The following is a 142754-nucleotide window of genomic DNA, read 5'->3' as shown; positions in this document are numbered from 1 at the left end:
GCTGCTTCCAGCGGGACTGTGTGCCCCAGTGCTGAGGCCAGGGCAACAAATGCAATCCCCCTGCAAGGCTGTCCCTTGGTGTCACCCCCATCTGCTGATCCTGCAGGTCCCTGTGCTCAGGGAGAGCGAGGGCTGTGGCTGTGTGAGGTCTCGCTTCGGACCTTAAATTTCTTATTAATATTACCTTGAATAAGTTATATTGACAATTTTCGCTCTCTTCCAGCACGAGAAAGGTTTTCTTATTAATTTGGAGCTATCGATTCCTACAGCAGGAAATGCTTCAGTCATCCCCTCCTCAGCTGGTAAGTGCCCTGCCCTTGTCCCAACACCTTCTAAGGAAAAGCTCTCTGTCTTTCAGCTGTAGCTCTTCCCAGCTAGGCAGCCTTTGCAAGAACCAAAGCAAGGGGACAAATGGTACATCTCATTTTTCAGGAGGAGGTTTCTCCCCTCGAGGTGTTTGTTATCAAGGTTTTCTTCCTAGAAATATCCTGCAGCTCAAATGGAAGCAGTGGGATTAAGAGAAGTATCCTTCTAGAAATGTGACTGATGATAAATGGTGCCTTTCATCCTTTAAAATCCATGAGATTGTACGCAACAGCAACATCTGCCCTGAACCACGCTACCTCCAGACATGCCTTTGGTACCCAGCAAGTCACTGCAGCCACGTATGCCCAAAACCATCCTTGTGTTTCCCTGCTGACATCCCCACTCTGCCTACCAAACCCCTTCAAAAGGAGGCTCACGCACATCTGCTTGGCATGCTGACTTTTATTTCGGAAGAAGCCCGCGGAGGTGCTGGCGCACGGATAGCGGGACAGACCTAAAGCCGATGGGGAGGAGGGATATGGCAGAGGAGTGTCTGTTCCTGGTGCTCTCCCTGCTGCGGCTCAGCGGCCCAGGAGACAAGGGCAGCAGTTGTGTGTCGTTTCAATCTTCATGATGTTATCTGGTCCCAGCGAGTAGGTCACCTCATCCTCGCTCACCCCCAGCGGCAGGCTGATTTGCTTCGTTATGTTCCTGTAGTTATACTCCTTCCCTCTCGCGGTGGTGCGCTCCTCCTCGTGCTCCGCTAACACCTTCACCTTCCCGTCTTTTACCATTACAATAACGTCGTTGGGGTCAAAACCCTCCACGTCTATCAAAGCCAAAAGCTCGTGATCATGGGAACACTTACACAACCTGCGAAGTCTTTTTCGCACACTAGAATGAAAACAAGAGAACAGCCTTTCAGTCCAACTCACAGTGGAATGGGTGGACCACCTGAAGGACAAGAGGAGTAAATAGGAAACTATTTGATCCATCTTCATGCTGATGCACAGTACTTGGGAGGGTGTCTGCACCATCAGAAGGAGCTCCCACCTGCACGCCACAGCAGCTGGGATTATTTCAGTGTCCCCTCTTGGGATGGGGCAATTGTGCAGCTGAAAAGTTCTTTCACCTAAATACAGAGAAGCCGGTGCTCCTCTTTCACGTGTGCATACACCCACAAAGCCACGTGTGTCCGTTTTACCTCTTGTCCTACATTTTAAATGGTTAGTTACAATAGATCACATTTCTCAGTCAGGAGTTCTGTTTAAAGCAATCAGTGTAAAGGAGACACATTTGGCAAAAAATCCCCAAATGCTCCTGCAGGGCTGGGCTGGAGGGTCACTGAGCCATTAAAATGATTTCTAGTACTGTCAAACAGTGACTCTGCTCAACCAAAAAGCTGGCTCTTAGTCAAACCATTTGTAAAGTAGACAATGGAAGGGTCACTTCAGTTATAATAGCTAAACTGGGCACAAGGTGCCAAATTAAAAAGATAACGGATGTGGTGGAAGAGGAAATAGGGCAAACAATAAGGGAATGGACATGACAACTAAAGTGAGAAATCCCTAAGGAGTGGTTCGTTAGCAAGGTACACCCATTTCAGCAATCCTACTTAAAACCTGCAATGATTCAACCTGGTGTGGTGATTTTGGGATGTGTTTTCTGTGAGAACTGGCTCTTCCACCTGCCCCTTTGGTCTTTTATGTTGCTGGCCAGAGGAGAATAAATATGCTGAGAAGAGCTGGTCCTTCACAGCACTTTTTCTGGGAAGGGGATGGCTGAATTCCCCAGCGTGACTGGCTGAAATCCTGCTGTGGTGAGGTCTCAGATGGCAGTGGTATGGACTCGTGTTCAAAACAGCAAATTGTCCTGAGCGCAGCAGAGCCGGGGAGCCCGGCACTCAGGGACAGCATGTCCTGGCACCCCACGGCCCATCCTGAGACCTCCCAGCTTCCAGCCACACTGAACTTCTATTCCTTCACTGTGACTTTGGTGTGCAATGATTCTGCAAGGGGATGCTGTGCTTGCCCAGATCTAGCGCCCAATGCAATGACGAAAATCTGAACACAGACACTAGTCTGGTAACACCTGGGGTCTGAAATCTGCCACTCAACAGCCCTGTGTGAGCTGCAGCTACCGAGTAAGTTTAAAGTAACCTCACGGCAACTTTCGGTTTTATTGAAGTTAGTGTAGAATTAACCCGGGGTCAGGCTTTTTCCTTTTTCCTCTAACTTTATTGCACCCAGAAGATAACACACATGGCAGATGGTGGGATGACACTTGCTGCTCTACAGGTAACAAAAATGTCACATTTTTAATTGCCAAGATGAAGGTGTCATCATCTCCAGGTGCAACACAAGAGAACTCAAACAGAACTTGAGTTTGGGGAGAAAATACCAATTCCACAAACACAGCAAGAGACTCCCACAGCTGCTGCTGATGAAGAGACTTCTTAGCCCCTCTAACCTCTCAATATTTCAATGTGCCTTAACAGAAATGATAAGGTTTTATCATTCACCAACTCCCTACCTGTAGGGCTACCTTTGGGGTTTAGCCCTACTAGAGTTCGTCTTGAACTCCATTAACAAAATAAAATGATCACACCAGTGGTCAAAATGGAGATGTAGAAATCCTGACACTTACTTCTCCTATTATATGAGGTAAGAAAATATGGGCAAAAGTCTGTGGTGCATCAGTGCAGCACTCCGTTGCATACAGGCCCATTTTGGCTACTGATTAAGATATTTATGTGTTTAACAGACTTACACTGAATTTACATCGAAGATGGACTTTTTTCCACAGCTGAACAGCTTTGGATCTAGTTGTGTATTTTACTTCACATGCAGTCCGTGAGATGGTTAATGTCACATCCCCATGGTCCAAACCCTTTCCAGCATGGGCACTGCCTGCATGGCTCCTCTCGGGCTGCTTGGATGCACAAGCAGTGCCTCCCATTCCCCTTTCAAGTAATTTATCTGAAAATGGCTATTTCTCTCCTATCCTGCTTATCTGTTTCCACCTTTGCTCCTGACGCTGATGCCAAACCTCCCTCCATCCTGTGTCGATGCCCATGGAAAGCAGGTAAGTACCAGTTACCTGGCCGGTTCTCGCTCCACATCCACCCTGGTGGTGAGTGTCCAGCACTCCCAGGGGCACGCGTCGCGCCGGTGCAGGCAGCAGTGTCGGCCGGTCAGCCTGCGCAGGCAGGGCGCGGGCAGCTCCTCGCAGAGCTGCTGCACCTCCGACTGCATCCGCTTCAGCTGCCTCCGCATGTCCCTCTCTGCCTGCCTCAAATCGCACTTGGCGTCTTCCAGAAGGCAACAGTGCATGGACATCGTCATGCTGCAAAGTGCCTCAGGGCACGAGCACGGCCGTGGCAGCCTGCGCTCGTGGGGGGAAAAATTGCCTCGAGAGTTTTGTCCAGAGGAGAGCGTGCGAGTGAAGGCACAGGTGCTCTTGCAGCCTTCCAGCAGGCTCCTTATGACATCATGGGCCCGGTGACACGTCACAGCTCCACAGTCGCCGTGAGAAGCGCAGCCTTGGTCCATGCACAACCGCCCCCCCCACTGCAGCCTCCCACCCGGGGACTGCGGGAGCCCGTGGCAGGGGGACACAATGGGTGGCTCGGGGCATGGTGGGGGGGTGTGTGCAACGGCCGGGCAGCAGAGCCACGGGCCATTAGGAGCATGGCTTGGGTGCAATTTCACGCACAACGTTGCTTCAGCACGGCTGCCTGCTACCCCCATCTCCGGCCCTGGCACAAGGGTGCAGCAGGAACGTGAGCCACCCCTCTCCTTCCCAGGCACAAATCCCCACGGACCAAGGCTTAGGTCTCCACTCAAGCTATTAAGTGTGGTCTCCTCTTGAAACTCACTGGGATTCTCATTCCCAGGTCCTGACCACAGCTGCTCTGGGAGAAGGGAGACGCGTACCCAGCAGCGGGCTGCTGCCGACCTGCTGCAGAACGGCAGCCCCTGCAGCTTCCCTCCCTCGCTGTTTTGCTGCTGTTACCACAACCTTAATGAAAATGCGTAAATTAAGGAGAGCTGCAATTACTCTTTATGGTTTTTTTTTTCCTCCTTTTCAAGTGCTTTTGCACAAAGCATTGGGTGTGTGATGTCTACATACATTTTTTGCAGACACCCAGCATGGACAGTCACGGCATTAGGCAAAGGCTACGAGAAGCCTTGGCCTGAACGTGTGTCAGGCTGGTCTGCTGGGTGCTGGCACCCCCAGAGCACCCCTGGTCCCCAGGGAGTGCCAGGGAAAGGAGAGGTGCCCACCACACCTCCTGCACAGCTTCTCCCCGGTGGAGCACCCTGTCCTGCCAGCTCTCTTCTCCTGGGGTCTTCTCCAGTGGCTGCAAGTTTCAGACGTGACTTCAAACCTGCTGCTCAGTTAGCTCTCTGCTTTTTTTTTTTTTTTTGAATGGGAAAGACATGGCAAATGACTAAAAATGTGCAGAAATGGAAGTTTCTTTTTACAAGCCTTAGCTGACAGCTGCAGTTCAGGTACTTCTGGGAATGCTTTGAGAACACGCACCTTCCAAAATATTTTTGTCCCTGCTCCCACGCCATACTAAGCAAACGAGGTTCTAAAAAAAGCAGATCCAGCTACTTGCTTCCCTCCCTTACAGATGTTATTCCACAGCTTTCACCTGCTTGTGCATCAGAATGAGGTGCTGCCTTGGCAAGAGTGGGCAACATGAGGATTTTGGTTGGTGGGACAGGGCAAAAACATGCTGCATCCTGCAATTATTTTGCAGAGAAGGAGACAGAGCACAAACACCACAGGCACCCATGGCACTGCTGCAAGCACATCTGAGCTGACAGCTTTACCTTCGCAGGTCCCGTGTGTGCCAGGCACTGCCTGCTCACTCGGTGACGGCTGAGCTCAGTGCTGCAGGCATTAGCTCCTGCCTTGAGGACTTCTGAAGCCATCATTGTCCTGTCTGGCTGTTGCATCAGTTTTTCTTGAAAATGACCCACATGGGTTTCGATGTCAGTAATATTCACGGCATGGATGGCTTTGCCTGGCTCCTTGAAAGGCACTTGTGGTGTACTTTAATCACAAGCAGCATTGACACCAAAACCTCCTGGGTCTAACAAAGACTACAGGAGTGGGGAGTGCTTTGTATTTTGGGGAAACCTGGTCTTTAAGGGCTTGCAGTGGATTGAATATCAGCAGGAATGCATAGTCTCTGTGTATTTAAGAAAGCAGGAGAAGACCTCTTGAGAGCCTGGGAACTGTTCTACCCTGCTGGCACCTTCTTGTGGAGGAAATGCCTTCCACGATTCTCAGTTGTATCCAGAAGCCCAAGTAGCCCCAGAGGAGAAGATATGCCCTCCAGGCTCCAGGGAGGTACAGCCGAGCTGGCCCCGCGGCTGCTCCCGGGCTGCCTGGGTGGAGCTGGACCTGCCAGTGGCCGAGCGGGGAGTGGGAAAGGGGGATCCCAAGAACGACAAAGGGGGGCAGGTCACATCTCAGGTTGCACGAAAATACATGAGGCTTCCTGTTGGACATCACTCACATTCAAACATTGGTGTGCCATATGTGAGAATAAATTCAAAAATTCAAATGTAACTTTATATACCTAATTACATCTACATATACCAGCAATTAAAAACCTTTGTTACAAAGTCAAATGCTGATTACAGACTTACAAGACAAAACTTTCTAACAACCCCCAGTTCCCAGCAATGATACCATCGGCTTCTGTCCCATCACCTCAGATAAGAGCTGCAGCCCATAATCCCTCAGACCGGCCTGTGACACAAAGGCTGATCCCAGCCTCAGCAGCACCAACACCCACCTCTCAGGCATCTGCACACTGGTGAGCTGGCAAAATATGAGTTGGGCTTTTCAATAAATCAAGAGCCATCTTATTTTATATCGAATGCTAGTTTCATCCAGAAAAAAAAAAAAGCTTTATTCATTATTACTCATAAAAGGCATAACTTTTTCAGTCTGAAGACAAATCTTTTATTTAAAAGCTGAATTCAAAGGCTGCCAATTTGTGAAGGGTCCCTCCTGTATGAAGTCTGCGTACCTTTCTGACAGCAGTATTTTGTCTTTAAAACTGACACTCTAGTCTCTCTGGCTCCATATGAAAGAGTTTCTCAGGTCTTTCTCACATGGTAAGAGCACAAATTCTTTATTTCACAGAGGAAGTTTTGCTTGCCAAGTACCATCTCAAGCAAGAAGATCTGGAGCAGACCACTCGAACTGAGCATCGTGCTAAATCTTCCTGACAGAGTCCTGGGGGTATGGACCATAGGAGCCTTTATGAATGAAAGATACCCCACATGAGGACACACGTCAAAATAAAATTTCTGCAGGAAAAGCAACAGCTCAAAAATGATCTGAAGTTAAACCTCCCAGGTGCATGACATCCAGGGGTTTGGGGATCCACCCAGGAGAGTGGGGGGGCTGTGCGGGCAGGGTGCCCGCGGGGTGTTGCCTCTTTTGGGATGTGTTTTTCTGCCAGGGGATGCGAGCTGCTCCCCGCAGACATGCTCACTCAGGGAGGTGTTCCCAGACCTGGAGAGCATCAGCATGGCCCGTGACTCTGAGCACGAGCAGAGCGACCTGCGTGCAAAATAAACTCGGAGGGGATCACCACACATCCTGCGTAGGATAAGTAGGTGTCTGCAGACACCAATTGGCCAAGCAGAGATCTACGGAGCTGCTGCCCTCCTCCTCTGCCCCCTTTTCCATCCCGTCACCTCAGACCGCAGCACAGCGTGCAGCACGGCTCCTGGCGAGCAGCGGCCCTGCTTCGGCAGCGGCATGTGCTTTTCCTTGTCTTACTGTGTCCTGAAACCTCCCGGGAAACCCTGCACTAGGATGAAATGCTGTGTCAGTGAGCGCTTCTGTGGAATCAATCAACCCAGGGGTAGCAATGCTGGTTTACAAAGATTTCCCGAAACACCTGTGCAGAGAGCTGCTCATCCCCAAGGGCACTGTCACACCGACCACATATCTTCATTCATGTTTTCAATCAGTATTGAAAATCACAAAAACCTATCTGCAGGCAGGACATTTTTTTATGCTCTGAAAACTAGGCTGCAGGTTTTAAACCACAAAGAAATATACTGCTCTGAAAGCAATTTGTAGCCTCGCTTCCCTCTGCTGCAGCAGCTAAGCAAGAATTGCGTGCTGGCAGCGTGTTTTTTTCATGCCTCTATTGCTGTTTCTTGTTTTAAACCCCCACACTAAACCTTTGGTCTTCTCCATGCAAATAAGTAACTTTGCATTTATGAGGGCCAGATGGATGGCTAGACTAGACAACTTAATAGTTACTTCTCATCTGATGTTTTATGATCTATATGATGATCATCCTTACGGTGACTTCCTAGGGGTTGAGCAGAAGGGTGCAGCTGCTTTGGCGGTGACAAGTGACTCTCTTGACCGTATGTACTTGAAAACAGTTTTGGAAGGTAGCTGCTGCCTCTTTCCAGCATTCAGCACTGTTTGCAGATTACAGCAGCTAAGCATTATAAATTTAGTTTCAGCATTCTCAGTTATACGTAATCATTTCCAGTAGTGTCCCTACAGGATTTGCTGCCTGTGGATGTCATTTTTAGGAAAGGTTCCTTAACAAGATCTCAAAAGCATCCAGAGGAGAAAGACCAATCTGTCTCTCTTGGCAAACAAAGGCAGTGAATGGGTTGCCTGGGATCTCCTTCCTGGCTTCACTCCCTTTGGGTCCTGGTGATACAGAGAAACCCACGGTCTTAATGGTTCATGGGAGTCAGATCCCACCTCAGCCTGCTACATAAATGTCAGCAAATGTCAATAAAAATCACTGAATTACTGATGTCACCTAATCCTAGTACAGTGAGAGAAATGGGGGACAGGTAGCAGCCTTCAGCATTCAGGAAATGAGCACCCAGCCCAGGTGGGTAAACCATAAAGATAAGTTTTGTCACCAAACACTCTTTCGGGTGGGAATGTGTGAGTCTCACTATTGATACCACAACAGCGGCAGACTGGATGGTGCAAGGTTTTTCCTTATGAATACCAAGTTAACGATCTGGGATCCTGTGATGAAAGGAGATGCTAGCGAGTCCTTCTGAGCCCGGGCTTGACATATCTCAGTAGGCTAGAGAGAAGTACATAGATGATCCATAATCTGATTTCAGTTTTTGGGTAAACACTGCAATCCATCCAGAATGTGGGTCCTGCCCCTTTTGACCTTTTCTCTGCGTTTTCTCCCAGCCTTCTCTCACGGTCTCGCTTCTCCCTGAAAAGATGATGCTGTAGTTGGCATCTTTTGCAACGTCACCATGAGCAAGTGACTGGTGAGGCAGATAAGGACAACATCTTAAACAAGCCAGTGCTCAGTCGAACGCCCCCAGCCCCAAATGTCCTGCTGAGCCCACATGCCAGGTTTGTCACCGAGTGGGCTTCAGCTCACAGGGCCCATGTGCCTCAGGGGTGACAGGGGGCTATGGGCTACTCTACTCACCACGGCATTTGTTGTGCTAAATAACCCAAACAAAAAGAGGCCACATGGTGCCCTGTGAGAGATGGTGGCTGCAGACTCCATCAGGGGGATTTTCCCCCCTTTCCACTGAGCAGGGCTAGAGGTAGGTGAAGGATGAAGGTCCCACTCCCCACCTTCTTCCAGCCTACCTGCGGCTGGGGTGAGTGCAGCCCCTCAGCTCTGTGCTTTGACCGCCTATGACCAGACAAGGACAGACAAGCTCTCTTTCTCCACCACAACTGTGAGGCTGACCCCCTGAAGGCGGGTACTACATCTTAAGGCATCCCCATAAACAGGTGAAGATACTTTCTGAGGCCGCTGAGTCTCCATCAGAGACCTGCATCAGCTCTTGCAGAGCAGCAAGGGGGATTCAAGGCATCTCCAAGTGAAGAGAATAAAGAGTATTGCAGGTGGAGTTGCTGTGAAAGCATCACTTCAGCAAAGCTGGCATGAGAGATCACCAGCATTTGCCTTCCGCTCCCTTACCAGGGGCAGATCAGGGTGGGAGAGCACCTCTTCCAGGGCAGCACCATGCTGGACCACCTCCAGCTGCTCCATGGATGGAGCTGGTGAGCTCTGGAGGTGGCACAGGGACCAGCCATGTAAATGGGAAGTGGGCCACACCAGGGTGAAACAGCTTCTTCAAACCTCCCGCAACTTTTTCAGCAATTTCTGAAAATACGCAACTCTCTAATAAAGGGTTGGGCTCCTGACTCATGAGGAGACGTTTAATTTACTGAAGCGGCTCACTCCTGAGGCAGGCTAATCTGCTGTGCGTTAAACAAGCATTTCCTGACGGGCTGCTTCCCACCGCCAGAGCCACATCCACTCCTCAGCTTCCTCCTGAGCTCCCCAGCAGCAACGTGCCGTCCTGGGCTTCACCAGCCCCCGATGGGAGCGGGCTGGATCGTTGAGCCAGGACGTGAGAATCACGCTGGGAAAAGTCACCCACCATGAGTAATGCTGCTGGTGCTCCTGGGATGTATCAGGAAGAGCTTTGTGGTGCAGGAAGGTGAGCTGCTCTGTAATTATTTCCTGTGAGCTGCTGCAGAGCTTGCCTGCCCTTCTGGGCACGGATGGTTAATTACGAACAGACACCGGAGGAGTAACCAACAGGTGACTCGGCCAACATCACCACTGCGGAGCTGGTGACTTCTCAGGCATGGGGAAGTGGCACCCACATTCGTGTGAGTCTGCCCAGCTGGCCCTGCTTGAAAGGGGCACCAAACACGGCTGAGAAGGTGTGTGGGTGGATGGGAATTGCTTTGAGCACAGGTCAGCTCCGCCTGGAAGGTGTGCTGCCTGCCATTTCAAGAGCCGGCTCAGCTTCATTTCCCTAGGGGAAGGAGGGACTTCTGCATATGGTTTGTTATTCCAGCTGCTGCTGGGGTAGTCCCAGCGTGACCCCCAGCAAAGAAGGTCTCCTAGTGGTTCTGCTTCACTGCAGGTCAAGTGGTGCTGTACATGTGATGTGTGAGTTGCTGGCGACATGCTGATATGTGGATGCTGCATGTTACTGGGACATGAAGAATTATCATGGTAAAGCTTCAGCTTAATCAGGTCCCTGTCCAGTGAAGTCAAGGTGAATTTTGACTTCTGCTAGGATGAGTCAACGAAATATATTTGGGGCTGTCAAGGAAGTGAGTCCACTATCAAGCCTAATTTGCAAATGCTATTTTGAAATTGTCTTTCATCAGTGGAATAATACGTCCTCCTGCTTTGACTCTGCTGCATCCCCAGGGTGCCCGTGCAGTCAGATCTAATCTGCTGTGAGGGGGAGGTGGATGAAGGAGTGCATATACCACAGCATCCATCTCTGATCTGGCCCCTGTCAACCTCACAGATGGTCTTGAACTCACTCCCATGGTGACCTTAAAAGCAACAACATCCCAACACAGCTAGGCCAAACATAGTACAGGCTCTTTGGCCTCTTGTTTCTGAGCCCTTTAGAGACCCTGGCTATCAAGATGTTCCCAACACCTGTGAAGCTGAGAACCTTTCTCTTAAAATGCGAAATCAGGGTGGAGGGATGGGAACTGGAAGATGTCCTTCAGACTACTGCTTACAGCCAGCTGTGACTGCCTCTCCCTGTCCTCAGCGTGGAGATGGAGACCCACCACTCGTCAGGGGCGTCCACAGAGATGGGCCTTAAGATACTCCAAATGACTTGAAACTTGCCAAGAAAACCTGCCAACCTCCAAACCCCTAAGGGCTGGAGGCGCTGCTGCCTTCATTGCCCTTCCAAATATAACATCTGAATTAGCCTGTTCTTTGGGAGCATCTCCTTGGTCTCTGCTGAGCAAGAACAGATCAAGTACAGCAAGTACCGACCAGTTCAGAGTGTGGTAAATATATTTTCAGACCTAGCAGTTTTTGACAGTGTCTGACCTATTGATTTATAATTATCAGCTATTATCTCTTAACACCCCAACCACGTTATGAAGTGTGTTGTAAGGATATCACTTTAAAACCAGTCTGGACTAACTGTGGTACAGAAAGGCAGATGTTGTTTAACTGAGAGTGCAATTGCATACAGGACACTGCAGCCACACACTGAAATCAGGTAACTATGTGCTCAGATGGATAATAATAATAATCATTTTCCCCTCTCCTAATTTCCATATGGAATGGAAGTAATTAGCCATGTAACTGTGCACCTACGTGTCCAGCCAAATCTTGCTGAAAAGTCTGGAGCAGACCCAGGGTGTCAGGCTCCAGCTCAGCCTCCTGATCTTTGGGGTGGCACTGACTTCCCACACAAACCTGTCGAATTAACTCCTGGGAATGGTATTTCTGGATTCCCAACACGCTGTTTATGTAAATGAGACAATCCTCTGATATCATCTTCGTTTTATCATATTTAACACTTCATGGGAAAAAATATTCACGTTACATCAATAACTGGTTTTCACATCTTTCCCCAAGGAGTTCTTTCTCCACTTGAAACTCATAATGGAACAATTGAGTTCCTTCAACTCAAATCTAAACAAGTTGTTGAATATTTTACACTGATTCCCTTCTCACTCTGCTGCTCAGACACACTGACACACTTAGCCAACTTTAAAAGGGTTTCCTCTTCCTTGTTTTCCGAGTGCTGTCCTAAGGTGTCTTCTTTCCAAACAATGCTTCCTGCACCACCCCAGGCTCTCTTCCACTTCTGCTCTCCCACCAGCACTTAGCGGTGAGGACCTGAGAGTGGGGCCACGCTTTCTTACACCTAAATGAATAAATGTCCTTCCTCCTAGCAAGGTCTGGTCTGAACAAGCCAGGTGAAAGAAAATGAGTGTTACTCTTCCCTTTTAGAGCAAACCGGTTAATTAATTGCTGACCTGCTCATGGTGTTATTCACTCTAGCTCTGCATGTTTCAATATAATTAAAGCAGTGACAGGTTTTTCCCCAGCACATTTCAGGGCACAACAGTAAAGATGCTTTATTATCCCACATGTACACAGGATCCCGACAGAAACGCCCTGCAGCATCACGCCTTGGAGAGCAGAAGCCCAATGGTATGCATGTCATGGCGTGTCAGCTGCACCCATTCACTAAGCTTGCCCTTCCAAGAGCCTCTTCTAACCCCAAAATGTCCCAACACCTCCCCACAATCCTGGCTTTCTGCCTGCTCGTTGCTCCTCTCGTGTGCTGGCCCTGCCATGGTCCCAGTGCCGATGGGGCAGTGCAGACCGCCTGGGGATGCTCCAGCAGCAGCTGCTTGCCAGTGGCACCTCGTGTGGATTCAGAGGGGGTGCTGCTATGGAAGAGCTCCTCTGTCCCTCCATCAAGTCAATCCACCCTTTCCAAAGGTAGTATCTGAAAGCTGCTGCAGTGCTTAAAGAGAACAACTTGCCGATAAATTGAAATTTCTTCTCTCTGCCACAACTGGAGTCATTTCCAGGCACCTGCATCACCTTTCCACAGCACAAACAGGACTGCAGTAGTCTTCAGGCCCTAAAGCAGCTCCAAAAATCCCCTTGCTTCAGCTTTTGCTTTCAGCCAACATTAGTGTATTCCTGCTGCTCCCATTTAGATCAAATAGCTCAGCGAATGGTGAGTCTGGCACCCAGAAGAGATGTAAATGGTGGAGCAGCTGAAGACGGTCGCTATCTGTGCTCCCCAGCTCCCAGGTGAACGAACGAGAGGTGGGGATTACCCAGCAGCACAAAACTCACCGGGGGGACACACTCCAGTGGCCAAGTGCCACTGCTGCCTGAGCAGTTTAGCATGTAGTGTATTTGCTGGGTCTTGTTCTTCCATGCTAGGTATCTTGTCTACCTAAAGAACAAAATGGTATTCAGTATAAAAAAATAATGCATTTTATGCTGCTATTTAATAGCTTCTGTTCAGGACAGTCCTCTACAAATGAAACTCAGCTTTGCTGCAGGAGTAGAAATAAATGTGCTGGTGCAATGGCAGAGGGAACTCTTTTAATGAGAACTCTCTTATTCTTACAACACCCGTGTTCACTTCAACGGAAAATAGCTTGTAGGTGCCAAGGCCAGCTGTTGTTTTCTTCTGTGCAGGATGAAGGCGAGGCCTACCCACTTGCCAGAGATGCGACAAGGTTACTTGGGGGTGAAGTCCTCCGTATTTCCCTCAGTGTGTCTAAGGAAGTATTTCCCCAAAAGATGGTCTTGGCAATTGGTGTTGCTGCCCTGGAAGATGACCCTGAGCATCTGGTAGGATGCAAATGAGAATTCCCTTTGTGGCAGGAGTGCTAGACCGGCTGCAGCATCCCTGAGCACCGGAGGAGACTTGCCTGTCAGCAGGGATCACGGGGCTTCCTGAGGCTTACACAGGGATGCCTAGAACTGCGTGAGTCCCAGAAGCCAGGTTTTCTTGGGAAAGTTGATTATTTCAAATCTCCTTTCATTCCAAACCAGCACATAATAGAAATATCAAAACTGAGCTAATTGAAGTCCTTTGTTTACATGCTAATGTTCTGATATTTTATGGGATTCATATCAAGTTGAAAAAGATCTAAAGTTCTTGATAATTCTGTCGTATCTCAGTGAAATCAGCGATTATGCAAAACATTTCCACTGTCATCTGTTTTGCTAGGAAGAAAAAAATCTCTCAGAAATGAGTTACCAAGTAAATCTTTACCACTCACAAATAGTGGCTGGACACTCCAGCCCATGAAAGATGTCTTTCTCTGGTGGTCAGTTCTCACCACCGGCCTTCGTTCATTTGTGTGACAGCTTCTCTCTGCATGCATGGAAAAAACTATGGGCTCTGGTGATAACAAGAAAACCCCAACCCTAATTTTGCCTTCTCTCAAGCTTTTCTTCCTTGTTTGAATAAGGATGAGCAGTTCTTGTTTGCAACGAGGATCCCCCCAGCAAGGTGCAGCAATGGCAGTGGCCCAGAAGGACAAGCTGTGCAGCTGTACAGGTCCTACCTCATGACAGTGAGCATAGGCCATGTCACAGAGGCACCCCAAAGCCAGTTTTAGCTGGACAACAAGTTCCAAAATAGACTTTATTCTGGCCAGAAAAGTATAACCAATAAACCGACTAGAAACAGGGTTTATACAATTATTTAGCACTCCGACAACATAAATTACAGATTCAGATACCAGTTGAGAAGACTATTGGGGTATGACTACACATGAATAATGAGGGTCCACAACGTGCACGCATTGACTCACAAGAAACAAAACCAGAGGCCTCTCACTCAAGGGTAGCCAGAAGAAATGATCACTTGCCTGGGTTAGGCAAGGGCTCACTCAAGGATATATACAGCAGAGAAAAATAACCACTCACCAGACGAGGAGGTGAGGTGCACCCCCAGGAAGTTTCCTTAGGCAGCGTCCCAGTCTAAGGGGAGGGCTCTGTTCACAGACCCATGGCTCTGAGAAGACCACTCAAAAGGGGTCTTTGGCAGGGACCCCATTTTATAGCCTGGTCAGATCTGGCTGTGGGCATTATGACATGGTCCAGAAGCTTCTCAGCCTCTCTGGGCACCTCGTTTGTTGAGGATCCTGTCAACTGAGTGAGGGTCCCACCCCTCCTGCCCCCCAGCCGGGTGGAGGTGAAGTCACCCTGTCCCCAGTGGAGAGGAGTGACTGTCAGCACCATCCTAGGTGTGTACGTGGGGACGGGCACGGTGGGGCACAAAAGGTGCTAAAGAGTCATCAACGGCCCCGTTGAAGGCTCCAGATCTCACCAAGGGATGTGCAACTGCCACTGGCCACCTTCAGCAGTGGTGAAGCAGGAGCTGTGTCAGCCTTACTTTCTCCAGTGAGTCTATCCCAGGGCCTCACAGATTTTATCTACACTATCCTCCAAGCAGATGTAAATAACCTGGTGGTTAAAACTGAAGAGCTTCTGGTAGCTTGTTTCTGCAGTGCTAGCAACAGTGGCAAGCATAAGGAAAGGCTGGTTTAGGGCTAGTCACAGGGATCTGAACCTTTACCTGGAAATACCTCTAGGCACCAGGTACATCCTGACGTGCCACTCTATGAGACGCTTTCACCACTTAAGTCCTGTGAAATGTGAAGTTCCTCAATTTATGGATTTTTCTTTCATTCTTTTTTTTTTTTTTTCCATGTCTGGCTTCCAATTCGAGGGATGCTTGGGCACAAAAAGTGAATCAACCCCACAAGAAGCCAGTTCTGAAGCTATAAGTGAACTTCTCCAGGGTACACGAAGCTGCAATGGCTCTTACCAAAGGGGGCTGGAGCTCCAGAGCAGCTATGGCAGCACAGGCGAACGTGTCACTGACCTGCAGCCGCATGCGGAGGAGGAAGAGCACAAGACATCTCTGTGAAGTATTATTACCCAGGATTTGTTTGAACTGATTTTCATCCTCTGTGGGTAGTTATCAAATTAAATGGTTTAAGAATGCAAACTGGAAAAATTCTTCTTCAAGAAGAAAAAAAGTGAGACCTGGAGATTGGTGTCCTCTCCAAAGAAACCTGTGAAGTATCTCTTATGATATGGGAGCAGTAATTTAGTTCTTACAAAACAGACTGGAAAAATGCACAAATCAGACTGCAAGTGATTCCAGTCAGCAGTGTTTTCAAAACCTCCAGTCCACAGCATGAGCCTTTTCTAACCACATCCAGAGGGTTGTATTTGTAAAAGGGATCAAACACCAGACAAAACCATTTCTCTCATCATCTTCATTTTAGATGAATTCTGAATCCCTCCATATGCCACTGCATAAAATTTCAATTCTTCCCCTCCTCCCTTGGCAGCGCTGCTAAGGTGTGACACAGGGTCTGACAGTAACTTCTCGTATGACTGAGGAGTTTAAAATTAAGCCTGTGCTTTGATGAACTGCAATGATCACACCCTGTTTTAGAAGCACTGATCTCTGAGATGGCCCACGTGTGCCAGGTGGAGTGGGAGATGCTCTGCACCTCCCGGGTTCAGGTCTGTGAGAGCTGCTGCTTTGGAAGAGGCCATTACCTGTACATATGGATGTTGTGGTGATCAGCATGGGTTAGGTTCACTCTGGTGCCCTGCCTCTAACCGTCCTGCCTGTGCCGGATGCTCTGGACCCTCTCTCATTTCCATCTGGAGATATGGTCCTTCCATAGCACGTCCTGATGGGGTGTCCAGTGGACACGGGTGGGTTGCATGAGGCTGTGTGTGTCTGCCACGTGCAGCAGCTGCTGTTGCTGGCTTGGTGTTCCTACCATCACCTTTTCCTTTGTGTCACACCTGCCTTTGAACTTGCCTTTCCTGTTTCTCCTCACTACTCAGCAGCTCTGCATCCAAGCAGGCCCTGCCCGGGTCCTGCTCTGCACCAGCGCCAGGCGGTGAACGCAAGGATCCAACAGATGCGTGGTGACACATTAACACCTGCAGCTGAGGAGATGATTCATGGGAGAAGCACATCCCTGCCTGAGGGCAACTGTGTCTACCAAAGGGGCACCGTGAGTGGCTGCGAGTGGTGACGGCTTCAGCACCAAGCAGGACCTGAGGGTCACCCAGCAGCCCGTCCAGAGCAGGGACAGGCAGACGGCTCCCTGGCTGCAGTCAGCAGGCACCTTGATGGGGTTCACTCCTCTTCAAACCTCCACAGCAAACACATCTACTCCCCTCTAGAAGTACTCTGCAGCCTGTGGAGGAGGGAGGTGCTCTTAGGGCAGGGTTAATCCCACCAGCACCTCTACAGCTGACTCCCTCGGGTCCCAGTTTCTCCCCACTGGCTGTAAAGAAAGTGCAGGGAACTAGCTCAGGTGTGGGCATCCACGCTGTAAGAGCAGGTGAAATGGGTGCTGCTTTCCAAGTCCCAAAGTGCGCGAACTGAGAGACTCTGGATGTAACTATACTCCAGCCAACACCACTGGAAATGCTTTCTGTGCATGTATGCAGTCCTTTTCGAAATGCAGAAAACCTGCTCTGAACCAGGAAAGCTCCAGATGTTGCTATATATGTTCCTGTTTCAGAAACTGTATTGGAAGAAAACACTTGTTTAAATTAACAACGGAGTTTCTACCATTACAGAATGCCCTGGAACCCTTCTTCCCCCAGCATCACACAGGGACACAGCTAATGAACACTACTAGACCATCGAGTGCAGAGCTAGTCTAAACCTGTCAGGAATATCCAGGGCTGATTCCATACATTAATTATATGTTGTGTAAAAAATGATTTCCTAAGAGCTTTTTTTAAAGTTAAACTAAAGATCTGGATCTTTTTTTTTTTATGTCAAGGGACTAGATAAACCAGAATGGAAAATCCTGTAACAGCCACACTTCGTGTATCAGCTCCGCAGATCAGCATCACATCTTCTCCGGAGTGCCTCCCTTGCTGTGTCACGAATCCTTGTTTTAAAATGAATCTTTCTTCAAAGGAGCATTCTCAGGCTCAACACATATTCCTGGTTTCTCTTAATTTATGGCATATTTTTTAAGGACTGGAGATCCCAGGGTCCATCTTCTGAGTGCTAATAGCTTTTAGCCATGATGGGTCATCTTGACAGGTGGGCAGGGAGGAGTGGGGAATGTGCTGGGCAGGTTTTTACAACACAGCAAGGAAGGGTGGTGGCAGGCAGGAATTTGCCAGTGCTGCACCATCATGGGATCCCCATGCTGAGGGAATTTCATCGAGACTCTTAAACCATAGACAGCTTGCTTTGCTCATCATGCTCATGGCAGCTGTCACTCCATCACTGTGCCACACATCACCCATTTTTGGGAAAAGCTACTGAGGAAACAATCCTAGCAAAACCTGATGTATTCACCTGTCTTATGCCAGTCATAAATTGGACTAACAGATTACTTCATGACAAATGAAAAAAACGTGTCCTTGATGATACCCCGAATTTCAGCTACCAGTTTCCTTCTAGAAACAGCCGTGTTCAGCTATGTAGTAGTCATAGGAAAGAAATCAAGTATTAAGAGGATTAAGATATCACAATTACGGCTACTCAGCACAGAAATGGGGGCTTTAACATGTGCATGTCGAAACTGTGGACCCAATGCTTTAACATTTTCAGTTGATTCACCTCAGCTTTCTGGAGCACCCCCTTGCAGAGAAACCGCCTGAGGCAGCAGCATACCTGCATGAAATCTGCGCTGGCAAAACCTACCCTGAGACTTAGTGTAAAAGAGTTGAGACTGGGCGGCCCTGCCTCCAGAGGGTTAGTCTAGCTTAAAGTTACCTGTTGAAATCTAAGCGTGGGTCAGGTTAGAGCCCAAGGAAGCAAGGATCTTTCCTAAGAACCTAACTAAGATGACTGCAGGCATGTGCTAGCAAAGCCGCTTGCTCAGACCTTGCCTGAGCACAGAAGTCAGGGCTTCAGTGCTAGTGTGGACAGGACCTGAGCATTGAGTCTTCAGGGATGGTCCTGGGAACAGCTTGCAGTCCCCTCAAGCTGCACTGATTTCAAATGGGCTCTGAGGCATTTCCTGATGCCTCACTTCTGGAAACGAATGTGGACTATACAATTTTGCAGGGCAGTTTTTGGGAAACGCCCAGGCTGGCAGGTGGTGATGACTCTTGTACAGGTGCCTGTGCTGCAAAACTTGCCCAGCACACTGAGAGGTTTCCTAGCAACTTCCTTCCACCGTCTTTGTGCTCAGATTTGTTTTGTGATGTGGGCCATCTTAAAACAGTATTTCTGCCTATTTAAACTAGTTTAGTTTTTTTAAGCTGGCAAGGCAAGTGCATTACAGCAGCAGTGTCTGATTTATATCCTTTTCAGTTATTCTCTCCAAAACTAACAAAAACCTGAAACAATGTATGTGGGTTTCTCGCCTTTTTTTTTTTCACTAACCAAATCACCAGTCTTTTGCTCAAATTGCCAAGCAATAAGAAAACTCCAAATCCATCTTAAAAAAAAAAAATTACACAGGAGAAATGTTTTCACTGATCTCCAACTCTGTTACATTCCTGCTGAGCTTCTCTGGCATATCTGAAACCAACAGATGTTGATCATGTGCTTTGGACAACTCACTCCAAACACATGAGAAACACCACATTTTTGAGCCAAAAATGCTCTTAAAAACAAGCAAAACCAAAGTAGCTAAACCATGCTAACCTTCATAAGCACGCATATGTATCCAGTTTAAAACTGGCCATAGGTTTTAGGTCTGTAAATTCACTGATAGCATCCAGCTTTGAATATGTTGAAGTGTTTATTCAGTGTTTTGTACTGGCTCAGACAGTCAACTTGAAATGACACCCTTAACTAGAAAGGAAGCGATGGAGCAATTTGGTGAGCAGAGCAAGCTTGAAAGATTTTGGGTGTAAGGGGATGCAGGAGAGAAACCCAGATTATCCCCATCTCCTAGAGCAGCGCTGAGACATTATTTGTTACTGAAGTAATTCACTACACAAATACATATTTCTTCAAAGATAGCAGAGGGGAAAAAATGACTCCCCTCTCCTCATTTAGCAACCAGAAAGTGAATGCCAAGTGCCTCGGTGTTTTCCTTGGCACAGAGCCATGAGCAACTGAAGTGCAGGAGGAAATGTGGAATTAAGTCCCCCCGTGTTGCTCCTGCCTACAGTAGGATCTGTCCGTGCCTGATGCTGAACAAACCCCATATTCACAGGCTTTGGCATCGCACGTAGGCATGGCCGAGACACAAAGCCAGCCTTTCCTAAACCACCCTGTGTGAACTCTCTCCCTTTCTCCCCAGGCCTGGCTGCCACTGTGACTATCTTAACCCAGCATCAGGCACCTCCATCAGAGATCTGCTGTGCTTACACCCTTGTGTGTGTTGGGGATTTGCCAGCTCCTGCCATTTGCTGTACTTGACTGCTAAAAACCACTGGATTTCTTGCTCAGCACCACTGTTTGCCCCAATGCAAACACTGTGAGCTTCTGGCATTGGTTGCAGAAATCAGGGCAAACTTCCAGAGCAGATCAGACCTTGGATTTCTATCAAAATCCATCTGTTCCTGGCTGAGAGTTATTCCCACCACCTTTATAGCTGGGTGAGATAATGAGCTATTGAACCCACAAATTAGCACAACATGGAGCTCTTTTAACAGCCTTCCTCTCCAGAAAGGGAAGGCTGCTACCACATCTTGTGTACATCAGGCAGCCCATAGTGAGGAGGACTTCTAGCTGACAGCGTCAACTGTTTTTAAAGTGTTACTGCACTGCTGACATTTGAAAAGCAATTTAATAGTTCTCCCATGACAGTGACTTCAAATACTCTGGAAACAACTTGTATGAAGCAGTGTACGGCAGCCACGATGCTCTTCTTTACCGAGACACCCAGGCGGGATTTGGGTAGAGCTTGTGCCAGGCAGGACTGTGAGATGAACATCGCAGCAAACACACCCCGGCCATCAGCCTAAACCCACCTGGTAATCTGGTAATCGGGGTGTGCAGGAAGGTTTGCCTCACACCTCAGGCCCTGCCACAGGAGCGCTGGAATTAAAGAGTACAAGGGCTGAAAGGAATTCAGGCAGAGCTGCTGTGGCTGTGCTTCCTCCGCAGGGAGCCACAGCACCAAGGGTTAACGCTCTGCTGCCTGCCTCCACAAATCTGCATAATGCCTTGCATTTGGCAGCTCATTTGCATAATTTTAAATGACTCTTTTGTCTCAGAAATAAAATCTAAGACATAGCTTCAAAAATAAGAGGTAGATATTAATGTTTCATACACTAAGAAGGTTTGGTTAAGTCTATTTTTCTGAACTCGTCAGTTGAGATTGCAAAAATAATTTTAACAGAGCAATGTTGTTTCTTTATGGCAGAGCCTTGGGTGTTCTTTCCTGGTGCCATTTTGCCCACCTTAAAGGAAGTCTAAAGTGCTCATGCATCCCACACGGAGGGGCTGCAGCTTCCCTTCACATGCTCAGATCATCCGGAGAGCTGAGTAGCTCCAGCCTTTGCGAGGGGGGTCCAGCCTGCGCCCCTCACATAAAACTGGAGAAATAATGCCAGCAGCTGGAGACGGAACCCCTGACATCAGCACAGCCTCGCTGGGGACGCGTGTACCTCCAGGCAGTACATGTTCACCCAAAAGTGTCCACATGCCATTGTGAGCTCAGCGTCTCACCTCCCACTGCAGCAAGGGATTTGGCTCACCAGAGGATGGATGCCCATGTCAGCTGAACCACATGCCCAGCTCCACTGACGGCCATAGCTATAATGAGTCTCCACTGACTAGAGTGGGATATAAACACCTACATTCAGGGATTTCTTGTCTGGGTCTGATTCCCAGTCCAAGTTCAGCTGACAGCCTGTGAGTTGGTCTTTGCAGGCTGAGCCTCGTACCTCTCAGCTCTTCTCTCCTTCATCCTGGGAGACACATGCAAAGCACAGTGTCTTCTGCTTGCAGTGATGTGTTTCAGAAGGGGCTGTTAGCCCGAACTGGCACTTCAGCATGTTTTAAATCATAGTTTATCAGAGCAGTAGAATAAATTCTAGGAAATAAGAAGCCAAATGGATAACATATGCATTTAATAGGAAACTCACCTGTCTCTGCAACTGAAGCCTATCTGAGCTGCTGCCCTAGAGCCTTATGTACTGCAAATGTCTGCACATTCCTGTAATTTCTGCATCAAAAATTTACAGCATTCCTAAATGGCACATCCCAAAACAATGCACTTGTGCTCTTGACTTTGCAGTTGCAAAAGCTGGGTGAGACCAGAAGACGTTTCCCTCTCAACACCAGCTCCCCCTGGCAGCGTGCCCAGCGGGCACCATACCCAGAGTAGCAGCCAAGGGGCAGGAGGGCTCACCGCCACCTCCTCCCCTGCCTGCTGGAAGTCCCACATCAGGGAAAGCTTTGGGCAAGTCTAGCTGGGTCTAGGTAGCTTGTACAAGCTGTACAGGGAAAAGGACAAGTGTAGCTACGTAATCTTGAGTGAACAGATCTGCTAAATGCTAGCAAGTTTCTAACCGGCATGTTTAAGTTCAGTTTTTCTTTTGCCCGGTGCTCATAACCCAAATTGAGGTGAACTTTGAAGTTTCCTGCAAGTGATAATACACTAACTGCCCTCCTTCAGACTCTAGTGGCACTACAGTTTTCCATCAAATGTTTTGAAGATTACTTAGGGCAATCTTTTTCATCGTCACCTTTTGCAATAGCTAAACCTTTTACCTGACACTTTTGTTAAAAATTTGACTGAGGCAGCTATGCAGCGTTAAACATTTCAGCCCAAATAATTAAAGCCTGATAAATTTACAAACACCCCAGTTCACCTTGATTTATAGCAGTAGGCAACATTCATTGAAAGTGAAAATACCTTGTCTTCAGTTAGTAGCGAGTAATTCCATATTTGTAAATCTGCCTGCAGTTTCATGTTAACTACCTACCTTTCTATATAAACACTCATATGAACACATACACAGGCATATATTATACAACAGACGAGCATTGTAATTGCTGTTAGAATAACATGTTCATTCATCAGTTAACTATGTCCCTTTCCTCTTAGACTGCAATGGAGTGCCTCCAGGCAATGGAACAAAAGAAACCTTCCAGACTATTTATTCATATTTTCTTTCCTCCATTATTTTCGCTGAAGCTAAATGTTAACTACTGAAGCAGTTCCCAACTGCATCTCCTATTGACCACTGTCTCCAAGGCTTTTTTTTTCTCCATTTCAGCACTGAAGCTCCATCACCATAAAAATCCTAAAACTTTATTTCATGGGACTCTCATCTGTTAGAGCTGCCTCTTTTCACATGAAGTCAACATCTATTTTTTTTGACATTTAATCACTTCTGTGACGAGTTGTGATGACCCATTGCAATTACGTTCTCAGCTTGGGAATATGCTACAGGGACATGGAGGAGCAGTTAAAAAACAGACGTCCTGTTCTATGTAAATGTCCTTAGTGATTTATGGGAGGAAAAAACAAAGAAGAAAAAAGCTCACAATAGTCTTACCAGAATGGTGAGGTCTTTCCAGAAAGCAAAGCCCATCATTTAAAGGGAATGGGGTGGTCCAAGAGATGAGAATGTTTTCACTCCTGGGGTGCTGTGTTTGAAACTGCCTGTAGATCTGTGATGGGAGCCTCTGGCTGCGGAAACGTGGAAGATCTGCTTCAGAAGGGACAGTAAATTTGCAGCCTCCATGTACACTGGAGACCACAGGCCAAATTTCTCCTGAACAGCCACTGTTTATCGCTTCTCAAATGACACAGCCTCTGGTTTGCTTAAAATGCCAGCTGTCAATGGAGGTTGCTTGGGAGCTGTTTCACGAGCAGCTCAGTTTTCTCTCTGTTGCCTGCGTTATCATTCAAAGCAACAGTTTGGACTCAAAACTCATCTCCCCCTCACCACCCTCCAGTTCACATTGTAAAGCAGCCTGAGAATACACAACCTGGAGTCCTTTGGGGTAAAACCAAATGGAAACCTGCGCTCCCAAAGCGCAGCACAATCTCTGGAGAAGCTGTGGATGTTCAGTCCATGAGGCACACCAAGAGCTGGCCAACACAAATCCCTTCAAAATGCAGCACTGCGGGTGCTCGGGCTCTCAGCACCCGCTGCTTTACGCTACAGTTGACTCCTCTTTAATTTTAATAATTTTTCAAGTGGAATTAAAACCAAATGCAAGAACTATCTACTACTTCTTTCTGTATTATAAACAGCTGTCCATGACAGGTGCTATTTGATGGCAGAGGAACAGCAGCTAAAAAGTAGGCTACTACACAGAAAGGTAAATGCTGGCCCCACTGGAGTCCACAGAATAATTCACTTGCTTTTGCCCTGAAAAGTCTCCCCTCCTTTCCCTGCCAGAAACAAGCTTACTCTGCAATGATTTCGGAAGGTAGTACATGAATCAAGGCCATACAGAGCTGTTGCTGTGAATGCAGTTCACCCTCACGATTTATAAAGGCGATTTTTTTTCAAAACTGCCACTTTTAAAGGTAAATACAGTTAAGGCAAGAGTAACTAACCCAATAAAATGGAACTAAGAGGGAAATAAACCTTTTTTTTACTCCCAGTTAATCAACCAGACTCCCCTGGCAGCCTGCAGACAGATAAGCAGGAGAAACCAATTCCACGGGGAACCCAGACAACCTGCTGGGGCTACATGCCCACCTTGTAGGTTGCTGAAGTTCAAGCAAATTCTGTATTTCCTTACCAGAAGCTTACAGGAAGCTACTCTGATGTGAATGAGCACAACTATGCTTTTCAGCTGCCTGCACAGGAACACCTGCCCAGGTGACACAGCCGACACAAAGCCTCAGAGATACACCCACCACCTACACTGTGCACGTGAGTTCTGCCCACACCGCGTTCCAGGGACGGTTGCACTAGGTGGCTGTCCACAGCCTGTGTTCCCAGGACGTTCAGCTCCTGCACAGTCCCCAGGATGCCTGGTGAGCTCCTCTTGTCATGCTCAGCTGCATTTATCAGCAGCCAGGTCTGGTCTACACATACAAAAGCCAACATGTAAACTTTGTGGTTGGGCCTGATCAAGAAGAGATGCCCTGGATTCCTAGTCAGAAGAAGGTGTTCAGAAGGGTATCTGTGGGAGCTGGAAGATAAGGATGCGAGTAAGGGGCTGCAACAGGGGTGAGGAGCAATGTCAAGTGAGGTATCCGCCCAAACTAAATCTCAATCAGCCAGATACAAGTGAATCTACAAACTCCACTGAGTTGAGAGGCAGAGACCTCACCTCAATCCCAGACATACTGTGCTGACTCCCCTAAACAGAAGAAAGTTACCCTGACTGTATTCTAAAGGAGAAACGGATGCAGAATCCTAATTTCTAGCCCAGGAGTCCTTCATTGCAGAGCTGGGGAGACGAAATGCCAAGCAGATCAAACAAGAAAGGAGAAGGGAGATCAGGTACCTGCAGTATTGTCTGATTTTAAACGGGTATGTTTCAGTCCGTGTGTGGTAGCAAGTGTTGTATCAGCAGGCCGTGTGTCTAAGTGTCTAGCTCACTATATAAACTTCTGAACATCTGAGTCCCGTTTGGCAAAATTTTCACACAAGGTTCTCATCTTAGAGGCCTCTTTTGGCTTAATTGACCCAAGCATCAGAGAGGAGGCAGGAGAACCAATTAGTACTGCAGCTAAGGGAGAGACTGCAGCACAGCTCAACCTTTTTTAGTCGTTGGAGAATCCACAGAAAAAAATGGTATGTGGACTGTTAAGACACCAAAGAACCCACTGTAAGAAAAAAATCCATGGGAAATATGTTTTTATCAGCTCTGAACCTTACAAAGCTAGCTGCTCTTTTGTGGCCTTAAACAATACTTCTTAAAGACCAGCATCATTTCGTGCACAAGACAAATGATTTTTCTATTACAGTGACCTCTTCACTTGGCAGCCAGGCACAAGTAAGACAATAAGAGACTGTAAACACTTAATATCTGGCATCAAGATGAAGTTTCAGCTCTCATAAATAAGCAATGTATAAAAAAATCAGACTATGACAACCTGGGATATGAGTATGACAAAATGTAGCCCAGGACAGCAGAAATCAAACAGGTCGCAGTGCAGTCCTGCTCCACTGGAATTGTCTGATTTTTGCTGTTCAGTTGCAAACTATGCAGGTACTTGTGTTGCAAAACACACAGATGTGGTTTAAAAGCCTGACATTCCCAGCCCAAAACAAGCTCCTCTTACGCCATACCTACGCAGACATCGAGAGCAAGAGGCAGCAAGGCCGTGCTCTGCTTCAGTTTGTGGCACAAGCTGCTGGAAGCAAAATTTCTTCCTTTGCAATGCACTTGGGTGCTCACTATAGGAACTTTTGCTCAGCCTTGGGAACAATCTAGAAGCTGCAGTTTTCTGCATAGCATTCTTCTTGACATTTCCAAGAATGCTGGCCTCATTTCTTCCACAGCAAAATACAATCTTACGCTGCCAGCCTGATGTCATCTCTCTTGACATCCGGAGTTAACAGCCTGGAAAGTGCTTACTTGGCCTCTCCTTAGCTGCCTGAGGCCTTTGCTTCTGCTCAGGGCCTCTGCCCCGACACCCACACACCCCACCAGCCGCAGGCACTGCTGCCCCTGGTGCACCCGCAGTCCCTTGCAGACCCTCTATCCAAACCCTCCCATCTCCAGCAGGTCCCTTCCCTGGAGGACCAACAGACCTCTCTGCAAACCACCAGGCCTGCAGCTGCCACGTGAGTTTAGCGAGAATGAGTCTGTCCCAGTGCACATTACTCAGAAGCTGTTTCTAATGGGAAAGTTCCTGATCTACTAGAACTGGACATCTGTGGAGCAGGAAGCTGGACGAGGTGACCCCCAGAGGTTCCTTCCACCTCATGTGCTTCTACCAGTCTGAAAACTTCATGAAATACTCTCATCAAAATTCAATTTCAGACACAATAGTAATGATCCTACGGGAGGTATTTTTTAATGGTATTTCCAAGCTGGCAAAAACTCTCACACAGACAAATATACCAACAAGGAACTTGTTCTGCTGGTTGGGTGTTGGTGTATTTATAGCTGCACCTTCATAAGGAAGCTGCTGCTTTATCAGTAGGCCCAAAAATAGCACCATCTATACACCGAAGAGTTATGCAACACAGGGAGCTAAATTTCTTAGGCCAAGACAGAAGTCCTGTCTTAAAGATACATTTTTTAAAGAAATAAAATCTCGTTTGGTTCTTTTTTTCATGGCTTTGTAAACATTAATTTTTAAATACTCTTTCAATACTGGACGTTGTCATCCAACAGGCTTAACACAATCCAAAGGACTTAGGAAAAGTATTTCATTTTAGAGTTCTTAAAAAACAGAAGTTGTAAGAATGAGCAGTTCTACTATCAAAAAGCAATTCTATTTGGATTCATTTCAGATAAATAAAGGATCACCAAACTCTGTTACCTGTGTGATTATCTCCTAAGAAATGCATCAGTGAACAGGACAGGCATTCAACATGTTACTGGTACTCCAAAAGCCAACCAGCAAGATGCAGCCTTGCATTCTTGTTAGAGAAGTACAGGTGCTCCTGACAGTGCATTGGAAGTTCCACCATGTTACAAACTCCTGTCAGAATAACGACATCATCAATTAACACATGGTTTTGTGTGCTCTCATCTACACTTAGGCTTAGTTGCCATTTTAGACAGCAGTATAAACTCCTGGAATGAACGAAAGCTGACATTTGCACTACTCAAGTTTATTCTGGCTCCAAGAATGAGTTCCAGTGGAATCAATTTTTTTTTCCATTTTTGTTTATGTTGAGTGGTTGCACTGGCACAGCCATAGGCAATGGCTACAACTGGGGTTCAGTCATAATGTAAATAAAGCTACAGAAAAGGATTACTTGGAACTGCCAGCAGCTGACTGCTGAGCCATAACAGACATGTGCCCCCTTTGGGCTTTTCCAGCTCTTTTCCTGTCTTTTATCTAAGAGGTTTCCAAAACCTATTAACTTTTAAAGCTTGTGTGTCAAGGGTGGAAGGATGAGGGTAATGGAAATCTCTTCCTTATGCCTAGGCCCAGAGAGAACTCCAATGAACAAGTCATGTTATTTGGAAATGTAAATGCTTTGGAGAACTAAATATTGATCCTGAGAGCAAACATGAACACTTGGAGCTTCCCAAACCCTACCAAAAATTCTTCAAAGCATTCCCAAGGATGTAACAAACCTACTGCAGGAGTTAATGTGGCTCATCTTCCTACAGTTCAATGAAAAAGACTGTCAAAGGCAAATATTTATTTTCTATCTGGAAAAAATAATCAAATTGAGATATAAGGTTTTTCAGGTGAATATCAAAACAGGCAAGTGATTCTGAGAAAATGACTGAGGTCAAGACAGCTTAGAAGAACCTCTCACTGCAATAAACGACATAAATGTTTTCAGGGAAAGCAGAGGCTGATGTTCAAAAATTAAAAAAAAAGCAGAACAAAACTAACAAACTTTGGTATAATAAAATGCAGAACTAAATAATCCAAAAACTCTTAGCGGTGTCCTAGAAGTGGGGGGGAAAAAGTAAATAATGGATCTACTCACTTTTAAAAGAACAGCTGCTTCACTGTCTCACTACCAAACAGAATGAGTCCCCTTCCATGCCTTCTGTATTTCCAGAAACCTGTTAAAATTTTCATTCTAGGATAAGCTAAATTACTTATTTGTATTCTTGAATCTATTTGACTATGACTGTCGCTTGAGAACAGAATATATGGGGAAGCAGTGTCTAAGAACAAGAAACCTGGAACACATCAACTGAATATTTATTCTCTTTACCACACTTCCTCATGCTAATGACAGTCGTATTGAAAAAAAAAAAACCTTCACAAACTCCCCAAATCTTTGGGTTACAAGCAGTGACATTTGCTGTTTCTTGGATTAGCTCCTTTTGGCTGTACTGGAGGAAGAGCTAGGGAAGAAAAATGGGATGGACGATGGGAAATGGCAAAATTCCTTAGATGTGATAGTGGAAGAACAAACTGAGATTTTTAAGAGTTTGTGATCATACAGCTCCAGAAACAAATTATAACTCTCAGAACTAGGTTTTAGAATTTTTTGTACCATTATCATGATTGCCAGCAGTCCTCACATGCTAAAAGATTCCAACCCAGTTTTTTAAATTCCTGATTTCCTGAAAATAAGCAAGAGGAGGCTGCAAAAGCAGCAAATTCCAGAAAAAAAAAAATCAAAGCTTGGTACAATCCCAGCAAAGGTGTTAGTTTCTATAGAAACAAATGGCTAGTTTATTGACCTTTTTACTCAACTTTCAGCAAATTGAGATGTTAACTCGTTAAAAACCCCTCCATTTCCAAGGTAAGATCTCTTGCGACGGTACGGCTAAACCCCATCTGCAAGGAGTGTGCGCAGCCGGCCTAATCCGCTTGGGATACAGCTTTTTGTGCTGATATACTACCAATCTTCCTGAAAAAGGGTGGATAATTCTGGCTGTTGGAAGCAGCCGGCTCTGGAGAGGAGGTGATGAAGGGCCGCGCATGTGAAGCGCAGCTTCGGCCTCCCGGGCACCGGGGGGAAAGGCCCCGCCGCACCCCGCTGGGGATCCCCCAGGGCCAGGAACACCCGCTCCCTCCCGTGCAGCCCCGGAGCCGCCCCGGCGGGCCGCGCCCCGCGCCGTTCCCGGTCACAGCCCCCGGGCGGCGCAGGGACCCGGCGCGGGCAGCGAGCACAGCACGCGCCACTCACGGCGAGCCGCTCGACCCGCGCCCCCCAGCGCGCCCCGGAAAGGCCGCGGCGCGGAGGAGAAGGCCGGCGGAGCGGCCCGGCGCGCTGCGGCCTGTGCCCGGAAAGCGCTCCCAGCGCCGCGGCCGGGTCAGCCGTCTCAGAGCCGGCCCAGCCCACCGGCAGCCGAGGGGAAGCGCCGAGGGGAAGCAGTGCCGTCGCCCGCCCAGGCCCGGCCGCGGGGGGGGAGGGGCTCCGGCCGCCGCCTCAGGGAGCCCCGCGCGCGCCGCGCCCCGCCCCCGCCCAACCGCCGGGGAGTCACTCTGAGGGGCACGTGGTCTTTTACGACCCTGGTGCATGACGTCACCGCGCTCCGCGGGGCCTCCCCGGCCAATCGGCGGTGCGCTTAGTGAAGGGGCGCCGCGCGGCGGCGCGCGCGCCAGTCAGCGCGAGGCTTACACCGCGGCCGCGCGCCGCCGCCCCGCCCTCCCCGGCGCGGCGCACGGAGGGAGGGAGAAGGGCCCGCTGGAAGTTAAGATGGCGGCGCGTGTGTGAGTGCGGTGCGGGCTGAGACTCCTCCCGGCGCCGTTGCGGCGGGCTCCTTCTTCCTCGCGCTCCGCGCCGCGGCGGGTGAGCCGAGGACTCCGCCGGTGGCCACGAGCAGCCCCGGGGGAGGGCCGGAGGCCGAACGCCCCCTCCCCCGCCGCCCCCCCGCCCCCATTGTGTGCCCGGCCCCCGCCCGCCCGCCTCCCTGCGCCGGGGGCGGCAGCGGCGGCGGCGCGGAACATGACCTCGATCCACTTCGTGGTGCACCCGCTGCCGGGCACCGAGGACCAGCTCAATGACCGGTGAGGGGCAGGCCGTGCGGCGGGGGGCGGAGGGGAGGGGCGGGCCTGGAGGGGTCGGGCCCCTGTGGGTGAGGGGAGGGGCCGGAGCGCGGCGGGGGCGCCCCGGGGGAGCGGGCAGCGCCGGCCGCGGGGGACGTCCCGACAGCCCCCCGCCGTGCCGCCGCCGCACCGCGGAGCCGCAGGGCCCCGGCGCTTCCTCTGGTGGGGCCGGGGCGAGGAGCGGTGCGGGCCGCGCCGCGCGCACCCGGCCTCTCCGCGCGGCCGCCGCCGTACCCTTTGCCCCCCGGCGGGGCGGGGGTGGGCGGCCGTGACCTTCGCCGCGGCCCGGCCGCCCCTTCCCGGCCCCGGCTGGGACTCCGGCCTGGCAGGGGAGTCCCGGCGTCTGCCCGAGGAAGTGGGTTCCCCGGGATCGAGGACGAGGAGGAGCGAGCGTGTGTCCATATTAATCAGAGCCGGAGCGAGGCAGACAATGCGGATGGGGAATCGCGGTGTGTGAGAGAATGACGGCAGCGAGGAGAAAGGAGGCGCACGGCGGGGACGTTACACGCGCACGTACCGCCAGTGTGCTCTGCCGTCCCCTTCGTGCACACATTATTTTAAATAAAAAGGAGGCCCGACCTCCGGATTACCGATTGTGTGCGGCTTGGCTGGTATAGGAATGACAGCTATAATAGGAGTGCGGTCTGCTTGGAAACCTCGTAGCTAACTTTATGTTGGATTAGGGGAGAGAAACTGCAGGCTGAGGATGAACTAGAATGCTTGGGAGAAAAACCCCAAATTTTCTTCTCTGCTTGATGTGTATCTGACAGCACTCTGGCTGTCAAATATTTCTTCTGTAGCAATTACTAATGGTGTGTATTATAGCTTTTAAGTTTTACTTGTGCTCTTTTACATAGAAATTCTTAAGAAATATGTAATTATTCATCTTTAATTTCTTATAAATTTGTGTGAGTAAATTGAGGTCTTTAATCATCACTGGATAGGAGCCTACATATATTTTTACACTATAGACAAATGCTATTTTTTTAAAATAGTTAAATATTTATAAGTCTTAAAAAGCATGGGCTCTTGATTATATTCTTCTGGTTTTGATCTTACAAGGTTTCAGAGCAGGTCAGGATACAGCTCACTTCACTATTGTTTGTAGCTAAGTCGCTTTTCCTAGACCAGTCTTTGCTGAAGATGCCTCGATGAAAAACAGCTGAGGTTTGAGGGCTCATGATCAGGAAAATAGGTCATTTTAAAGTTAAATTTTCTGCCGAACTACATCATCCATGCCCTTAACAGAGAATAGAAACTTCTAGTATAAAATAGGTCTGAAACCTGAAGTCTGTTAGTGTGGAGCATATTTTGTCCCTTAACCTGATAATACATTTTACAGGATCCTGCTTGCTAGGAGGCCTGCCCATTCCAAAGGGATTGACTGGCTTTCTCCACAGTAATACATTCAAATTTGGCATACATCATCTTCCTTTGGAGTGACAAACAGAGGGGTCATGCTGTACTAGGAATTCTTCAGCTTCTTCATTGCACTGTTTCGATTTAGGATGAGATCTAGGACTTTGAACTTCAAAGGGCCCCAGTGTAATGTGGTGTGTGTTTTTTTTAATGTTGATAGGCCCCTAGAAAACATTTAGCATGCAATTATCACACTTTGCTCAGAGAGAGCTCATCTGTTTTTTCTTTAGTGTCACTTGCTTTCTTGGCTTATTGATGTTAAATGTGATGCCCCTTCAGTCTTCATAATGCTTCCTAATTTTTTTTCTCCCGCTTCTTACCACAGCAGCAGCTCTTACAACTTCTGTTTGATACAGGAAGCTTCATAATGTGTGGTAATTAATATATGGAGAAAGCTGCAGAAGTGCTATTAAGTAGTGACTTATTCTGAAAAATCAAGTGGCTCCTTGATCTGAGGTGCAAGTCATAAATTTCCACTTCAGAAATATAATTTTACTAGAAGTGTGATAGCTGTGTATCAGAACTCGTAATGCAGTGAAATCAGAATGATTCATCGATAGGGCTGAGGCACACACATATGTGCTAGAAATGCCAGTTCAATTTCATCAGTAGCATTGCTGCTTATTACTGTTCTGTCAATATAGATCAGGATCTAGATAGCTTAATAAATTCTCATATACTTGCTCACAGAGCTTGGGATCTTTGAACATATCTCTCTCTGATGTTTCTTTGCCTTCACATGCTCTATAGGCTTTTTTGAGTCTGCGCTGCAGGCAGTGGTTAGTAGCCCAAGTTAGTTTTTTCCTGTCTGCATTCTGAATGATAATTGTTTCTCCAAATCTGATTTTTAGGCCTGTAATTCTGCATGGTATGCTTTCACTTGTAGTGCATGTGCAACGTGATCAATTGTATTGCTTTCAGTAATCAATCTGTGCATCCAAGAAGTGATCACATTTTAAAACACATGGGGTTTATCAGTGCAATCCCCGTGTGTTTAGGACACATGACAGTTTTGTATTTTTATAATCAAGTATTTGATACATTAAGCTTAATAATCAGTGTAGATGTGTGAAGGGGGTGAAGTGTGTTAGGAAAGCATCCTTCTCCTGAAGTATTGCTCTGCTGTTAAGTGGTCTCCAAAAGGTGAGGAAGCAGGGTTTTTTTCCAGTTTGTTTTGGTGCAGTTCGTGTCATTCTGTTTTAGTGTTTTTCAGATTTTCTGTGTGATTTGTTATCCCTCTTATTCATGCAGCGACTCAGAGAATGGTAAGACAGTTCGAAGAAAAAAAGGAAAAAGTAACTGTAGAACCACAAATAATTGGGAAGACCCCTGAGCATGCCTACTCATCATCTGAAAGTACTTCTTAACTAGCGTTTTTGAAAATACTAGTTAACATTGTACCTTGATGGTAGTTATTAGACCTCTCTCAAGTTGAAGCAGTTTTGGCTTGGAATTTTTCTCCCAAGCAGTTTGTTCTCTGTGAGCTCAATATGAAAAGTTTAACAGGAAAAAAAGTTGGCATGGCCTGCAGTTTGAGAAACAACTCCATAAAGTATTTGGGATGTAGCTAATTAATGGTTTTCTTTTTGGAAAAAGAGATGCCCAGCTTCTCTTGCAGTGGGTGTTAGATATATTTTGTTATTATTCACCTGTTTCATGTGTGTTTCAGGGTTGGAGACTTTGTGCTTTGTGACGGAAGTTTGACACGCAATTTCATAGATAGGTCAATCTTAGTACATTCTACTTAGTATATTTTTAAGTTTTATGTCGGGTTAGGAAGTGGGTGTAACCATGACAAATAACCATTTCTTGGCTGTTACGAAACCTCACAGGAGCAGTTTAACTTGCTACTCTGTAGAGTGAGAAATATTTTGCCTTCTGTGAGTGCCTTACTGTACATGAACTAACCTTTTAGGGACAGGATTCATCTCAAGGCTTTGCCTTTGTTTTTGCCTTATACTAAGAAAATTCTTGTCAGCTAAGCCATTTATGGCCTAGCATAGGCTAAGATGCCATTTTTGAAGTGGTCGTTGATGCAATGTTAATGTGCTTTTTTCTCTCCTCTTGAAGATGATATGTAATCAATTTGGTTAAATGGAGGATATTCTGAATTTAAGACGAGTGTTAAGAAGTGGTATGTAGTAAGTTTTCTCACAGTAAGCTCTTTGAAACAAGTAATGTGACCAAGAAAAGTTCGTTCGAAGCTTCAGTATGTATGTACAGTCAGCTTTGGGGGAAGAAAGGGTTATCTCGCTCTTGTGTTTGTTTTCCTTAATAATATATTCAATGCTTTTCTTTATTATTTGAATATTACTTACTTTAGGCAATGTCTGAACTGAAAAATTAACTTCTGTACTTTATGTTGCCTGCATTGTTTACACCCTCCGATAACCAATTTCTGTGGAAAAAAGTACCTAGCAAGAACATAGCCTGTTAGTCTATGCCTGTGTATTTCATAGCTTTTGTACATGAAAACATTATTTCAAGGTAACAGTCAAATCATTAGTGGATGTGTTGGCTGCTACTCTGGCAGATTTTCTTACCTCCCCATTGCATTTACTGATGAGCAAATCTGTTAAAAATACCAAGCAGATGTTTCTGGAAGGAGCCGGCGTAGGGTGCGGTACGATTGTGTGCAGGGAGCCAGCAGGGATGTGGAGCTGGTGTCCTGGCCCCAGATGTCTGCAGGAGCCGTGCATGGAGAGGGAGAGCTGCTGATAACGCCAGTGTTTAGCCCTGAGCTGCCCCGCTGTGTCCGCAGGTGCGCTGGGAGAGCGCCTGTCCTCTTGTGCAGAGGGAGGCAGCCCCAGCATGAACTTCCCTGGTGTTACTTGCATGTAATCTGCATTGCTGCTTGAAGTTGGGGGAAAGAAAGGATTAATAGACTTGTTCTTGAGCAGAAAACCTGCAAGTTGTGTGCAGACAATACAGTACTTCTTTTAGCTCAAGTGGTCTATTTATTTTGGTGCGCTTTAAACCGTTTCCTAGTCTACTTCAGCAAAAGTGAAGTTAGGCTGTCTCAAGCAGGAGGAGATGGTTAAATTACAGAGAAACCGTTGCTTATGTAGTACTTTAATTCCCTGAGTTACAGTTGCTTGGTGATACTTTAGTAATGGGAGAAGCGGTGACTTTGGTTTTGGGATTAATTTATTGAAAGCATAGCAAATTTAAATTGACTTCTTTTAGAAGAGAGTGAGGGAATGACATGACTATCATGGTATCGTTATTATCATCAGACTCAAAGTTGGAAACACCTTTTTAAAATGCGATGTTTTAGCTGCATAAAAGATTATACGTTTCATACATAGAGAAGCAGTGCATTAAGATTTGATCTTATTTCAGTATTGTTATTTAAGGATGATAATTTGGGACGTTAAGCATCAGAAATTATACATAAGCATTATTTTATATCTGGTTGAGTGTGGAAGGTTAGTTAGGCACATGCCAGTGTCTAGGCCTTTTTGGCCTTTGCTCTGCCAGAGTCCTCTTCTGGTTACAGTTGTTTGCTGTGCCCCAGACACTGCTTTTTAGAGAGCATGTATGTAATTGTCTGTGAATGTTCTTGCTGAAACTTCCCTGAGATGTTGTAAGTCGAAGTGATTGCTCTCTTCTGAAGGGGGGAGGTTTCTTTTCCCCACTTCTTACCTTGCACTAACTTTAAGTGCCTGATCCCACAGTAAACTGACTTAATTTGTTAAAATAATATAAAGCTAACCTGGGTAAAGTGAAGTAAATCTGGTTTTGTGGATCTGGAAGTTGAACTGGTGTATCTTCTTGTTGGGTGAGCATCAGATCAGATGAATAAGAAGGGAGATTTTGAGAAGTGCTGCAAGAGGGAGAGTTGGGAGTGAGGAACAGGGAGGAGCAATCAGGGTTGAGTTCCTTCCATTTTGAAAGCAGCAAGTTTATTTTGGCTACTGTAATGTGAAACTGTACTGTGAATGTGATCTGGGCTGCGAGTAGTTGTGACCTGTCACAAGGAATTTAGTAAAATAGTAGTTGGGGCACAAATGTTGCCTCTTTTTTTTTTCTTCTCAAATTATCTATGCAGTTTGAGCATTATTTATTTTTAGACCAATGATAAAATAAGATTAATGGAGTAAAATATTAATAGCTGTATTTTAAGGTTGGCAGTGCGTGTTGGAGCTATCAGAAAACAACTTTTCTAATTCTAAGAACAGCAAGGTATTGGCCAATGACATTTATGTGCTAATTCATTATGAGGGTTAAAATCTGTAATCAATAGCCTACTTTTAAGGTAATTTTGGTATAGTATGTGTTTATTGTATGTTCTAGTTACCATGTAGAATACTTTTGTAAAAAGATGTTTGTCAAAATTTGTAATTAAACCATAAAATAGGTGTAAAGGGTATGATGCTTTTTTCTCAAACTGCCTAAAGTTTAAGTAGATAACTGTTCAGTAGACAATTACATTTATGTGAAAAATTACTTAACATTTGAGGAAAGACTATCAAGGTTGTACTTAAGCATGGCAAGCTCTGCAGTGTGTTGTAGCTGCCTTTTTACAGTTATGGCACAGTTAATTGTTTGTGATTTGAATGATATAGAAGGTAGTATGTATTTGAAAGTTACATAAAGAAGAAGGGGTTTCAAGGTAGCTTTTATTGTAGTGACTACACTAACAACAACCTAGGTAGTTAAATTTGCAAGATGTTCCTGGTAAACCCTGCTGTTTTGTCTTTACCTGCATTATCTCAATAGCCACTTATGCAGAAGAAAACTGTATATATAAAAACTACTTGTGCTTTTCAGTTGCACAAACACTTTTTTTTTTTTTTAAAGCTTGGATTCAGTGAAGTCCACAAAGGATTTGGCTCCTAGTAATAACTTCACATAGACTGCAGTAGTGGGCATCTGTATATGCCCCAGAGAAAACATGGGGAAAAAGCCTAGTTGTGGCTGGAGGATTTTAAATTGGGAGGAATAATTAGGAGAAAATTATTGAAATAAGTGTGCAAATGTAATTTTCAAGGTACACATGTATTTTGTTCAAAGCTGTAAGCCTGTCAGTTTAAATGAGGATGGTCACAGCACTAGTTAGTCCACGACAGCAATAATTATCCAGGTTTCAGATCTTAATTCTTCTTTCTGGCATAGAACTATTTTGACAATAAACTTCGTGCTCTACTTTTAAAAGTCTTTCTGTGTTTTAGAAAAAGTGGTCAGCCAACACTATGTCCTTTTATCTTACCCTTCCCCTCCAAGAAAAATTAACTATTTTGTTCAAGTAACTTTTTTGTTACGTGTGAGACAGAACATGTACCACGTCACTGATAGAAAGGTATGAAGTTTGCCTATTCTAAACACTTCAAACACACTGTAAAACTGAGTAGAATGGCATAAGGTTGGTGCACTGGTCATCTATGTTTATGTAAAACTGCCAGTTTGGATCCAGTTGAGGAGTGATGCAACTATTGAATTTGCTATCTTTGAAAATTTTGTCTTCCTCTCACAAATCTCACTGCTACTGCCAGTGCTTGTCAGGGGAGCATCTCGTGGTAAATATGCCTCACCCCATCTTTCAGCAAATCCTAGCTCCTGTGCTTCAAAGCCAGTATGTTTCACAGTACCAATCCACATTGGTACAGAAGAGTTTCGAATATTGATTTACCACCCTTTTGTAACACCCCAGCATGATTGTTGTGTTGCAGTTCTAAAAATGATCTTTAGCATAGCATGTTAAAGTTTGTTTCATTGGCTAGTTTTTGTAATCACAGGTCTGTTGGTGTTATGCCCTAAAATGTCTCTCAGTAATTTCTCAAATTGTTTACATCCACAATGGAGATGAAATGTGTATTTTCTGTAATTTTGTTTGGACAGCTTTTCTTGGTTAAACTGGTTACTACCTTTTATCAGAAAAGATGCCCCAAAATAGCTTTGGTCCCTTATGTTGCTGATTTAGTTTTACATTATGGTGTTTTATTAAAGAATACAGAAACCTTTGAAAATATTCACATGATTAGTACTATTTTGGACATCAACTGTGTTCAAACTTCTAACTATTGTCATTTTATTGCCAGCTGTGAGGTCTGTCAATTTAATTTGTGACAACCGTAGTGTAACTCAATGGTAAAGCACAAAGTCTGCTGTATACCTCAGTAATCTTACAAAATTTATCTTCAGAAAAAAGCAAGCAAAACCCCCCAATCAAACAGACAAAAAAACTATCACCACATTCAAGGGGGTGTGTTTTTTGTTTGGGGTTTTTTGCTTTTTTACTCAACATAATCAGTATTGTGGACAGTTGGGAATATCTTGATTAGTCTAGGGTGATTGATTACACCCATGCAGCTGTAGTTTGCCTGTTCACTAGAAAATAGGCCAGAAAGAAATTGCTCTGTACACAGGGCTTGGTGGTATTACTTTCTGCAGCATGTTTGCCATAATCTCTGCTTAAGATGGAAGCTAGTTTTTGGCTTTTTTTATTATCCTGTGTAGAAGTGGTAGTTGACTAGTTTAGCCTGTGTTGAAACAGCATGTTAAAACTTTGCTTACCGTCTTTTGTTATGCTTCATTCTCTATTCTCCAACTCTCACCTTTTTCACCTGTGGGATAGATTATCTCTTTATATGCATAAGTAGTTTTGATACAATGAGGTGGATCTTGATTGTGATATCTGTATTCTACTAAAAATTATAATTTCACTATATAGTTTCCAGTGTGGAGTCTGGCATTGACTTAATATGGACAAATGTTTGTGATACAGTGTTTCCACCAAAACCTTAACTGGAAAATAAATACTAACCCATGTGAATGCAGTTCAATGAGAGTTGTAGGCCTTACTCTGTTGCCATTTGAAGTCATTGGGGTTTGTCACTTCCTTCAGTAAGCGTGATATTTTAATTTCTTGTTCATCTCGCAAAGTTAATTTTCTTAAGCGTGTTTTTCAGTGTTTTTTTCTCTCATTTATGGTATGAAGTTTTGCTGTTCTCTATCCAGCCTGAAAATTATTTGAGTTGCGTTTTTTCTTCTTTATAGTAAATATCAAAAAGGGTTCTTCTAAAAAGGATTTATGGTTTTTAATCCATTTTATATTGTCTATCCTTTTAATATACCTGATTTATTGTTGTCTGAAGATCTCTCTTAGGTTTTGAAACTCTTCAGCTTTGATCACACTTTGTACATTAGTAACAGCATCTTTTCCTTTTTATTTTTGCTTTTTATTTTTGCTTTTTATTTTTGCTTTTTATTTTTGCTTTTTATTTTTGCTTTTTTGGCTTTATTTACGTAATTCGCTGACTTGGGCAAAATGTATCTGTCTCTGGAGCAAGGATTTACAGGTCCTTAATAAAACATTCCAATTACACAAATCGTGGGGTCTTGCCGCGGTGGGGCAGATTGGGTAAGCAGAATGTAATCTGGCCGGGATTGCCCTGCTGCTGATGGGGAGTGTGGGCTGGGTGGCGGAACAGCAAAAGCTTTGTTTCTTGTGATGCAAAATCTGTATCTGGCAGGAGTGTTACCTGAAATAGTATGGCCGTAGGCAAAATGTGAAGGAGGAGGTACTCAATGTGCTGTTTCATGAGTTCTTGTAGAGGAACCAAAACACTAGTTATGCTGAGGGGAAGCACCTGGAGTTTTGTGGCTGTGGTACAGACAGGTGGAAAAAGAGAATCTGTTGTTTTGGCAAAGCAAAAACAGTTTTGTGATGAGCTGTGCGCCTCAAAAGCTGGGGTTTCTTTTGAGTTATTTTGCCTGCAGTGTGCATCTGATAAAGCGATTTGGCTGCTTATTTTTCTGGCATTGTGCTTGCTCTCTCTTCCCTGTGCCAGGCCTTATTCCACTCCTATCTAAATCAAAGATGCAGTGTCTGAGAAGAAGGTTTTGGAAGATGTATGTTTAGTAGAAGACAATGCCGTGTCAGGAGGGAGTCTATGGTATTTAGAAGGCAGTTTTAACAAGTCTGAAAAAGTGACATGCGGGTAATACTGTGATATCAGCATTTTTGTTGAAGACTTCAAGCCCCGGAACTGGAGGAATTGGCAAGTAAGGGACTGGACATGCTAAATCATCTTTCCCGTTTGCTAAAAGTAATTTAGCATGTAAATCAGCATGCTGGACTTTATTGCAAAGCCATTAGAATTCCGTATCTTGTTTGTGCTCTGTTTTTAATAAAATCACTTGTACAAAATACACTGTAGCTTTACTCCTGCCGAAGTATTTAATATCATGACAGTTCTTACTTTAAAAAATATTTTTTATAGTATTCGAAAGCTCTAATCAAAGGCCATTTTCCAGATTTGTGCATAGTGGTCATGGCTTCCAAAAGCTTAGAGCAAGCGTGAAAGGGAAAATGGTGGAGAGATTATCCCACAATAGCCTCAGCTGGGACCATACCCTTGCTCTCCTGGCTTTAAGCTGGTGTGCTGGTAAATACATGGCCTCCTTGGTGGCTCATAGTTAACTTGTGAAGAAGCTTTAACAATCTGTCACTATGGGACACAAAAAGATTTTAAGATTTTACAATGACTGAATTTTTATTTTGATACCAATTTTTTTTAGTGGAGTCACTATAGCAACAATCTGACAGTAGAAAATAGGTGTTTTTTCCCCTTTGTCTAAACATGGTCTTTTGAGTGTCATTCGTAGTCAAACAACTGTACAGCTTCCTACCTACATTTTGGTAGCTAGCATTCATATGTTGCTCAACACAGTGATACTGAGTCACGTTATTTCACGTGAATATTTGTCAAGTATCCTTGAAGATAACCATGGGGTTCTAAATTTCCTTTTTCTACATTTTACTATCATGGAAGGATCTGCTTACTGAAATGATGGATGGTTAAATAGCTTACAACTTTCATTGTTTTAAGATTCGGTTGATCCAATTGTTTAGCTTTTAGTGGTCTTCTGGCTGAAGAAACAGCATTCTGCTAAATATTAAACAAATTCTTTGCAACTTACAAGGACTTTGTGCAGTTGAACAGAATCTGGGAACACAGAATGATGATTTGATACATTTTACACCAGAGAACAGATTTCTGTCTTGTATTGCCTGAATCTGCAACCCATGTTTTTGGAAGTCTGCTGCCACAGAATAACATCAGATTGAGGCTGGCTCATTCTCCTGTAGTGTATTTTTCTTTTTTCCACTGATATTTTGACAAGCTGTAGCTGTAGATCTACTTTACTACTGGATCATCTGGATATTGTGCTAAGTAATGTGGAGGTTTGCTGTAACTGCTGTGCACTAGTCCTGTCAGGATCATACCATTTGTGATTTCTTTCTCTTTATATTCAGACTTTTCATTACAACTTCCCCCTCCTCCCCGCCCCCCCCCCCCCCCCCCCCCCGAAAAAAAAAAAAAGGAGCCATGCTATGTCACAGCTATTTTAGGATTAGGTGTTTGCTTATTTAAAAATCGTAATTGACTTTATATTCCTCTTGTGCTAAGTTATGGCTGTACTTTGCACTGTGGTGGTTTTTTTGTTTTGTCTTTTTTTTTTTTTTTTTTATTCAGAAGGTGCTGTCTTCAGTGTCACTTAAATGATAAGTCTGAAGAAAGGGTGTAAGTAGATTTTTGAACTAGAGAAACCGGTCAGCCAGCCTAGAAACTCATCACTAATCAGAGGAATCCAGTTCTGGCAAACCTGCTGCTGCATTTCACAAGTCCTACATGTGGCTGTTCCCTGGTCTTGCTGGAGGGGGTCTGTTCCTGTTAGAGAAATGGGGTACTTCCATCTGGATTTTTTACTACCTATCAGTATTTTTACTCAATGTCTAAATAGTACTTCTGAGACACTTCCCTAACTCCTTGGTGTAACTTTTTTTCTGAGCCACTGCCCTTATGGGGATTCTATAGCAAAACATGAGCTCTTAGCTTTCCAGTGGCAAAAAAAAAGGTGTTTTGTTGCCATGCCTCCAAGACAAATGTGTGGAAATCACATCCTGAAAGCAGTAAGCCTTCAGAATCACAGAATGGCTGAGGTTGGAAGGGACCTCTGGATGTCACCTTGTCTAACTTCTGTGGTCAGGCAAGGCCATCTGGAGCTGGTTGCCAAGGACCGTATTCAGACAGCTTTTGAATAACTCCCAGGTATGGAGACTCCACAACCTCTCTGGGCAACCTGTTCCAGTCCTTGGTTACCCCCAGAGTAAAAAAATATTTCCTGATGTTCAGAAGGAACTTCATTTGTTCCAGTATTTGCCCACTGCCTCTGGTCCTGTCACTGGGCACTACTGGAAAGAGCTTGGCTCCATCTTCTTTACACCCTCCCTTTAGGTGTTTATATATGTTGATAAGATCCCCCAGAGCCTTCTCTTCCCCAGGCTGAACAGTTCCAGCTGTCTCAGCCTTTCCTCATAAGAGAGATGCTCCAGACCCTTCAATATCTTGCTCTTTGCTGGACTCTCTCCAGTATGTCCATGTCTGTCTTGTTCTGGGGAGGCATGAACTGAATGCAGGACTCCAGGTGTGGTCTCAGCAGTGCTGAAATAAAGGATCACCTCCCTCATCCAGATCATTAGTAAAGATGTTGAACAGGGCTGGACTTGGTACTGACCCCTGGGGGACACCACTAGTCACTGGCCTCCAATTAGACTTTGTGCCACTGACCACCACCCTCTGGGCTCAGCCATTGAACCAGTTTTCAGTTCACCTCACTATCTGCTCATGCATCTGTACTTCATGAGCTTCCCTGTGAGGATCTTATAAGGCACAGGATGAAAAGCCTTCCTGAAGTCTAGGCAGACAAAATCCACTGCTTACCCCTCGTTCTCCTATGCAGTGATACGGAATCTGCCTTGATTTCTTAAAAACTAGAGCTGAAAGATAAGCTTACCCTCTTTGTAGGGTGAAGAAGGCGGCTAAGTCATTTTACCCATCTGTGCAGTGTGTGTTTAATTCTGAATGTTAGATATTGGTGGGTATCCATCTTTAACCTTCTGACATCCTTGCCACTATCCTGTATTTGCTATTTTTTCTTGTGCTGTTTTAACCTTGTTGTGGACTAGCTTATACCATACTTTAGATATAGGTCATTATCTGTATCAGTGTTGTTATATCATGAAATAATAATGGTCTGCTGTAAGGGAATTTACTTTCTGCAATAATTGTATTACGTGAAGACTTTTCAGTGATATTGCAGAAAACTGTTTTCAAGAGATTAATTAGTTTGATGTTTGCCATATTAGCTTTCTACTATAGCTTACTGATTCAGCACAGTGTGTTACCATTGCCCCAGAGGGGACTATTAAATGGTCAGAACTACCATTATCAACCAAACTGACAGTCTTAGAAAATAAAGCTTGGGAGCCGTATTTTGTAAACCCATGTCAGCTGATACCATGAAACCTAAGAATAGCTGTTCCAGTCAGACAAGAGGTACATCTTTTTTTCCTTCCTGTATGTGACAGTGACCAGGGCTAGATGACAGAAGAGTGTTAGACTAGGGCAAACATAGAGTGATGCTTTTCCAGCTTCTATGAATTTGCAGCTCACGTATTTCCTGAGCAGTAGGTGTTGGTTTAGTATGTGACTACTGAATAGTCGTAATTTATATTTCATGGAGCGGGGAGCGGGGAGAGGACGTGGTGTAAGCCTTGGTACACCTGGTTACTGACTGAGTGGAGCAGTGACTTTCTTTGTTATCTTGTTTCAGTGATCTATGTATTATTATATTCTAAACACATCATCCCACTCCAGTGCTGAGTAGTATTGGTTACCTTGGAGGCTGTCATTTTGTACTTGGACTTGGCATTTTTTTTTCCTTATGTGCATTTCTTTATATTTTCTGAAGAAAGTGGTTTTTCAACTTCATTTCTTCATTTGTTCCATTAGGAGAAAGGTGTTTGGTACAGGACCTGTGGAGGGCTGCCTCTTTGGAAACTGGTTTCTAATGTTTGACGTGGCAATCAGGACATGACAATCAGGGATGCTTTTGCATGCTGTATTATGGCATGGAAGATAGCTGGATGTGACTTTACATCAATGACAGCATCCAGTGCCAAGACATCCTGGGATCAGGAAACAAAGATAACACATTCGCTTAAGCTTCTCATTGGTGTCCATTTTCTGCATTCCTGAGACTGTTTTCATGGCCCTGATAGGCACAGGAGTTCCTTTCCACGTGATTCAGGATAGGCAAGTGTGAGAGAGCTACGATCTGTGCAGCTCTGCTGGGCTGACACCTGGCAGCCGGCCATGGAGCTGCCTCCTTGGCTCTGGCTCGCTGTGCTCAGAGCGCTTCAGGGTCTCAACTGATGGACAGGGATCAAGGTTGTATTTACTTTTTAAGTGTTGATAGGTAAGTTACTCAGTACTGTTTTCTAGTGCTCAAGTTTTTTGGTTTGGTGTTTGGTTTTTTGTTGTTGTGTGGTGTGTGTGTTGGCTTTTGGGGTTGGTTTGTTTGTTTCCTTCTCTCTCCCCTCCAATATTTGCTTATTGTTAGCCTTCCCTTAGAAAAGCATTGTATCAGTTCTTGCATACTTCTTTCTGCTCTGGTATGAAAGTCACAGAATCATAGAATCATTTCAGTTGGAAGAGACCCTCAGAATCATCTAGTCCAACCATAACGAAACCTAACTCTAGCACTAAACCATGTCCCTAAGAACCTCGTCTAAATGCCTTTTAAACACCTCCAGGGATGGTGACTCCACCACCTCCCTGGGCAGCCTGTTCCAATGCCTGACAACCCTTTCCGTGAAGAATTTTTTCCTAATATCCAATCTAAACCTCCCCTGGCGCAACTTGAGGCCATTTTCTCTTGTCCTATCAAGTCTCATAAGTTTGTTGGCTTGCAGACTTCATTGACGTATTAAGTCGTCTTAAAGAGGTCTGATCACTTACAAAAATCTACCAGGGCTAAATTATTTTTATTTTTAATTTCCCTACTCAAAGTTGTTTCTCATACCAAGCTGGTTTCTTCATTTGTTTGTTTTTAAATTAACCTTTCCTTTTCCTCTTCTGCAACTTCTACCAAAGAGACGAAAGCTCTTGTGGTGGGACCCGCCCATTGTGTCTGGGACTCTGGTGTTACTTGCCAAGTACAGAAAGGCTTCCTTCCTTCTGGAGACATGCAGCATGCAAATATTTTATTTTACGTCTTTGCAGTTAAATCCTTTGTTTGAATTTCTTCAGTGATTAGCGTGAGCGTAATTCCCTTCTATTCTGATCAGTTTGGAGGGGCTAGAAATTGTAGCTGTAGAACAAAATCAAAGCAATCCCTACTTGGCTTAGACAAACTGACTTCTTGTTTTCCTCACAACTATTTTTGGGTGATTTTTGATAGGGATATTTAAAGAATGTGTGTCTTTATACAGGAGCCATCATCACTAAACTTTTTGTCTAAAAGTGTGGCAAGCTAGTGCATTTCCCCAAAAGTCTGCTTGTGAACAAAATACATGTTGCATTCAACTTCGTCCTTTGAAATAGCTTAATTGCCTTTAATGAGAATTTTTCAAAGCTTATATTGTCCAGGCATTCATATTGGAGATTCGTTTTACCACAGAAAGGTCTCAGTGGAAGTGTTGACCTTCCCTAATGTGAGAATTGATTAAATCATATGTGCCCGTACCTCTTTCTCCAGTTTCTCTCAGTTGAAATTATGGAATGATATTGTTAAAATTAACTTGACCTTGAATATGGGTGTCATATTTTTCCTTCAGAGGGTCAGTAGAACGATACCATGCAACTGTGCAAGGAGAAAGGCTTAGATTGCTGCAGGAAATTTTTTTGTGAAATTATGTGAAGTTTTTGTTGGCACAAACATATTCTGCATATAGAATATACAAACACATCTTTCTGCTTTACTCTTGTTTCCCACTGGTTTAGTTTTGTGACTGGTGTTCACGCAGGTGCTGGTGGCAGCACAAGGCAGGCAGAGAAGTGGGGTGAAACCAGGGATGTGGTGCTGGGGATCTGTTCCTTTTTCACTTGATGGTGTTCTGTGTCAAGTTAAACTCCTCATAGATCTCTAGGCTATTAGGCAGTAATTTTGCTATTACAGCAATTGCATAGGAAGTGGTTGGGATGAAATAGTTTTTACTTTTTTTTTTTTCTTTCTGTAGAAGAGTTTAGTACTTTCAGCATTGTCACTTGCATCTGTCTCTGCTCCTGCCCCTTAGATGTTGGCAGGACCCTCTTTTCAATAACATTAGATCTCGTTTGACCTATGCTTGTTGCAGTAGACCTGCACTCTTGAGATTGGCATTACTAATAGATTAACTGAGTGTGCAAGTCTTAGCTTTCTGTGCATATTTCTTGCCTGTCGCTTCATTATTTTATTACCAGTAAAAAAGGCCTATGATTTTTTACAAATTGAAAAATGTCTGTTTCTTTGATGTGCTCAGGTTTCGTGACACAAAGCTCAGATAAAGAAGCTTTAAATGCTGCTCAAAGACTAGTCTAGTAGCCATGTCCAATAAAGCACTACTCTATTTGCCATCAGCTTTTCATATAGGCAGTGCAGTGAACTTAAAGGTATGTCTTCCTATTCTATAATTATTAACTTAGGCTTGCCAAGAGGAGAAGTGTTAATGGAAATCTAGTCACAATTCCTATAGGAGAGAGCTAGATGATATAGTTAAGACACAAAACTTCAGGGATGTTTAACTGTTGATATATTATGCAGCAGATCCCTTCTTGCTTTATAAAACCGTACGGTAAGCTGTGGACCGTATGCCATTCATCTTTGGAGTTCATTCCGCATTCTTCCACAGTAGTTCACTCTTGTGGGCTACCTTTCACGCAGATTGTATGTGAAGTTTGTGTTCTCTCTCTCCCTTTTGGGGGTTGTCTTCACAGAAACCTTACCAGTCTAATTACTCTTGGCCTCTGTGGAGTGGTTGTGGCTGGAAATCGGGAGTGTGAAATTGCCTACTGACAAACCAGCAGCCTGCCTGCGATAGCAAAAGGCAATTCTAAGCACGTTCACTGCCTTCCTGCTGTCCTTTTACTGTGGCTCTTTCTTCTTGTGCCTGAAAGTTACTTCTATCAGTATAAATTATTTTGTTTCTCAAACAGGCATATATCTCTTTTTCCTCTCAGGACAAGTGCTTTAGAGTTAGACACTGTTGATAACATTAAGGTTTGTCTCTTCGGACCTCTAATCTCTATTCTTTCTCGCGCTCAAGGTTTACAAGTAACTGGTCTGTTGTCCATAGCAGTCTGTGTGCAGAAATCGAAGTGAAGCAAGTAAAAAGGGTTTAAAGACATGGATTCAGACAGAGGAAAACAGCACTGATGTGCATGTATTTTTTTGTTAGGTTTTGAAAGGTGTTGCTGGTTAAGAAGGAGGTTTGTGAAATTCTAGGATGAACGGTACCAAAGTTAGGATTCTTTTTCTTGATTAGGAAGACCTTGCGTTATTTTCATAGGATTCATTTTTGGTTTATATGTTAATATAATGTGAATATTCTGACTAAAATTGGAAACTATTTAGGGACTTCTTCAGATTGCTTGTCATCTTTGGGAAGAAAGGAGCCCAAATTTTACCTGAGATGCCTGCTTGTTATTACAAGAGTATCTTTGCTGCCCGGAAAGGATCTTTTCTAAGTGGATTAGAAATTCTCTTAGAAATTATTACTTTGGTTTCTACTTTTGGATACCATACCCTCTAAGCAGGGGTGGTCTGTGGGTTGGCCCTTTTTTTGGATTCTGGTCTTCCATTTGGTGAGGTGCCATGAAAGTGAGATGGAAATACTTTTGGAAACATTTTTTCCTTTTTAATAAAGGTGATGTTTTACATAACCCTATATATAGTGAATTTTCTCTGGATTGTTTCTTTTACTAGTCAAAGTTTGCTGTTCATCCCTTTTGATGCTGTCTTTTGTGCATCTGTTCTCCTGTCTTTTCTGTTGTGGGGAACTTACTGGCATATTGTTGGCTGCTATGTGTCACATACTTTGATTTTTCTAGAAAATTGTAATCCTGTCTGCTCTAGGATACTGTATTCAAGCTTATTTGAGGAAACACAAGTATATCTACAGTTAATTGCTTCATCTGCTTGTTTTGTGTGTAAAGTTGTAAATGATGGTAACAAGGCAGGAGTAGTGTTTTTTAATAGTGGCTTCCAAAACACATAGGAATGCAAGAAAACATGGGTTTTATGGCAAGATAGTAGGTGGACTGGTAGAACTCTAAAGTAAAAAACCCTCCAAAATAAAAACCTGATTTGAAGCTGAACAACATCCAGTTCTTATACAGATGCCCAACACCAAGTAGTGTTTATATCAAGCTTCATTAAATGTGGTGGTAAGTTGTTCTCATAATGTCATAAGTATGCTGCGTAAGTGGATGTTGTGCACTGTGGAGGATGTGTTTCAAACAACAGTTTAATTTCTTTTTCTTTCAGATTAAGGGAAGTTTCAGAGAAGCTGAACAAATATAATTTAAACAGGTAATGTGTATTGCATGCTGCTGTAAATCATTTAGGAAAATACCATTTTTCTAACAGCAACAAGAAGCAAACGATGGTACTGTAGATATGGCCTTAGCCTCAATACTACTAATACTAAAGTTCAGAAATGCTTCAGATAACACAGTGCTTACGTTAGGAAGAAAATGGTAGGTTTTCAGTTATGATAAATTATGTTATTAAATACCCTTCTTATGAAATGGCTCCTTAATTTGAAGTATAACCCTTGTTGTTTGTTGCGGATCAAGTTAAATGAAAACTCCATGACTTTTTAAGTTTTTTTTTTCCTGCATTTTCTGTGCTTAATGTCTAAAAATATATTGTAGTTGCTTCAACCAGTGCACGTTTAGTAATTCTTGATTCTTAATTTTTATATCGGTAACTGTCATTGCACATTGTTCTTTCCACATACCACTTGTTTTTTATTTTTTTCAGACTTCAAAAATTTAAAAATGTTATACATGCTCACTTTTTGTTTTCAGCCACCCCCCTTTGAATGTATTGGAACAGGCCACTATTAAACAGTGTGTGGTGGGACCAAATCATGCTGCATTTCTTCTTGAGGTAAATTACTTAAATCTCTTCAGATAACAAACTTGCAACCATACAGTTAAAAATAATTATTTTAACATCAAATTGATTAACATTCTTCAGTAACTGAAGACTTGGGTATGTTTGTATTTTTTTCTAGAACTTGTCTTACATTTCCATTTTAGACACTTGGTTTTCTTGTTTTAAATATAGGACGGTAGAGTCTGCAGGATTGGCTTTTCAGTTCAACCAGACAGATTGGAATTGGGTAAACCTGATAATAATGATGGGTAAGAAATGCTCTTCTTCATATTATATGATTCTTTTGGACTGGATAAGCAGCTTTGCTGCTTTTTTGGTTTTGCGTTTGTTTGTTTTTAAATTACGTTGCTTTTGGAATGGATACTTTGAGTAGATACATAATGGTTATGGTGATGCAGCCAAACAGCCTAGCTTGACAAACTGGTGTAGGAATAAATGGTAGATGTGATTCTAAAAGAAGTGAGACAGGATTTCTTTAACTTCAATAAACAAAACTTCCAAAAACAATCCTTATGAAAGAAACTGTGCTAAATTGTTAAGCTTCATGTAGAATCCACTCTGAAAGTGGTCTCATGTGGAGAGGCTCACTTTCTAGACATGTCTTCAATCCAGGTAAGTCCCCCTTAATAGGACTATTCAATGGTTCATATTTAAATGTAAACCACTTGATGTCAAAGTGGCATACTCAGGCTCAGGTTTATGGATAGAACACCTGGTGATTACAATTTGTACACATATGCTAACTGAAAACTTAGTGCAGTGGCTAACTCAAATCGCTAATTAGCTTAATATGTATTCGCAACTGTGCTATTATCGATTGCTGATATACGTAAGATCTGTTAGGCATGCTTTCCACTTTCTTTTTTCCGGTGTACCTCTTAATATACAGTTAGATTAGTTTGGAATATTCCCCAAGGGTGTTGCTTAAGCTGGTATGTTACCAGACTAAGTCCCTGAGAATTTAGACCTGGGATTCCAGGTTTTGTTCTTAACCCATTTGGGATTGTTTTGTGACTGATTTACCATCTTTTGCTTTCAGTTCAAAGTTGAGCAGTGGCTCAGGGGCAGGAAGGACATCCAGGCCAGGCAGGACTAGTGACTCCCCATGGTTTCTGTCTGGTTCTGAAACTCTGGGCAGACTGGCAGGCAACACCCTTGGGTAAGTTTTGCTAGGACTGAGGCTGCAATCTGTTTGTTCCATATTTCAGTATATGTGTATACACATATATAAATTGTATGCAGTATGTATAAGGGAACGTATAATTACAGCAGTTGTGTAGGTAGGGTATAATAAAAAACCAACTTTATTGACTTGGTTAAAATGACAGATATGCAAGTGACCCTCCAGTACCTAGGATACGAAGTGTTCTTCATATATATGTGAAGAATAATTTGATTTGGGCTATCTTGTCTTTTTTTTGAATGCTTTTTAGTTCCCTGATTTTGAAAAGCAGTTTTTTTAGAGGGACACTATCAATTTAAACCCTGATAGGCTAGCAGCACTAAGTCAAATGAGTTCATTTATGCAGGAAGAATCTTCATTGTTTATGTTTGCCGGCCTTTCTGTGTTCAGTTTTATTGTGCCTTCCTCTCCCCTGCCCCAAGTAATGTGATGTTTTGTTAGTTGGGGTCTTATACATAGTGTAGGAAGGGAACATTTGGAAAAGGTTGTTTCTCAGAACCTTTACAATTGTACTGTTTACTAAAGGTACTATACAGATTCATTTGTTTTATCATTACCTTTAAAATTGATGGTGTCCCTTTATACAGCAATGTAAATTAATCTTCATTACATAATCACAGTGAACTCTTCCTTATGTGCTTTTGTAAGACACGTGGAACAGTGCTTCTCCTAAGGTCACTAACTGTAGTAAGGAGAATTGCATTAACAAACTGTGATTTTTCTATGTGAATGATTTGTTGAGAGAGAAGAACTACAGCTTTTCCATGAAAGTGTATTTGTTGTTTTGTTTATGTTACAAATATGCTAATTTCATCTGGGGCTTAGCTGCATGAAAGATAACCCACCTCCTTACTCTTCCAAACTTTTTGTGAAACCTTTGTGCATCTGAACCTAAAAACCATGTGTTGAACTTTAAAGGCAAACTGGTATTGTCATGTTTAAAAAAAATTTTCTATGGAAAGTGTAAGACTTTTTTTTCCTTGTTATTTTTAGTTGAACAGAACTTGTTAAAATTGTTTGAAACTATGTGTTCTAAGAGAGCTGAAGAGTTCCTAATTTCTTCCCTTGCATGTTTCATAACTAGGTACTTGAAAGTCACTGAGCTGCTAGAGTAGCAGTAGACACTATTGAGTGCTCTTAAATGAAGGGAATACTTAATAAACTGAGTCTAAAAACTTGCAAACTGTGAAACACTTAGATTAGATCACTAGGTTTGAAAAATGGCTAGCATACTAGTGGGCAGTGGAGAGATGTGGAAATTTAGTTAATTGAGCAGAAATGAGCAGACAGATTTCCATTCTCTATTAATATTTATTCTACATTCAGATAGCTTTAATAGGAATAGCTGTGTCCTTCTGTGGGTTTTTTTTGTGTGTGGTGTTTTTTGTTTGTTTGTTGGGGTTTTTTTGTCTATGTAACAGGAACAAGTTAGGACACACTTTGACTATTCAAATTATTATATGAATAAAAATGGCTTTAGCTATTAGATGTCTTAAGTCTGTCATTGATAGTTCATAACTTAAAGTAGAAAATGCGTCTGTAATAAGTATTAAAATCTTTAAACTCTTATCTTGTCTGCTGAGAGTTGATTTGAGAATTGTTGTGTAGGAAGAATTTGACTTCCCTTCAGCCCCCTTCCCACCTTTAGAAATAGATTAGCTGTTTCAGCTATTGTAGCCATCGTTGAATTGCTTTTTGTCTTGTCATTATGTGGTTGCTGGCTAGAATACTGAGCATGTAGGTGTCTCTGTCACAGGGCCTGGTTTTAGGAAGATACTTCAGTTATTCTGTGATTGCATGGTCTTGTCAGGAGGAAGGAAAAAAAAAAGAAAGAGAAGGATGTTAATATGTTATTAATCAACTTAAGCCATAAAATATAAGACAAGTATTCTTAATTAGCTTTTATAGCTACATGTGGTGTACTTTTAATGTGAATTTATTAGATAGGGTTTCAGAGAACACGCCCTTTTTCCTTTTCTTATTTTAAGTGTTTTTCTTAAAAGGAGATTGAGGACTAGAGTGGTTGAGAGCAGGGAAGTTTTGCTGATGCTGATTATTAAATAGCAATAATACCATGTCCAATATCCTTTATGGTAGATTTGTACAACAAAGTTTAGTTAACCTTGAAGAACAAACCAGAGTGTTCTAGCCTGTTATGACAGCAGAGTACCTAGTCTTAAATCCAGAACAGATTCAGTTGACACAGCTCTGTGGCGTTAAGATTAGTGGAAAGTTGTAATGGTGATGAGTTGTTTGTTTCTACAAATCATTGCCTTTCTATTCTCTTGTTTTGGTACTGACTTCTAGAAATGAAAAAAATGTTCAGTCAGTTTAGGCACGTTCTTGCAGTGTATACAGTTGATGTTGATTTCTCTGGTAGGAATAGCTCCAGAGTACTCCTGAAAACCATCCATGAGGATGGGAGAACTATCCGTTATAAGATTTCTTTTGCAGTAAAGAAGATTACTTGATTTTTCCAGTGTAATCTTAAGCAACTTCTTAGTTTAAGTCATCTCAGAAATTTTAGGATACCGGTCTGAGTATAGTGACCTTCTGTCAGGGTCTGCTGACCAAGAAGCTGCTGCATATGTGCTTTTATAGTAGGAAGTTAACAGCTGAGTGTTAGGTGTTACACTGCTGATACTGTTGCATTTAGAAACTCTAGGAATTGTTGCATGCATGTATTTATGTATGTATACATCCACACAACTATACAAGTAGGAGAGCGTGCAACTTCCACTTGGAGTCCTGTTTTATATTTCTTCTGTGTAATTCAGAACTTTATCCTGGTGTTCTTGTTTTTACTAGATTTGAGAGATACTTTTGTAGTGTTTGTCTATGAAGTCAATCTGCAGTATTTTTCAGAGATTGTCTACAAGTTAATAATAAAACTAAAGACTTGAAGTAGTCCTCAGAATATGCTGCCATATTAAAAAAAAATATAATCTAAATCTTTTAGAAGTCGCTGGAGTTCAGGGGTTGGTGGAAGTGGAGGAGGATCTTCTGGTCGATCATCTGCTGGGGCTCGAGATTCTCGGAGGCAGACCAGAGTTATACGCACAGGACGTGATCGAGGATCTGGACTGCTCGGGAGTCAACCACAACCAGTGATTCCAGCGTCAGTCATTCCAGAGGAACTCATTTCACAGGTATGTGAGCTAGAAGTAGAAACTGCTTGTTGCCAAAAATCTGGAGAGCTTCTCATAGCACATGCACAGGAACGTGCTGTAATAGTAGTGCATTTTCTCCAAGGAGTAATGGCATATAATTGAAAAGATTGACTTTCTCTAGCTGAAGTGCTTCTATTCTTAAATGCATAGTGCGAGTGACAGACTTTTTTTGGATTCTGGAATTGGCATTTCCCAAACTGCCTTCCTGATTTGCAGATGGAAGATGTAGTGACAAAATCAAATACTTGAGAATTTTATCAAGCATGTAGCTAATAAAGTTAAGTTTCTTGAAGGAGTATAAGGAAAGGAGGCAGGTTGACTTTTTTACTTGTTTGATAAAAGGAGTGATCTATTTTAGATTTGAATGAAAGACATTAAACATGTTTAACCTCTTTAAAATGCTAATAATTTTTCTTCATGGACACCTCTACTTAATTTTTTATAAATGTAACTGATGAATGTTGGATATTAATTGCTCTGCTTTTACCTGTCAAAGCACTAAAGCTTGAATAAGCTGATGTAATTTGCATTGTGTGATTAAGTGGAGTTTGTTAAAACAATGTCTTTCTCCATGTTTGAAGACAATAATACATTCAGAATATTTGACCACTTAATGCATTTTAATTCTTAGTTCAAAGCAAGTTGCTGGTCTACATTTGGAATACAGATGCTAGTTGCTAGGCCAAAGATAATCTGCTTGCATGCTTTGAATGGTTCATGGCATGACTGGCACAAGATACGAGCCAGCGGGCAAGGTGTCTACAGGCCCGCCGGTGACAGGCAGGCTTCTAGTTCCTTCCTCTTTTTTTGATTCAAAACCCAGTAAAAGCTGGGAGCTTCTGCTTTCATGGGGACAGGATACTGGAGGTGTTGGTGACTCTGAAATTAGCCCTGCTTTTGGGAGGTGGTTTGGTTAGATGACCTCCAGTGGTGTCTCTCAGCTGTGGAATGGTGGGGGTTTTTTTACTTCATTGTTCACCTTTAGGTTTTTTTGAGAGTGTTTACTGATATCCTTGATACCTTACATGAAATAGAAAAACAGACTGACATCCCATGGTCCAAACAGTTCCATTCTATAAACTAATATACGGTTTGTTGGTTAAGTTGTAACTTTGATTGTCTTGCTGTGATCTTTTGCTTAAAAAAAAAAAAAATAGCATACTTTGTCTAACTTTAAAACAGAAGGTATCTAAAACATTTTTGGGGTAACTCTAAAGCAGACCAATGGGAAGGATCTTCTCAGCTGGTCTATATAACATAGATTCTGCTGTGTCTCAAAAATCTCTGAACTTCTGGCATAGGATGTTAGGACAAAAGGTTTACCTTTGTGTGCTGTTAAAATGCCCCTTTATTTTTTCCCTTGTCAAAAGACTGTTTTATTTGGTGCCTCATTTTTAATGTGTTATAAAAACATTCGTTAGTGGTTTCTTACCTTCTTTGTACAGTTTGTGATCTTCAGAACTCTGTCGTCTTCTCTGGCATTTAGTAGAGGGTAGTCTCTGGAAAAACAAAATGCTCTGAGTCCTAGGGTTAGTGGAATAGACCAGAATGCTTCTGGTTTTTGTAAATTCATTTCATCTGTTTAACATTTGGAAGTTTTTTTCTGTATTTGCACTTTGCTAAGGAAAATCTAAATGTTGCAGAAACCGTTGAAGATAAACTTTTAGAAACAGAATGATGAGGAAAATCAGAGGAAGTAAGGTGGTTACCTATTGAAGGGCAGTGGAAAGAGAAACCAGTGTCAAAAAAGCAGGGATTGAGGTGTGGTTTTGGAACAACAGTTGATTGCAAAACTCTGCTGATTGACATAGTAAGTTTAAACACTTCTATAGAAACACATAGAACATTTTCAAAACCAGATTTTGCTTATACTTCAACTACAGCATTAAGCATTTCAAGAAGTAGATTCTAAGATTCCATTAGGAAATTCAGCATCAAAGCTGGAATTCAGTGGCCTAATTTAGAACTAAGACAGGTTGACCATCTAATAAAAGACAGTGTGAAAAATCTATGTGAGCCCTTGTCTGTAAGTACTGTGATTGACTTCGGGCTTTTATTAGATTTATTTTAGAATTAAGCATTCTTTTCTTACGAATGGTGGTTGGTTAGCTGAGACCAGTAACCAATTATACTCTGCTCTTACAGGCACAAGTTGTTTTACAAGGGAAGTCCAGAAGTATTATTATTCGGGAACTCCAGCGAACAAATCTTGATGTAAACCTTGCTGTAAATAATTTGTTGAGTCGTGATGATGAAGATGGAGATGATGGGGATGACACAGCAAGTGAATCATATCTTCCTGGAGGTTTGTATCCTGCAGCTTTTGATAAGAAAATGCAAATGCGTTCCTATTTTTCTGTGTTTAAAGCACTGACAGTGTGTTCTGTGCTGTGCAAAGTATGCAGTGAAGGCAGTTCTTGCTTATAGGACCAAAGTCTAAAGATGTGCAAAACAAAAGATGCACTGGGATGTCTTGAGGGATTAGGTTAGGTGTTGAAGGATAGCTGTTGACCCTGTTTGTGGGTGGCATGAAAGTTATTTTTTTTTGGATCCCAGGCTTTGTAACATCAGCATTACTTACATCTGTATTTTGCTGCTCAATGAGATGCTGAGACTGCTGTGTGGCTTGCTCATAAAAGCTAATTCTAAAACCTTCTAGTGACTTGCATGTTTTTTACTAACATATATTCTTAAGATACAGCAGTTTTTAGAGAAAAGTTTTACAGCTTTTTTTTTTTTTTAATCAAAATGCCTCAAGTGAGAGCAAACTAGCTTACAGTTTTTGCAGTTAGATTGAGAATTTATTCTTTATCTCAAATTCCCCTCAGAAATGCTGTAGTATTCTGGCTATTCTGGTAAAATGCTGTAATTGAAGTCCAGCTATTTTTAAAATATTGTCTGTCCCATACAGTGGCTTTTTATAAAAGACTTTGAGTCTTCTTTTGCATTGGCTAAATAATAGATAATCTTTTCTTGCAGAGTAAACATTTGAAAACATAGCAGCCAAATCTAATGTTTATGTTAGGTGCACTGCATAAAGGGAACTCATCTAAACTCTGATTACATACTAGCTTTTCTTTCTGTGTGTCAAGATGATGTTTTGATATTTTTCTAATTTTTTTTTTCTGCTCATCTGGTTCACCAGGAAGGTTCATGGGCTTCCTCCATCTTTATCTTGTCAGTCACGTGATTCGACAAAGGGGTTTTTTGTTCTGCAGCAAAGGCTTTGTATTTAATTTTGCCCCTTCTAGTTTTAGTTGCATCTGTCAAGCTTCTTTTTTTTGCTGCAGAATTAAGAATACTCTGGTGAAAGGGGTGAAAAATCTTTAATTTTAGCCTTTTAGTGATCAGCTTAATAGCATTAGACAAATTCTCCTAACTCTTTCCAGGTATTCAAAGCAGGAGTTTCTACTCTAAGCACATCTGAATGCATTCCTCCAGAACCACCCTTCACAAGATAAATCACTGTTAGTAATCATTTACAGGAGAAGTTCTTTTTAACCATACTAACCGGCTTTCTACTGCATTAACTATTCTCTTACTACCTCTTGAGATCATAAGGATTCATTAATAGGACCATCTGACAACCTGTGACTGGTAACTTTTATCTGAAGGTGCCTGCGCTACAGTCTCTGTGTCTTTTGTATTTGAGATAGGTTAAACTAGTGTGTGGAGTTTCACTGTCCTCACTAGTTGTCCAGAAGACAATTTTGTCCTTGGCTTAATTTTTAAAGCTTCTCTCCTTTTTAGACTAATCTTTCCTCTAAGGGGATTACAATCTCCTATTATTAGTATTTTTTTTCTCTTTTTTTCTTTTACCCCATAGAGAAACTGGGCTCTTACCCAGTGTTTGTGGGAAAAGACATGGAAATGACAACAGAAATGAACTTTGATGTCTTAACTCCAGTCTGCAAATACGTGATTTGCAACTTGTAAAATATGCTATGCCTTCCCTGTCTGTCTTAGGTTATTTTCAGTTTTATGGGCAAAAATAAGTTTGCATAGAAATGAATTAGTTTTGGTATCTGAATGTGATCAGAACACTAGGAAAAATGTAGCTGAACACTAGTCAGTGCTGTCATGACTCTACTGTTGGTACATTAAATAGTACAAATTACCAGTCCTCACTTGCGTCACATAACTCTGCAGGTGAGTTTCCAGGAAAACCTGATGGCCAGAGAAATTTGCCTCTAGCTCTCTGGAAAAATACCAACATTCTGTCCTTCAGAACTACATAGACTATTTTTTTTTTTTTTTTTTAAGTCTTTTGCTGTAGAGACTTTGCACTCTTCTTCTTGCTTTCATTTGTCATCTTGCCTCTGGATGCTCTTTTGGAACTGTAACTTGAAGAGTTCATAAGATAAAATTGTAGATAACTGATAAATGCATTCAGTTCTTAATCAGGTTTTTATAAATGATTCTGAAAGATAAATTCTACTTTTCTTTTTTTTTTAAGTTATGTCAAAATATGCTTTAAAGCTTTTTGATTTTGTTCCTTCCAAGCACAAGAAAAAGCAAATGACAAGACTGCTTTTGCCTTAGGACTTCTGATGCTCTTGCATTTTGATTAAAAGCATATGCTAATTTTTACTTCATCCCTTCTACATATCTGATGTTTTGTGACCCTTAAATTTAGGGTTTATTCCTCTAAGCCTTCCAAGACAGAGAAGCTTTTTTTAAAAAATGCTAAGATTTACATTTGCTTTTAAAAATAGAAGAAAAAAATATTAAAAACTAAGATTCTTTCCAACCACTGTGAAATTATTAAATTCATGTTTAATACATCACAATTTCATTAATATGTATGATAATTCCAGTTAGTATTGTAAAGGTTATGCATCTGAATTTTTTTAAGGTAATATAAAACATGTATTGGTTCTCCTAGAATTCTTAAAAATGTCTTAAGTGAAGAGCAGGACTCTATTTTCTGTACAGATTGCCTTCAGTTAGTGTCTCTTAGATATTTATTTTTGGAACCTTACATACTTTGATTTAGACTTCTCTAATCTACTCCTGTTTGTTTTGTTTTATGATAGTTAGCAGAGAGAAATGTGGGTTCATTTGATACATAACAAGTACATAAGGAAAGTATTCAAGGTAAAAACAACAGAACAAGATAAATTAGCATAGAAGTAACTTGAAGGTCTCTAGATTAATTTTCTAGCTCATATTAAGTTGTATTAGAGGCTGCTTCTGGGCTTTGTCCTGTTAAATCTTCTCTGTAGAGGTTCTGTAGAAGAAAAATGTTTTGTTGTTTGTATAGTTCAGATGTGTGCATGTTTGCTCAGTAACTCCTGCCTGGTACCTGGTATAGTGGGTTCTTGCTAAGTGGGACTTGTGAAACATAGGTTGGGCAACATCCAGACTACTTTGGATTTTGGAATTGAGATGAGCTTGTTTAAAAATCCCTTTTTTTTTTTTTTTTTTTTTTTTTTTTAAGGAGAGAAGAGGGACAGGCTGGTATTGCAGCAGTACTTACAGTGTTGGCTTGCAGTGAGGGGAGGTGGGAACCAGAGCATAGTGTAGGATCAGTTCAGTGGCTTGCCTTTGGGGAAAACAATTAGGTGGATGTTTTGTCTGTGGTTTTGCTGATGTGGTTTGATTTTTTTTTTTTTTTTTTTTGAAAAAAAAAAAAGATGAAGTTCAAGTTGGGTAATGTTTTGAATAAATACATCTTAGCAAGAGATGAATTCTGGAGTTCTGTTTGAGTCTCGTTTCCTGGGAAACCAAAATACATGTTTCTCTCCCTTCACTGTCGCAGTTTTGCCAGTTTAATCCAAACTTGAAAGAGGAGGAGATACTGTTGAATATTTCATAAAAATATGCAGCTGACAAGAAGGAAGAGAACTTCTGATTGCCCCCCTTAAGGGGGAAAGTTTAATCTGAGCTCAGCTTGAGATCTGAATTGATCTAGGCAACATCTTCAGTAGATGAATCCAGTGCATACTGAAACTTTGTTTTTGTTTTGTTTTTTTTAATTCCTGATCGTTTTGTTTGGTTTTTGTTGTTGTTTTATATATATATATATATATATATATATATTCCCCTATTTCCTGTGCTCTGGATATCCTTTTCCTTCCAATTTTCAATGGTATGATATTTACTAGTGAATCATGGGTACTTTCTCTAAGTGGAAAGGCACAGTCTGATTCTGGTCTGTCACTGCACAAAAGCTGAATTATATCATCTCATGGGATTTTTCTGAAAAGCAGGAAAGTAGAGTCATAGGGAATGTTTTTTTTCCCCTGGATTCTTAAACTGGATGTAGCCTTGCAGTATCTGTGTTTTCACAGCACTAAAAAAATTCCAGTTATGTTTCAAGGGGAGTGGATTTGGCTCCTATCCCTACTGGTTGTAGCACCTTTGTTTGCTGATATAGAAAATGGAAGAAGCGGGGATCTCTTACAGAAATACTGGAAGAGAAATAAAATCTTATTTGAAGCTGAAGAAAGAGGATAAGGAAAGGCTTGATTTCCTCACTCATCTTAATGCGCATTTAGCCAAAATCCACAAAATTTCGTTTCTGAAGTCTAATGGCTTGAATTTTTACTTTCCTTTTTGGAAAGGCAGCTAAACTCAAAATGCCTAAAATGGTTGGAGGAGTCTGTGTGTGTCACAAGTTAGCATGTATGTCAAAAGTATTTCTGGCTTAGTCTACCTTAAAAGAAAATATTGTCCATTTTGAACAAAGCTGGAGAGTTCTTTTCCGTACTGGCCAATCCTGTTCCTTGTGGACGAAGAGATTGTGGTGGTGGGTGTGGGAGGGGAGAAGAGCAGCGTGTGAGTATTGAGAGATAGAACAGAGTCTCATCTGTGTTTCCAGCTCTCAAAGTTTGGTGCTTAGAAATTTGATACTCTTAAGGTGAGGTGCACTGCTGCTGTACTGTTGTGGTAAGCCAGTGGAAAATAAAGTAGCAGGCAGGATAAGGCCACTCTGAGTGATCCAAAGTGTTGTAGTAAGACACACTCTGTTTGCCAAATCTGAATTTTTTTACTAGGATTTCCAAGCAGTCTGTCAAGGATGACTTCCCAAAATGTACTGCATGGACCATCGACTCTCAAATGATGTGGTTTTAAAAGTGCAGAGTACACTTGAGTGGAGTGGGTTACTCATTTAATGCAAAAAAACATTTGTGCGGGTCCTGCTTGCTTTGAAATCCACAGTTCTCACTAGTTACAGCGCTGCTTTTCTGGGGACAACTGCTTGTAGTTGGTATGTGTTACATATTCCGGAGATGAGAGTTTAGAAATTTAAGGATGAATATTCTGATATTCAGCAATGTGAAAGTCTCTAACACTTTGAATGTCAGTAAGTGGAACAGTTAAGTGAATGAATACTGGCTGTCAGTGTGACCTTCCGGCTCATTTTAAATTTTTGGATGCCTTCTCCTTTGTGTTTCTCCCCGCTTCTCCCCTCACTTCATTCTAGACAATGAGAAAAAGACTCATAATAATCAGTTTGTACTGTTAAGAGTGCTTTTATTTCAGACCTTGATTTCTAGCTGCTATTTTGTTTTATGCTTATGATGTAGAGGCTGAGAACTGGATGTGTTGGAATGGCATGTGCTCCTTCTGTGTGTCCTGGCGGGACTTTGCGCAGCCCTGTGCTTGCTGCATGAGCAGTTCCAGCAGACGAGGTTGTCCTGCTGCCAGAAGGAGCTATCCTGCTGTTCCCTTGCATGGTGCTGAGGTTTGTGTGCCTGCGTAGGTTAACTGAAACCTCATTTGGGGAGCCTATTTCCAGTCAGGTTTGCATGAAATTTTGAGAAGTGGCAGAAGTCTTTCCTCTTTTGCAGCAGAAGGATCCGGTCAGCTTTGCTGCATGTGATGAGGCAGCACCTTTGGGGCTCTGTTTGGCTACCCAGTTTAGTCAGTCTGGAGATTGCTTCCCACCTTACCTCTGGACCCTATGAAGTATCATTTCAAGCCAGGTGAAAGCGCTGGTTGTGCATTTAGAAATCCTACCTTGCCCCAGCGAGGTGCCTGCCACATGATGGAGGAGGGAAGTAGGACTGTCCTTTCTGTAGCAGCAAGGTCATAGTCAGATTTAGTTGTTTTGTCAGTCCGTATTGCTGGACTTCAACAAATTGCATGAATTTTCAGTAGCCTCCTTTTCGTGTGGATAGTAGCTGTGGTTTAGTAAACAGAAGAAAATTGTCTTAGACTTTAGCAATGATCAGTACTTTAGAGAAACTCATTTTTTCTAGAGCTAGGGCAGTCACAGTATTTAAGTTAATTTTTTTTCCTTTTTTTTTTTTTAATACATGGTATCAAAAAATGTTTTTACCAGGTAACTACTGTTGTTCTTAATGTGTCTGCCACTAAAATCTTAGTACTGAGAGCTGCAAGCTGCTAGCCTGTGAATTAAACAAGTGCATCATTCTCTGAAAGAAGCATTCCGTGGACGAACATAGTCTTTGACATCAAAGATGTGGCTTTGTGAAGTACAGCTTTCACCGTCACTTCTGTCCTCCCTTAATTCTAGGTCATCTTTGGAGTTCTGCGATAGGTGCATGAGTGTGTGTGCACATGTATGTATATGTATCTATCTTATCCTAGCGCTTTGTTCTTTCAAGTGCTAAAGTTTGAATTTCTAGGTCACGGAAAAATGTGTTTTGGGCAAGTCTTGTTTGGGAAATGTGGTTAGATAAAGTGACAGAGCAGTTCTTTTAGGGAAACTGGTTTTGTTCACTAGTCCGCCAAGCTTGATTGTAAATGTGGTTGCATAGGAGGCACATGAGTTTGCACTGGTGAATCTGAAGAGCAGAAATTCAATTAATAGATAGGACTCTTTTTTGATTTGATATTTGTTTAGTTGATGGTCTCTCTAGCTGATGTTTTAAGTAGCTGATTATTCACTTAAGACCCTTGTCTCCTCTTATAGAGGATCTTATGTCTCTTCTGGATGCTGACATACATTCTGCTCACCCAAGTGTCATTATTGATGCTGATGCTATGTTTTCAGAAGATATTAGTTACTTTGGTTATCCATCCTTTCGGCGCTCATCACTTTCCAGGCTAGGCTCATCCAGAGGTAATTTTGCACCTTTTTTCTTTGTAATAAGTAGTTTGCTGTGGAAAAAGCTAGTGATAGTACACACTGGTGGTTTAGATTCTGATTTAATGCAAAAGTAGACTGTGATATGTTGTCAAATATAGAGTAGACAAGTAGACTGTTACTCATTATCAAAATTATTAATGAATTCTGAATATTAGCAGGTAAGTTCTGCAAGAACTTTGGTAGTTATGTATTTTAAATGATTGTTGATCATTGGTGTTGCAAGGTGTTATAAAATTTTTGCATGCTAAATTTATTTTGAACTGTAGTGTAAGTACCTATGAATACATAGATTGCATTACAAATATTTGGCTCAAAAATGAGTAACAATTGATGACATGCAGCATTCTTAATCTTTTTTTTTTTCTTTTCTTTTTTTTTTGGTTGCCCTTTGTTCACTTTTCTTAACATTTCCTTAATTGTTCCATGACAGAAGTTACCTTTATGGAATGAGAAATTTTAGGTACTAAAGAGAGAGAAGAAATCTAAATTTCACTTTTTGGAAGCATATTTATAGTTGGATAAGGAGAACTATTGGCAGCTGATAAAAAACCCTCCTTGAACAGTGTTAAGGCATTTTGCTTTTTTCTTTTTAAAAAGCACATTACACTGAAAAGATATATAACAGACCATGCAGCAATTTCTTATCTTTTTGAAGCTGTTGCGTGAATGCTTAGAGTATTTCCAAACTGTTAATCCAACCTCTGTTGTGATTGTTTGTTTAGTGCAGTTTTGTTGCCTTTCATGGACATGTTTTAGTATATTAATTGCTGAACACATAAGTTCCTGTTACAAAATTATTAGTTAGAGGTCAGTGTGATGTTTGCTAGCAAATAAGTACAGTAATTTATGAAATGTATCTTTAAGACAAGCTGTCGTGTTTGGCTTCTGTAAAAACTTTCCCATTTGTCTAATACAGCAGGAGACCCAAGACGTGGCATATTTTGTTGAAACTATGATATAGTAATGTGGTTAATCTCATACATGTAATTCCAGTTGATTTTGTGAGCATAAGTGAAGTATTTAATAGGTTAAATGCATTATGTGCATGTACGAATATTCAGCATCTGACGTAACTCCTTCTAAATTCCTCCTTTTTTTTCCTTTCCTAAGGTTATTCTATATAAGACGTTACCACGAATTTAATAGTCCTTATTTTCCATGCATAGTTGACTCTTGGAAAGTTAGTTTGATTACCTGATTTAAAAAATTTGTCTGCATGAGCGAACTGCAGAGTACTGGCTTTAGACAGTTTGTAGGCCAATTGGAGGGGAAGCATTTTGGTAAGGAACATTTTCCTACAAAGGATCCTTTTTAAAACTTGTCTGACTCTTAAAAAGTTTTCATTTGATCTACTCAAAACAGATACACTTTATTAAATCCAGTCCTATGGAATATTGCTTTAAACAAAAGGGGTTGGATTATCAAACATGTATACGAGAGCTTTTTTTTAATGCTTGCTTTCTTTAACCTTTTCAAATCAGTGGTTTTTTTGGGGAAAGTTTGTTATGAAACTCTCTAATAAATACTCTTTTTTGGTTTGCATAAAGATATCTAACAGACTATATAGACTCAGATTTTTTTGTTGTTACTACATTGATAAAACATTTCTACAAAACTCTGCATATTGTACTATAAAAATTTAAATTGCAATGTTAAATGTATTTGGCCTCTTACGATGTAAGTGAAAACGCTTTGGCATTTTTAATAGTGCACAAAACTGTAAGACTTCTTTATTTCTAGCTGATTTTTATGTTTAAGTAATTCTAAAGTACATATGCTTGAAAGGGTTAATACATTGAATGTTGCATGTCAGGACTTTATTTTTAATCTGTGTGAGTAGATTTAACTGCTGTTAGTTGCATCCTGAAGGGTCTTTACTAGAGAGTGGCTTACTTTTATCCCACTGGTGTGACCCAATTGCATACCAGTTCTCCTTCTTCCCTTAGAGAGAGACTCTGAGCTGTTGCGTGAACGTGAGTCCGTTTTACGTTTGCGTGAACGAAGGTGGCTTGATGGAGCCTCATTTGATAATGAAAGAGGCTCTACAAGTAAGGAAGGGGAACCGAACCTGGACAAGAAGAACACACCGGTTCAAAGTCCTGTTTCTTTAGGAGAAGACTTGCAGTGGTGGCCAGATAAGGTATTGACTTTTTTTTACTCTTTTATTTGCATGCTGTGCAATAGATCTGTGTGGTTTTTTCCCAAATAAGTACTCTGTGTTTCCTTTTTGAATATTGCATCTCAGTTTGTGAGATAATGTAATAAAGTGTATTCTTTATTATGCACATAGGAAAATTATAAATAACTAGTTATACCCTTATAGCTGTGCTTCTGTTATTACTGTTTGGTTTTTTTCTCCTTCATGAGTTTTGAAGGCACTACTGTAGATCATAAGGTTTAGGGTTTTTAATATTTTTCTTCTTTTCTTACTTAGGTGCTCAAAGCATTTAATAGGCAATAGGAAACTCATTAAACAAATTATCCTTCATCAAGGAAACCTTTTTTTGACTGTCATTATTATTCGAAGAGATACTTTAAGTTTGAGTGGATTGGGCTTTTAAGCAAAAACAATGAAAGCTGACATTTGTTTGCAGCTGTTATTTGAGTTGACCAATAATGTAAATGAGTATTGGTTACTCCTTCAGAATCCCTTTGGCTTCCATTAGTTGTTTTTCTTTGTAAACCTATTTCCATTTTCAAGGCAAGAAATAAGTAGCACATGAGATAAAAGAATAATAGGAATGCTAGCTATATGTTGCAAACTGGATAACTGCAGTCATTTTCTTCATGAATTACCAAAGATGCTCTGGGAAGTGTCTTGAAAACAAAACAAAACCTCAAACCAAACAAACAATATTTTCAGGAATGGAAGTAATCATCTGTGTTTATTAGATTAGTCTTTCTAGTGTTCCCATTTCTGTCTGTCCACAGTATCTGAGATCACTATTTTGATATGTCATGCTTTCCTTTTCTATGTCAGTTTTTTCCTTTCAGACTAAATATAGATAGAGAGCTTGAAGGGAGTGGTGAGTTTAGAGGCTTATTTCTGCTTATAGCAGCTCACCTTTAGCGACTATCGTCTTTGTTATGGCATTCAAAATGAGAAATGAAGATACCTAAAAAGAAGAGAATGTCAGTCTAATAATTGCTCTCCCAACCAGACCTTTTATGTTTAAAGTGTGATTTTTTTTCTGCCCCCCCCGCCCCCAGCTTTTTTTTTTTCCCCAGCCAGTAACATTGGACTTCTGTGTCACTGAAAACTGACAGCTTTTGTGTCTCTTGCGTTGTTATAATGGTAGAATAAGAGAGTCACCTAGCTTGGGTAGAGAGAGATTTCAGGGGTTTTGGCATAAAAAAATAAATATAGCTTAGATTTGGAATACTAACTTACCTTTTTTTATTTCCACTGCTGTGTTTTGGTAACATTATTATGACCATTATTACTGCTCTGGTTGTTGTTTTATTCTGGTGTGGTGGTGTTGTGTGTGGGTGTTTGTGTTTTGTTTTTTTTTTTTCTTTTTCTTTTCTTGTGTGTTTGTTTTGTTCGTTTGTTTGTTCACTACTTCAGGAATGTTTTTCCTGTTAACCCCATTCTTCTCTCTGGCCCTGAAACTTAGTTACTAAATGAGGTTTGGGGCTTTTTTTGTTTGTTTTTCTGGATGGGGTTTTTTGTTATTTGCAAACTCAGCAGATCCTGCCCTAGGACAATAATTGCAGTCTTTAATTGGGCATCTTTTATGGAATCAACTTGCTGTGATCTCCAGTTGCATGCTTGTTCAATTTAAATATACTGAACTTGCTTCCAAGGTACCTGTTTTCATATGCACTTGTGTAAACCCTAGCTTCCAGTTAATTAAAGTGTCTTACTGGAAAGGCCTTTCATCTTTATCCAAAAGCAGTTGAACTTTTCACCCTGTCTTTCAGCTCAATATTCATAAGAAATTGTTCTGCATGTTCTTGCTGTAGCCCTACTCTGAAGCTTTTTTGGTGGTATTTTTCCAACAGAAATTCTCTCAGGTGAATCATGAGGGAGATGATGTAGCTGAGAGGCCAGTTCAGATGCTGCTTCTACTTTGAAAATTGAAAGGGAGATCTTGAATTGTTAATGTAAAATGAAAGTAAGCTAGGGGAGAGATTAAAGTGTGTGAAGAACTGCTACAAAATAACTATCTTGTTTGCAAATGTTTTTCCTTCATTTTTCATTATTTTGATGTTTAGCATTTGAGACAGAACTGTAGTAGTCCATGATGAGGATGGTTAACTTGTGTTTATGGGAGGTAAAGTACCAACTTGAGGAATGAGCAACACTTTTGCAAAGCTGGTAGTGTTCCCAAGTGCACCAATTTCACTCACAGTCTGAGACTAATGACACTGAGACGTGGTGCATAAGTACAGAGTTTTTTCCACCAAATAAGTGAAATAAGCCGCTCAGGAATTCTAGTCAATGAATGAATTCCTCTGATAGTTCTGATCTCATTGGACTGTAGCAGTATGAGTCTGCACTGCCACGTATTAACTTTGTGCCATGCCTATCAGGGCCACTCTACAGCATGGCAAGTATTGCTGTTTTTTCCCTGCTAGACCGTAGTTAGGTGCAAGCTGAGCCTTTCTGTTATTTGGAGTAGGTATATTCTGTTTAGCTATTGAGCTATTAAGATTTTGTCAGCAATCTGCATCATCTTCAAGTATGTAATTTCTCTGAAGCCAGTGTTTATAATTGAACACATAAGACTCCCGTTACAGAACCAGAGCTGTCACATCGGTCATGCGTCTTCGTGCCCTGAGTCTTTTGAATGGCCTTATGGAGCTGTACGTAGTGTTGGTCCTGTAGCGTTTAGATCACAGCTGCTAATATTTTGATAGAAGGGAGAGAACAATTTTGAATGGCAGGTCTCTTTAATGTTGAGCTTGTGGTATAATACTGTTTGTTTATAAAAAGTTATAAAATGTATTAGCAAGATTAAAAGTCATAATGATACTGTCTTGGAGCAAAAAATTAATTGCTTTCTCTACTTTGAGGCATTAGGCCAGATAACTTCTGAAGATTCATTTATGCTGATGAAGTAGACTTTCATCTCATTAGACTATAGTAGGTTCTGATGGCAGCGCTTTCTCAGAATAAGCAATATTTATACTATGGCAAGTATTAATCATGACACAGATTAGTATTCATGCTACTTCTGCATGACATTGGTAGGTGCTCTCCCAGAGCAAAAGAATTCTCTTATGGTTTAACTAATCCTAGATTCTTTTATCAAGGTATAAAAGAGAATTACATGTGATTGCTTCTGTCCTTTCCTGCTGCCTTCTTTATCTTCTTTCCCAAAATATCAGTAAAAATTTTGCGCTATTGGTGAGAGATCTAGCGAATCCTGGGTTATTCAAGGACACACTGGCACCTCTTGAAATATGCACTTCCGGCCATGAAAATTGTAAAAAATAGTGTGAATACAGATTTATGAAGCTAAAAATGTTTCCACTTGTAGCCTTCTGTAGCTCGAAGAAAAGCCTCATAATTTAGGGGACAGATAAATGTACTGGATAAGGGCTTTATTAGTAGTCTGACAAGAGTTCAGTTTCCTATCAGATGGCTGAATTGCTTAAGTGTGGTATATTGTAATCTAAGGGAGGCAGCTGAAAGTATTGGTCTGGGAGATAACGCTCACAGAGAAGACTGGTTGCCATATACCTGTATTTCACATCTGTAGAATACAGCGTTTGATTTTGTACTAGTTTAAGTTGTTTCATTTTTTTAAAGCTGTATTCTCCCTTAGTGGAAGGGAACTATTAGTTGTTACCAGTAAAGAAGTTTAGAAAGAATGTGGTTGTCCTATAGCTGCACTTTCTGAGGAGCAGCGAATGGATGGGCTTTGCAAGGGTTTCTCACTAAACTCAGGTAGATGTTTTGTGAAATCACACAAATTCACAGGTCTGTAGTTTGATATTTGTTTCCATGCAAGGGGTAGCAGGAAGGTGGAAAAAGTGAGATTGTAACTGTTGCATAGTTGATGCAACTTTGGTACATAACCAAATCTGGGAGAGGTGAGACAGGCCTAGGAGATCCTGAAGAGGTACGGGATGAAGCAGTTGAGCAAAGTGGCACAATGCCTTTAGTAGAAAGATGCCATCTGAGTTTTGTAAAATGTTAAAAAGGAGAAAAGGGGGTGGGAGAATAACCCACAATGAGAAGCTTTTCAGCATATCTGGCCATAATGATGCATTAATGTGATGCGCTGCACGCTGATTTTTTTTTTTTTTTTTTTTTTTAAACTTGATTTCTCTGGTAGCTGGAAGATATCTTCAGAGGTCTACTTAGGAATGGAACAATGGAATTATGTTGCTTTTTTGTTCATTTCAAAAAGCCAGAATTTTAGAGGGAAACTTTAATGTCAGAAGTCAAGAGATCTTCCCATTTTGTGAGCAATGTTGTATTCTTAAAATATTGTGGAAGCTCTTATTAGACTGTCCAAGTTAACTGCCCATCTATATGTCATTGCTAAACTTCAGGAAAATAACATGTCTTTCTTCCTTCACTCTGTCAGCAGCATTAATGCTTTTGTGTGTGTGTGTGTTTGAGGGCATGCTGAACTTGAAACAGACCGGGTATATCTTTATTTTCAAGTTCAACATTCGTGGGAACTCTAAAGAAAACCTAACAGTTACAAGTTTCTTTTTTTGTATTTATATTTGCCATTTTAGAATTGTGATATGCAGGTTTTATAATACTGCTGTCTTAGGCTTCATATTTCTGTATTTGTAGGACGGAACAAAATTTATTTCTATCGGAGCTCTGTATTCTGAGCTCGTGGCTGTTAGCAGTAAAGGAGAACTCTATCAATGGAAGTGGAGCGAATCAGAGCCTTACAGAAATGCACAGGTACTGTACCTCTTTAAATGCTTACCTTCTGAATGATTTATATGCTTTGAATATCTAAAATATTTTTTTGTTTCCAAAGAATCCTTCGCTACATCATCCACGAGCCATGTTCTTGGGATTAACCAATGAAAAGATAGTGCTTCTTTCTGCAAATAGTATTAGAGCAACTGTTGCCACTGAAAATAACAAGGTATGAGATAAGTGCTGGTTGCTGAAGTTGACAGAGCTGGTGTTTCTTTCAGTTACTTGCAATATGTTATAGAGAAGTTAATTCTTGATCTTCATCAGTAGTAGGAAGTACCTCACTTGTTCATTCATTCCACTTCTATATACAGATGTGTAAACAAAACAGAAACCCAAATGGTGTTTCGTTAAAATGCAAAAAGGGAAGAAAAAAGTCTGGCAGATTTACAGCTGAAACAGCGATATCTGTTTTACCTGATTATCTGAAATACTTGACTTTTTGCTGTTACAATAGAAACTGACACTGTGTTAAGAATAGAGAAGCTTGTTAATGTTTTGTATATATTTACTAGAAAAGCTAAGAGCATAAGTTATCTAAATATGTTTTTCTGCCCAGTTAAGAGTATACTTGAAACTGATCTGGTAAAGTATATGCACTTGTTGAAGTATTTTTATGAGACGTCTCTGCTTTATTTTAGCTGTTATGTTTTTGTTTGGGACTGGAAACAGGGAAAAAAAATCTTGAAAAGCTATTTTCGGGGAAAAGGTGGTAGGGGATAAAATCCCACAGGGAATTATTGTTTGTTTTTGTTTGGTGTTGGGTTTTTTTGGTGGTGTTGTTGTTATGTTGTTTTTTTTATTTTCAAAACCAGTAAATACTACATTATAGGTGTGACTAAGGTGCAACTTTTCTTTCTTCCCCCTCCCCCGTTCCTTTCTTCCCTTCTGGCTTAGGTTGCTACGTGGGTAGATGAAACTTTAAGCTCCGTAGCTTCTAAATTAGAACACACTGCACAAACATACTCGGAGCTCCAGGGAGAACGGATTGTTTCTTTACATTGTTGTGCTCTCTATACATGTGCTCAGCTAGAGAACAGCTTGTATTGGTGGTAAGTAAATACTGCGTTTACTTAGAACAGTGCAGATCCACTGGACATCTTTATGTCCTTGACTCTGAGAAGCTTCACAAAACTACCAAACCACAGTTGTTCTGACTTCTGTAATACTACACTTGAGCTTAGGTTCTCGTTTTAAAGTATATTTATTCTCTCCTTTAATGCTTTTTGGATCCAACTATAACCTATTTAAGAGAATAAATATATTCTTTTAGGAGATGCGTATACATGCTTTAGCATTCTGATATATCAGTACTACACAGTATCAGAGAACAACCTTCTTTATGCCCTTCAGGCCTTTTCCTGATTATAAATATTTACAGATTTACAAATTTACCCACATATGAGGTCCACGTTCTTCTGTCAGGCTCTGTTAGGAAAATTTCATTTGTTAGTTTATGATCCAAATCTTAAAGAAAGGAGAAATAACATCAGATGCTCCCTCTGGAGCTTGTTAAAATATAATGCTTCTAAATGTTGTAAAATATGAAATGTTAGTTTAAATATTTTAACTAACAATTTGATAATTAATAAGCCTATTTTAAAGTAAAAAGAGAGACCGAGCCTTAAAAATAACACTTCCAAAAGAGCTCTGAAATTAATTTTGAATTTGGGTGAATGAATTGAGTATTATTGATGCATTGTCAGGATTCATTATTTTTGGTCAGTATGTCAGGAGTCGTTGCATTACATATCATGCCCAAAGCTTAAGTAGCTTTTAGGCATGGGTGAGTTAAATACTTGACAATGAGTTGGAAATCAGAGCCCTGAAAACTGATTCTATAAAACAGCTTTCTCATTAAATTCTAATAAGTCTCTGGAAAATATTTCAGTAGAATTGTGCATATGCTTGTAAACTTAAACACAGCCATATTTTATTCTAACTTCTAGTCCCAAATCTCAGAATTGCAGCTCTCTCGTTCTTGGCCCTTTTGTTATGTCATGACTGACATACTTCAAGAGTAATTACTCTTAATGTGGAAGCTAATGAGCTGTAACCTTGGAGATACCTGGCTATTAGAACCTGCCATTTCTATTGCTTTTAGAATAATCGGTTTAATGTATAAAAAGACATTAGCATTTATATGTAGTCTTTGAAAGCAATTTATTTATTAACCAACTTGTCCTTTCTGGGAAGGGTTAAATGTCAGCAGTGGTGATTTTCTGTTAATCAGATGCATGTAGACAGAAGCTTCTGTTACTATTGATATCTTTAATTACAATGATCTGTAGTATGGTGGGACAAGATTTCAATTTCCAGCATTGCACAGGACTGATGCTTTTTTTGCTTTACTTAACACGAAGGAAGTTTTCATATAAAAGCATTTAACTATGTAACCCACTGGCTAAAACATGAAGTATCAAAATAACAAACGTGCTTAACTGTGTACGTAGGCATTATTTTCAGCTAAACTGCGTGGATCCATTTACAAAAGAAGTGTCCATTTTTCCCTCTCTTGCAGCTTAAGTCTGTCATAGGAGTCCTAGACTCCTTCAGCCATGTCCCCAGAGAGAAAGTGAGTCCTATAGAACTTAAAAATGCTTGTGCTGTGCCCCAATGACTACAAATTCTAGCAATTGTCAGTAGTCACAGGAAAGGTGTCCTCAAGTTCAGAGGGGAAAAAGCACAACTTGAAAGCTGTGACTGGAGCATACCGTCTGTGAGAGGGGTCTTGAAGCATTTTGGACTAGAAGGAAAGCCATTTGGCAGTGGCATATTTTACATGTTCTCCCTTTTCCTCCTCCTAATTAATTGGCCAGTTGAGATGAATTTTGAAAGTGGAGGTGAATTTAGAAAAAGGTGTCATTTCTACAGTGCTTTGAGATTTTGGAGAAGGTGGCACAGAGTCATGTGTGTTTGATCATGACTACGTTAAGCAGAAGGAATAAACTGTTCAAAGTTAAAAACAAAGCATTTCTTTCCATTTTTAAAATAATATATGTTTTTTCCACAGGGGGGTAGTTCCTTTCAGCCAAAGGAAGAAAATGCTAGAAAAGGCCAGAGCGAAAAATAAAAAACCGAAGTCTAGTGCTGGTATCTCCTCTATGCCAAACATAACTGTTGGAACCCAGGCAAGTGCAATTGTCACAACTGGCATTTTTACACTGTTGTATGATGAGCTTACAGCCTGTTCTTAAAAATAGGTTCTGTTAGTGTTGCTGTTGTTTTAAAAGTATGATTATTGCTGCAAACATGGAGGAACAAGTTGTACTCATACAAAATACTTCTGTTTTAACTTACCTACTGATTCTGTATTTTGAGAGGAAGCACAGAAATACGATTCTCAGTAGAGCACATAGCTTAGTAAATGATTTATCATTTAAGTCCTTGCTCTGTTAGCATCTGGGTTTGATTTATTTAGGCAGTGGGATAGGCCTTTGATTTGATGCCTTTACCAAAAAGGTTAATAGCTGATACAGAGATGTAGGATTCTTTTTGTGATTAGTATTAGAACTAGTGTGAGGCAATCCAGCTCTTTCCCAGGGAGAACATTTCTTCTGGTTCCCCATCCATTCTGATCAACTCTAGGATGAGCTGTTGTTTTTTTTTTTTTTTTTTTATTGGACGAATTGTTCTTTTTGTGATTGAGCAGCTAAGCACTATATATTAAACACTTGCCCTGCTAAAGCTGTTGCTTTCAGCTGCAAATTGCACAACAGCCTCTTTTTTTTTTTTTTCCTAGGAAAGTGCATAGTACATCAGGCTGAGTTTCCCCTTTATCTAGTTCCATAAGTTTTCTTATTTTTTTTTGACTATTACATATGTCACCAAGAAAATGCACGCATATATGACTTCCTTCAGTATAATCCGTTGTTCTCATAGACATAAATATTTCTGTTGGTAGGTGTGTTTAAGAAATAACCCCCTCTATCATGCTGGAGCAGTTGCTTTTTCAATCAGTGCCGGAATTCCTAAAGTGGGTGTGTTAATGGAGTCTGTTTGGAACATGAATGACAGCTGTCGATTTCAGCTTCGGTCACCTGAGAGCTTGAAAAACATGGAGAAAGCTAGCAAAACTACTGAGGCAAAGTAAGTCTGGAGAACACAACGCATACAAGCAGAACGTTTATTTGATATTCTGTTGAATTGGTGATAGATTAAAAACTTAAAAGAAGGAAGGTCAGGTTTTATCAGTTTGAACTTCTTTAAGGATTCTAGCTTTCTCGTAAACGCTGCTAAATATGCAGGAATGCTCAGTGCAGGAAAGGCATCTCCGTTGTGTGAAACAACGATGGAAATGTGAAATGTGGAAGGAATATTAAGTGAAGACTTTCCTGCAGCATTTCATAAATTTTCCAAGATTTTGTATTTGAATAATTAAAAGTGGTTTTATTATGGAACTGTTTTCAGACCCTTCTTCATGGCATTGAGAGACCTGTTTCAGCCTTTCCATACTTTGCAAAAAAACATTGGGTTGACAATAGTCAGTTAAATTTTTCTTAAAACAGATTTAAACAAAAGCTTGAACAAGTTCAGCAGTTCTAGGATTTCAGGTTACTCTATAAGGGTAATATTTCTTCCAAACTTCAAATGAAGCACACTTAAGAATGTTTATTCTCTGTAATATTTTATCTTTGCTCAGTTTATGTTATGAAGCTAGTCCCTGATGAAGCAGCATAGCACCATTCCCAGCATTGGATGTATAGCCTTATCGGTTAGGGTGGTCATTCACAAGTATGGAATTATTTCATAAGAGTATTATTAAAGGAACATGGCTGAGATGCTGACACTTCATCTATTGTCATGGAAAAGATTTCACCTCTTTCTTTCTTCATTCTAAGTAATGCCTTTTATTCTAGACCTGAAAGCAAACAGGAACCAGTGAAAACTGAGATGGGTCCTCCGCCCTCTCCAGCTTCCACTTGTAGTGATGCATCTTCAATAGCAAGCAGCGCATCAATGCCATATAGTAAGTAATGTGTAGCTCACAGTAACATAAAATATTTGTATATCTAAGAAGTTTTCATAAAGGGCAATTCTACAAAGATTTTCCATTAATTTCAGAATCCTTTTTGGTCTTTCATTCTGAACTGCAATAAATATAAAGACTTTTGTAATAGACTGTAGATATTAATCAGTGAATTGTCAGTGTTAAATGTAGTGTAAGCAGTTACTACTTGATGTAATGAGTGTTTAAGCCAGCATAATACTTGGTTCTCAGAATCAGAAGTGTCTTTCAGGAGGTGATCAAGAGGAAGTCAGAAAATGAAGTTGTTTATATTTAATTGCAATATGATAGTGTGTTTCTTTACAGCCCTGAAGTTGAGCTTGTTTGGGAAAATTCGTTTTCAGATTAAGCTGTTCTTGGACAGCTTGTCTTGCAGGTGAACTTCAGTGCATAAAGCAGTAGTTTAGTCATCTATTAAATAAAATGTCCAAAACCAGACATTCTTGACTAACATACAAAAGCAGTGAGAGAAATTTTATAGTACAAGTTGTACTAAAAACCTAAAAGGCTGCGTGAGAATTCATGTAACTGACTTCTTAAGCACTTTTTTCTCCATTTAAACTCATACACTTAGAAAGGGTTAATTACAATGCCGTCATTTGAAGAAATCTTCTCTCCGCTCCTGTTTCTTCTAATTGTTCGCATGCAGCAGTTTTAAAAAGTATTCATCTAGAGAATAAAATGACCTCATTCCATGAAGAGAATCTTGTATGCCCAAAACTTCAGTACTAATTAATTTTACTAATAGTGTCTTCTGCTACCGATTTCTTCTCTTTTGCAGTTTTTTCACCTGTAATTTTTCACTGACTATAACTTCACTTGAGATTTTGAACTAGTATTTGAAGTTAACTTCACAGTTAGCTTAGAGGTTCTCTGCTTCTTACTTTAAATATATTGATAATTATACCATATACTCAATTCAGGAGATGAAAAGTTCTCGTCAGTGTTAATTTAGCCATTTTACGTATTTAAATTTGATCCTGAGTATACTACAGTTGCTGTTCAGATCATGTCTTTGCAGCAAATGTAACTATCTTGCTATTAGCCCAAATAGTTATTTTCTGCCTCATTTGCTACTCTTCTAGGCATTTACCAAAAAATCCATATGTAGTGGGCAAGCAGACTTTTTGTAAGGGTGAGATGAAGCACTGTAGCAGGGCTGGATGAAAGGTCTTACTGTGTCAGCCTTGTCACTGAGAGCATGGATATCTGAGCCTTGCCAAAACAACTTCTTGTATTCTAATTATTTTGCTTAAATGTCCTTAAAAAATCCTTTGTTTATCAGATAGGCTTTACCTAGTGCTAATTTCATACAAAACCATGAAAGTGGCATGGTATACTGTTAGGTAGCTCTGACTTTCCATGGTTTTAAGGTTAGATTCTTGTTAATCTCTTGCTAATTTCTAGATTTGAAAGTTGATAGTATATTTTGGGGAGGAAGGTGTGGTGTTTACTGAATATTGCATTTTGATGTTTTGTTTAAATATTTCAAGCTTTTTTTTTTGCTAATTACTTTTTTTTCTCAGAGCGTCGACGATCTACTCCTGCCCCAAAAGAGGAGGAGAAGGTGAATGAAGAGCAGTGGTCCCTGAGGGAAGTTGTATTTGTGGAAGATGTTAAGAATGTTCCTGTTGGCAAGGTTTGTCTAAAATACGCTGCCCCACCATCTTTGGGGAGGGAGAAAAACAAATTCCTTTTAGAGAAGCTGAGTGTTGAGAGTCATAGTTTTGCAGATGCTTGAGGATGTTTCTGACTAGTATGACTTTTGTTGCATTTTTCTTTGTCCATTAACACAATGATAGTAATAGACTGAATGCATTGTGAATAAAACAGGGTATTCTACTTGACTATATTAGCTTCTGGATTTCCTAGGGTATGTTAAATATTTGGGGACTGTGCCCTTTCTTAAGGTGTGTTTCTCTTCTCCCCTTCCCCTGGTTATAAATTTGAAACTTCATAAACAAGATTTCATATGCCCTGCTAGACACTGACTGTTCAGAATCTTCCATTTTCAGAAGCAGCCCAAATTTACAAAGCTTTTGTAGCAACATTTGATCATTAAAAACCAAAAAAATTCTACATGTCAGACTAGAAGCTGGTTGAATCATTGGCATGAGACTTCAGGCTTTTACAAGTTAGTCTGATTACCTTAAAAAAATCTAAATGTACATTAATTAAATTTTGTGACTAAATCAGGATTTTTCTCCAGAGTGTTGTCTTGCAGGTCTCAATAGAAATCTGTCTTTGTATAGTCTATATCAGAGTTAATGTTCATGAATCTTTTGATTAGGTCTGAATTTGAAATTTTTTGATAGTATTCTTACAGCCACTGGTGATGCTCTGCTACTAGAACGAGAAACTCTGATACTAGAGTGAAGTTTCAGCATATGGGGAGCAAGTGCTCTGACATGTCCACAGTAATCTCTGTTACAAAAATCTGCTAATACTGTCAGTACATCCTTTTCTCTATCACACTTGATAGGCTGCACCTAGCTAGAGAAATTGGGAGAAAACATGGAAATGCCTGGATTTCTATTACTTACAATGTCTTGAAAATTTGCAAGATGGTTTTTATTGTCAGGCACATTTAGATGAAGTTGATTACATCTAGATCCTTAATATTGCTTTGTAAGCATTTTCTGTGTAGAAACTCTTGAGAAATTAGGGTCTAATCAAGACTGATAGTTGCTTGTATCTGTTTTTGATCAAGACTGAGAGCATAGTGAGGTCTTATTTATACTCAAAACATTGTCTGTCCTTCCCCCCACTCCTTCCCCTCTTAGCTTTGTTTTCCTTTTGAGAAAATTACAGTCTCCACTGGAAACTCTAAGGGCCCTGCCATTTGGTGATAGCATAAGATGTTTCTATATCAAGGAAACCTATTTTGACAGTTCTGATTAGATATGCATGGCAGCAACTCTTTAGAGAGGCTTACAGTCTCAGGACTGACTGTGTTAGTGTGGGGTTGAATAACTTCCATTTCCTTGAGGGGCAGAGAAAGACACAGATGCATGAAGTGTGTCTGGATAGAGTTGTCTGTATCCTCCAGTCCTAAGGGACTCTGGAGAACTTTATTATTGAGTGTAAGGAGTAAGTAATAGACCCATAAACCAACACTTCTTTTTTCACTATGCACAGTCATCTTGGGGAATGAGCACTAAAACTCTGCAACAGAGGCTTAAAAAATTTTTAGATGGGGCCAAAAAAAGGAGTAAAGATTAAAAGAGTGATTTCCTGTTTCTTGTAGTACAAGAGCTAATGGGCACTTAAAGAAGTAAGAGGCTCAGCATAGATGTTTTTTGTTGAATTGTTAGCTCATGTTTGTAACTCATTGCTATGAGAATAGTGTTTATTTCCAAAAGCGATTGGACAAATTAATAAGGGAAAGGTCTATCCAGGTTATTAAACATGAAGCTGTCCTGCTGTTTCTGGTAGGTGGAACCTGGAAAGATACCAGAGGAGTATCAGCAGGAGCTTCTCTAGTCAATTGGTGTTGGTTCCTGTTGGGTGTAGGATATTGAAGTGGAGAGGCCTTTGATCTATTTCATGATGCCTATGAAGTCATTAAGAAATCCAAGTTTTTGAGAGCTCAGTAATTTGAGCAAAACAACAAGGCTAATGACCAAGAGCTGTAGAACTTTATCACTGATCATTGTAACCATTTTTCTTTTCCTGATGGTCTGGTTTATTTTGAAGCAAATTGACCTAAACAGTCTTTATGCAAAGCTTTTGGTAAAACTGTGATGTCTTCTGCTTGTAGGTGCTAAAAGTGGATGGTGCTTACGTTGCTGTGAAATTTCCAGGCACGTCCAGTAATGCAAACTGTCAGAGCAGTTCTAATTCAGATCCAGATCCTTCTTCTCTTCTTCAAGACTGTAGGCTGCTCAGAATAGATGAATTGCAGGTACATCTTTGTGAAACATTGAGAAAACAAACAGTATTTTGAAATGTCAGCACCGTGTGCTTAATTGCATCTTTAAATTTTTACCTATGTTTTCAGGTTGTAAAAACTGGTGGAACTCCAAAGGTTCCTGACTGTTTTCAAAGGACACCTAAAAAGCTGTGTATTCCTGAAAAAACAGAGATCCTAGCAGTAAACGTAGATTCAAAAGGTAAGCAGGACTTACCCTGTAAGATACTCTATTGGATCCTTTATTACCTGTCTCTCTTCTTAGTGGAAAACAACTACTGTCAAACCTAACATAAACAGTTGTTTCCATTGATATTATTAGTAAGTCCTTAGAAGTATATTAGCTAGGAGTTCTTTTACTGGATCTCATCAGTAAAAGACGCTAACTTTTTTTCTTTGTGTATCTTTGAAGGAGTGCATGCTGTTCTGAAAACTGGGAACTGGGTTCGATACTGCATATTTGACCTTGCCACAGGAAAGGCTGAACAGGAGAATAACTTCCCTACTAGTAGCATTGCTTTCCTGGGTCAGAATGAGAGAAGTGTCGCTATTTTCACAGCTGGACAGGTTTGTGGTTTTGTATTTCAAATCATTTATCCTCACTGCACTTCACTTCTGTCATCTTTGAATGGGAAGGTACAGCCTTTTGTAAGGCTTTTCCAAAGACTGGCAAAGAATAGTTCTTCAAATGGGTCATGAAAGATGTGATGCTACAACTGATATTTTGAAGGCACAAGGGGAATAGCAATCTAAGTCACTTAAGCAGTTTTAATAACCTTACTCAAATTCTGCTTTGAATAAAAGATTAAAAGGGAAAAAAAACCCAACTTGACCGAGTAGTTCCTGTGTTAGTGTAAACTTCTTATCTAGCTATATTTTGAAATTGGGTCAGGTCAAAATCCACTCTTGAGAACAAATGGAAAGGTTAACAAAAAAACCTTGTATTTGTTACTAAAAATGATATATCAAGGTTTTGTGCAACTCTTTCTACTATCCAATGTTAAGTATCCTATTTTATCTGATTACATAGCTCAATAGTTCAGGCATCCATGTGAAGAGCTGAGAAAAATACAAAGTCATTTTAGTAACTTCCACAAACACAATATACTTTGCTTAGGATAGTTGAAGGAAACATTTTTGGTAAAAGTACTTAATTTGTATGTATCATTTCCATATATTTAACTTTCTTTGGAGCATTTAAGTAATCTAAAAGTATAGGTACTGTATGTTTAGTAATGAATGCATGTCATAAAGAAGGTACTTTTAGTAGTATTTACTATGTTGAGCACATTTCAGGCATTTGAGAAAGGGGATCTGATATGATGTGCCACTTGTAATGGTAAGAGACAATGGCGTAAATGAGAATTTTAGGTAAACTGTTCTCATTGTCAGTCAAACAGAACTGGGAACTTCCCTTTTGGGAAGGATAATATTTATAAATTGTGGATACTTAACGTTAAAACTTTTTTTCCCAAATATAGGAATCTCCTATTATTCTTAGAGATGGAAACGGTACAATCTATCCAATGGCAAAAGATTGTATGGGTGGGATACGAGACCCTGACTGGCTTGATCTTCCACCTATTAGTAGTCTTGGAATGGGCGTTCATTCCTTAACAAATCTTCCTGCTAACTCGACCATCAAAAAGAAAGCTGCTATTATCATTATGGCTGTTGAGGTAAATTATTTCCTTTACTGCAGAACTATGTGCTTTTTTTCCTTTTGCTTTTATAAAGTTACTCTTAAAGCAGCTTTGTGTTTAGATAGGGAGTTGTATTTTCACTGTTTCAAAGAAACTAATTTCAGCAGAAGATTCCCTTAGAAACGTGGAAGAACAAACACATTTATGTAGTAAAATGAAAGTTCTGTTTTGGGAGTACATGACTTCTGTATCAGGCTTTTAACTAATAGTATTTTTTGTAGGCGTTACTTTTAAAATGGTTACCTTTTTATGTATACTACCAATACACAATTTTATTTGTTTTATGGGTGCACAGTTTTTCTGAGGGATCCAACATGTTTCTTCTGAATGCAGTACTTTTTTTTTTGAACTTTTTTGAACTGCTTTTACTTACCACTTTTTTTTTACCTTACATATGGACCATATATTAGGAAATCCTGAGAGTCAAGCGAAATGGGTTTTTTGTTTTGTTTTTTTGTAGAGTTCTGTAGTCATATGTGGTGCCGTATGAGTTGTTCTGCTGTGAATTTTTATATCCTGCTCGTAGAAACTTGTCAGTGATTTGGTGCAGTTTAGTTAGATCTGCTGTGTGCTATGCTGCCACCAGGAGGTATTGTGTACCTGTTAGACCAAGATTGCTTTCTCAGAGGAGTATTCAACCACTGTGGAAAAGCTTGTTACATATGGAGTGAGCCTCCCAGACCTTGAACAGCTTCAATTTGTTCACTTCTCAGCCTATGTATCACTTGTTTAAGATGAATATGTAAGAGCTACTTAATGTAAACACCTTAGATTTTTCAGTTGTACCATGTTTCCCATGTTACATGGAGCCATGAAATAGATTTGATCTATGTTAAGAACCCAGCTGTGAAGCCAAAGGCATACTTTAGTGAGCCTGGTAGCTTCCACTGCTTAAGCCTGACTTTTAACTTGCCTGTGCCTGAACGTGTACTGTTTTCTGTTAAAAACCAGTGCTATAGTTGAGGTGATGTGTATTCTCAACAGTTCCTGCACTGACTTCCAGTGAATATACTAGATTTAGACCTTGCCATTAATTTCAAAAAAGGAAAACTAGAAGTACTTAGGAAAATTGTATGTCTGCATTATGTATTTTAAATTGTTAAAATATTTTATTCTTTTGAGTACAGAAACAAACTTTAATGCAGCACATTCTCCGATGTGACTATGAGGCTTGCAGACAGTACCTGATGAATCTTGAACAAGCAGTTGTCTTGGATCAGAATCCACAAATGCTGCAGACGTTCCTTGGCCATAGATGTGACGGAAACCGTAATATTCTGCATGCTTGTGTTTCTGTGTGCTTTCCAACCAGCAACAAAGAAACTAAAGAGGAAGAGGGTGAGCTCAACAATATCATGAAAATCATTTGAAAATAAAGTTTTTATGTGTTTTCAAGAGTGTTTGAAATAAAGGCTGCATTCTTCCTATATGGTTATGTCAAAATTTAGCACCTAAATGTGTGCTAGCCTTTCAAAGGTGCTGAGACATTTTTATTACTCTTATGAAGTTTTATAAGAATTCGATAGTTAAGAATACTAAGCTGTTTTTATTGATTGTAAAAGACAAACTTTTCACAGCCACGTATTAATTTTAGATTAAAACCAGTAGTTTTCCGCCTTTATATCACTAGTATCCCCATTATATCACTAGTAAACTTTTAAGGTAAATGGTATTTAATATTTTTCAAGTGTTATAGTGTATGTTAATTCCTCCAATAAGAAGTGCTACTTGCAGTCGACATGTATTAAGAAATGTGAAAGAATGACTTTCTCTTAATGCCAGTTACTGACACCATTTAAAAATGTCAATTAAATACCATTATGTAAAAACTATGTTAGCAGAACAAGGTTGCTAAGTCAAGCACTCAAAAATTAGGAAATGCCAGAATTAAGTTTACCCATGTGCTATGCATGGGTATGCATTGTGAAATGGTCTTTAATTACACCGTCATACTATTTTTTCCACAGGACTACCTCATTCAGTGCACAAGATGGACGGTGCTCACCGAATGGGTAGCTATTCAATATTTCTTTTTATCCTCATCATTCAGTGTGTGGCCCCATTCCTTACTTACTGCACACCATACAAACCCTGCACTGAATAATGAATGAACTTCCTTGTGGGACTTTTGTATGGTGCTGTCATTGAAGTTTAGTCGTCTATAGACCGTAATTGTTTCACATATCCCTATTTATAAAATGAGGGTAATGCTGCAGCTTCCTCATCTCTTGAAGGTGGTACAGCTTGAAGTTTTTCTGTATTCAAAGCTATTAACTAGTTTTGAGGGTTCTGTTTGAGAAGTGTAGGGCCTGATCTCATTTTTTGAGTAGATGTTACTTCAAAACGCTTTATTTCAGAGCTGTTCTGTGAATGTTAATTATTTCTGTGAGTCAGACACCTTTTGGTGTCCAGAAATGAGTAAAATGTTTCACGATCATCTGTAAAAACCTGTTTCACAAAGTTCTGTGTGCTGTTAGATGTGGCAGAAATAAGTTCCAGTTCTCCAAAGTGATATCGGGTGGCATTTACCACAGGACAATGCTTTCTCCTCTCCTTGTCAAGCTGTTGCTACCTTACTACACACCTTCCAAATTTTGCAGCAAACAAGGCATAAACAGCTTGCTCATTGTACAACCCTTCATCTTCAGTGTGTCGTCCATCCTGTGCACTGATTGAGGCAGGGGTCTTGTTGGGGGGGAAGAAAAAACCCTAACCAAAAAAACCCACCCAAAACAAATGAACAAAATCCTACTGTGTAACTGAAGATTGTTTTACAATAAGCACACAAGGAAGCTGAAGTAAGGATGCATGGGCAAACGTAATCTGACTTTTACTAATTTGAGTGCTTGTCTTTGCAACCTTGGATATAATTTAACTTTCTGAAAAATGAAAAATGTGAACCTGATACTTTTAACACCCCTCTGCCTCTCTCTTTCACCTCACAAAAATTGTCTTTAAAGGGATTCATATCCTTAGGTCCAAATTATAGTCACCTTCCACTTTAACTGTTAGCAATGGAAATTAGGACAAGCATATTTTCTGTGTATCATCTGGAGGTCAGTGGAGACTAATGTTACTGTCTGTAAGTTATACAGTTATCTGTTAAACTGTAAGAGATGTTTGATTTAGGAGTAAAGGCTTCAATTCCAGACTCCAAATGTGATGTTCCTTAACACTTACAGAACATACTGTCACTTCTGAGCTAGTCCCTGCCTGAGATCCTTCACTCTGCTTCGTATGGATTCTTCCTTAAGTGCTGGAAAGGGAATATTGAGGGCAGGGCTAAGTTGATTTTGTTCTCTGATCCTGTCCCTAGTTTTGCCATAGCTCCTGCAGCATTGGAGAAAGGAGTTGCAGGAAAAGTGGCCCCAGACCTGCAGAGCTGGGGGAAGGCTGCTCTGTTTCTCTGTGATTTGGTATCTCCTCCATCTTGCCAATAGAAAGGATCTTGGAAAAGACAGGTCCAAAAAAATGTCAGAGTTAAAGAGTTATGATGCTAAATTTCAGATAACTTTACTGAACTTTACCTACAAATTGAGATTTTTCTGGATAATTGAGACAGATTTCATGAGACAACAGAACAGCAAATTATCCTTAGAGCCATGGCATTTACAGCTGATGGGTCTCCAAAAATGAATACTAATTTCAGAAGTGGAACAGCTAAATTCAGTTGCAGTTTAGTGTGGGACCAAGAATAGGTGAAATCTTTCCATTGCAGAGAACAGTTGTGTTGCTTGAAGGATCACTCTCAGAGAGCTGTGACCCCCTGTAAGGAGTCCAGAAGTACAGTGAGATGGGTCATGAGTTAAGAGAACTAGTGGATCTTAGAAAGCAATATGACACAGATAGAACGGCAACTCATTTAGAGCTACAGGTCGACTAGTACAGAACTAGGGAGCATAAGAGTAATATTATGCTGAGTGCTTGATAGTCACCTGTTGTGGGTAGTAGGTGATTTTTGTCTAAGAAACCTGCACATGCTTGAGAACAAGCAAAATCTAAGATCTCTGCTGCTTCAGGTGGTGATGAATAGAAGGATCTAAAGAATAAACATGCTGTAAAAGCTGACAAGCACTGTCAAATTACCTTATTCTATCAACTCAAAGGTATTAATAGGTACATTCCTGTTTGGGTGGGAGAGGCAAATTATCCTGGTCTTAGTACTGTCGGTGGAGAAAATCTGAGTACAGAAGATGGTGACTGTCAGTTTGAAAAGCCTTTAAAGATGAAGTGAGCACTAGCCATAGCAACCTTGAGACGTGTCCAGAAAGAATAAGTGGAGTCATTTAAGGAATTTTTTTCTTCTTTCAGATATATACATTTTCCTTCTATTTTGTACCAAAAATTATCATTAACTTTTGAAAGGAAGATTGCCCCTCTCCTGACCTGTATCATGCTGAAAGTGAATTTTCTTTCAGTTCTTTTTGGATCCCTGGCTTTAGTGATTCATAATTTGCTGTGTAGTGGCTATACGTTCTCCTAAAGAAGCAATGACTGTTACTCTGTGCAAACCTTGCACAACTGACTGATGCTTAATCTATGCATTTATCTTGCAGATAAATAAATTAGGTCTTTGATTTGGGTGTCTGCTTCAGGTTGTACTGAAACCGTACAACTAGGCATTTCTTTATATTCTGTATAGCACTTGGCACGATTTGGCACTCATTGTGACTAGGACCTTTAGCTGTTATGGTGCTTAGGGTTTCAAATGTTAAAAGAAATGCTCTTTCTTCTGATGTGAACTGATTGTGCCACCTTATTATACTCATAACACAGTTTTCCTAAGCATGCTCATATGTAGATTGTGTATCTTACAAGCCCACAACTTTGCATTGTTGTTCATAGCCACTCATTGTGAAGTGCGATGTGTGTGTGGTTTGGTTTGGTTTTTTTGTGGTGGTCTGGGGGTTTTTTGGTTGTCATTACTTTTGAAGCCTTGACTCAGCAAGTGCCTGGAATCAGCTATGTGTAGATCCTTGTCTCTTGATGACAGTGAAAACTGAAAGCTTGTTCTGGAGTTTGGGTGCCTTGAATTTCTTTCCTTGATGGAAACCCAGTCAGAATCATGGTTAAGCTCATCCAAAAAAAAAATTTGTATGTGAACCTACTCTGTCCCTCTAAATCTTAAAAAAATTAAAAAAAAAAAAAAAAAAAAAATTGCTGGGAACGTTTCATGATTACTGACATTTCATTCTTTATACTCCTTCCTTTATAATTTTCCCAAGTGAAATTTTGCCACTAATGTTTTTCTTAATTTTTCAGAAGCAGAGCGCTCTGAGAGGAATACATTTGCTGAAAGGCTTTCAGCTGTGGAAGCTATTGCAAACGCAATCTCCGTTGTGTCAAGTAATGGTCCAGGAAACCGGGCAGGATCTTCAAGCAGCAGAAGGTAAAATGACTAATGCTTTCTCGTTGTTTTCTGTGTGCCAGTTTCCCTATGAATTACCAATCTCTTATTGTTTCTTTCCTTCATTCTAGTTTAAGAATGGGCTCTATTGCTAGATTAAGGTCAGATTTCACTTCTTCAAGCACCAAACTAGAGCTCTAGTAGGTTTTTTTTGAAGTGTTTTCTAGTATGAGAGCTGATAGTGGGATATTTCTAAACTACATTCTGTTTTCTGGAGCTGGGACATTGCCTTCTCAGTCGTAAAGTGGAAATGCTCTTCCTTCTGGGGTAAAAGGAATGTCAGATAGTGGTAATAATGCCCATCAGCTGCTCCTCCCTGCAAGAGGTGATGCCATGGTGACTAGAGGTGTGTTCTGGGCTCAAATGTGTCTTGATATGTTGCTGGCTGACTCTTCTACCAAGGCCGTTATTTTCTCTTGCAACAAAATGGAATACAGGAATGAAAAATACCTCTTTGCTTATTCTTTTCCATGCTGAAGAAAAGTTGAGATAAGAAGAGTTTGTTTTCCTTTTTTCAGTGTTCTTATTATAGATGAAAACGAGATAGTATTTTTATGTTGTTTTTGTATTCAGTTTGCGATTAAGGGAAATGATGAGGAGATCCTTGAGAGCTGCTGGATTGGGCAGACATGAAGCTGGTGCTTCATCAAGTGATCATCAGGACCCGGTTTCTCCACCAATAGCTCCTCCCAGCTGGGTTCCAGATCCTCCAGCAATGGATCCGGGTAAGTCTGCTCATGTATCATGTTAAACTCTAGAATGAGAGATTTAATAAAGGAATCAATGGCTTTTAAGGTGAATCACTTAAATTTCAGTGTGAGATTAAAATACCTATTGTCATTGAGGTAGCAAGACATGCTTTATGAGTTTACTGAAGACTTAAAAGCTATTTTTAAATCCAGTATGTATCTTTCTAACACTGGGGTCAAACTTCTCTAAAGTGTGTTTTGTAAAGTCGAGTTATGTTACTAATCTAGGAATGTTGCCGTTTGTAGGAAACAGTACCAATGAAATACAGACAACCTGCAGTGTGTTAGACATTGCAGAAAGCGCATATTGTTAGGGATGTTTTTATGTATTGATATACATCCTGCTGTTCTGTTTACTGAAAGATGGTGACATTGATTTTATCCTGGCCCCCGCTGTGGGATCTCTTACCACAGCAGCGACTGGCACCAGCCAAGGACCTAGCACCTCCACGATACCAGGTGAGGACATACGGCTTCTCTGATTATGTTTTAGAAGGAGAATGATCTCAAAAGCTGTCTTTGCTTGCACGGACTTTCTGCATATGAAAATGCCTCTTATCAGATGAAGATTGGCTTGAAGCAGAACTTCACAAGTGTGCAGAAAGTACATGAAGCCTCATGCTGTGTTTTATATAAAAACTATTTTTACCTGGGGAACAACAAATATGTAAAATATGGTAATCAGTATGAAATTGGGATTGCCATCTCTGTTTCAGAATATGATCTGCAAATGAAATTTACAGTACTTCAGTGAAATGTTGCTGAAAATGGCAAACCTTGAATAGTCAAGCTACTGATTAATCACCCCAGTGAAACACTGAATTACTTGCTTTTAATAGGTAGTCATTTTTTGAGGAAAAACAGTTTCTCTGCAATTTTTTTTTTCTCATTACAGGTCCTTCTACTGAACCATCTGTAGTGGAATCAAAGGATCGGAAGGCAAATGCTCATTTCATACTGAAATTACTATGTGATAGTGTTGTTTTACAACCTTATCTTCGAGAATTGCTGTCAGCCAAGTAAGGATTTTCATATGAATTCTCACTATCCTTTGTAATGTTTTATCACCTGAATTTTATTACACAGAAGCCTTTTTAAAAAGGTTATTTGAAGGCACATTAGTTAAAATGGAAAATGTTAGAATAATGGCTGCGTTTGCATCCTGCCATCCCTTAAAGTTGGGTCTAATTCACAGACGTAAAACACATAAGAATGTTTATTCACACCATGGTTTTTCTGTTTGCACAGGATTAGCAATGCTAAGTTTTCATCTATCTGTTTCCTACCTCTCCTGTTTATAACAAAAACTTTCAGTGTGTTTTGACTTGTCTGTCGTTTTTATCCATAGGGATGCAAGAGGCATGACACCGTTTATGTCGGCAGTTAGTGGCCGGGCATATCCTGCTGCAATTACAATTCTAGAAACTGCACAGAAAATTGCTAAAGGTACACCAGTTTCACGAATTATTAGCGTGTGGCTTCCTCCTAAAGTTTGGCATGTGTGGAGATTCGTTATTGACAGCGCTGCTTCTTTGTGTGAAATTATGTGCTTGAGCAACTAGTGATGGTGATAAACACCTCTTTCCAAAACACTGTGTTGCTGCATATTTTGGAAAATTTGCTATTATGGAGTATCTGCCTCTTTTGTAGTGTGTATATTATGATAGATTTCTATGAATATTACTATTTTTGTGTTCTTTATAGTCTTTTCAGTGTTTCATTGCTTTACAAACATCAGTGGATAAAGGTACCATTTTTCAGTAGAACAAAGGTATCACCTGGAACTTCTTTGAATTGGCAAAAAAAGATCTGATAGAGCAGTATGCCAAGCTAGAACCTGTTCCTGAAAAGACTTCTAAACAAACACGTTTTGAGACTCTCTTTTGATGTTGGTATTTGTTCAGAAGAAATACGTGAAGTTGAACTTAGGGAGAAACTTAAGATGATTAGAACTGTGATCTAACAAGGTCTGTAGGACTGTGTGTATTTCTTATAAGAATAGTGCCCGTAAGTTATTTTTTAATCCATCAAAATGGTGATTCACTGAGTTGATTAGAATATCACTGAATTTAAAACTGCGAAAGAGTTGGTGATTGTGTTTTTCAGTCAGGAATTTGCAGAAATACCTGTAATGTGACAAGCAGAAAGCTTTCACAAAAAACTGTGACGGAGATTTTATTCAAACTTCTAAGCCTGTATGGGATTTCGTAATGGCAGACATCTGTCAAGTATGGTTTCTGTTGGTGGTTTTTGTTATTTTGGGTTTTTTTTTTTTAAACACTGGTATTCTATTCTTTTAGCTGAAGCAACTTCAAGTGAAAAAGAAGATGATGTGTTTATGGGAATGGTTTGTCCTTCTGGTACAAATCCAGATGACTCTCCATTGTATGTTCTGTGTTGTAATGACACATGCAGTTTTACGTGGACTGGTGCAGAACATATTAACCAAGTAAGGCGCCTTTTTTTTTTTTTCAAGTAAATAATAGTGTGTTTCAACTGTGTGTTGTGTTAGTCTACTAATCTAATTTTTATTAATGTTGCATTGTTTTAATTACTGTAACTTTTAAGTCTGGTGTAGCTATTGCCTCCCATAATTGCTTTGTACTCTCAAAGCTGGCTGTGCTGGTCAGAATATGGCTGTTTATGAGTGTGGCTTTTCCCCTCTGGCTAGCTTTGGCAAAAATTTTGATGGAAACAGCTCTTTGAAAACACTGAGTATTCTAAATAACAACAAATTTTCACTTTCTAGAATTGACTTTCTTCTAAGTGAAGGTATCAGTTTGAACAAGTGTAATTTTATTATAACCTGTAATGCTGTGAGATTGCAAGCACTGTAGGGAGAAAACTATTTATAATATTTTTGGTAATTTTTTTAGGATATATTTGAATGCCGAACATGTGGCCTATTGGAATCTCTTTGTTGTTGTACAGAATGTGCAAGGGTCTGTCACAAAGGACATGACTGCAAGTAAGTATTGTGTTCTGTTTCTTATAATTAATATTTTGTGGTTTCATTTATTTACTGATAGTTAATAGGCTTTTTCCTTGGTTGAAGTGTTCAGCTATTAGAGAGCAGTAGATTAATAAAATATTTAAAATATCTTCTTTTCCTTTTGCTATGTAATATTTATTTTATGGGTCAGAGTTGGAAGCGTAACCTGAAGCAGTCTTGTACTTTTCACTTTGTAGAAGTTAGAGTAAATGAGTAAGTCAACTACCCTCAAAATGCTTAATGTTCTAGGAATAAGATATCTAAATAATACTATGTTTTCATTTTGGGTGGCTCCAGGAGTCTGCTGAAGACAGTGAATCCTGATGACAGACCATTCTTGTAAACTTTTCTGAAAGAAGCATAGCATATTAATCTCTTAAGATCAACTGTAATAAAGGGAGAAGTGAGCCAGCAGTCAAATGAACACTCATGATGTATCTGATCAATATGGCAAAAGCTTTGAAGCTGCAGATGTTTTGTGCCACTGTTAGAGGGTGTGAATGTTACAGCATTAATACCCTAGCCATAAGAAGCTAACAGACACAACTATAAAGATATTCTCAGCATTGTAACTATTGCTGAGATTTTACTGCTTATTGTAAGGATTTCCAACTTTACTTTCTTGGCTGGAGGCTATTTTGGGGAAGAATGAATGGTCTTGGGTGAGTTTTACTAAGGCACTATCAAAAGCTCTACAGCAGGGGCGTCGAACTCATTTTCACTGGGGCCCACATCAGCCTCACGGTTGCTTTCAAAGGGCCAAATGTAATTTTAGGACTGTATAAATGTAACTACTCCTACATTTATTATGAGTTTGACACCCCTGCTCTGTAGTGAAACTGCCCTCTTAAAACAAGAGTAGGAAACAAGAATAGCAAACACCAAGTGTTGCCACATACAAACTCTGCATTTCTTTTTTTAAGCTAGGTTTTGACATCTTGCTGCTATAATAAACAGGAATGTAGCAGGAATCTGATTGTGTACCCAAACACCCTCAGCCTGTGTAGGAAATACTTGGTGTATTACTGATCAGTGGTGCATCTCACCATTTATGTTTCTTCTAGGCTCAAACGAACATCTCCAACAGCCTACTGCGATTGCTGGGAGAAGTGCAAATGTAAAACACTAATTGCTGGACAAAAATCTGCTCGCCTTGATCTTCTTTACCGCCTGCTTACTACCACTAATCTTGTTACCATGCCAAATAGCAGGCAAGTTCTTATTTACAATGACTAGGGCAGAATAATTTATATTATTTTTGAATGTGTGGTGCATCATATGTCCACTAATCAATTTTTCATTGCAGGGGAGAACATCTTCTGCTGTTTTTAGTGCAGACAGTTGCAAGGCAAACTGTGGAACACTGCCAGTACAGGCCACCTAGAATTAGGGAAGATCGTAATCGTAAAACCGCAAATCCTGAAGGTAAGAGCTATTACAGTGAAATAAATAGCAAATTCCATATTTTGGTATCTCTCTCTTATGTTGCTTTTTGTCTCTTCAGATTCTGATATGCCTGATCATGATTTAGAACCTCCTCGATTTGCCCAGCTTGCTTTGGAACGTGTTTTGCAAGACTGGAATGCACTGAAGTCCATGATCATGTTTGGCTCCCAAGAAAATAAAGACCCGTGTGTATTTACAAATAGTTGTCAATGTAAAATTTGATCTGATATTTGAGACCTGCTGACTTAAATAAAATTTATTTCCTTTCTTTTTTGTTTTTTCCAAGTCTTAGTGCAAGCAGTAGGATAGGTCATCTTCTGCCTGAAGAACAAGTTTATCTTAATCAGCAAAGTGGAACTATTCGCCTGGACTGTTTTACACACTGCCTTATTGTCAAGTGTACAGCAGACATTTTGGTGAGCACTCAGTTGTGTTTTACATAGATTTTCTGAATAATGTGATATTGTAGCATATCTCAATTGATACGCTTGGAGACTAATTTGAAAATAACTTCGAATTAGTTGTAGTTTTGTGAATTTATACTGTTATGACCATGGTCTCCCTTTGAATCTTAATCTGTCTTGTTTCATGCTTCTAAATTATACACCATTATTGGGTTGTAATGACCTGTTTCTACAGCTCTTAGATACTTTGCTGGGTACTCTGGTAAAGGAATTACAAAACAAGTACACTCCAGGACGCAGAGAAGAAGCTATTGCTGTCACAATGAGATTCCTGCGTTCTGTGGCAAGAGTGTTTGTCATTCTTAGTGTGGAAATGGCTTCCTCCAAAAAGAAAAAGTGAGTGGTGGGGGTGGGTGTGTTTTGGTTGTAGTGGTTTTGGTTTTTAAATTTAAATCTTTATTCTCTTAATAAATTAATTGATACAAATCAACAATAGGCAGAAACATCTGAATCAATTTGCAGTCCGTAGGCAGCATTGTGTGCAAAGATGCAAACTTCAAGATTGCACAATAGCTGCTGGTATATCATGTAGTTTTTTTAATACAACCCTTACTAAACTTACATGTTCATACTGAACTTTTCTGTTTAAAATGTTAGGATTTTTGGAAGGAGAGTTTTTTAACATGCTAATCAAAATTACAATCTGTGGTTGTTTGCCAGTAGTAGATTTAGATATCCAGCCTTAGACTGGAATTATTAAATGATAAATGTTGTTAACTGACTTGAATAGCTGTGCATATTGTTACTATACACGCTCAAATGCCTGTATCTGTTAAGGATAATTGTCCTGACTTTTTGAAAAAGAATATATATTGCCATAAAGCTTTTTGTAAAAAAAATACATATTTGACCTTTTTTTTCTTAATATTTTTTTCCTGTAGCAATTTCATTCCGCAGCCAATTGGAAAATGTAAACGTGTATTCCAGGCATTATTGCCCTATGCTGTTGAAGAGTTGTGCAATGTAGCAGAATCTCTCATTATTCCAGTCAGGATGGGAATTGCACGTCCTACAGCACCCTTTACTCTTGCTAGCACAAGTATAGATGCCATGCAGGGAAGTGAAGAACTGTTTTCTGTGGAGCCTCTGCCACCCAGACCATCGTCTGACCAGTCTAGCAGGTAAAATTTGCTAAATCTCTCTACTCGTTCTTTTCAAAGACTCCTTAAAGGTGGTTTTGGTTTGTTTTTTTGTTACCTTTCCATTAACAGAAGTATGGTGAGGCTTCTTATTCTGGCCAAGCATTTTGGAAGCATTTGCCTCCTGACAAATTTCTATAATAATTTAGGTTCGATCATGTTCAGAGGTCCAAATCCACTTTTTTTCTTTTTTTTAAAGTTCTAGTCAATCTCAGTCATCCTACATCATAAGGAATCCTCAGCAAAGACGGATCAGCCAGTCACAGCCAGTTCGTGGCAGGGACGAAGAACAAGACGATATTGTTTCAGCAGATGTGGAAGAGGTCAGTTTTCTCTTTTTTGTACTTTTTTTTTCTTCTCAGGATGGTACCTGATGCGTTAGCATGCGGTTTAATATCTGAAGCAGAAATCCATGCATCAAGACCTCTGATTTGCAGAAGACATTGCGTAGTATTTTGTGAAGTCCTACTGTGCCATAAGGACTTCGTTTTAACAGAGCTTTGTAATTATTGTTTTTTATTCAGTGATATTTAGTCATTTCAGAGTGTGCTAAGTGCCTTGCATTTGATGGAATTACAGTATGATTTAGAATACTAATAAGTACATCTGTAATTTCCTTTATATATAATCTTATGCTATATTATACCTTACTGTTAAAACACTACTTAAGTCTTTCAGCACATGGGTGCTATGATGTAGGTTCTATTAGAGAACTAGAGTCTTTTACTGCAATGTTAGCTCTTCAATATTTAGAAACTAATTCCTGGTTTTGTAGCCAGTTGTTACCCTTGCAGCATCAAAATCTAATGTCCAAGGCTGTATTTTATTTGTGGGCCTGATTTTTCTTCCACAAGACTGTGGACTATACAATCATGTACAACTGCTATGGCTTTAAATTTATTTTCTGTTCATATCAATTCAGTTGTGAGGTCATCTTTCTTACATGTGTGTTTTTGTTTCATAGTTTTAAAATCAAATTTTGCACTGAGTTTTTAAAAATATGTAGATTATCTCTGATGTAGAAGATATTCTATCAGAAAATTGTATTACTCTTTCGAGGTGGAGGTGGTTGAGGGGGTAGCTGGTGAAGAAGACCATCATGATGAACAGGAAGAACACGGTGAAGAAAATGCTGAAGCAGAAGGACAGCACGACGAGCATGATGAAGACGGTATGTGTAATGTACACCATGGACATTACTGCTTGGATTAACAAACTGTGCATCAAAAACAAAAGGCATCTTTGGAGTCACCAATGATGATTTCGAGACTTGCATGAGTAGAGAGAATCAAAGAGTTTCAGACTACACATCTTACAAAAGGACATGGTACAATTATAGATAACTTGTAGCAAACAAGTACATGAACATTCTTATTTTTCTCTTTCTGCACAAGTAGAAGATATTAAGGTACCAAATAATTAAACAAACAAAAAAACAACCAAGCAAAAAACCCCACAAAACAAAAAAACCCCACCACATATAAAACAACAACCAACCACAAACCCAAATGTTGTTATATGCTTGGTTAACAATACCTATTAAATTACAGTTCAGTATTTTGTAGACAAAATGAGTCCATTATGTATGAAAATTTCTTGCCGTTAATATGACTTGTCTTGTATTAGTTTGGGATTAGATGGGCCAAAGCTATGATTTAAACAAACAAATAGCTTATTCTCTTTCTGACTATGCGTTGCATTTCCAGCCAACCCATTTTCAGTACAGGAAATTTGTATATTCATTTATTGAGTATTCAGAACATTTATTTCTCAAAACTTAAGCTTGAATAGAACTTTTATTTTTTAATTAGATTTTTTTTTTTTTTTTTTAGTTTTCAGGTATTCGTTAGAACTCACTTGATACAGCATATGGTTAATTGTCCTAATACCTGTGCATGAAGAGTTCTGGAATCTTTTGTCTTGAGTAACTAGTACTGAATCCTTGAAGTCTTAATTTTCAGTGTGTGTGTTGAATGTGTACGTGCAGTACAGAGAGAGAGGGCCAGGGGTTGCTAATTGCTGGAAAATAAGAAAATATGTTCCAAGTATTGGTGCATATTTCCACTGCCTTTATGACCTCTCTCTGCATATCCATGAACCTTTTGCTATAGTCAGAGGCTCTGAGTTTTGATTAATGTGTCTTACGTGAGTCACAGCAGTCATTCTGGTTTTTTTATTTCTAAACATGAGATGTTTTTTATGTTGTTTTTATAGGCAGCGATATGGAGTTGGATTTGCTAGCTGCTGCTGAAACAGAAAGTGACAGTGAGAGCAACCACAGTAATCAGGACAATGCTAGCGGGCGCAGAAGTGTCGTCACTGCAGCAACTGCCGGGTCAGAAGCAGGTATGCCACTTGATCTTGTATTTAGTCTAGCTGTTTAAATTTAGATATTAGGACGAAGTTGTACAGGGAAAAGAAATGTGTTAGTGATTGACTATGGCTTTAACTAGGGCAGAACTGGCTTCATCTAAAAAAAATACTATTCTTTGCCTTTGGATCTGGACTGTATCCAGCACTCCAGAGGTATACTGGAGAACCTTGCTTCCCAACTAGATTGGACAGAACAAGGCTTACCTGGTTATGACATTTTAACAAATAGGTTTCCTTGTAATCTTATTTTCCTTTTTTTTTTTTTTTTCCTCTTCATCCAGCTGCTTCCCTCCTGTCTCCACCTTCCCTGCATTTCTTGTTTTTCCTTTGCTTTTCCTTTGCCTCTAATTGTAAGGTACTACACAGACTTTTTGGACAAGGAGATGTGCTCTTGTGGAGCTTCTGCACTCTTGTGAAGTGAAGTGTTTTCATTCATTTTTAATATAAAAGTTTGATATGGTTTAAAACACAAAACCTGACAAATCATTTTAAGACTTTGAAAGCAGCTGCCCTGTGGTCCGGTTTGGAAGCTTAATTTTTAGAACTCTTTGCCTGGGGGCAGAATCAGTGGAAAATTTTAAAATCAAATTATTTCTTAATTTATCTTCTGAAATGTAATTAATCTTACTGCGTTTTTGTGAAACCTGTGGAAAATTAGCAGTATGTTATAAGGATAATTTATAAAAGATTTTCAGCAGTGGTACTTGAATTTTTTTTAGTACATGTAGTTTCTTCTCATGGAAAAAGGTTACAACACTGAGGTGATACATGTATACATACACACAATGCAATTCTCAGTTACTGTTTGTTGCTTATTTTCCTCAATAGGAGCTAGCAGTGTTCCAGCATTTTTTTCTGAAGACGACTCTCAATCAAATGATTCCAGTGACTCCGACAGCAGCAGCAGTCAGAGTGATGACATAGAGCAGGAGACCTTCATGCTTGATGAGCCTCTGGAACGAACCACAAATAGCTCACATGCCAATGGTGCTGCCCAGGCTCCCCGTTCCATGCAATGGGCTGTACGGAATACTCAAAATCAGAGGACTACCAGCACTGCTCCTTCTAGTACGTCAGCCCCAGCAGGCAAGTCTGAGTAAAACGCACGCGTGAATGTCAGTTAGCTCTGGCTTTGTTTCTCCCTCTGTGTTTATTTGGTCTCTTAAGGATGAAATTTTATGTGTTTGTCTTAGAAGGACACTGCTGTCCTATCTTGACTGTTCCAGTTCTGGTTTTAAATTTTAAAAAAGGAAGGATCTGTTCTCGCTCTTAAGAAGATACGAATATGCTTACTGCCAGTAATTTTTTGCTAGTTACAGTTGTGATGTCAGTAATATTTTCAAGTTTATTTCTAGAAATGTTAACTATATCAGTCAACATAAAAAATATGCAGCAAGGATTAAATAAATTCATTATCATACCTTCTCTTTTGTTTAGCAAGTTCAGCAGGCTTGATTTACATTGATCCATCAAACCTACGTCGGAGCGGTACCATCAGTACGAGCGCCGCAGCAGCAGCTGCAGCGCTTGAAGCCAGCAACGCGAGCAGCTATTTAACATCTGCAAGCAGTTTAGCAAGAGCATACAGTATCGTGATACGACAGATATCTGATCTGATGGGGCTGATTCCCAAGTACAATCACTTAGTGTACTCCCAGATCCCAGCTGCTGTGAAGCTGACTTATCAAGATGCAGTAAACTTGCAGGTAAGGACATCCAAATCTCCATAGAGAAACATAATTTCAATACAGTTGGGTTTTTTAGGTAAAATCACAGAATTGTTGAGGTTGAAAGTGACCTCTGAAGATTGTCTAGTCCAAATTCCTTGCAGGGTCAACTGGAGAAGGCTGCTCAGGACAGTGTCCAGTTAGGTTTTGAATATCTCCAAGGATGGAGACTCCACAACTGCCCTGAGCAATCTGTTAAGTGTTTGACAACTGTGATAGTAAAATTTCATTTTCTTGAGTTTAAATGGACTTTCAATGTATTTTAATTTGTGCCTATTGCCTCTTGTCCGTCACTGGATATCACCGAGAACAGTCTGGCGCTCTATACTTTATACCTTTTTGTATTTATACACACTAATAAGATCTTCCTGAGTCTCTTTTTGAGTCTAAACTGTCCCGGCTCTCTCAGCCTCTCCTCATAAGAGAGGTAGTGTAGGCTGAAGTAGCTGTAATTACTAATTCCATTAAATTCATCATATTTCATATGTTGTTTTTAAAAGTGAATTTCAGTTGATTATTTTTTTCAACCAAGTCTGACTGGTATCTGATTAATACTTAAATTAGTATCAACTGCTTTGGAGATACTGGTGATCACTACTAGAGATCTTTTGCCCTTTTTCCCCACAGAGGTGTCACGGCCCCAAGCCTGACAGTGTTCAAGAAGAGACAGGACAATGCCCTCAGACACATGGTGTGAACTGTGGGGTTGTCACATGCAGGGACAGGAGTTGGACTCGATGATCCTTGTGGGTCCCTTCAAACTCAGGACATTCTGTGATTCTGTTCTTTTTGACTTGAACTGTTGAGTCTATAGAAGAAAAAAGTTAGTAAAGGCTAAATAATAAAATGAGATAAAAGGTTTGTACAGGTGAATGTAGTGTTTGTTGTCCCTTTTTCAGGGACATGATCATCCTTTCCCTGTTACGTGCATGTTTTTTGGCACAGTGCTCTTGACTGTCGGTTTTTGAAAGTATATGTAAAATGCATCTTCAGGGAAACTAGGTGAAAGGGAAGACTGGTGTCTGGCATGTACAGAAAGAAGTTACAGGGACTAACAACACAGAAGGAACTTCAGTATGTTCAGAAAGTATGTATCAACTTGAATGTGGGCATAGTGTGTAAAGTGAAATCATCTCTACTGGATTTAGTACAAAAGTCAACTGTCAGAATAATACCGCTGCTTTGGGGAGCCCAAGAAATCAGATGATGCTGGTTTTTGTTAGTAGTACTTTGTGCTGGGATGTGAAAACCAGATGACAATATATTTACTTGTAATTGAGCCACAAAATATTTGCATGGTTCTAGTTTCATAATGTGATGGAAGAAAAAGGGGGAAATATGCAGGGAAAGAAATAAGAGAAAATAGTTTTATTATGGAGGAGGGTAAAATCAATTTCTGTTCAGGAGATTCTTAGTGCAAAAATATTGTCTGTGCTGAGTGGAGGTTACCTTTTTGCCGGATGAGTGCACAGCAGAGCTGTCCGGCTCAGACGGCAAGAGATTTGTATCCGCATGTGAAAGCCTGACAGTGGAGGTGTCATTTGGATACAGATATGGAGCTGAGACAACATTTTGTTAGTTTAGTGGATACAAGAACATTTGAAGTGTGAGAGTGTTTTTGAAGACCAGAATGTAGAGGAATGAAGAAAGCAGACTGATGTTGGATAAAAACGAACCAACCAAAAATTACAGGTCAATGGAGTTAGCAAATGACAAGAAAAGCAGACTCCAGAGCCAGTATTGGGCACAGGTGAGGAAAAGACTGGACCAGGAGGAGAGGTTTATGTGCAAACATAGTTCTCTATGCAGGTCTTAACTTTGCAACTTACTCAGTGAAGGTGACAAGGGATGAAGAATCGTGAAAGATTTGTCTGGTGCATGGCATAGCAGGATGAGGGCTGTTAAAGCTACCAGAAAGTCAGGAATTGGACCAGAATCCCAAGATGTGCACACATGGGAGATGCTGGGTGGTCGTAAGGTGAGGAGGACAAGAGATGCCCCAAAGGGAGAGAGGGATGATGACAATGCTTTACAGACACCAAGGTATTAAGTGATGAGACCTACAGTAACTCGGCAATCTCAATAGAGCTTTTGGAAACTGTTCATTGGTCATTCCTGAATGTGTTTTTACAGCCTCTTTGTAGTGAATCGGGTGTAATTGTAAAAGCTGTGGTAGAGGCTTATGTTGAGACTGCATTCTCGTCTTCTGCTGCTATTGTTTGCAAAACTTATTACATCTCATTTTCCACAGAATTATGTAGAAGAAAAGCTTATTCCTACTTGGAATTGGATGGTTAGTATCATGGACTCTACTGAAGCTCAACTGCGTTACGGTTCTGCGTTAGCATCTGCTGGTGATCCTGGGCATCCAAATCATCCTCTCCATGCTTCTCAGAACTCGGCCAGAAGGGAAAGGATGACAGCCCGTGAGGAAGCCAGCTTGAGAACACTTGAGGGAAGACGGTAAGAAAATAGTTTGATTACTGCATGTGATATGAATTACCAGTTTACAGTAAAATCTTCTTGTTCACTGACATTTTAGGAATCCAACTTTGTAATGCAGCAGTGTAGTTACTGCTTTAAGTTGGCTTCCTGTGTTGTTGCTTCTGTTTGGTTTATTCTGACAGACTAGATTTATCTTGAGTATTAACTGTTTATAATATGCTGCACTGGAGCTGCTTTTAGTAAAGCATAAAACTATGATTGTTACTCTTATTATCATACTTTTTGTGGGCCTTTTTGAGTTTTTACATCCATATTTCAAATATAGAGACTAATATGTAAAAGATGCATTCTGCTGTGATGCCTAATCCTTCTCTATTCAATCCTTTTCTTTCACTAGACGTGCTACTTTGCTCAGTGCCCGTCAGGGAATGATGTCAGCACGTGGTGATTTCCTGAACTACGCACTGTCTTTGATGCGTTCTCACAATGATGAGCACTCAGACGTTCTTCCAGTTCTAGATGTCTGTTCACTAAAGCACGTTGCATATGTTTTTCAAGCCCTTATTTATTGGATTAAAGCAATGAATCAACAGACAACATTGGACACTCCTCAGCTGGAACGGAAAAGGTATTGATGCCAACTTGTAGAAACAAAAACTTTTGCAAAAGTGGTATATGCACTTTTGTTTTAGTCATTGGTGGTGTTATTCAGGACTAATACAAATATATACATATATCTGTGTATATATCATAAAACTAATATGTGCTATGGTATATAGTGTACGTATGTTTGATTTATAAGCCTGTTGCAGTATCCTGTTCAAATTGTTTTATGCTGATGGCTGTAAAAGTTTTTCTTAGCACTGAAACTTGAGTATGATTTTTAACTCCATGGCAGTGCCTCTAAAAGATGTACTTAGGACAACTTATGTGGCTGAAAAATGCAATCTGCTTCTCACATTTAACATGATAACAACTTATTTAGAATTGTGTCAAACATGTTAAGAATGACATGGGAGAAAATGTCAAAGTCTGGTATGATAGGCATAGTAGTTCTCTTTTCCATTTGGTTGTGGATATTGGAGACTTACCTGATGATCTAAAGCACCGTAGGGAAATCAATAGTTGAAGATGTCCTTAAGTTGAAAACAAAATTTTACTAGGTGCATTTATTAGTTTTTAAAAAGTTGTAAGATTTTTTTTTAGAAGTGTTCTTTAATTTGACATAGCAATTAATGATCATAGAAATGTCCTCATGTTGGTAGGCTACACCATCTCTGCTCATTTCTTACTAAGTTTTGAGATAATGTACCTGAACAGTCCTAGTCAACAGATAAATATATGCAAATCTTTGCCCCTTCCTGCCCCTAATTTTCGATATCACAGGTCAAACTTAACTTTTCCTTTTCTCTACAAATTTAGTGACTCTAAAATACAAAGTATCGATGCTCCAGACATATATTGGACTGCTGCTTTAGTTCCAATGTTATGTTATGCTTGTTATGACCTCAAAATGTATATTGGAGGATGTTGCTGTCAACAGTAGTTTCCTCGCAAGTAGAGAAGATTCAATACAGTAACTGATGAAGTTTTTGTGCTGGCTGACTTGAGTAGTTAGAGCCGTGGCTTTCAGCCTTTTCCAGGCAATAACATACTTCTGGAATCTGCTTTGTCCCCGAAAATTCACATATTGAAATCTGTCAAACAACTGTTCATAAAAGAATTGCAAAATTCCCATGAAATACTTATAGAACTATGAAGGGCTAGACCTTTTCAATTAAAAGTGAGTGGTTCAAATTCAAACAGTCAGCTTCAGTTAGATGACATTTTAGTAGCCTGTATGAAACGAAGTTTTGTTGGTCTTCATCTAGTTTCAGAACATGCACAAACTGCCAGAAATCAAAGTTATTGATCTCCTTTATAATAAAGTGAAATAAATTTCTTTAATATGCAGCTTGTAGACTTAGTTTCTGAAATGTGATCAGTGACATTGTTTTTATAGGACTAAGCATATTCTACACTGGTAAATTTTAAATTAGTATTTACGTACATATTTCTTCCACTAATGCAGGGTTCTGAGGTTTTTTTATATTGACATAGACTTCAAAAACTAGCATACCCATCACTGTCAGAAGCTGTAACTTCTAAAATCAAATTTGATAGGCGGCCAAATAGCTATGAGGGTGACTGCAAGTAATGTAGAGAGTGAATATGGAATGCGAAGTACTCTACAGTACTTGGATTTAGAGTGAGTTTATTCTTGTGATGTATAACTCTCAAGTATGCTTACTGATTATACTCTTGCTTTTATTGATTGCTAGAGTGTAAATGTTTCTTTTCAAGAGGATTGACTCTTCCTTTTTTTGGTTTTTTCCTCTTATTTTTTTTTTTAAGAACTAGGGAACTTTTAGAACTGGGCCTTGACAATGAAGATTCAGAACATGAAAACGATGATGACACCAATCAAAGTTAGTAAACAGAAACACTTCTATAGTATGCCAGAATGTGACAGTGTATTTTCTGCTTTAGCTGGCTGAGACTTTGAATAAATTTTGCTACTTGTATATGTTACGTTAAAACAATGAAAAATTGTCCTTTTAAAGTTGGGTTTTAGTAAGATTTTCTTACAGTTGTTACTTTATCAAATGTCTTCTGCCATTGCCCTGTTCTGATTTTGGAGCCCTCTTCTTGTCTCCTTTCTCTCTAAACTGCAGAATTTGTGGCTGCCCTTATCATTCTACAGAGTGACAGAATTTAACATCTGAATCAGAGTTAAACTGATTTTTTTTTTTTTTTTAATCTGATGAAACTGCTGCCGAAAATGGTAGAATATATAATGTATACTATGTACATATGGTGTGGGAGTGCATGTTCAGTAAAGCTGGTTACAGTAAAAAGAATAAAAGTGATGACTAAGCAACTTAAAAATATGGGATTTGTGGAAGCATCCTGTAGAATTATTAAATTTGCAGAGATGCTTCTATGATCAATTAGCTAAGAGGGAAGCATATTAATTTTTGCTATTTTAAATCCTTTGCTTTTATAACTGTGAAAATCAAATTTAAATTTTCTCTGATATTTAGGTGCTACACTCAATGACAAAGATGATGACTCCCTCCCAGCAGAGCCTGGCCAAAACCATCCGTTTTTCAGACGATCAGACTCCATGACATTCCTGGGCTGCATTCCACCAAACCCTTTTGAGGTTCCTCTGGCAGAGGCCATCCCCCTGGCAGACCAGCCCCATCTATTACAGGTGACATCAGAGAAGGTGTTCTGGAAGAAAACTGCAGTTTGCTATTTCATTTCTAACTGAAGTATATTATTTACCCAGAATGCTTTTGTTAATTTTCAGCCAAATGCTCGCAAAGAAGATCTGTTTGGCCGACCAAGCCAGGGTCTGTATTCATCTTCTGCCAACAGTGGGAAATGCTTAATGGAAGTTACAGTGGATAGAAACTGCCTTGAGGTAGAGGTTTTATTATTTTAAATAATAGAGTAATTTGAACTAGTACCTTCATTCCTTTAAAAGACACTTGGATGTTTTCAGAGATAATTTTAAGTAGCTTTCAGAATTATAATCGAAAAGCCTAGTGAGTGTGAACTTTATGATCAGTATGCTTGATTTTTTTTTTTTTTTCTTTAAGTGTAGGAACTTTTATGTTTACTGATGTATAGCAGATTTCAGGCAATATTTTAAGGCTACAGTACAATCCTGAGTTAATTTTGAAATGCCAGTTGTATAATTATTTGTGATAAATGGAATTAAATCTCCTTATAGTCCAGTAGATCTGACTTGCCTACAGGCTGAGCTTTAAATGGCAAGTTTATGAAATGCAAACGTGAAGTAGGAAAATGAATTTCCGTATTGGTTGAAATGATGGAGTTTATTGTGTTTTAACAGGTCAATTACAGTTCTCACTTTTGTGTGGTTTAAAAATTTTTTATATATATATATACACACACAATCTCCTGGAAAAGCTTTCTAGACTGCTTTGAAAGTGCAACTAAATTTTACTTCTACTTGTTTAGGTTCTTCCAACTAAAATGTCTTATGCAGCCAACTTAAAAAATGTTATGAGCATGCAAAATCGGCAGAAGAAGGAAGGGGAGGAACAAAACGTGCCTACAGAAGAATCTGAGAGTTCAAAGCCAGGGCCTTCAGCTCATGATCTTGCAGCACAACTGAAAAGCAGCTTGTTGGCAGAGATAGGATTGACAGAAAGTGAAGGGCCACCTCTCACATCTTTCAGGTAGTTTGAGTTAAAAATTACTTTATGAAATATTACTGAACTGATAAAAGGATATTTGGGAGTCTGAAAAGTCTTTTTAAATTAAGTAGGTTACTTCAGTTTGAATTTGTAGTTTGTGATTGGTAGCTTTTAAAATGAGCAGTTGAACAGTCTTCAAAGAGGTCTGTGCAAACTGTAGTAGAAGTCCTTCACTACCTGACTCCTGCTGCAGACCTACTATGATATCCTGGGTAGACAAGTTTTAAAAATTAGAATTGACAGCTTGCCATCCATGTCTGGTGGTACTGAGCACACTTTGTGCAGTCAGGGATTGAACTGCCCACACTTTGAATTACAGCTTTGCTTTTTTTTTTTTTTTTTTTTTTTTTTTTTTTTTTTTTTTTTTTTTACTATTCAGTTTTTGATTGGTGGGAGACCAATAATGGTGAATTCCATGTAGCAGTGAAGATACATGGTTTGAGAGTAATTTCTCTTTGGAAGCAAAATTTGTGTTTCAGCTGAAACTAAGCAGCTTCATGCACTTTTGTCCACAAACGTACTGTATTGTGGTGGTGTTCTTCAGAAATAAATAACTTACTTGAAAGCAGAGAGTGAGAAAAAGCAGAAGTACACAAAACATCTGAAATTTAACTTGATTTTGCTTGTCTGTCCCTTTTATCCATCCTGCAGGCCACAGTGTAGCTTCATGGGCATGGTTATATCTCATGATATGTTGCTGGGACGTTGGCGCCTTTCTTTAGAGTTGTTTGGTAGAGTATTCATGGAAGATGTTGGAGCAGAGCCTGGATCGGTATGTATTTCCCAGTGCAAGGACAGTTCCTCCTACAGCAAAACTGTGAACCTCCCTCATTATTCTGACTTTGTTTTTTGGGTTTTTTTTTATTTTAAGATCTTGACTGAATTAGGTGGCTTTGAAGTAAAGGAATCAAAATTCCGCAGGGAGATGGAAAAACTTAGAAACCAGCAATCCAGAGATTTAACGTTGGAGGTAAAAAATGTTCGTTTATCTTCTGAATTTGTTTTCATTAAAAGTTGAATCATCACACATTGCAGTAACTTGATAGAAGTAATGTTTCAGAGTCTGCAAGCAGGTGTCTTAAACTTTACTTTGTGTTAAGTGGTGTTGCAATTACGCTGTAGTTTTTCACAGTCTAATTGGTATTTTCTGAGTCTATGCAGAAGTGTCCAGAAACTTCTTGTGAAGCTGAAATTCTCTCTGATGATTGGTAAAGAGAAGAAACCCTTTTTGTGTTTTTACTAGGTTGATCGAGACAGAGATCTTCTAATCCAGCAGACCATGAGGCAGCTCAACAATCATTTTGGTCGCAGGTGTGCTACCACTCCGATGGCTGTACACAGAGTAAAAGTTACTTTTAAGGATGAGCCAGGCGAAGGCAGCGGTGTAGCACGAAGCTTTTATACTGCTATTGCACAGGCTTTTCTGTCAAATGAGAAACTGCCAAATCTAGATTGTATTCAGAATGCCAACAAGGGTACCCATACAAGTAAGTGATGCACAGTTGTTAATCTACAGACAACTTTAAAAGCCTTGGATGCTTTTTTGCATTTAAATACTTGGCATTGTCTCAGATTTCTCATGTTAGCTCATAATGAGAACTGTGAAAATTGTGCATGTTACATCTCTGAGGCAAAGAAATGGCTTTTTCTGCTTTCAGAAACAATCTCTTTTTTCTCAAAACAAGAGTCTGCTTTGGATGCTCTCGGCTTTTTTGAGCATCTTTCTCTCCAATAGGTAATAATTGTCAAGATTTTAGCTAGTAAGAGCTTATACGTTTTAATATGACGGCTCTGTCTGGCTTGCTACAAATACATTTTAATGTTTCCTAAAGTATATATTTTGAAGAATTTTCGCATTTAAAGTTGGTACAAGCACTTCAGGTTCCTTTCTTAAGTTTGACTGAACCCTGATCACTACTTTAAGTGTAGTGGTTCTGTCTCATTGATATCTTTCAAGCTGTCTTCCAAAACTGTGTCCTCCTTGGGTAGGAGAGAGAAATACAAAGATGTTTAAGCTTATGAGGTTTTGTCCCCTTCAGGTCTGATGCAGAGATTGCGAAATAGGGGGGAGAGAGATCGGGAAAGGGAGCGAGAGAGAGAAATGCGGAGAAGTAGTGGCTTACGAGCTGGTTCTCGGAGAGATAGGGATAGGTAAGTGATACATTTTTTTATTTGTTGGAGATACTTCGTCAAATAGAATAACTGCCTTGGTTATCTTCAGGAAAAATACTTCCTCAAATATGTGTCTGTCTTTTTCATTTTCAGGAGCAATTTACAGGGTAATTTCTTTAAATTCAATATATACTTCAATTCCTTAAAGAATAATTATGCTTACTTTAGCATTGATAGCTTATGTTTCAACCACATGCCATCAATCTCTCCTGTTAAAACAACAACAAAAACGTGTACTATAATGAAATCCTGAAGTGGTTTAGAAACAGCATTGTTGGTGACATGTCTGACTGCTGTATCCAAATTACTTGTAGTATTAAAATCACTGGTTCATTATGATTCTCTGTTTTTGAATCATGCTCTCCAAGCAGCTGTGAGCAACACTACTATTCCAGCATAAAAGCTAATGCTATTTTGAATCTGTGTGCAACTGATGTTGTTCCAGAGAATTTTTGCATATTTCCTCTGAAATGAGTACAAACTGCTCAAATTTTCTTAAGGGACTTTAGAAGACAACTTTCCATTGACACACGGCCATTTAGACCAGCATCAGAAGGAAATCCCAGCGATGACCCTGACCCACTTCCAGCGCACAGACAAGCCCTTGGAGAAAGGCTCTACCCTCGAGTGCAAGCAATGCAACCAGTAAGACCGATCTGTGTATACATTTAATGATACATTGTTCTTGTCATCTTTTAATTTAAAAAGTTATTTCCTTGTCCCTTATTCTTTAACATAATTGAAAATATTTGAACATGTAGGGCTGTTTTCATATTCTTTGGCATTTTCCTAAAGTTTTGTTTCTGTGGTTTCTCACTTAGTTTAGGAGGTATTTTGTAATGCCTTCTGTATTTAAAATACTAAAACTTTCATAAAACTGTATTTGAAAGTGAGAGAACTGGAGGAGAATACTAAGACATGTCATTCCTTATCCTCAGGCATTTGCAAGTAAAATCACAGGAATGTTGTTGGAATTGTCCCCTGCTCAGCTGCTTCTGTTACTAGCTAGTGAAGATTCCCTTAGAGCAAGAGTTGATGAAGCAATGGAACTCATAATTGCACATGGCAGGTAAAGTATCAAGGATTTAGATAAGAACGGAAAACCAATTTTGTGGCCACAGCACTTGTACTGTGCTACATCTAACTCTGATACACGAAACTTATTCTTTGCTTTGTTCTAGATATTTTTATTTGGACAAGTGACTTGTTGGCTTTGGTTTAATCTGTCTAGTTTCAGAATATGACAATTCCTTATTGCGAAATTAAATCTGCCTTTATTTTTTTCCCTTGTCAAGGGAGAATGGTGCTGACAGTATATTGGATCTTGGCTTGCTGGACTCTTCAGATAAAGTACAGGTAACAAACTGTTGCAGAAATTAAATTTACTTAAGATCCAGTTGTATCAGTTAATTTTAAAACCTTAAGCAACTGGAGCCTTCTTTTATCATGCAACACAAAGTTCTGTTTAATTATCTAGTGGAGTTATCTTTTTTGTTTTCTTTCTGTTTTGCTTTTGAAAAGATTAAACAGCAATTACTCAAAAGTATTAAATTTTACCATTAGGATATATCATGGAAATTTTTAACCAATGGAACTTGAATCTTTGGGACTAGTAGCAAATAGATTGTTGATGTGTGTCAGTAACTAGAAGTAAGTTTCTTAATTGCTGTTCTGACTTTCAAAACAGGAAAATAGAAAGCGACACGGTTCCAGCCGCAGCGTAGTAGATATGGAATTAGATGATACAGATGATGGGGATGATAATGCACCACTTTTCTACCAACCTGGAAAACGAGGATTTTATACACCAAGACCTGGTAAAAACACAGAAGCAAGGCTGAATTGTTTCAGAAACATTGGCAGGTATGCTACTATTAACTTTGTAGTCTGACAAACTGTAAAAGATGAATATGCGAAATACCACGGAGAGTACCAATGATCCAAGCTGCAAAAACTTCATTACTTTTATGCTCCATATTTCTCACCTGGAGCTAAATAGTGAGGAATTTGCACATGTCAACCTGAGGTTTCTTTTCCTGTTAAATTTTTTTTTTTTTTTTTTTTTACAATCTAGAAGGCTTACACTGCAGGAAATATTTTATTGAAATGATAGATGTCTATGATTTTCTTTTGGGGATTGATAGGACTGGAAAGCTAGTTGCAGATTGTTTCTTAGAATATTTTGACTCTTAAAATGTTAGTTTGCTGAAAGATCTCCAATGTAATTTCTGTTGTAACAAAACCCAAACATTTATTTTCAGAATCCTAGGATTGTGCTTGTTGCAGAATGAACTATGTCCCATCACGCTAAATAGACATGTAATCAAAGTTCTTCTTGGCAGAAAGGTAAGCTGAACATAGAAATTTGCATTTCCTTTAATTACACAAAATCTCATCTTTAAAAATGGCCTTTTTTTCCTAACATGCATGTATTGACAAGAAGAGCTGATATTGGAACTGTAAAGGTGTCTTTAAATTTAATTTGAGGAGTATGAATTTTTTCATCACTTAAATTTTGAAGTGAGTAGAGATCAGGTATTTGACTAAGATGGAATTATTTGTAATAGGTTAAACACATTTCACTCTCTTCAGAAACAGCTTACTGCCTCCCTTTTTCCCTCTTCCTGAGACTGAAGACTCTAAAAGACAGTGTTGGACAGTACTAAGCAATAGAACCTCAGCTTAATGGTATTTGAGAGAACTCATTGAATTCAATTGTAGTGAAAATTTATTCTTAAGTGTAGGTATAATTTAATTTAGGGCAATAATTACCTAAACTTTTGGCAAAAATGCTTCCTTATATAAACACTAGTTATGTACTGCACATTTCATGCATTAGTCAATAGCTTTGTCAGTTCTACCTGACGCAACAAACTTAAACCAAGGTTTATTACTGGTAGTCTTTCCTTAAAAACTATGTTGATCACATAATCAGTTATCCAACATACACATGAAATGAAAAAGGGTTCATGGCAGAAAGATATGCCTCCAAATATCCCCTGATATCTTCCAAGAGAGATTCCATTCTAATTATTTTATTTGGGTTTTTCTTCTTGAATATGTATTTTTTCCCATTAAATGTTGGATACATCGAAGAATATTTTAGTTAGATTTAGTGTAGTTTAGTTAGTAGATGACTTTTCTCTCCAGGCCGATAGTGAACAAAGAAGGAAGAAGCTATAGAAAACAGCAAGAAGTAGACATTGTATTTGAACTATTGGAAACTGGTATGCAGCTACTGCGCCATCAGTCATTTAACGTGTCCATATAGCAGCAGTGTGTGCGTGCTTAAGTGGAGGGGAACTTTCAACATTTTGGAGCACCAATGCAAAGAGTTTCCAACTTCAGTCAACCTCCATCAAATCTCTATTGAACTAGGTGATATGTAGAAGCATTTTTTTATGTGTAAATTTTCTTTATAACCTCTGTGCCCTTCATAGCAGGAAAGGCTTTACAGGTCTGTCTTTACATTCTGCTAATGCACTTCAAGTGAGTATTCTAATGGACCTTCAAAAGCAGGTGAAAATAGGAGTTTGACTGCCTTTATTTCCACATGTTTGTGTGCTTGGTTCCCTGGGCTATGTGCTGCTGTATGCTAGTGCATAGATTAGGCACAGATCACATTATTTACATCTATCTTTTTTTATAGGTGAACTGGCATGACTTTGCTTTTTTTGATCCGGTTATGTATGAAAGCCTTCGGCAACTCATTCTGGCTTCCCAGAGTACAGATGCTGACGCGGTGTTTGCAGCGATGGACTTGGCCTTTGCCATAGACCTGTGTAAGGAGGAGGGCGGAGGGCAGGTAAGCGCAGCTAAAACTGTATCTCTGCAGTTTCAGAATGCCACAGCTTATGCGTGTTGTAATGTACACATCGTCCATGCTCTTCTCAGATGGCAGAGATAATGTTTTACCCTTCCTGGATTCAAATATAGTGCTCTCCTTAGACAACGAAGCGTGGGGTTTTTTTCGTTGAAGGTGATGTAGAGCCTACCATAAAGCCTGGATAGTATAGTTAATCCTAGGGCAGGGGTGTCAAACTCATTTTCACCGGAGGCCACATCAGCCTCACGGTTGCCTTCAAAGGCATTTATACAGTCCTAAAATTATACATCTGGCCCTTTGAAGGCAACCGTGAGGCTGATGTGACCCCCGGTGAAAATGAGTTTGACACCCTTGTCTCAGGGGATCTTTAAAGATAACCTGTAACAGTAAATGTTGTTTGTTTTTTAGAGGGAAATTAAGCAGTAAATCACTGTGCAGCATACTGTGGCTGTTGTAATAATCTCACTTCCTTTATTTTTTCCTTTTATTTTTTTTTAACTTCTTTTTTTTTTAATGGTCCTTGTTACTTTGCCATAGGTTGAACTTATTTCCAATGGTGTAAATATACCTGTCACTCCTCAGAATGTATATGAGTATGTCCGGAAATACGCAGAACACCGAATGTTGGTAGTAGCGGAGCAGCCTCTACATGTAAGTCTTTGGTGGAGTGTTTTTCTAAAAAAAATTTTTTAAATATGTAAGGTTTCAGACAGCTAATTCTTATGCTATTGCTAACCAGGTTTCTTTTGAAGTCTTGACAGCTTGATTAAAAATATTTCATTTTCTAATTTTTTTTATAATTGTATAGCTGTTTATGCAGTACTGTGAAGACTGAGTACTTTGAGCAAATTCGCTTTCTTATAGAATGAAAGATAATTTCTTTTAAACTTGATCTAATTGGTTAGACATAAAAGTTCATTTATTGAGCTCAAATGGCATGTATCCTCTTGGAATTCTTGCTTTGTATTTAGCAGCTACTTTCTTCTAATAATCTGTCACTTTTGATTTGTTTAGCCTTACAAAGATTAAAAGAAATTTCAAAATATTTACATAAATCACCTTGAATGTTTGACTTGTGTCCTTGTTTTAAAAGGAAAAATCAGTTATGAAACATACAACTTTGTTCTTATTTTACTAGCCTGGCAGGAAACCTAACAATTGACTATAAAACTATATTTAAAATTATTTTATTTTTGAAGCCATTTTTAATTAAGAGCTATGGAATGATATATTTTTGTAAATAGTTAATGAAGGTCCAGTACTTAGAACCACTTTCTGTCATAGAATACTACATCTCCACTTGGTTGTTTCTGTTCACTGTGGTTTCCTGCTGCATTTCTGAGATAAGCCAGGAGACTGCTGGAATACCTCTCTGCGGTTTAGGTCCAAAATTGTCACAGAACATGTTCCTAGAGTCAAGCTACTTACTCTCAATGTCTGCCTATTTTAATATTTGACTCTTGTTTACTTAAAGAGTTGAAAACCATAACATTTGTATTAATTTGGGAATTTACTAAAATTTTTTCATATTTTTCCATTTGAAAATGGAATTTCCAGTCTTTTCAGGATACTGCTTATTTATATAAAGTATATGTATTTGTGTATAACATTTTTTCAAGCAGAGTTGTCATGTAAGCGTCTGAAGAAGCAAAGCGATAGTAACATGCAAGATGCATTTTTCGTAATTCTCATCAGATTCAGCATAGCTCAGGAAAATATCTGAACATTTTAGCACTAGCGAGTGCATTTTTTTTTCTGCTCCTGGTGAAATATTAGTTCAAACCATTATTGCTTTCTTTTGCAATAATAGGTAGGGTTTAGCAGATTGGTGCAGTCCTTTGTTTCAGAAAATTTGCATCTCAGATGGCAAAGCTTTGAAAGAACAGAACAGTTAGGAGAATAATGAATTTTAAAGTTAATAGGGGAGTTCACATGGAACTTCTCAGTAATGTATTGAAACCCAGTCTGAAAGTGATATGGCTATAATGCAAATCTTGTGGTTTTCACTTTAAGGCAATGCGGAAGGGTCTCCTGGATGTACTTCCAAAGAATTCATTAGAAGATTTGACAGCAGAAGATTTCAGACTTTTGGTAAATGGCTGTGGTGAAGTAAATGTGCAAATGCTAATCAGCTTTACCTCTTTCAATGATGAGTCAGGTATGAAATAACTTCTTCAGAAACAGCATTGCAAACACAATGTTTATTCTGTGTCAAGTAGAGTTACTAGCATTAAACTACCTCTTCAAATTTGACATAAGTTAATCACTGAAAGTCCTAATAAAATTACATATCTTTGAAAATATTTACCTTCAGTTGGGGGGGACAACCACATCTCCAACTTTGCTGTCACTTGATGTTAAATACAATGATTGTATTAATGGTACTATATCTTTCCTTCTGAAAGTTCTGACCTAACTTTAGAACTATAAATGTGATGGATGCAGTCTAATTTCTTACATAAATTTTGCTGTTGTTAGGCTTTTGGGGATGGAGAGGATGGGAGTTGTACTGAAGTGTGTCAGAGTTAGCCTTTACATTCAAAAGTATGCACTTTAGTTTTGAAATTGCTATTGTGTCCAATATCAGAACTTTATGAATAAGATCATAGCTGAGATCCAACTTGCAGTACATGTAAAACAGATCTCTTAATGTTTTTTGTCCAGTGTACCAGCTGAATTATATATCTTTTTTATTTCACACAGGAGAAAATGCTGAGAAGCTTTTGCAGTTCAAGCGTTGGTTTTGGTCCATTGTTGAGAAGATGAGTATGACAGAAAGACAAGATCTAGTAAGTTGTTTCTCAGTGGAAACGTGCAGAGGAATAACTTTGACATAATTACTGTTTTTAAGTGTGTCTACCTGCAGAGACTTTGCATGTGAAGAGTTAAGGTGGCAGAGCAGGGTAGTAGGGATTGATTAGACTTTCAGTTCTGGAAACATGAGGTGTGAATCCTAGACCTTCTTGCAACTGAAAGTAAGCGTGGTGTGTCTTTGTCCACACTGACAGGTCTGTGATGGAAGCACAGTTACCATGTCTGCACAGTCGTTCTTGAGCTGAGTAACTCTGGTTAGTCAGCTGTGTTTTGGGCTAGTTGGGTTTTGAGGTTGAGTTCTCTTCCTGGATCTCCTGCTCTCCTGGCTTGTTGTGTATCCTGAGGGCAACACCTGCGTCCTCTCTGTAAGATGTTGGTAATGATACTATCTCCTTCTTGGAGCCCTTCAGGAATAGCTGATGAGTAGCATGAAAGATCAAGATACTGTTCAGGGGGTTTCATTTTGGAAAACTTGCCTGTAAATTGTATTCACTGCATGCTTCTTAAAACTATTTGCTTTTATCTTCCTGCTACTTAAGGTACTATCTTTCCTTTACAGTTTGCTAAAAGGAAACAAGGACTAATTTGAAAAGCAGAAAATCTAGAGCACATTTGTTAAGGAGTATCTATGGTTACACTTTGGTAATGACTCTGCTATGCAAGTCAGTATTTCACACTTGAGACAATAAATCAAATACTGTCTGTTGTTGCCTTTTGTCTGTACAAGTACTTCATTCTGGTTCATGAGAGATTCCTGACGCATTTTGTATTGATTGCACTCACCATCTTCCCTGATGGATTTGGGGACATTTCATTTACAGAGGATTTTTTGACACAGGATCATTTTGAGTGCTGCTTTTATCAGTTTTAACAGAAGTATATAACGTAATGAGTAATTGAGGAAAGGAAGGGAAGGAAGCTACTACAAAAGCACGTAGCATGACCACCGAGTTTCGTTGGTGTATTGAATGCAACGTAATGTGATCAAACTTGCTGTGACTGTGCAGTTCTTTATCCTATCCCTACACAGCATGGAGGCAACATGAATTTTAAATACTGTCTTCTTTTTTCAGGTTTATTTTTGGACCTCAAGTCCATCATTGCCTGCCAGTGAGGAGGGATTCCAGCCTATGCCGTCAATCACAATAAGACCACCAGATGACCAACATCTTCCTACAGCAAACACTTGCATTTCTCGCCTTTATGTCCCACTCTATTCCTCTAAGCAGATTTTGAAACAGAAATTGTTACTCGCCATTAAGACCAAGAATTTTGGTTTTGTGTAGAGTATAAAAAGTGTGTATTGCTGTGTAATATTACTAGCTAAGTTTTGTAGATTTTTCCATTTGTCTATAAAAGTTTATGAAAGTTAATGCTGTCATACCCCTGGTGGTACTTTAAAGATTTAAATGCAAACATTCCTGTACTAAATTTGTAACGTAAAGGCCTAAGGAGCACTGGCAATATCTGATTGCAACAGTTTGCTGGTCAATACCTCCTTTGCCTAACCCCAGCCAAAGATGACAGCAGAACAATATAATTTACACTGTGATTTATCTTTTTGCTGAGGGAAAATATGTAAAATGTTCTGAAAATTCACTGCTGCCTTTGTGGAAAGTGTTTCAGCAAAGGTTCTTGTATAGAGGGAGTAGGGAATTTCGAAATAAAAAATTAAGTATGTTCTGTGTTTAATTTTAACTTTTTTTTATGGTGTTTAATTTGTGGTTGGCTGCAGTTGTGTATCATGTATATTGAACTTGTAAAAAGTTCCTGACAGCTCAGATCCTGGAGTTGGGATCGTTCACTTACAAAACCACTTTCTTTGCAATTTTTGTTCTGATTGCATTGAACTCTGGTGCATCAGATACCATCACTAATATTTTGCATGTAATCTGTACCTTTAGTGGGGTTGTGTTGGGTTTTTTTTTTTGTACATATGATGAGGCCAATGCACAGTGTTTCATAGTTCACAATCAACATTTTTGTATCCCTGTTTCAGTGAACAGACAGTCAGGAGATTGTTCCACTACCAGTTCTAACCCGACACTTGTACTACATTATCTAACTATGTAAACTCAGCCTGGGCACTTTCTGGTAACTGTAAAATGTTTATAAGATCATGATTATTGAAGATACATTTTGGGAAACTTCAATGTTCGTGAGCAGCTTAACTTCTTTTGTATCTAGCCTTTTTTTAAGTATCTTGTTACAGTTTTTTAATAAAGAAATTACAGACAAAATACAAAGTCATACTGAAGAAACAATAGTTTTTATTTATTTAGCCATTTATACTTTATCTAACAGCATACACTAAACACAGTTGTTCATAAAAAATCTGAATTTTGTAACTGAAAAATTGACCTGCAGAAGATGTTCAGCCCACATTTTACAGTTAGCAGAGAATCCTGAATGAAATGGGCCAGGCAACCCCTTCTTTTCACAGAATTGGTTTGAAGGGAAAGTGGCTTGTTCTGAAAAACCTCAAGGTAATTAGGTTAGAATAAAATTCTTAAACTGCACTGTAGGGAGTTCTACTGTATGTTCACTTTGGAAGTGGCTGGTTGCTTTTGGGGAGGGCAGTCTTTGTAACCTAGGTCATGTTTTCCCTAATGCTTGAGAGGCTTTTTGAGAGTTAGGAAGTGATTAAAAAAGGAAGGAGCTACTTTTTCTGTGTCAAAACAAATTTCTGAGAGCTTAGCAGACTTAGCAGAGCTTAGCAGTATTGAAGGTTAAACCTTTTGTTGTGGTGTTCTCCCTCTTTCTTGCTTCTCCAACCCCACGAGTCCATGTTAGGGATATTTTTTTTTTTTCTTCCTTTTGTTGGGACGAGCTAAACTTACATTCTGTCAAAATCTAAACGGAATTCACCTTTGCCAGAACTCCACTGGGGTTTTCCTTTCTGTCAGCTAGTTGAGGATGACCAGAAGTTACCTACAACTGTGATTTTCAAAAAAGCCTCTATTTTCATCATTTATCTAGTTGCTAGAGGTACAGAGGACAGTTGAGATCAGCAATTCTGATCACCAGTTGCCAAACTGATGCTGAAAATCCTGTTTTCTAAATAAGGCTGTTTCAGGCTTGTGTAGTTAAACTGCAGATAAGTAAACAGGTGTAGGGTTATTTTTGCATGTACTAATACTTCCTAAATCAATTGTCCTAGAAAAGGATAGTTTCAATGTATGAGGATTGGAGTCTGTTCTGGATTTCCTGTTGTGACCTCCAGTGTATTTTAAGTTCAAAACTTCGTTAGATTTTACTATGCTAGTATCAGTTAAAACCAAAAAGCAGTACAGCTACACAAGTCTAGCTATAGGTGCGTTAGTATAGAGAAAATGTGTACTGGTATGGCTGTTCTCATATGCTAAGGAGGATAGTTTTAAAAGGTACAAAGCAACATATACCTTATGCCTGGATTTCTAACTGATGTAATTTTTTCCATTACCAAAACCGCCTCTAATTGAAATGTGTAAAGTTAGTAGAAAGCAACAAAGAAACTGTCTAGAATAGGCATCAAATCTGCAGTCTGTAAAAAATAAAGCTCCCTCCCTCACAAAGCTTTGTGAGGCTTGATGTGTTAAAAAGTATCCAAGGCCCTTGGATGAAAGGCCATATATAAATGTAAAGTACTCTGTGTATATATATATATATATGTATTGTGTGTATATGTATATAAGTGTATGTGTATGTATAACATATAAATATATGTTATATGTATATATATTTCTGTATAGAGCTTAAACATTTTTTAAGTCCTGTAATGTATAGCTAGACAAAAATTACGCAGGTAACTCACCGTAGCTCACCATATATACACACACAAGGCATTCTGATAAGTGGAGAGGGAATCTAGAATGATTTATGCTGTCGTCATTGACTTGAAATGTGTATGTAGCTTTATAAATAGCTTTTTTCCTCTGTATGGTATATTTAAACTATATCAAGATTTTAATAAGAAAAATGTTTATTAAAATCATACACCTCATCTCCCTTTGACTTAAGCCCTTCTGTTAGTTCACTTTTAAGATGTGGTAGAGAAACTAGTTAAAAGGAAAATTCTGTAACGTTTACATTTTTTTTAATAGTCTAAATCCTTAGCTGTTTATAATTGCTGAAACAGGAGATAAAGATAGCTACTAATAAAACATTATCGCCACCTCCTAGACTAGCTCCTATTCTGAATCTAGGGAACACTGACACCTTAGTGCTAACTTCCATGGCTAACTCTCAGCATTGGTTTCTGTTCCTTAGGTGACTGTATCTAACACAGAAGGTAAATCGCTTGCTCCAGTGTTGTTAGTTTTTCACAAGTGAAAAATTGTATGGACTTGTCGTCAAGTGGCTTTTCCCGTCTGGTTCGTCTGGGAGTGACTTTTCTTTCCTGCAAGTTAGTCATTTGGTCATTAGACAATGTGCAGTGAAAAAGCTGTAAACTGGCAGATTCGTGAATCAAGCAATACCCTTCTTGTAGGGTCACGCGGGGAGGCGGAGGAGAGAAAATTTTCTAATCTCTTAACCTACCTTTATCTTTGTATCATTTGCACAATTGTATGCAGACCTGCTGGTTTTTGGAAGTTTACTTGCAGACATGCACCCAAAGAGGAGTGGGCAGAGAGCTGGGGTGCGGGCCCTCTGGGGCGCCGGACATGGGGGCGGGAGAGGTCTGCGCTCACCCCGCAGCACCCCCCGTGCGGCTGGGGGAGCCCCCATCAGCACCCCTCTTTGGCACCATGGGGACGGTTGTTCAGTAGACTGGTAGTAGCCTTCTCGGAGGAATCTCCCTGCTCTCCTTTTAACTTCATCGTGCTCTCACAAGCTGTGGATCACGCCTCTGTCTGCGGATCTGTAAATGCCATTTTGAGCTTTTTCTGTGTCCATACTCTTCACTTCATTGACACTTGCATTTCTCTGCCTTCCTCTAGGGAAACTACAGATACCTAGCTTTTAGTAGCTTTGATTCCCTCTTTTCAGGCTTTGTATGATTTGACCTTTTTTATAAACTCTTCAGTTTTCCTTTTTAAAACAGTTCTGCCAAAATCAAATAGAAAATTCTGCAAATCTGTATTAACCGCATTTCAGTGCGTTTGGTATTTGCTTATCCCGAGGTCTGAACGTCCACACACGGATTGAAACGTGCAGGTGAACTGGTCGTGGGAAGCTTCAGCGTCTCTCTGGAACTCGCAGTGCTGGAGTTCCTGCAGGGTCTGCGTGGGGAGGACACGAACAGGCGTCACAGCCGGAGTCTGTCACAGCGCCCGCGTTGCCCGGCCAGACCTCTGCCGTCAGCGGCAGCACCCGCCGGCCCTTCCCTGATGGGAAATTGCTGTCGTGGTTTTCTTTTGCGGCTATTCAAGAATCTTGTCATTGAGCAGATTTGCTGAACTGAGAAGCACAGAGGGCTTTAAAATTTTTATATAGCTTTTAAGGATTACCTGTGGAGTTGCCTTTAGTAGGATAACTTTGTCTCACTTGAAACGCAAGCCTGTAAGTGAGATTTCTATTCTCTCCCTTTGTTCATGGCTTTCTTAATATAAAGGTATGTTTTGTCATTACATATCGCCACAAGTTACTGTTACAGGAATACACTATTTAGTATAGCAAGCAGCAGCCAGTTGTTCCCAAGTGTTTCAGGACATTTTCCGTAACAGTGAGACTTTCTGGTATCCCTTGTCCAGTGACAATGGCAGCTAATGCAAATGTTTGAATACTATAGTTGTGCAAGCCTATTGGCAAATAAGTTCCTGCCACAACCTGTGGTAAGGTTTCTTTCTCTGCAAGGACACTCTTTTAAGAAAATAGTTGTTTTGGACCTACTGAAATTATTCATAAATTGATTTTCATACAGTGAACAGTTTTAAGATGAAAAAGCAGATTTCACTTTAATTTATAAACTAAAATTCTGCAATATACCTGAAATAGCATTCTTCATAGAAAAAAAGAAAGGTATTTATAAAGCATTTTTAAAAGGAACCTACATATTCCCAAAATAAGTAGTGTCTTTTGGGGTAGGAGGGAAGAGGCATTGTAGTTCCAGCTGTGATAACTGCATTTTGGATGCCTTAAAAGATTAAATTTTGGGACATAATTTGTATCAGTAACATTCTTTGCCTTGCCATGAAAGAGTACTTTTCCCAAAAAGCTGTAATTGAAGCTAGTATAGAGTGCATTTTTTCATTGCTTTTATTATTTTGGAACTACTAAATACAGCATGAACTTGCAGATTGTTCTCATTCATGTCTTTCCAAAGGAGAATGTGGACAGGCTTTTTTTTTTTTTTGAGTGGGTCAAAATTTCTCCATTGGACAGAGCAAGCTTTGGGGATGCAAAGCTGTGCTAGTAAGCCCATAGGGTCTAGGACTGTCCGATGGCGTCCTAAAGGTGTGTGCTGCTGCTGCACCTCCATTAATTGCAATTAATCAGAGTCCCCCCCATGCAGAAACGCCCCCCCAGCTCCTGGCGCGTGTTTGGGGTGAGGAGCCGTGGGGAGCGGGGCAGGACGGCGGCCACACCACCGGGCAGGGAGGAGCTGAGGAATGAACGCGGCTTCCACCACCCACCAGGGAGCTTGTTCTAAATCGGACATCGCAGGCATACCTGAGTAATCTGAAATCTTGCAAAGTCCTGCATAATGCTGTATTTCATATGTATGGTTATTCTGCTTGTAAACTGTTTTACAGTTCCACAAGTGCTTTTCTGTATTTCGGTATCATGTACATGATGTAATTAATTTATATAAAACAAAGCTAACAGAAGTTGGTGGATTTTTGTGGAGGTGCAAGAACAGCCAACTGCTGTTTCGTTAATCCTTGTGGTACATTTCCTTTGCCCTATTTTTCCTTTGTATATTCTTGTGATCTTTAGGCATCATGTAAGTAGATGTTTGCTGTGCCTCTGTAAAAGGGCAGGTGTGACTTTAAGGGAGTTATTCCCAAGTACTTGAATGCCTTTCTATTGCTAATGATATTGATTTGTGATAGTTCTTAAACCTTGTAAAATAGCAGGACAATCCCTTAATTGGTGAATTTCGAAACAGCAGCCAGGATAATCAGGTTAGCAGGCTAAGACAACTGATAGGCAGGTCAATGTTATTAAATATGATAAGTATGCTTGAGTCTTGCTGCTTGTTGGTTTTGGCCCAGAAACTCACACATGTCCCTCAAACCGTCAGCACGCTCTGCATTACACATCATATAATTTGTCAGTGTTAATGGGTCAGGTGGGTTTACTCCACGTCAATCAGTGTTCCACTAATCGTTTGCTCTGGGCCAAAACCTGGAACCCCTGGTAGTCAGTATGCCAGTGAGTGGAGCTGTTGTTGGATGTAAATATTGAGCAACTTGTATGAGTATCTCTGCATTAATAAAACTTACAGGCTGACTCAGAGCAGTCGTCAGGTAACAGCAGATATTGTTAGTGTGAAACCACCTTTTCTCATTTATTGTTTGTGTGTTTCTGGTGTGCTGTTTGGTAACTTGCTGCTTAGGCATGTGTTTCTACTTCTCAGAAAACTCCATGTAAGAAAACCAAGGCTGTTCTCATGCTTAGGACCAGCATGGTCACCCATGCTGCACAGGTCTCACCACTGAACTTTCCTCACCCCCTGCCCTCGTGAGGCTTGAGCTCCTCTCGTAAGACTTAAAAAAGCTGCAGGAGGCAGATACGGTCCAGCTCCCACTACCCACGCTTGGGAAATGGAGAGGGGAGGTCTCAGTCCCTCTGTGGTGGCCAGGTGCCTTTAAAAAAAAAAAAAAAAAAAAAAAAATCTGAAATTCGACAGAGAACTAAGTAACCAAAGGTTACCTTTCTAGAACTACCTGTGCCCTGTGTTCCTTCCCTGGCTGAGGGGTGGTTGGGGATGTTTGGCTGGCGCTTGGACTGGTCGCGGGGATGGTGCACAGTGTCTGTGGACTTGTCTCCACCGAGGAACACCAGGCCTCCAGGTCCTCCCTTCCTGAAGGGACCACCTGGGCTCCTGGCATTTCTCTTGGCCTCTGAAGAGTGGCTCAGTCCTGCTTCTGTGCTGTCTTGGTGCTGAAAAACATCTAGCTCTTGTTCACTGGCGTTTGCTTTTAGATTTGTGTCTTTGATTTCAGGTCTTCATGACAAACCAGTCTGCAACCCACTAGGTGGGACTTTTCTTCTGGTTTTCCTATGGACTACTTGATTGTTTTGGTAAATGACCCACATGTGTACAGGAAAGGGGCCTGAGGGCCAGGCCGGCTTTGGGATGAGGAAGGAGGAGGAAACCGCTGAACTGTGCCTGTTCCCAGCTCTGGATGAAAGCTCTCTCCTCGTGAGAGGTGACAGAAACAAAGGTCGGTGGTACTTCCCCTCGTGGTGTTTGCACTCACAGGTGCTGCAAGCACCTCCAGGCACTACAACTATCGTGCAATTACTGGAGAGTGTTTTGAGGTCTGTATTAGCTAAGGGTGGATTAAAAGAAGCTTTATGTCTTTCTTACATAGGTTGTTCTTTCTTGTATGCTTATAGAGCGCCCACCTGTACCCAGTCATAGATGCTTCATGTTACGGCTCAGTGACGGCTGCCGCTATCTTGCTCTCTATACATTCCTCAGTAAATATTTGCAACAAAGCAGTTAACTCCTCCACTAGTTCATCTTCCGTTGTCATCTTTCAGAGGCTTGTCTAGGACGTTCTCCTAATTTGAGGTTGGTTTTATTTTTCGTTGTTGTTGGTTTTGGTTTTTTTCCTTACAAAATAAGACCATCGGTTGCAACCAGTGCTCTGCCTCCCTCCGTTTTCCGTCTCCGTCCGTCCCGACAGCAGCGCCGGCCGGCACAGCCCGGAGAGCGCCTCCGAGCACCGGCTCCTTTTCCCGCTCCTGCTGTGGACCGGGGACCGCAGAGCCGTTCGCCGCCGGGAGCCCAACGCTGCGGGGGCGGCTCCTGCTCGGCCGCCGCCTCCCCGGGGCCGGGGCCGGGCTGGGCCGCGCCGCCCTCAGGCCGCTGCCGCTGGGCCCGGGGCGGCCGCCGTTGTCCTCCCGCCCCGCCCTGGGGAGGAGGAGCAGCCGCGGCCGTTCCCGCTTCACCCGCCGCCGCGCTCTCGCGGCGCAGTCGCCGCCGGCCATGGGCGAGCGCCGGGGGCGGGCGGTGCTGCAGGAGGCGGCCGGGCCGGAGCGGGTAAGGCCGGGGCCGGGCCGGGGCAGCCCCGCGGCGGGTGGCCCGGGCGCGCAGCCGCTGCCGCCCGGCGGGGCGGGCCCGCCCGGGAGCGGTGTGGCGGTGTCGCGGTGTGTGCGGGAGGCAGCGCGGGCGGCGGCAGCGCAGCCCTGGCCGCGGTCGTGGCTCCGGCCTTGCAGGCAGCTGCCCGGCCGGGCCCTGCCCGAGCCGCCGCCTCCGGCTGGGCGCTGCGGCCTCCGGTGGTGCCGGGGAAGCCGGTGGCTGCTGCTGCCTCCCCGCCGGGACAGGCCTGCCCCGGGCAGCGCGGGGGGGTCCCGGCTGCTGTGGCTTCACCCCGCCCGGCCTGGGGATCGACTGACAGGGCTCGGTGCCGGCGCCTTGGGTGGCCCTGGGAAGGGCCCTTGTCCCGCGGGGGCGGGTCGAGCCCTCGGGCACCGAGGCCGCGGGCAGCACCGCAGAGCGGGGCGGTGGGTAAACACCGGCAGCCGGGCCGGGGGACCGTGCGTCCTGGGTGCGGGACACCGGCAGCACAGGGCCCTGATTATGTGTCAGCTAAGTGCTGAAATTGTATAATCGTTATACCCTGCCACGCTGTGGGGCCTGGGCTTGCAGAGCGGTGTCTGCCTGGGCTGGGTGGGCAGAGCTCGTCCCCTCTGCCCCGCGCGGCCACGCAGGCAGGCGCGGGTGGCGTGGGGTGCTCCTGGCGTCCCAGCCCCTGCGCACCGGGAGAGTCATCCTGGGAGGTGTCTGAGCTCTGTTCTGGGTTCTCCCCAGGACGACCCTGCAAAGCCAGGCTGAGGTGTGTGAGGGCGAAGGATCTTTATGGCAGAGAAATCCACCTGGTCTCCCCAAACCTTTGTGTCTCAGCAGTTCTCAACCTTGCAAAAACTAGGGTGTGCAGTGTTAAATACAAGCCTAAAAAACCTTCAGTGTTTCCCTCTGTGAACCGTAGCATGCTGTAGCTACAACGAAGAGGTGGTCGCTCAGACCTGCCAGAGGCAAGCACTAGTCCTGCGCTTCACCTCGGGCTGCAGAACCCACAGATGTTGTGCTCCTCAGCTGCTGTGCACTGAAGCCATCTCTCCTGGAGTGCCGGTGACCTGCCCAGTCTCACTGCTAGCGTGGCCTGGGCTGCCCAGGGCTGGCCCGAAGCCTGTGGGAGCTCCAGGGATGCACGAGCAGCCTGTTGTTGGGGTGTGGAAGGGCTCCTGATCGCACACCGTGATGTGGTATGTGCCACATCCCAGTGCTGGCTCTGCCAGTGCCTTTAGCTTTTTCCCTGGCTACAGCTTACATAGGGCACGTAACTGAGGCACTTGCACATGGAGCTCAACAGCTGTCGTCGTGGGGTGGTGGTCATGTGTGTGTATATATGTTAATTGTTTCCTAAATTTGAAACTATTGGAAAGAACTTCAGTACCACTAGGCAGTCTTTGTTGTCTATTAGTGTATTGTCATCACCAGAAGAGTTTGTGTCTAGTAGTTGCGGAATAACTAGGATATGATGTATTGGAGTGTGTCCAGGAAGGGGCTGATGATGAAGAGACCGAAGCATCCGCGATATGAAGAGAGGCCACGAGTGCTGGGGCTGTCCAGCCTGGGGAAGGCTCTGGGGGATCTCATCAGCGTCTGTAAATACCTCGTGGGGGGAATAAAGGAGATGGAGCCACGCTCTTCTCAGTGTTGCCCTGTAATGGGACCAAAGGCAACGGGTACACACTGAAACACAGGACGTTCCATTTGCACGTAAGATACTGTGATATTGTGAAGGTGTATCAGCCTGGTGTCTGTTAGCTTCTCCAGCTCCCTGTACTGCTGCCAGGGAGGCAGGGCCGGGAACGCTTTGGGCTCCTTCAGTGCAAGGTGGTGGCTGCTCTGAAGCCCCGGCAGCAATCAGAACGTGCTGTGCATCTGAAATTCAGTTAGAAAAGGATCTTCCATGGATCTTCAGCCGAATTGTACCAAGACGTGTTCTGCGTTAACAAACAGACTAGGTAACAAGTATTACTCTGGTAAAACTTTGGTGAAGAGGAATGGAAAACGAAATGGAGAAAGACAGGACTGTCTTGTGGCCAGGAGCTGTCTGCCTGCCTGTGAAACTTCTCCCCACCCCAGAAGGGGTTAACAAAGGTGCGAGGTGGGTTGAGGGGCAAGTTCCAGTATGACATAGTCTCTGCGGGCTGACCCTTCCTTTTTTTGAAATTAAAAACCCCTCACCTATTTTTTTAAAAACGCGTACCATTTTTGAGTTTGGTGTGTTGGTCCTTCTCGGGGTTGTGCCATCACTTTAGGTCTTTGGCTCCTGGAAGTCATCTTTCTGCTCTCCTGCCATCACGGCTCTCCAGAGCATGCACGGGTCTTTTCTTCTGCTCTTGCTTTTCTGTCTCACTGTGCACTGACAGTATTTCTGGTGTGTTGACCCCTCTCTCTGTGTCCTGTGGTGTGGCAGCTGTTGGAGGCTATTGGAAAAATGACAAGTGCTTCTTGTCTCAGTATTGTCTCCAGTTTTCCCACCATGCTGCAACTTTGGTCTTCCTGTGCTCTGCTTCACTTCTGTACACCAGAAGTGTTTTCCAAGTTATCTCCCTGTGTTATGAGCCCTGCATGCTGGCTTTTGAATGGCTCAGGGACATCAAGGCTGAGGTTAGCACCCGCTAGGCCACCTTGTTAGGCTAAAATAAATAATTGGGGATAGTCACCAGGCAGTGTAGAGGAGTTTTGCTCAGGAAAATGCTGAGCTATCAAGGAAGGCTTCTGCAGTGTTACCTGTTTCAAGGATGACGGCTGGTGCAGAAGCAGATGGGGATGCTGGCTGCGTCCAAGCCCCGAGAAGGTGTGTGCTAAGGCAGGGTGCTGTCCCTGCCAGGCCCACGTTCTCCCCTGTGGCATTTCCAGGGGCTGACTGCAATCCTCTCTGTGTCCCAGGAAATACAAAAGGTCTTGCAATCTTGTGGCCTTTAGCAGAGACCCTGCAAGATGATGCTGGGCAAGTTGTCTCATGTAATTAAGTAATATTTAAAAGATAATAAAGTGGAAAAATTGTAACCCAGAATGTGCTTCCTGATGTATTTTCTTTGGGAATCTGCGGTACGTATGCCAGCTATGCAATGTGCATGTGTGTTTTGCTTTTGTTTGTTTTTTAAATGACAGTAGATTTATTGGTTTGAGGGTATTTTTCCAAATGGAAGTAAAGGATTGCCTTTTATTATGTAAGTGGTTGCAAGCAAACTGGGTAGGGAAGGACTTTGACGCCTCCTAGGAGAGCAGAAGCAATGATATTGAAAACCTTTTGTTCCCCTTCACAGAATCACAGAATCACAGAATGTTAGGGATTGGAAGGGACCTCAAAAGATCATCCAGTCCAATCCCCCTTCCGGAGCAGGAACACCCAGATGAGGTTACCCAGGAAGGTGTCCAGGCGGGACGTCCCTGCTGTATTATATATAATACCTCGTATACTGCCTGTGGTTAGTTATCCTCTACAGCGGTGTCAGCGAGGCCTCAGAACTGACCCAGGACGGTGTCCTGCAGGCTAAATTTGTGGTTGGTGCGAGTCACCAGCCCTTCTGGAGAGGCTGCAGCGAGCTGTCCTGACAGCTCTTCATGGTTGTGCCCAGTAGGTGCTTGGCGACGTGCCTGGCAGGGATGGTGGCTGATGTTGATCCCAGGAGCCGATGTCGCTGGCTGGAGGCGAGGTGAAGGGCCTGCTCATGGGGTGTCCTTTCTGTGCTGCTCTGCCCTGGCCTGTGTCCCAAACATCGGCCGTCCCCACCTCAGCCGGGCTGGCGGCTCTCTGAGGACAAGCTGTGCCCGGCCGTTCTCCGGGTCCTGTGCAGAGGGAGCGGGGTGGGGATGGGTGACTCCACGCAGGGGTTTTGCTGCTGGCTGCTGTTGGGAAGAGGCACAGAGCTTTGTGTCAGCGCTGGAGGGACAGCCTCCAGAGCGGCCTCCAAACTGCTGCGTGCGCTGCCTGCCGCTCACCGCAGGATCGGTACACAAGCCCCTGTGTGGGGACTCATGTGACACAGGCCGTTCCTCTACCAGACGAGATCAGTTGCTTTGATCTCATGGCATTTTTAAGAAAGCCCATGCAGGCCCAAGTGGCTTGATGTAAAGCGAGTGATTTGGAGGTGACCCGGATGGTGATCCTCGCGGAACTGTGCTGGATGCGGGCTGGCAGCAGCGGGCAGTGGCCTCGCACACGTCTCCCCACCTGCAGTACCGCAGCAGCCGGGGACACCTCCTGGGGCAGGTTTCCCTCTTGCACTGCAGAAAGCCTTTGTTTGGCACGCAGGTGTCGGGCACTTCCCGGCACCGACGCAGCTGGGAGGGAGCGGTTGGTGCAAGCAGTGCCGGGCAGAGCTGGGCAGACAGACAGACAGCAGAGCTGGGCAGACAGACAGACAGCAGAGCTGGGCAGACAGACAGCAGAGCTGGGCAGACAGGCAGCACTGCTGTCCTGACAGTGGGAGCACGGATGGAGGGCGAGGGGGCAGGGATGCCAGGGACGGGTGGTGCATCCACCCAGGGGGAACAGGTGAGTGCGTGACACAGGTAGCTTTTGAACCACACCTTTGGGATGTGGGCAAGAAGAATGAGTAATGGCAACGTTAATCAGAACTCTGCTTTATCTTCAGAGCTCCTCTCCAAATGCTGCTGAAAATGGCTTGGACCCTGACGAGGAGCCTCTTCTCAGGAAAAATCCCCGCCGCTTTGTCATCTTCCCCATCCAGTACCCAGACATATGGAAAATGTATAAACAGGCTCAGGCCTCCTTTTGGACAGCAGAAGAGGTGAGCCCTGGGGCCAGGGGGTTGGCACAAGGTGCTCAGACTGGGGTCCTGGCGCTTCCTTCCCAGCTCTGCTGCTGGTGTCCATGGTGTAAGGGTTGGAGGATTGCATTGAACATGAGGTGCCTGCACCAGCAGAGCACTCCCTTTGTGGGCAGTGGAAAGAAAGCTGCTTCCATGGGACGATTCAGTGGAGCTGGTTTAGGTGTTTGGTTTAGGACAAGGTGGAATTGTATCCTGGGGCACTTCTGTGTGGTCAGATATCTCTCTGTACCTGCAACGAACTCCTTGCCCATGTAAGGTGTTCTGGGCAATTTCATGCAAATGCTGTTCTTCAATGTTAGGCACCTGTTTTTCAGAAAGATGGTCATAATCAGGGACATTTGCTAAAAATGCTTCTAATTGACTCCTGATAGCCCTGGTCAGATGCTTGCGCTGTGTTATAGTGCAAGCTGTAAGTTTTTTTCCCCCAACGCTGCTGGATAGCCAGACCTGAGCAGTACTCAGCTCACGACACTTGCAGAAATGGAGGCTTCTGAACACTGCACTGATCTGAAGAGATTGCCTGCCAACTGAGCTGGTTGTTGCAACTTGAAGCTTCTGCAGCCTTTGCTCATTTGTGAGCAGTGATCTGCAGTTGCAGAGCGGTGAGCTGAAAGCACAGACACGGTCTAAATAGGCCAGAAAGCACTCTGGGATGGCGAGGAGCAGCTGTCTGTGGAAGTGTTAGTCCATGCCTGCCTGGGAGGCTTGCTGCCCTGTTGCAGAAGTTGATTTAAGCTGTTTAAGAAAAGGCATTTAAACTCCTGCCTGATCAGCATTGCCCTTTTACCATATTACTGGTTCCTTACACTGTCCTACCACCTGTCAGTGCATTTCCGATTGAACTGGCAAGTTAACTGTAAAACTGGTTTGTGTGTGTATATATACACACATATACGTGAACATGTTTATATAGGCACACACATGCACACATATATAAGTTTTTAGGCCTCTTATGTATTTCACACCTGGCTCTACTTCTGTGGTTCAGAAACCCCTCTCCCCAAATAAACAAACAAAAAAGGCCTATGCAAAGGAAATTGTGGTTTTCTGCCATGGCTAGAATTCAGTCTGGTAACGAGAGCAGTTGCACAGCGTTTGCCCTGAGCCGTTCTTTGTCAAGATGGAGGCTGAACACCTGCCAAAGGCAGAAGTCCCCTCAGTCCATCTTTTCACACACCTGCATATAGGTTTCTTGGAGTATAAGCATTTATTTCAAGTGGAGTTTAAGTCTCAGAGTGAGCTCTGCATATTGGTGCATGTTCATATTCATGACGAGAAGATAATAATGCTTTTCAAACTGTTACTGATTTATAATTCGATAGACACTGATTTTTATTCCAAATTACAAAAGTGTAAACTGTGAAGCAAACACGTGATGTTACTCTTGCAGAGGGAGGCAGCAGTATGGCAGTTTGCCTGTTGTCTTTTGCAGTCACATGTATTTAAATACTCTACATGTAAAGATTTGAGAGCAAATGCCAAAACTGTGCCTGTCATTTGACTAGGCTGCTTCTGTTCTTGCAGAATGACAAACTCTAAAGGGCAGTAACGTTTTCCTTTTTTCTTTTCATTAGGTTGATTTGTCAAAGGACCTTCCTCACTGGAACAAGCTGAAAGCAGATGAAAAATACTTTATCTCTCATGTTCTGGCATTTTTTGCAGCCAGTGATGGAATTGTAAATGAAAACCTGGTGAGAAAGCTTTACAACGGGCTTGAATACTTACTGCTTTTATTTGCTTACTGGCTTTTCATTTTGATTTTTGCAAATTAATGCCTAAGTTTATTAAATGCCTACCTTGTTTTCTTCCCATCATCTCGCCTTTGCCAAGGGGAAAAAGCAGCTTGTTCTGCTGGGGCCAGTGTCTGAGTTAAATTGGGTCAACTGTGGTCAACAAGACTCCAAATCGCATCACTCTTGGACACAGTTTTTAAGCTCACCCTTTTGCCTGTCTGTGGTGATCCACATTTCTCAATGAATTAATAGAACCCTATGCTTCTTCCAGTACTTGTGTTAGATGAGAAGCAGGGAGGGATTGTGCTATGCCATGCTCTGTATTTTTCATTTCAGTAAAATCCAGTTTGCTCTTGCTGAATGGCATCCTAGAGTCTTTTAGGGCTGCAGGTGGGTGCTGCTAAAAAGGTAGGGAAATCTTTCTTCTGAAATCAGTTCTGGGCTGCAGAATGTCTCACTGCAGGTTATCACTGGTATCTTTATCACTGGTATCTTTCTGCAAATGCCCAGTTTAGATCTTGAATGTCTATAATGTGTAGAATATGTCATAGTGTGTGTGCATGTATTTCATGAACACATGTCACACTGAGGTTTTTTTAATGATGAACAAAAGGTCTGAGGCTTTGTTCAATATGAAGTGTTTGCTATTGCAGTATTTTGCGGTTCTCCTCCTATGTACATGTGCCCTCATGCTTCACTGCAGCTCTCTATCCAAGATGTCCAGCAGACGTTTACTTCTGGCTAGCTTGCTTTATTTCCTTTTGCCCCACACCTATCCTATTGACATATCTTGCTTTATTTCCTTCTGCCCCTCACCTATCCTATTGACATATCTGTGAATAAAGTAGGGCTGAACTGCTCCCATCCTTTTTCTGTGGCAGAGATCTATTGTCTCTCCTATTAAGCTTAGGGTGTTGTCAAGCAGGACTGTTTTTGCTGTTCTCATTGCCATGCTTTCTGGTTTTATTAGGTGGCACGTTTTAGTCAGGAGGTGCAGATCCCAGAAGCTCGTTGTTTCTATGGCTTTCAGATTCTCATTGAGAACGTTCACTCAGAGATGTACAGCTTGCTCATAGACACCTACATCAAAGATCCTGAAAAAAGGTAAACTTCTGGATATGTTACAGACCCACGCGAAATCTGTCACGTAGTCCAGTGGCACTGCTGTTGGGCAGCAGCAGCTGTCTTGTGTTTCATACTGACTTACTGGGGTAGTTGGGGATGGTTCCTTAAAGCTTTCAAGGCCACATGCCTGACCCCTGAAATGCTATTATGTACCAAGACTTTTGTGGGAGTGTCAGAAGATTAGTTAATATTTGTATAAATCTTTGATTGCAGGAAGTGCAGACTAAGTGAAGTGTTGTTAAAGGTTAGACAAGCTCCTTGTGGTTATTGTGCTCCTAAGGCACTTGCTCTCACATCAGCAAAAGATCTGCCTCAGGAAATTGAGTGCTCCTGGTCCAACTGGTATTTCTAACATACACTAATCAATGTATTGCATCTTTTCAGCTTTTTTGTTGGTGGTGCTTTTTCATACAATTTGGTCTGCTTGTTTTTAAAGTATTGGGCTCTTTGGAGAGCCCCATCACGTTTGTTGTCTGGAGAACTTCCTAGTCCACATGGTAATAGATTTGCAAAGAAGCACTTTCCCTCAGAGACTCCACCACAGTGATGGTCAGGCAGAGCCTGGTTTCCCACAGTGGCTCCTGTGTAGTGACAGTGGGAGGGCTGCAAGGTTTCCTCTCAGGTGTTTAGCATGGGAACAGAGCCTGTGCTCCTGGGAGTTGTCCAGTTCCTTTGTGGGGCTGGGCAAGATGAGCTTTAGCTCAGTGGGTAGCAAGTGGCTGCCGTCTGGCTTGAAGTCTGAGAGGCAGCGTGGTCTGGTGGGTGGGCGCTCCTGGGGTGGGATGTTTGAATTCACTTCCCATGTCTGCAGCCCACCTCCTCTGAGACCTGGGGTTTGTCACATTCTGCACCTCTGCCTCCGTCTGCCTGTGTTATCAGAGGACATCACCCATTTGGGGTGTGAAGGGTCTCTGATGTAGGTTAGTTCAGAGCCTAACGTAGTGGGTTCCTCTGTCTGGTGGAGCCAGTGGGGGCAGCCAGGGCAGATTTACATAAATCACTTATTATTTTGATGTTTTCTCTTTTTTTTTCTTCTATAGGGATTTCTTATTTAATGCTATTGAAACAATGCCTTGTGTCAAGAAGAAAGCAGACTGGGCTCTGAAGTGGATTGAAGACAGAGAATCCACTTTTGGTGTGTATTTTCTTAAAAACTTGTTTCTGTTGCGCATGTCATGAACTAAACCTCTGGGAGTAAGCTGCATCCCTGGAATGTGAAATTAAATTCTCCACAGGAGGTATAGTGGCTTGTGGGTCTCTGGTTTAACTAAAGAACTAGAAGTAACTTCTGGTGAGCCATGTATGTTTTTATCTTCAGCTAAAGCAACATAGTAATGGCAGTGCCCACTAGAATCATATTACGAGAAATGCTTGTGGGTTTCTCTGTCTTTTTTTGTCTTTATACCGAACAACCCTAGTTTCTTCAGTTTTTGCTTGTAGACTTTGTTTTCTAGAAGTTCTGATTATTTCTTCGGTTGGCTCCTATTTGGTACTCCAATGTTCAGAACTGGGCAGCTGAAATCTTGCAAATCCAGGTTTTTCTGTGTTTATGTTCATATAGGCACATTTGTGTGTGATGTTAGCCTTTTTTTTTGTAACAGCATAACTGAGCCTGGGCAAAAAAGATTTAAGAACAATCTGTCTTTGGTGTTGCTGGTTTTCTGTGAGACCAGGTTTCTAGTTTTTGTATCTCATTTCAGAGCTGGGACACTGGCTCAGCTTCCATCAGCGTGGTGCATGGTGTCCTTTCCAGTGTTCTGCATTCAGCTCACAGTGTTGATGCTGAAGGAAGTGTTGCATCTGGAATGGATAATGCACAGACTCTGGTGAATTTTCTAAACCAAACATCCTCTATGCTTAGAGAAAGTGTAGGAGATGGAGAGATACAGACAGATGAACAAAAAAGAGTCAGATTATCATTCTTTTGCAGCATTTGTTGTTCACAGCTCTTGTTTGAGTTAGGTTCTGTTTGCTGCTGTAGGTTCTCCTGTCTTGGAGCATCCTGCTGCCTCCCCAGTCTGGCTTTGTTTGCTGTGTGTGGAGTCCCTTCTTCACCTCCTTCATTCAGCTCCCAACAGTGTGGGGTTTGCCAAGAATCAGAAGGTTCCCTGAGTCAAAAAACAATATTCCCCCCACCCTCTGCCCCCAAACTTCAGGCATCCTATCCAAATTTTTGTCAAGTACTTTTCTGCTCTTCTGTTCTTTCATCTTATTGAGAAAACTTCCCAAGTTTAAAACATTTGGGGGGCCCAGGTCTTACAGTTAAGGATTATGAGATATGGTATATGAAAGCCGCTGGCTTGTTTGCTTGGCATTTCCTTCCAGTGTGGGGACCTGGCCTAGCACAAGGTCTCTGCAGATTTGGTTGATTTCTTATGCTCAGGGTTCAATTGCTGGATCTGTTCTGCAGACTCTCAGCCTCCCAGCCTATGCTCACTTTATGTCGTGCTGCTGATGGGCATTTTTTGTTTCAGCATAACTCATTTGTATGATAGCTAGTCAGGTGGAATGTAGTAAAAACCCTATCGATATTCAGTCTTTTGCTTCATTAAACCTATATTGTATGAGCAGCCTTCCTCTACTCCTCTCTAGAAGTAACCTGTTTCAGTGTTGCCAGACATGTTCTTTCCTTAGTAACTTTTGTGATACTTACAAGTTCGTGTTGTTCTTTGTGTTTTTTTTCTGAACTTGAATTTCTTCAGATGAGCCAGCAGATGGCATTTGCATCTTGTGGAGAAGTGGGACATCAGGCTATTTTGGGATTATTTTATTTTTTAAACAAAATTCTATGCAGTCCTTGCTGGGAAAAGGAATGAGCAAAAGCTCTTCATGTTAGGATATACCCAAGGATCTTGTGAAGTTGTTTAAAATAGAGTACCTGGGATGACGTGTCTTCACCAACGCAGTCAGATGGTCTTGTAGTCTGAAGAAATACGTTCTTGTAGAGAACACAGAAAGGTGGGACGAATAATGCTGTGCTTTCCTTGGATAACAGATGGGATGGCATAAATAGTTATTTGTGTCCTGATGAATTGTATTCTGTGTTCTTCCACTCTTTTAAGAGTATGGTTTTCTGTAGATTCTCAACAAGCAGAAACTGAGGTGTAGGGTTTTTTGTTTAATTTATTGGAGATTGGCTCTTCTCTCAGTTTTATTAGTTGCACAGCCATTTTCCTTCCTTTTAGGAGAAAGAGATAAAGGAGTACTAATGTCTTGGCCACTTTGGACAATTCCGTTCTTTCCCTTCTGGCCCATGGCAGTTTCAGCACTGCCCTGGTTCTTCAGTCCTGCTGGGGCTGCTGGTGGTTCAGCACTGTTGCGTGTGTAGACCCTGTGTGTCTCGGGCTCTGCAGAAAGATGTGGGTCAGACACAGCACCCGGTGCTGCAGAGGGGATTGCTCCTCTCCAGCATCCGTCTGTCTGATGCAAATGATGCCTCTTGCTGATGAGCAATACACTGTTTTGTGTCTAACTGAAAATGTGTTATATTAAACAGGGGAGAGAGTGGTTGCCTTTGCTGCAGTTGAAGGCATCTTCTTTTCGGGTTCCTTTGCTGCTATATTTTGGCTGAAGAAGAGGGGCCTGATGCCTGGATTGACTTTCTCCAATGAACTCATTAGCAGAGATGAGGTAATGTGGCATGTTCTACTTACTGTCTGGGAAGGAAAGTGAGTTTCCAAGGGAAGGGTAGAGTTATATTCATAAAGATCCCATAGTCTTGCCAGAGCGGCCCACCTCTGGTGGCAGGGAGGGTTGGAGGGAAGGTGAAGAGAGTAGAAAGGAGTGTTTTGGTAGGAACTAGTGAAAAAGAGAATCCAGCAGCGAGTAGGGGATGCATTTCTGGGTAGGACAGAGTCTTTTTAATGTTGACAGTGCTGAAGGCCAAGGGAGTGGTAGAAGTAGGTTCTCTGCTATACAGTGTCAGCAGCAGGATTTTTCAGGGAAGGTCCACTGTCGTGGTGGGACAGAGATCCTGGTGACCTGCCTGGTAACTGCAGGCCATGTTGCCTGGAGCTTCTCTGCAGTAAGCCTTCTGCATCTGCTTTAACATCACCTCCTAGGCAGCAGGGAGAAGAGACGTCCTTCCCCCAGAGCAGTGCCTGACCCTGTTTCTGCAGCCTGGCGGAGGATCTGTAACTGCTGATTTGTAGGAAGGTTGGAGTCCTGCAAAGGAGCAGGCTATTTCCAGAATATTTGCAAAAAGGGGAAAGAAATAGACTTCTAGCTATAAGTTACTAGTGAACTTAAAGCCTAGGTCCTGCTAGGTCCCTCAGCAGAAATACCCATTTTTGAAGGGAGTGAAAATAAATATAGGCAATAGCCCAATGCATAGTGTGATCAAAAAGATGGACTTTTTGGACTGAAGAGAATGTTTGTTTCTCTGTGCCGTGAAGGGCGGCAAAGGCCTGGTTGCCCAAGGACTGGTGGGGAATTGCGTGGTCTGTAACTGCAGTGGGGGCTGGCTTGGGCAAGGACCTAGTTAGGATGCGAGTCTGAGCCTTGCCCTGCCTTTGCTGCTTCAGTCAGGTTCAAGTGACCTCCTTGTACCACTCCCCATATGCTGCCAGCTGTGGGTCCAGAACTTGCAGGCAGCGTTCTGCATCTGTTCCCTGGCTGGCTGTGGCAGGTTGCTGCTGAAGCAGCAGATACTGTTCCTCTCCATGTTCTTGTGTTACTGCACAGCAATAGGATGAGGGCAATGACCGTCCCTCTGTACTCACGCTGGTGAGGCCACACCTCAAATCTTGTGTTCAATTTTAGGCCCCTCACTACAGGAAAGACATTGAGGTGCTGGGGAAAGTTCAGAGAAGGGCGACAGAGCTGGTGGGGGGCCTGAAGCACAAGTCTGATGAGGAGCAGCTGAGGGAACTGGGGCTGTTCAGCCTGGAGAAAAGGAGGCTGAGGGGAGACCTTATCGCTGTCTACAACTACCCGAAGGGAGGTTGTAGTGACATGGGTGTTTGCCTCTTCTCCCATTTAGCAAGTGATAGGACAAGAGGAAATGGCCTCAAGTTGCGCCAGGGAAGGTTCAGATTGGACATTAGGAAAAATTTCTTCATGGAAAGGGTTGTCAGGCATTGGAACAGGCTGCCCAGGGCAGCGGTGGAGTCACCATCCTGGAAGTGTTTGAAAGACACGTATATGAGGTTCTCAGGGACATGGTTTAGTGGCAGCGTTAGGTTAACAGTTGGACTCAATGATCTTGAGGGTCTTTTCCAACCAAAATGATTCTATGAGTCTATTCTGTGATCTCCTGCGAGGGAGCAGCTACAGGTCTGCACTGGAGGGGAGTCGGTCAGGAGAGTCCTTCTTAGCGTCAGGTGTGATGTGCCTGGGGGGTTGCACGTCAGCACTCCAGGTGTGACAGGCCACGTGCTGACAAGTGCCCTTTCCTTTGGCTGCTCCCTGCACCACTGCCGGCCAGCTGGCAGCAGGTCCCTATGGCCGGGCCTGTCTGCGGGGCACCAGGCGGCTTACGGCACTGTCAGCACTGGGAAAGCAGAAAGGCCAGTTTTGTGTGCAGTATAAACATGCTAGTGGCTTGAACTTACCAGAGTTGGTCTAAAAGAATAAAGACCTTTATCATAATGGAAATCTTCATGAATTAGATAAACCGATTTGAAAGGGGGCATCATAGAAAATGCCTTTAATTTAAAAGACACCTTTGAAGAAAGTGATATGATAGTAAACAAAACCAAACAGTTCTTCAGCCTTGTCCTTCCTTGTGTCTTCTGTTTTTGTGAGTCATGAACTGATCCATTCAAGTGAAGAAGTATTTGTTTGTTGGAAGGATCACTTGCAGGTGAATAAGGTGTAAGTTCCTCTGTACAGCAGTGTAACTGTACTTCTCTGCTGAGTTGAGCACCAAAAGACTGAATTTTTCGTGAGCCCCACTGGCATAATTCCAACTGCAGAGCTGTTATGAAGGGTAAGGCTTGGTGCACACAGCACCTGCATCGAAAACCAGGAAATGCTGTTACAAAACCAGTGGCAGTAAAAAGAGTCTACAGTGGAAAACTACACAAACTGTTTTCTGATGCACCTGAACAGATAAATGGTTAATTCTCAGTATGGGTTTTGGGCTGCAAGACTCTGTTCTGAGGCTGTTCTTTGAGCTGGTGCATCTCTGATCCTTGAATGTGCAAAGCTGCTGGGAGCACCTGTCAGTGGAACACACTGGTCCAGGTGAGAAGCCAGGCATGTCCTGCACCCTGCTGGTGATGTTACCTTGGACAAGACCATGGGAAGTCCTGCAGCAGCAGCTAGTACTATCTGCAGAGGGGAGGGATTTCCCACGTTATGTTGTCTCAGGGCTGTTTCATGACCTGAAGCACAAGGATTTTGCAGCCTTTCTAAAAAAGTTTTTGCTGCTTCGTTTTGTTTTGACCTTTGTTTAACAATAGCACAGGGTTATCTCATAGCCCGTGGCCTGCCAAATCCTTCTGACTGGTTTTCACACTAGATGTGCCTTTGTGGTGCTTATAGGCTGCAATCAGCACCTTGCTGTTGCGAGGAGATGGCAGCACAGCAGTGGGTATGCCTGAAGCCAGAGGCTTAAGCCGTAGCCAGGCAAGCTCAGATGGAAACTGAGGCACCTCTTAGAGCAGCTGTCTGGTGCCTCCATCAGACTGTGCAGGATTGCTTGTCTCCTGATGTTGTCTTACCCTGGCTGGAGACTTTTCTGGAAATCTTGCTTGGGAATAAATATACAATTTACTGGGCTATGTGCAGAATAGCTGGGTGAAATGTGGAGGTGGGTTGAGTTTGGGCATGGTAGCCTTAAGTGTTACAAATTTATGAATGTTGTGGTAGCAAATTCCTCACAGTAGCTGTATGTTGTGTGGAGAGATGACTCGTTAATCTTGGATTTGATGACTCTGATCTGAATCTTCCTTTCTGAAAGTGCTATGAGGAGAAGCAAGGGAAGAAATGCCACTAAAAGAATTTAGAACAAGTATTTCTCTACAGGTATCCTGAAGAGGAGAGCAGGTGAACAGTCTTTGTTAACTGGCAGGTAGTTTTGAAGGTCTTGATGTAGGAGTCTTTCTGCAAAAGCATCTCTCACGGGAGGCAGGGACCCAGCAGGGCTCCTTATAGGATCTCTCACAGTAGAGCAGCTTTCAAAAATGTTTACCTGAGAAGCATGCGTGCTGAGTGTTATTTTGACATATGTGGCATGTGTTGAATTTCAGATGTTACTGACTGGGTAGTAAAATAAAAGTGCCTGCTACATGTGGTAACACTAAGACTGTCCAAGAAGCAGGAGACTGGGAAGCTTCAACCTGGAGATTGCCTCAGAATAAGAGCAAACTATGTGGAGGAGGGAAAAACTGACTTCTTTTTTCATTGTTCTCTGTTACTTCAGGGTCTACACTGTGATTTTGCTTGTCTAATGTTCCATTATTTAGTGAACAGACCGTCAGAAGAGCGGGTCCATGAGATCATCGTTAATGCTGTTGAAATTGAGCAGGTAAGCCTGGCCAGGCCAGAGGTGTGGGCAGCGCAGGGACCAGTCTTACAGGCAAAAACAAACACCAGTGCTCCCACTAGTATGGGCTGTGGGTTTTATTGAACTTGGAGTTCAAGCTTACATTGAGGCTTGGAATCTTACAGCTGGGTGTGGAAAGGCAGATGAGAGGGGCAGTAATAAAAATTCGTGCGCCTTTTCCAGAAAAACATGCTAAAAATAAAGGAAGATACAAACAACTACTGAAAACAGAAGACACTTTTTGAGTTTAGTGATGCAAGTTATTCATTCAGACAACTGCCTGGGGAGCCTGGAATCTCACAAATCGTGCTGCTGTGAAACACAGATGTCTTCTCTCCTTTTCCCTTCTGAAATTTAATTTCTCTAAATGTCATCTGTATTTTAACTTCTAGGAGTTTCTAACAGAGGCATTACCTGTAGGTCTGATTGGAATGAATTGCACTTTGATGAAACAGTACATTGAATTCGTTGCAGACCGGTTGCTAATGGAGCTTGGGTTCTCGAAGGTAAGTGTTGCAATTGCCCAAAATGCTGGCATGCCAGGGCAGCCCAGGAAAGCTGTCAGCACAAAGCGCTCTCTTAATGTGCCTGGGAGCGGATCATATTTAGCGCTTGCACTTTGTGTGAATGACAGCCAAAACCACAGTATTAATATATATGCTTCACTGTTTAAAAGAGCAAGAACAATTTAGGCCATTGTTTCCCTTCAGCTGCTCTGCAGGTTTGTAATGGGAAATTTGTGCGGTGCTCAAGTGCTGCAGTCCTGGAGGGACAATGAGCACCTTGCACTGGTGAACTTCCTTATGGACACAACTCCTGGGGAGTGACAGTGCTGAATTTGCTTAGACAGCTGTGTGTAGATTCTACAGCATGTTACAGCAACGGGTGGCCTGTCGCCCAGTGGCAGCGGAGCAGGCCCCAGGGGCGGTCAGCAGGGCTGGGCGGCTGTGGCCTGCGCTGTGTCACCTCAGGGCCTGTCCCTGCAGAGCTGGAGCCCCTCTCTGTGGAGACTGGTGACCCCAGGCCCTTCCCCAGCACCCCTGCCTGCTGCCCTGCACCTTCACGGCCTTGTGGTCCCGGCTCTGCCCTGCACAAGGTGCTTTGGCCACAACATGTGTGGTGGGGTTGGTGTCCCGCAGTGGTGACCTGCCAGCAGCAGAGGTGACAGGATGGTGATTCACCAGCAGAGACAAAGTAATTATCCTACTCAGCGCTTGTCAGGCCACACCTGGAATACTGTGTCCAGTTTTGGTCTCCACTATGGAAAAAAGACATGGATAGGCTAGAGAAGGTCCACAAAGATGATCCAAGGGCTGGGAAGCCACCACAAGAGGACTAAGGCTGAGAGAGCTGGGTTTGTTCAGCCTTGAGAAAAGAAGGCTTAGTGTAGACCTCATCACTGTGTTCCAGTATTTAAAGGGTGGCTGCAAAGAAGATGGAGACTCCCTTTTGACAAGAAGTCACATGGAAAAGATGAGGGGCAATGGGTACATGTTATTTCTGGGGACATTCTGATTGGACACAAGAGGGAAGTTTTCTATAATGAGAACAGTCAGCCATTTGAATGATCTCCACAGAGAAGTGTTGGATTCCACAACATTAGACACTTTTAAGATTGAGCTGGACAGGGTGCTGGGCCATTGTGTCTAGACCGTGCTTTTGCCAAGAAAGGTTGGACCAGATGATCCTTGAGGTTCCTTCCAACCTGGTATTCTGTAATTCTGTGGTTCTATGGTTTTGTTTGGGGTTTTTTTCCAAAGCATTGTTACCTTGTCAGAATCTCCAGAGTAATAGTGTTTCCTTTCCCCAGGTCTTTCATGCAGAAAATCCTTTTGATTTCATGGAGAATATTTCTCTGGAAGGAAAAACAAATTTCTTTGAGAAGCGGGTTTCAGAATATCAACGTTTTGCTGTTATGGCAGAAACAATGGACAATGTCTTCACTCTGGATGCAGATTTTTGATAACTTGGCAAACGAATGGTGACTCCCACTCCCCATCTCTATTTCTACTGTGAAGTTTTCTTCTTTTCCTCTCCTGGAATTCGAGTCTACTGGGATTTTTTTTCCTGGGTTTTCATGCTGTTTGTCTGAGGAGCGAATATATTTCTGTCCATGTCAAAAAAAAAAAGAGGAGTCCTTTTTAAAAAAATTATATGGCTTTTTAAAAGGATGGCCTTTTAAAGATTCCTTTGACTCATCTGCTGTGATTGCTGTCTTTAAGAATGACCTGGATACTACTATTTTTTTAAGACTTGGGTAGTGTTTTAAGAAAGCAAACTGCATATTTACCTCAAGTTACAGTATTTTAACCTGAAAACCGGATGAGGTATCACTCTGTGTATATATGTTGCTATAAATTATTTTCATGGTTTCTATTTTCATGTTTATAGATTTGGTCTAGAGTAAAAGCTGTTCCCTTTCGCTCTGCTGCTGATAGAGTAATAAGTGAGTGTGGGAAGACATTAATAAGGTATGAATTATAAAATCTTATTAAACCCAGGGATACAGTTTGATCTCCCCTTTAACATGGGTTCTATCTGAAAACGTTTTTACTCTGATTGCAAACCTGATGGCTGTTGGTAGGAATTTAAATCAAATACGTACGATTTTTGTCTTAGAGCTGTTATTGAGCAGATCAGTGGGCTTTGAATGGTCCTTGAAAACGCAAGCCTGTTAACAGTGGAGAAAAAACACATCCCGTAGTTCTTTGGCTTGCGCTGCCTGTTTTTCCCTGTTTCTCTGAACAAGTGCCTTATTAAGCAGTCTGTAGTTGTGCCGAGTTGCAGTCGGCGTCTGACACTGGAACAGCCGGCTCTGAGTGTTGTCTGTCTTCCCTCTGTCGTGCTGGGTGATTTGATATTCTCCCCTTCTTGGTTTCACTTGTGCACTGATGGGATGGGAAGGCATATCATGCCAAAGGATTATCCCTTGAGGTGCTACAAACATACTACTTGGGCTATAAGGGAGCACCAATAATGTATGAAGGTACTTCGGGTTGTGTATTCAACATGAACCATTGAAACTGTTGTCACAGAGCGTGTCTGTAGGAAGGTATTAACCTGCTCAAAACCAAATCTTGAAGTAGTATGGATTAGCAGCATCTTACAAAAGACTGCCCTTTGCATTTTGGTGTGTTCCAGTGTGTGCCGGAAAACTTTTTTTAATCTCTTGATGCCACATGCAGAGAATGGAGCAACTAGAAAATGGCTAACCTACTAGAGTGGTACTCGGGACAGAGGGATGCTCTTCAGTTGTAGGCAGATTATTTGCAAATAGGTATACTCTTTTTTTTTTTTTTTTTTCCAAAGGTGAAGTAAGTGCACGTGAGCTAGACAAAGGGTTCTGCTTTATTAAACCTAAGCATTTTTTCATCATGTTTAGCAATTTGTAAAAGAGCTTTTATAAGTTTTTCTTACTGTTGCAAACATCTCTGCTGCTTTTGCTGTGTCTGGCATGAGATGAGCTGACAGCCCAGGGTTATTGGTGATGGGCTGGGATAAGTGTTATTTCCCTGCCAGCCCAAATCAGCCATAGCCCTGGATACCTGAGTTCCATGAAACAGGTCCACTGCCTTAGTGTACTTCTTAGGGAACAATTGTCCCTGGTGTAAAAATAAGCAGCAAAACTGACTCTTTTTCTTTGGTCTTAGTGAAAGACTATGAGTATGCAGTGAGCATAGAAACAGGGCATCTTTTTTTTTTTTTCTACAGAAGAGCCTGCATCATTTGACATAAGGTACTTGGGGAGGGCAGGGGGGACCTGGGGAACACAGAGAAGAGCAGGAACTGGTGTCCCTCACTGATGTCCTGCATCTGCAAGAGAACTATCGACTCCAAGAGAAAATCCAGCGCTTTTTGGAAATACTGTGTTGATGGGAGTGAAAGCGAGAGTGTTTTAAATGGGTCCATTGTTGAAGGAATGGAACCTATTTTTATGTCACTAAAAGTACTAAAAAGCATTTGTTTTGAGTGTTGTGAGTTAAGATGAGAGTATACGGAATATTCAAATGTGAAACTGCTATGTGCTCAGGTTCTGTAAATGTATATGAGATACCAAAGTCTGGTACAACAGCTCCCACTCCATTTGTGTGTAAAATATGTGTGTAGTTTCAATAAAACTTGAATGTGGAAAGGAATGTGCCTTTATTTGCTAGTTATGTGCTTTCTTGTGAAATCCAAAATGATAAAATTGGGCCGTGCCAGAGAAAGTCAGTATTCACAGCTTTTGGGTTGTGGGAGAAAGTTGCAAGTGCTCCATACGTCGTCTTGCACTTTGTGAGCTCTCGACTTGCTGTTCCTTGTTTCTGAGAATGGGGTTTGCAGTCTAGGGAGCAAACTTTTTTTTTTTTTCCCTGGAATTTTCTGTCTCAGGGAGAAATCTCTTGGGAGTCCTTTAGATTCAAAGCAGCAGTGCTCCAGCAATGTAATTTTGGTGGATGGTATCTGATATACCAAGGGCATCACACCCTCAGGTTGGGTGCCCTGGCTGTGCCTGGGCACAGCAGTGTGGGGTTCAGCCCCCCGAGCTGGGGCCAGCTGGGCCTGCCTGTGGCCAAGCACCAAGCAGCTGGGCCTGAGCTGCCAGAGGTTCACACCTGGTGGCTTCTTCACCTCGGGGGTGTCAAGTGAAAAGTCTTGTCCCTGCTGCCCTTTTGTGCTTCCCTGAGACAGGCATGGAGGGCACAAGGTACCACCTAATCCACCAGTTCTGAGTCTCGGGCAAAACCGTGCACTGGGGAGGGCTCTGGTGGACAAGCTGAGTCTTGTGTGTCTCACACTGTGACCACAATGCTTGAAAAGCCTGATGGGGTGTGTGTGGGAGCGAAATTGTGATGCACCTCTTCAGTGCATAGTCTGTGTGCTCTGGGTTGGAGCCCAAGGCTGGTGCTTGACTCCCATTACAGCCAGCAGGACAGAAAAGCTGCTTCTGGAGGGTTTGTGTCATGGAGAAGGACACGTCTGCACTGATTGCATGAGCAGAAACCTGTCTCTGGGGGCTGCAAGGGAAGCTGAGGCTCACAGGTAGAATCCCACCTTTTAACATCCAAAACAGCCTCTGTATCTCCCGCTGTTCTCATTCACGCAGACATGAGTCCCAGCAAAACCCACGACTTGATCCACAACAGCCACAAGCAGAGAGCTGCTCCCAGCCCTGCTCTCTGGTCATGAAACCACTGCCAAGTGCACGAGGTCAGTGACAATTCCCAGCCCTTGCTGGAAAGAAAGTGGGTGAAGACAGGGCAATTAGCAAGCTTCTAGTGTTTCTCGGCAGCCCAGAGTCCTGTTGCTGGACTGGTAAGATTTTTGCAGCAGATGAGGACGCTGTGTGTGTGGCAGTACACCCGGAGCTGCGGCCAGCCCCTGGGCAGCTGACCTTGTGCTCATCCAGTTCTGCCATGTGTCCCGTCCTTGGCTTTGAACGTTTTTAAACAGCAAGTCTGGCCTCCCCACCAGTTGTCCCCAGCCTGCCAGAGGAGCAGCTTCCTTCTGGCCGTTCCGTGGGTATGGTCTGGGCTGGTTTTCCTGCTGGTGGAGCCCTTGAGTCAGCAAATATTAATGTTTCTGTCACTATATTCTTTAGAGCTCCTTCTGGGAGAGAAACAGCCACTGGAGATGCTGATGTGTTAATATTACATGTAGTTGAGTACATGTTTGCCGGGAGGATGCTTCTGTGACTGCGGACTGCCCTCTGCACTGCGTTCTGCGGAAATATGCATGTGCATGTATAAACTTTATATATGGGCACACTGATGTATGCGTCTGGTATGCATGGACGTATGCACTACATGTACGCAAAAGCAGAGTTGAGGGCAGAAGCCTTTGAAGATCAGGTTTTAGCAAACCCTCTCCCTGGAGCAGAAGGGTAAGGTGAACGCTGTAATATTGCTGTGAAGAGATGCTGTTCCTGGTTTGCCAGCAGCTCTGCTGCCTGCCCTGCTCCTCGCTGCCTGGGCACAGATGGCAGCAGCAGCACAGCCAGAGGCTTCTCCCATCCCATCATATGTAATCTGGCTCTAGGAACTGAGGCTGCCCACGCCACGAGGCTAGAGCTGGGCTCTGCTAACTGAAATCTTAAGCAAAGTTTTTTTCAGCTTAAAATACGGATAAATCTCAGACATGGCTGTGTTTGGGCAGTGCAGAGCACATGTGCCTGCTTTGAAGAACGGTAACTTTGGTCTTTGACTGGTTGAACGTAGCCACATGGACGGGCTTGGGAATTCACTGTTGCATTTAGACCCTTCCAGTGAAATAAAAGAGGATTTGTGAGTGACAGACATGAGATTTCTACGGCAGGCAGTGGTGCTGCCAATACTGCAGCTTCTTGTGGAGTTGTGCTGACCAGAGGGTCCTGTACTACAGATCCTTGTTCCCAAATCTAAAGAGCTTCCCTGGGAAACATCCTTCCCCTAGCCTTGCTGTTGCTTTGCCTGCACCATTGATCGCTGCATTGGCTCTAGTGGGGCTGCTGGCGGGTTCTCAGGGACAAATTCCTATCATCAATCCCTTTTTTTTGCTGTAGCATATGGTTTGGTTAATGTTACTCTGGAAATGACCTCAGGTAACTGCTGCAGCATTTCCAGCAAGCTTGTATTACGAGGAGAGCTGCCACAGTAAGCTGCATGGACCAGCCTGGCGTCAGGGGTGAGGTGTTGATTCCTGCCATGGGGACTGGCCACATTGGGCCTTGGTGGTGCTTGTTCCTTTAGTGAGTGCCACTTGCTGCAGAGGCAGGAGGAGGTCATCACCAGCAGATGGTGAAAAGGGATCAACAGATTGGTGAAAGGAAGGTATTTTGTGTGTTTCCATGACTTCACCAGCAGGGACTGACTTTGGCTCCAGTCCCTCTGATGCCCAGTGAATGTCGGAAAATACGTGTGCTGGGAACAGTGACTGCTGGACGGCTTGCTGACTCATCTGCTCAAAGCCTGTCCCTGCAAGCCCCTGCTAAATGTCACGCCACAGCTCCTACTCGGTGGCTACACAGAGAAATGAAGCTGCTGGGACGCTGTAAGCAGCTCTGCATGGTTGTTTCTCTGTCTGCTCTGTGCGATGGCTGGCGTGGTGATGCTGTGACCTTTCAGCTGTGGCTCAAGCTCAAGTCCTGCCTGGTTTAGACTTGACTCTTGCTAAGCCCTGCAGGGAGCCCTGT

At 41.6% G+C, this 142754-nt stretch overlaps 3 protein-coding genes across 13 annotated transcripts; 2 read left to right on the top strand and 1 right to left on the bottom strand.

Annotated features, from left to right (window-relative positions):
- Window positions 1–780: 780 nt before the first annotated feature.
- Window positions 781–28249, bottom strand: ODF1 (outer dense fiber of sperm tails 1). 2 transcript variants are annotated; one of them, XR_010605847.1, is made up of 4 exons: window positions 28142–28249; window positions 27010–27171; window positions 23105–23238; window positions 1114–1200 (listed from the first exon to the last, which is right to left on the bottom strand). XR_010605847.1 is itself a non-coding variant. In XM_065629930.1 (2 exons), exons 1-2 carry the CDS (start codon window positions 3648–3650, stop codon window positions 888–890), a joined length of 558 nt encoding a protein of 185 aa, XP_065486002.1. In that variant the 3' UTR covers window positions 781–887. The 2 variants fall into 2 exon arrangements, 1 of the variants encoding a protein (XP_065486002.1); XM_065629930.1 differs by lacking the exons at window positions 23105–23238; window positions 27010–27171; window positions 28142–28249 and adding an exon at window positions 3406–3650 and having other exon boundaries at window positions 781–1200.
- A 1545-nt stretch (window positions 28250–29794) lies between these two features.
- On the top strand, window positions 29795–115202 carry UBR5 (ubiquitin protein ligase E3 component n-recognin 5). 10 transcript variants are annotated; one of them, XM_065627158.1, is made up of 60 exons: window positions 29795–30123; window positions 47896–47940; window positions 48441–48522; window positions 48703–48779; window positions 49571–49690; window positions 52674–52863; window positions 55030–55189; window positions 61769–61918; window positions 63892–64085; window positions 68706–68822; window positions 68902–69012; window positions 69741–69895; window positions 71857–71974; window positions 72748–72932; window positions 73703–73812; window positions 75378–75490; window positions 77612–77755; window positions 77852–77963; window positions 78174–78328; window positions 79243–79440; window positions 80592–80802; window positions 81432–81476; window positions 84727–84853; window positions 85445–85596; window positions 85984–86079; window positions 86516–86639; window positions 86969–87066; window positions 87921–88069; window positions 88497–88588; window positions 89677–89823; window positions 89919–90037; window positions 90117–90243; window positions 90345–90474; window positions 90698–90858; window positions 91404–91643; window positions 91861–91984; window positions 92721–92832; window positions 93876–94007; window positions 94863–95120; window positions 95472–95740; window positions 98013–98224; window positions 98604–98834; window positions 100601–100674; window positions 101290–101462; window positions 101541–101675; window positions 102239–102459; window positions 103129–103249; window positions 103349–103447; window positions 103721–103964; window positions 104517–104628; window positions 105150–105294; window positions 105588–105718; window positions 105945–106005; window positions 106337–106512; window positions 106911–106995; window positions 108299–108454; window positions 109013–109126; window positions 110489–110633; window positions 111179–111264; window positions 112363–115202. In XM_065627158.1, the coding sequence occupies exons 1-60, from the start codon at window positions 30062–30064 to the stop codon at window positions 112573–112575; spliced, it is 8445 nt and encodes a 2814-aa protein (XP_065483230.1). In that variant the 5' UTR covers window positions 29795–30061; the 3' UTR covers window positions 112576–115202. The 10 variants fall into 10 exon arrangements, with proteins under 10 accessions (XP_065483230.1, XP_065483233.1, XP_065483228.1 ...); XM_065627161.1 differs by having other exon boundaries at window positions 63874–64085; window positions 86035–86079; XM_065627156.1 differs by having other exon boundaries at window positions 63874–64085; window positions 90351–90474.
- A 5142-nt stretch (window positions 115203–120344) lies between these two features.
- Window positions 120345–139728, top strand: RRM2B (ribonucleotide reductase regulatory TP53 inducible subunit M2B). Its single transcript, XM_065628327.1, has 9 exons — window positions 120345–120425; window positions 125060–125215; window positions 126832–126948; window positions 127961–128094; window positions 129156–129250; window positions 131612–131745; window positions 135482–135586; window positions 135997–136110; window positions 137415–139728. Exons 1-9 carry the CDS (start codon window positions 120372–120374, stop codon window positions 137565–137567), a joined length of 1062 nt encoding a protein of 353 aa, XP_065484399.1. The 5' UTR covers window positions 120345–120371; the 3' UTR covers window positions 137568–139728.
- Window positions 139729–142754: the final 3026 nt, after the last annotated feature.

The sequence above is a fragment of the Caloenas nicobarica genome, chromosome 2, assembly GCF_036013445.1.
Source record: "Caloenas nicobarica isolate bCalNic1 chromosome 2, bCalNic1.hap1, whole genome shotgun sequence".
Lineage (NCBI taxonomy): Eukaryota > Metazoa > Chordata > Aves > Columbiformes > Columbidae > Caloenas > Caloenas nicobarica.
This window is presented reverse-complemented; position numbering and strand designations above follow the sequence as displayed.

Excerpts from the sequence above, each read along its gene's own strand:
- ODF1 (XM_065629930.1), bottom strand. The coding sequence starts at position 3,650 with ATGACGATGTCCATGCACTGTTGCCTTCTGGAAGACGCCAAGTGCGAT. Across the intron at positions 1,201-3,405 it reads GTGGAGCGAGAACCGGCCAG|TGTGCGAAAAAGACTTCGCA; the intron begins GTAACTGGTACT and ends TTTTCATTCTAG.
- UBR5 (XM_065627155.1), top strand. The coding sequence starts at position 30,062 with ATGACCTCGATCCACTTCGTGGTGCACCCGCTGCCGGGCACCGAGGAC. Across the intron at positions 90,859-91,403 it reads GCTTCCTCCAAAAAGAAAAA|CAATTTCATTCCGCAGCCAA; the intron begins GTGAGTGGTGGG and ends TTTTTCCTGTAG. Across the intron at positions 92,833-93,875 it reads CGACGAGCATGATGAAGACG|GCAGCGATATGGAGTTGGAT; the intron begins GTATGTGTAATG and ends TTGTTTTTATAG.
- RRM2B (XM_065628327.1), top strand. The coding sequence starts at position 120,372 with ATGGGCGAGCGCCGGGGGCGGGCGGTGCTGCAGGAGGCGGCCGGGCCG. Across the intron at positions 125,216-126,831 it reads CCTTTTGGACAGCAGAAGAG|GTTGATTTGTCAAAGGACCT; the intron begins GTGAGCCCTGGG and ends TCTTTTCATTAG. Across the intron at positions 135,587-135,996 it reads ATGCTGTTGAAATTGAGCAG|GAGTTTCTAACAGAGGCATT; the intron begins GTAAGCCTGGCC and ends TTTAACTTCTAG.